Genomic DNA, 144,179 nt, shown 5'->3' with positions numbered 1-144,179 from the left:
TATTTATATTAATGGCCGTCTCCCCTTCTAGACTGTGAGCTCGCTGTAGGCTCCTTGTTATATTGAACTCTACCCAGTGCTTAGTACAGTGCCTGCACAAGGTAAACGTTCAATACAATTGACTGATTAAATACAATTGATTGAAACATTAAGATTTCCCCCACATATGACATCGTGCTTGGTGTTGTAGAAAAATACCTTGTCTTTATAGAGTGCTTTTATTTTTCCAAAGTGGTTATGCCTCAATTATCTCATTTTACTCTCTTAACATCCCTGTTAGGGAAGGAGTGGCCAGTATTATTATCCCCATTTTACAGATGAGGAAACTAGGTCCAGGTAGGTTAAAGTGAGTAGGCGAAGGTTACCCACGAATCAGAGGCAGACCAGATACTAGAACCTAGATTTCCTGACTACCACCAGCCCCGCGCACTTTCCACTAGACCCCAGCTGGCACCTAAAGTTCCTTCAATCAAATGCTACGTACATTTTCAGTTCCCACTTTTGAACGCCTCCTCTGGTTTCCTTCAAAATGAACTCATCCACTTACCTTGTGGTGTCTGGAGACGGGCCTGAAGGGTTGAAAACATTCACTTGCCCAAGCCAAGAGCTTCTTCCTCTACAGTCTTCAGCGTGGTGTTTTCAGTCTCAGGATCAATTACTTTCTCCCTGGAATAGTCAATAAAAGAAGTCTGAGGAAATTTCTCTCTGCTCCCTAACATCATTCTGAGTTATTTCATGGATGGGGCAGGAGACCCCAGGACTTTATTTTGCAGGGTGCTGATTTAAGAAAATCAGGAGCCTTTACTTTGACCCATTATCACTAGCCCCGCTTAAGTACTAGAAACCAAAAGTGACTGAAGGGGTAATAAAAATAATTAAGGTACTTGTTAAGCGCTTACTATGTGCCAAGCACTGTTCTAAGCACTAGAGTAGAAACAAGTTCATCCGGTTGGACGCAGTCCCTGTCCCACATGAGGTTCACAGTCTTAATCCCCGTTTTACAGATGAGGCAACTGAGGCCCAGAGAAGTTAAGTGAATTGCCCAAGGTCACCCTGTGGACATGTGGAGGAGCAGGGATTAGAACACAGATCCTTCTGACCTCCAAGCCAGTGTTCTGTCTACTAAGCTATGCTGCTTTATTTTATTCTGTTGTATGTCTCCCCGCTTCTACACTTTGAGCCCGTTGTTGGGCAGGGATCGTCTCTATCTGTTGCCGAACTGTACTTTCCAAGCGGTTTGTACAGTGCTCTAAACACAAAGTAAGCGCTCAATAAATACGATTGAATGAATGACTGTTTCTCAGGTATTTCTGAACCATTCAGAAAGAGAGTAACTAAGATGAGAAGTGAAACTTTCACCCTCCTCCTCTCCCTCAAGAAAACAAACAAACAAAAAAGGAAATTGTTTCAGTAAGTTTCAAGCTAGTGAAAACCAGAGCCACACTCCCTGGCTGAGAGCAAAGGAACTTTCCTTTCGGTAGTGAAACAGGAGCTGGTGGGGTTGGAGCAGGTGGGGTCAGAGCCCATAGCGAAGTTTGATTTATGGGACAGGATTTGCTTATTACATGAAAAGGTGGGAGGCGGTTTTTTTTTCTTCCTTTCTTCCGCAAATAAGTTTACAGGTGCAGTGCCTCCACTTATCTCACCTCAGAAAACCAGCCTTTCCTGTTTACCTTTGCTGGAGAAGGTCTAAACCAAAAGGAACTTCATTTTAAATGCTTGTTTACTATTCTGAATGGGGTCTCCCCCCACACCCACACCCAAAGAGTTAAGTGCCAAATTTATGCTAGAGAAAAGGTTGACAAAGCAATTCGGAAACTGTTTTTAAGTCCCTCTTCACCTCCCCGTAACCAAGTTAATTAGTTACAGTATTTATTAAATGCTTATGTACCAAAGCATTATGCCAGCGCTGGGGTGGATGCACGATTATCAAATCGGACAGTTCTTATCCCACAAGGGACTAACAGTCTAGGAAGGGAGAGGCAGGGGGCTTTTTCCATTTTATAAATGAGGAAACTAAAGCTCAGATAGGTGAAGTAACTCCTCCATGGCCTCACAGCAAGTCACTGGAAGAGCTGAAAGTAGACTCCTCTAGACTGCAAGCTCCTTGTGGGCAAGAAATGTGTCTACCATCTCTGTTATATGGTGGTAATAATAATAATAACTGTGGCATTTGTTAAGCGCTTACTATGTGCCAGGCACTGTCCTAAACGCTGGGGTGGGTACGAGCAAATCAGGTTGAACACAGAGTCTGCCCCACATAGGGCTCACATCTTAATCCCCTCTGTACAGCTGAAGCATTTGAGGCACAGAGAAATGTGATTTGCCCAAGGTCACACAGCAGACAAGTAGTAGAGGTGGAATTAGAACCCAGAACCTTCTGACTCACAGACCTGTGCTCTATCCACTAGACCACCCTGCTTCTATGGTACTCTTCCTAGTGCTTAGTATAGCGCTCTGCCCACTTTGCTTCTTTGTGCCTCAGTTCCCTCATCTGTAAAATGGGGATTAAAATGGTGAGCTCCATGTGGGACAGGAACTGTGTCCAACCTGATTAGCTCGGATCTACCCCACCATTTAGAACAGTGTCTGACACATAGTAAGCACTTAAATATAATAAAAAAAGCCAAAATTGGGACCTTCTCACATGAAAGCCCTGAGCAAAAACGCTCTGGTCTTCTGAGGCAGCTTGAGGCCAGAAGGCCCAGAATTTAGTCCAGACAGCCAAGAGTATGAAAAAAAATGTTTAAGCCTTCCCAGCTGAAACACCCTGGTGGGTGCGGACCCCCATCGACCCCATGGAGTTGGCCCGTGTTCATGGCTTCTCTCTGCTCCTATGGCCTGAAAATTCTACTCTGCTCTTAATTGTCTCTGGGTGGTTGTGAAGGGGAGGGGAGGAAGAGGCAGGAAGGCCCGTATGGTTTTTGTTTTGTTTTGTTTTTTGATCAAAGTTCATAATAATATTAATGTTGGTATGTGTTAATAATGTTGGTATTTGTTAAGCGCTTACTATGTGCAGAGCACTGTTCTAAGCGCTGGGGTAGACACAAGGGAATCAGGTTGTCCCACGTGGGGCTCACAGTCTTAATCCCCATTTTACAGATGAGGTAACTGAGGCACAGAGAAGTTAAGTGACTTGCCCAAAGTCACACAGCTGAAGCACTTACTATGTGCAGAGCACTGTTCTAAGCGCTGGGGTTGTTAAAGGGTCATCAGGTTGTCCCACGTGAGGCTCACAGTTAATCCCCATTTTACAGATGAGGGAACTGAGGCACAGAGAAGTGAAATGACTTGCCCACAGTCACACAGCTGACAAGTGGCAGAGTCGGGATTCGAACCCATGACCTCTGACTCCCAAGCCTGGGCTCTTTCCACTGAGCCACGCTGCTTCTCTAATAATAATAATGATGGTATTTGTTAAGCGCTTACTGTATGCCAAGTACTGTTCTAAGCACTGGAATAGATACAAGGCTATCAGGTTATCCCACGTGGGGCTCACAATTTTAATCCCCATTTTACAGATGAGGTAACTGAGGCACAGATAATTTAAGTTGCTTGCCCACAGTCACACAGCTGACAAGTGGCAGAGCTGGGATTAGAAGCCATGACCTCTGACTCCCAAGCCCATCCTCTTTCCATTAAACCACACTGCTTCTCAGTTAAAGTTGCAGCAATCTGAAGGATTAAACTGCCAACCTTTCTGGTCGAGGGGAAACCAGCAAACCTGCTGGTATTGATTCTGTCCCTGACGCCCAGACTATAAACTCATTTTGGGCAGGGAATATATGTGCTTACTGTTATTTTGTACTCTCCCAAGTGCTCAGTCCAGTGCTCTGCAAACAGCAAGTGATCAATAAATACGATCGAATGAATGAAAGGTAATGTGATCAAACATATAATTGTCACTTCCGTCCCCTTGATTATTCACATCCCCTTGATTCTATTTATTGCTTTTGTTCTTGTCTGTCCGTCTCCCCCGATTAGACCGTAAACCCGTCAAAGGGCAGGGACTGTCTCTATCTGTTACCGATTTGTACATTCCAAGCGCTTAGTACAGTGCTCTGCACATAGTAAGTGCTCAATAAATACTATTGAATGAATATAATTGTAACATTTTTTCAGGCCATGCACATGGCTTCCACTAGATCTTCTGCATCAACCTCGAATCCTGGCTCTGCCACTTATCAGCTGTGTGACTTTGGGCAAGTCACTTCACTTCTCTGGGCCTCAGTTCCCTCAAGTGTAAAATGGGGATTAAGACTGTGAGCCCCACGTGGGAAAACCTCATTACCTTGTATCTACCCCAGCACTTAGTACAGCACATAGTAAGCATTTAACAAATACCATCATTATTATTATCAGTCCTATATGAAAATTTCACCTGCTCATCTCCCAATTTGATTTCTATCAACTCTGTTATATTGTATTCTCCCAAGCACTTAGTACAGGGTTCTGCACACAATAAATATCAACGAATGAGTGATTGATAAACTGATTTGTTGACTATATGGGGTACCATGGAACCCAAGACAGAAGTGACAACTTTTCATTGTGAGTACAGGGGTGAAAAGAGGGTGGGAATATTGGGGGTGGGGTGGGGCAGGGAGTGGAGAAGGACTGCGAGGGGCCAGGCTTCAAAGACCACCTTTTTGGGCCTTTTCAGCTCTGATTGAAAACTCTTGGGTCTTGTCAGAATCTTAGGCTAAATGAGGGTGGAAGCCAGTAAAGTGGGGTTCATGGAAGCCAAGGGGAAAGAGGACATCAAGGAGACAGGGGCTGCTTTGTTAGATGGATTGCTAGCGACCTCTAGAAAAACTACCCTGGCTGATGGATTTAACAAGCAAGTCACTCCCTTCTCCTGGAAACATTATCCAACCTCGACTTTGCTGACACTGTCCTCTCCTGATTCTCATCCTATCTCTCTGGCTGCTCATTTTCAGCCTTTTTCAAGGCCTCCTTCTCTTCCTCCCGCCCCCTCCCTAACTGTGGGGATCCCTCGGGGTTCAGATCTGGATGTCCTTCTATTCTCCATCTATGCCAACTCCCTTGGAGAACTTATTCGCTCACATGGCTCACCTCTATGCAGACGATTCCCAAATCTACATCTCCAGCCCTGCTCTCTCTCTTTTCAGTCTCACTCTTCCTCCTGCCTTCAAGGCATCTCTACTTGGATGTCCTGCCGTAACCTCAAACTTAACATGTCCAAAACAGAACTCTTTATCTTCCCACTTAAACGCTCTCCTTCCCCTGACTTTCCCATCACTGTAGATGGCACCACCATCCTTCCCGCCTTACATCCTTCCCGCCTGTAATCTTGGCGTTATCCTTGCCTCTTCTCTTTCATTCAAACCACATATTCAATCCATCACTAAATCCTGTCAGTTCAACCTTCACAACATCGCTAAAATCTGCCCTTTCCTCTCCATCCAAACTGCTTCCATGTTAATCCAAGCACTTATCCTTCCCCACCTTGATTACTCTATCACCCTCCTTGCTGACCTCCCTACCCCCGTCTCTTCCCACTCCAGTCTATACTTCACTCTGCTGCCCGGATCAGTTTTCTACAAAAACATTCAGTTCATGTATTCCCTCTCCTCAATAACCCCCAGTGGTTGCCCATCCATCTCATCAAACAGAACTGCTTTAAAGCACTCAATCACTTTGCCTCTTCCCACCTCACTTTGCTACTCTCCTGCTACAATCCAGCGCACATACTTCACTCCATTCTCGGTCTCCTTCGCTGGAGCCTCCTCCCCCTCCCATCCTTTAACTGTTGGAGTTCCTCAAGGGTCAGTTCTTGGCCCTCTTCCGATCTCCATTTACACTCACTCCCTCGGTGAACTCATTCGCTCTCACGGCTTTGACTACCATCTCTACGCAGATGACACGCAGATCTACATCTCCGCCCTGTCCTCTCCCCCTCCCTTCGGGCTCGCATCTCCTCCTGCTTCCGGGACGTCTCCACCTGGATGTCGGCCCGTCACCTAAAACTCAACATGAGCAAGACTGAGCTCCTCATCTTCCCTCCCAAACCCGGTCCTCTCCCAGACTTCTCTATCACCGTCGATGGCACGACCATCCTTCCCGTCTCTCGGGCCCGCAATCTCGGTGTCATCCTTGACTCGTCTCTCTCGTTCACCCCACACATCCTATCCGTTACCAAGACCTGCCGGTTTCACCTCTACGATATCGCCAAGATCCGCCCTTTCCTCTCCACCCAAACGGCTACCTTACTGTTACGGGCTCTCGTTATATCCCGGCTAGACTACTGTGTCAGCCTTCTCTCTGACCTCCCTTCCTCCTCTCTCGCCCCACTCCGGTCTATTCTTCACTCCGCTGCCCGGCTCATCTTCCCGCAGAAACGATCTGGGCATGTCACTCCCCTTCTTAAACAACTCCAGCGGTTGCCTATCGACCTCCGCTCCAAACAAAAACTCCTCACTCTAGGCTTCGAGGCTCTCCATCACCTTGCCCCTTCCTACTTCTCCTCCCTTCTCTCTTTCTACTGCCCACCCCGCACGCTCCGCTCCTCCGCCGCCCACCTCCTCACCGTCCCTCGGTCTCGCCTATCCCGCCGTCGACCCCCGGGTCACGTCCTCCCGCGGTCCCGGAACGCCCTCCCTCCTCACCTCCGCCAAACTGATTCTCTTTCCCTCTTCAAAACCCTACTTAAAACTCACCTCCTCCAAGAGGCCTTCCCAGACTGAGCTCCTCTTCTCCCTCTACTCCCTCTGCCACCCTCCCTTTACCTCTCCGCAGCTAAACCCTCTTTTTCCCCCTTTCCCTCTGCTCCTCCACCTCTCCCTTCCCATCCCCACAGCACCGTACTCGTCCGCTCAACTGTATATATTTTCATTACCCTATTTATTTTGTTAATGAATTGTACATCGCCTTGATTCTATTTAGTTGCCATTGTTTTTACGAGATGTTCTTCCCCTCGACTCTATTTATTGCCATTGTTCTTGTCTGTCTATCTCCCCCGATTAGACCGTAAGCCCGTCCAACGGCAGGGACTGTCTGTATCTGTTGCCGACTTGTTCATCCCAAGCGCTTAGTACAGTGCTCTGCACATAGTAAGCGCTCAATAAATACTATTGAATGAATGAATGAATAATACTCAGTAAGTACTGGATAAATACAATTGATTGATTGATTAAGTCTACTACCCCAGATCAGTCACCAACTTAGCCCAGATATCTCCATGGAAGAAATCTTCATAGAGGGGAATTTCATGGCGTCAGACTTTAATGGGTCTGTCAGTTACTGTGCCCAGGTCCCATCTGTCACCCCAGTTTTTGACCTGGACTCTCTCCCTGCTCCTCCCCTAGCAGACCTATCTAGCATTAACCTAATGTCTCCCTTTCATCCCTGTCAATAATCAATCAATGGAATATACTGAGCACCTACTATGTGCATAGCACTGTACTAAGTGCTTGGGAAAGTACATTACAACAGAGTTAGTAGATACATTCCCTGCCCACAGTGAGCTTACAGTCTAGAGGGGGAGATGAACCTTGACCAGCCCTTGAATCTAAGTCTGGGTCAGAGGTCACCGTGTGTGTGTGTGTGTGTGTGTGTGTGGTGTGTGGGGAAGTAGGAGGGGAAGGAGGGGAAGTAAAGAGGCCCAAGGATTCCCACTAAGGTCAGCTTTTCCCCCATCCAGGGAGATTGCTTGGAGCTTTTTCACTCCTCGTCATTCATCGCTGTTATTACCTCAGAATTTGACCTTCTGTAGAGGTTCCCAGCAATGACTGGTTTCTCTTTTCCATAAGCAACTCCATTTCTTCATTTGGGAGGCAGCCTGGCCTAGTGGATAGAGCACTGGCTTGGAAGTCAGAAGGTCCCGGGTCCTAATCCAGACTCTACTACTTGTCTGCTGTGTGACCTTGGTCAAGTCACTTAACTTCTCTGGGCCTCAGTTACCTCATCGATAAAATGAGGATTAAGAGTGTGAGTTCCATGTGGGACAGGGACTGTGTCCAACCTAATTAACTTATCTACCCCAGCGCTTAGAACAACGCTTGGCAGATAGTAAGCACTTATCAAGTACCATAATAATAATTATTTTTCTGGCAAACTGCCCAGGATTCTGTCTGCAATAGAGCAACAGGAAAGTTGGAGGAACTTTGTGATTGGTGTACTTCTAGTCATCAAGTCTGTCTGCTATGTGATCTTGGGCAAGTCACTTCACTTCTCTTTGCCTCAGATGCCTCACCTGCAAAATGAGGATTAAGACTGGGAGCCCCACATGGGAGAGGGACAGTGTTCAACCTGATTAGCATGTATCTAGCCCAGCACTCAGAACAGTGCCTACATTAGGCCATGTTATGTCTCTAGTGCTATTAATGCTACTTCTTGAGCTCCTATTGAATACAGTTAATCGGACTAAGCACATAACATCCCCTGCCCCTAAGGAGCTTACACTCCAACTCCAAATAAAGTGATAAAGCCAGTCCTCAAAAGACACATAACAAATAAATTGCATCTGCATCATACCAAACCATCATTCTAATACTGACTCAGTCTGCTGTGTGACCTTGGGCAAGTTACTTACCTTTTCAGTACCTCAGTCACCTCAACCATTAAATAGGGATGAAGACTGAGAGGCCCATGTGGGACTGTGCCCAACCTAATTAGCTTGTACCTACCCCCAACGGTTAGCATAGTGCCTGGCACGTAGTAAGTACTTAGTACCATTAAAAAACCATTATAAATATTGATTTAAGCAGTGATGTCAACAATTTTCAAAGCAAATTTGGGTCAGAGTCAGCTGTGAGACTAATGTTAAGAAAATATCTACCACACCAAGCCTCAACCCCTTAACCCCTCTGGAGATGGTATAATCTCAAGGGTTGCCTCTGGTTCCTTGGTGTTTCCTTCTCAGGCAGTTGCTGCAGGAGGTTCTGGTTTAGAAGATAAGGCCCACCCCCTCCAAGGGAAGCACTGGTCAAAGCTGGCTCAGATAAGGATGTATCTTTGGGACCCTCCCAAAAAGTTCTAGAAAAGCCTCAGTAGAGAGAAGAAGCAGTGCAGGGAAGCCAGTGAATGCTTAAAGAGAGAAAGAGGTGAGAACTTGGGAGATTCTCTCACCAATCATCTCCTTCTTGCCAAATCTAACAGCCTCCACTTCATTCTAATCCTCCTTGTCCTCTCAGCTGCCTTCAACAATTTCGACCACCTCCTTCTCCTGGACAAATGATCCAACTTGACTTCACTGACACTGTCCTCTCTTCGTTCTTCCTTGGATCTCTCTAGCCTCAACTTGGCCAACACCATCTTCTCCTGCTTCTCCTCCTTTCTCTCTGGCCACTCATTCTCAGTCCTTTTCGTGGGCTCCTCCTGTCTGCCAGTCCCTTTCTGTGGGAGTCCCTCAGGGCTCAGTTCGGGGTCCCTTCTTACTCTCCATCTACACCCACTCTCTAGGAGAACCCATTCACTCCATGGCTTCAACCACCATCTTTATGTGGATGATTCCCATATCTACACCTCCAGCCCCAATCTCTCTCCCACTCTGAAGTCTTGCATTTCTTGCTGATTTCAGGGCATCTCTACTTGGATGTCCTGCCGATACCTCAAACTTAACACGTCCAAAACAGAACTCCTTATCTTCCCACCCAAGGGACGTCAGCAAGGAGGCTAATACAATAATCAAGGTGGGACAGGATAAGTGCTTGTATTAATGTAGTAGTAGTTTGGTTGGAGAGGAAGGGGTGGATTTTAGCGATGTTGTGAAGGTAGAACTGACAAGATTTAGTGATGGCTTGACTATATGGGTTGAATGACAGAGGGGAGTCAAGGATAATGTTTAATTTGCAGGCTTGTGAGACAGAAAGGATGGTGGTGCCTTGCGCCACTAACAGTGATGTTTAAAGTAGGCGGGAAGACAGGATTTGGGTGGGAAGATAAATTCAGTTTTCTCCATATTAAGTTTGAGGTGACAGGAGGACATCTAAGTAGAGATGTCTTGAAAATAGGAGGAAATGCAAAACTGCAGAGTGGGAGAGAGATCAGGGCTGGAGATGGAGATTTGCGTATCATCCGCATAAAGATGGTAGTTGAAGCCATGGGAGTGAATGAGTTCTCAGAAAGAGTGGTTGTAGACGGAGAATAAGAAAGGGATCCAGAACTGAGCCTTTAAGGGACTCCCACAGTTAGACGGTGGGAGGCAGAGGAGGAGCCCGCAAAAGAGACTGAGATTGAGCCGCCAGAGAGATAGGAGGAGAACCCTGAGAGGACAGTGTCAGCAAAGTCGAGGTTGGAAAATGTTTCCAGGAGAAGGGGATGGTTGACAATGTCAAAGGCAGCTGAGAGGTCGAGGAGGATTAGGATGGAGTAGAGGCCATTGGATTTAGCAAGAAGGAGATCACTGGTGACCTTTGAGAGGGTGGTTTCTGTGGAGTGAAGGGGATGGAAGCCCCGATGTGTACATTCCAAGTGCTTAGTACAGTGCTCTGCACATAGTAAGCGCTCAATAAATACTACTGAATGAATGAATGAAATGAATGAATGAATGAAGCCAGATTGGAGGGGGTCAAAGAGAGAATTGAAGGAGTTGAACTTGAGACAGAGGGGGTAGATAGAGGGTGTAGACAGCTCACTGGAGGAGTTTGGAGAGGAACGGTAGGAGGGAGATGGAACGATAACTGAGGGAGCTGTAAGGTCAAGGGAGGGGTTCCATTTTAGCCCTCCTGTGTGAGGGAAGGGGAGGGGCTCGGGGCTGGGGTGATGATAATGACGATGGCATTTGTTAAGCGCTTACTATGTGCCGAACACTGTTTTAAGTATTGGGGTATATGCAAGGTAATCAGGTTGTCCCACGTGGGGCTCACAGTCTTAATCCCCATTTTACAGATGAGGTAACTGAGTCACGGAGAAGTCACACAGCTGACAAGTGGCAGAGTCAGGATTAGAACCCACGACCTCTGACTCCCAACCCCCTGTTCTTTCCACTAAGCCATGCTGCTTGCATTTCAGAAGCATTCTTTCAACTCTGAAATTCCTCTTTCTACTCTGAAATTCCTCCTTCTGACCACAACCTTCTCTCTCCCTCCCCGAAAAACTGTCCTGTTCCCCGACAGAGGTCAATAAGCTCACTGTGGTCAGGAAACATGTCTGCCAACTGTTGTATAATAGTCTCCCAAGTGCTTAGTACAGTGCTCTGCACACAGTAATCACTCAATAAATGCCACTGATGGTGATCTCTGATCTCTCAACTTCCTCCAGATTTCCAAAATACTTTACACATAGGAGAAGTAGTAAAGTATAAAGATATTTACGTAATTGTTGTGAGGCTGGGGAGAGTATCAAGGTATCTAAGGGGCATGCAGGCAAGTGGGTAGTCCCCTCTCTCTTCCCCTCCCCTCAGCACTGTGCTTGTCCGCTCATTTGTATATATTTTTTATTACCCTATTTATTTTGTTAATGAGATGTACATCACCTTGATTCTATTTATTGCTATTGTTTTAATGAGATGTACATCCCCTTGATTCGATTTATTGCTATTGTTTTTGCCTGTCTGTCTCCCCCAATTGGACTGTAAGCCCATCAAGGGGCAGGGACTGTATCTGTTGCCGATTTGTACATTCCAAGCGCTTAGAACAGTGCTCTGCACATAGTAAACGCTCAGTAAATATTATTGAATGAATGAATGAATGAATGCAGAGCGGTAAGCAGAGAGGGGAGATGAGGACTCAGTCGGGGGTCTCCCATGCTTATTGCCAGCTGCTTCTAACTCAACTCCCTCTTCAAACCCCATTCCCTCCTCCTCGCCCCTAACTACCTTGCCAGTTATTTAATTGATAAAATTGAAACTGGATCTCCCTAAAATCACACCTGCCCCTTCTTTAAACTCTCCCATCCTTCCCAGCAGAATCACAAGGGATCTCCCACTTCCTCTTAAAATCTACTCTCTTCCCCCACCCCCCCAACCTCTAACCCCATCCCTTCACTCCTTATTAAAACTCCTGACCCCTCCCTGATGGCCATCTTCATCCACTCACTCTTCAGTGGCTCCTTCCCTCTTGCTTTCAAGTAGACCCATTTATCTCCTATCAAACAGAATGCTTTCTTGACCTTGCAACACCCTCCAGTTATCGACCCATCTCCCTTCTACCATTCCTCTCCAAACTCTTTGAGGAAGTTGTTTACACTCCACTTCCTCCCATCCCTCTATCTCCTTGACCCCCTGCAATCTGGCTTCTGACCCATTCACTCTCCAGAAATGTCTCTCTCTAAGGCCGTCGGTGATCTTCCTCTGGCCACATCCCAACAGCTTCTATTCCATCCTAATCCTCCTTGACCTCTCATCTGCTTTTGACACTGTAGACCACCTCCTCCTGGAAAAGTTATCCAACTTAGGCTTAACTGACACTGTCTGCTCCTGATTTTCCTCTTAGCTCTCTGGTCACTCTTTCTCAGTCTTTTTTCTGGGCTCCCCCTCTGCCTCCCACAGTTGGGGGGGGGGTCCCTCAAGGTTCAGTTCTGGGTCCCCTTCTATTCTCCATCTTCATTCATTCCCTCAGAGAACTCATTCGTTCCCAAGGCTTCAACTATCATCTCTATGTAGATGATTCCCAAATTTACCTCTTCTCTCCAGTCTTGCACTTCTTCCTGCCTTCAGGGCATCCCCACTCTTATGTCTCACTGCAAACTAAACGTGTATAAAACTAAACTCCTCATCTTCTCACCCACACAATTTGGTTATTGATCCAGAACATTTCGGATACCAGAATGTGGGAAGTAGAGGGATTTTAATGCCATCCAAGTTGGAAAATGGGGTAAATGTATTTGGGAGGCAGCATGACCTTGTGGAAAGAACATGAATCTGAGAGGCAGAGCACCTGATTATCTTATTCTTATTATTGTTATTATAGTATCTGTTAAGTGTTTGCTATGTGTCAAGTACTGTTCTAAGTGCTGGAGTAGATAGAAGTTAATCAGTTTGGACAAAGTTCCTGTCCCGCACAGGGCTCACAGTCTGAATAGCAGGGAGAACAGGCAATGTATCCTCATTTTACACATGAGGAAACTGAGGCACAGAGCAGTTAAATGACTTGCCCAAAATCACACAGCAAACAAGTAGCAGGGACAACATTAGAACTCAGGTCCTCTGACTCCCAGGCCCTTGCTCTTTTCATTAGCCCACATGGCCTCTATCCTTTATTTAACAAATAGTTAATTCTTGGTAAGTACCATTACCGATAGTTTCACTGAGCCAAAACACCAAAAAGAAACCTTAAGACTCTTTCAAGTATTTAACATCAAAAATGAATTTGTGATAGCTTTCATATTTTGCAAGAAGGAAAGCATATTAATAATTGTTTGAAATCAAGAAAGAAAGAGAAGCAGCATGGCCTAGTGGAAAGAGCAGAGGCCTAGGAGTCAGAAGGACTTGCTAACTCCGGTTCTGCCACTAGTTTGCTGTGTGACCTTGGGTAAGTCACTTCACTGGACCTCAGTTTCATCTGTAAAATGGGAATTATTCATTCATTCAATCATATTTATTGAGCGCTTACCGTGTATAGAGCACCGTACTAAGCACTTGGAAAGTACAATTTGGCAACAGATAGAGACATCCCTACTCAACAACGGACTCACAGTGTAGAGGAAGGATTAGTTTGCTGTGTGACTTCGGGTTAGTCACTTCACTGGGCCTCAGTTCCCTCATCTGCAAAATGGGGATTAATCCTGTGAGCCCCATGTGGGACATGGACTGTGTCCAACCTGATTAGCTTGTATCTACCCCGGGGCTTAGAATTTATTGCTGAATTGTACTTTCCGAGATTAGTCCAGTGCTCTGCACATAGTAAGCACTCTGTAAATACGACTGAATCAAGGAACGGTGCCTGGCACGTAGTAAACACTTAATACCATTAAAATGAACTCTCCAAATTGGAAATCTGGGGAAGAAAATTAATGATTTCTTTGTATCTAAATAACAGAAACAAAACCAGTGTGGACCTGGAGTAGACTCTTTTTTAAAGTATGGTAAAGTGCATAAAAATATTATTTTGCTTTTAAATGTGGGTCAGGCTCAGCAATCCGAGCTGCGGGCGCCCTCTGCTGGAAAGATGTGGTTACCGACGGCCTCTTCCTTCGTTCTCCGACTGTCAATTAAATAGCTCAACTGCACTGCTCACCCCCTCTGCGTAACGCTCCACCCGCCCGCAAGGACTCTCCTTAGACCCTTATTTTCCAGGGAAATGGGTCGAAAGTGCAGAGAGGGCACTCTGTTAGGTATAAGGAAGCCCTCCCTACCTGTCAGGGAAAACTCAGCACTGGAACAGGCGACCAGTGCTTTATTTTGCGCGCGTGTGTGGTATTTGTTAAGCGGTGATTATGCGCCAGGCATTGTACTAAACTCTCTTCCCCTCTTCAAAGCCTTACTGAGAGCTCACCTCTTCCAGGAGGCCTTCCCAGCCTGAACCCTCCCTTTTTATCTGCTCCTCCTCCCCTCCCATTCCTCCTTCTCCTACCCCTGCTCTTCCCCAGTCTCCTCCCCACAGCACTTGGGCATATATATTATTTATTACTCTATTTAATAATAATAATAATAATGTTGGTATTTGCTAAGCACTTACTATCTGCAGAGCACTGTTCTAAGCGCTGGGGTAGACACAAGGGAATCAGGTTGTCCCACGTGGGGCCCACAGTCTTAATCCCCATTTTACAGATGAGGGAACCGAGGCACAGAGAAGTTAAGTGACTTGCCCAAAGTCACACAGCTGACAAGTGGCAGATCAGGGATTCGAACCCATGATCTCTGACTCCAAAGCCCGTGCTCTTTCCACTGAGCCACGATTTATTTTGTTAATGCCAGGTATATATCTATGATTCTATTTATCTTGATGATACTGACTCCAGACTACTTGTTTTGCTGTCTGTCTCCCTCATATAGACTGGGAGCCCGTTGTTGGGTAGGGATTATCTCTATCTGTTGCCGAATTGTACGGTGCTCAGCACATAGTAAGCGCTCAGTAAATACGACTGAATGAATGTTGATACAAGCTAATCAGGTTGGAACACAGCCCACGTCCCATACGGGATTCACAGTCTTATTTCCCATTTCACAGATGAGGGAACTGAGGTCCAGAGAAGTGACTTGCCCAGGGCCTCACAGCCGGTAAGTGGCGAAGCCGGGTTTAGAACCCAGGTCCTTCTGACTCCCAGGTCCGTGACCTCTCCACTAGGCCATCCTGTGAGTGATCCTCTGGTCCCCTGTCTTCCAGGAGAAAGATAGCTGCCTGGTCAAGTGCAAAGAGCACAGGACCCAGATTGGAATCCCGGCTCCTCCCCTCCACTGCCCTGCTGCGTGACCTTGGCCAAATCGCTTAACCTCTCTGGGACTCAGCTTCCTCATCTGTAAAATGAGATTCAATGGTTGTTTTCCCTTCTACGTAGACTGCGAGCCCCATGTGGGACAGGGATTGCATCCAACCTGTACACCTGCTTACTGTGTGCACAGCACTATACTAAGCAGTTGGGAGAGTGCAATATAACAACAGAGTTGGCAGACATGTTCCCTGCCCATAATGAGCTCACAGTCTAATAATAATAATAATAATGTTGGTATTTGTTAAGCGCTTAGTATGTGCAGAGCACTGTTCTAAGCGCTGGGGGGGAGATCCAGGATCATCAGGTCGTCCCACGTGAGGCTCACAGTTAATCCCCAGTTTACAGATGAGGTAACTGAGGACCAGAGAAGTTAAGTGACTCGCCCACAGTCACACAGCTGACAAGTGGCAGAGCTCAAGTCGAACTCATGACCTCTGACTCCGAAGCCCAGGCTCTTTACACTGAGCCACGCTGCTTCCCCAGTCTAGAGGGGGGAGACAGTCATTAATGTACATGAGTTACAGGTACGTACATTAGTGCTGTGGGGCTGAATAAACGGAGCAAATCAAAAGTTATGCAGAAGGGAGAGGGAGAAGAGGAAATAAAGGTTTAATCAGGGAAGGCCTCTTGGAGGAGATGTGCCATCAGTAAAGCTCTGAAGGTGAAGAGAGTGATCATCTGTCAGATATGAAGAGGGAGGGTATTCCAGGTCAGAACTGGAAAGTGGGAGAGAGGTTGGGGGTGACACAAAAAGCTTTTCTTTCAACACTTTCCGATGCCGATGAATATGAAACCAGTGAGAAGCAATGTGGCCGAGTGGAAAGAGCACGAGCCCGGGAGTCAGAAGGACCTGGGTTCTAATTCCAATCTGCCGCCTGTCTTCTGTGTGATCTCGGGCAAGTCACTTCACTTCTTTGTGCCTCGGTTGCCTCGCCTATAAAATGGAAATTAAGATTGTGATCCCCACGTGGGACAGGGACTGTGTCCAACCCGAGTTACTTGTATGTCCTGTATGACCTTGGGCAAGTCATTTAATTTCTCTGTGCCTCAGTTACCTCATCTGTAAAATGAGGATGAAGCCTGTGGGACAAGGGCTGTGTCCAACCTGATTACTTTGTAACGACCCAGGGCTTTGAACGGTGTTTGCCGCACAGTAAGCGTTTAACAAATACCACCATTATTATCTACCTCAGCGCTTAGTACAGTGCCGGAACACATAGTAAGGGCTTAACAGATACCATTAAGAGAACATATTAACCAGGGAGTCTTTGGACATTGAATTTTAAATGAAATAATGTGCGATCGCTAGAGGGCGCCCTGACTGCAGAGGAAAGGCATGGGTTTATTGCAGAATAATGATAATAATAATAATAATAGTATTTGTTAAGCGCTTACTATGTGCAGAGCACTGTTCTAAGCGCTGGGGTAGATACAGGATAATCAGATTGTCCCACGTGGCGCTCACATTTTTTAATCCCCATTTTTGCAGATGAGGTAACTGAGGCACAGAGAAGTGGAGTGACTTGCCCAAGGCCCCACAGCAAACAAGTGGCGGAGCCGGGATTAATAATAATGTTGGTATTTGTTAAGCGCTTACTATGTGCAGAGCACCGTTCTAAGCGCTGGGGGAGATACAGGGTAATCAGGTTGTCCCACGTGAGGCTCACAGTCTTCATCCCCATTTTACAGATGAGGTAACTGAGGCACAGAGAAGTTAAGTGACTTGCCCAAGGTCCCACGGCAGACAAGTGGCGGAGCCGGCATTAGAACCCGCGACCTCTGACTCCCAAGCCCAGGCTCTTTCCACTAAGCCACACTGCTTCTACAGGGACAGAAAACTTCCTCGGGGACTGATGAATCTGGATCATTCAGAATTTCCTGAAAATCATCCCTACCAGCATCATCAACATCATCTAATAATGCTGGAGCAGCCTCGATTCTGTCAGTGAGGGGAGAGAACTTAGAAGACAAAGCATATTTCTACCTCTCACATAAAATGGAGACACACAAACACACAAAACCTCTTTTTAGGACAGGGCAGCATTTTGAACTTTCTCGAGGACTTTGCACAGTGCTCTGCACACAGTAGGCTCTCAGTAGAATCCAATGATTGACTGTGGGGATCCGATAATTATGAAGGCACAGGGATTTTGGAAAAACAGCGTGGACTATTGGATAAAGCTCGGGCCTGGGAGTCAGAGGATGTGAGTTCTAATCCTGATTCTACCACATAACAATAATCATAATAATGTGGTATTTGTTAAGCACTTACTATGTGCCAGGCACTGTACTAAGTACTGGGTTAGATACAGACAATCTTGATTTTCTTTGTTGCCAAACTATACTTTCCAAGCACTTAGTACAGTGCTCTGCGCCCAGTAAGTACTTAATAAATACGATTGAATGAATGAATAAATGAATGGATGGACACAGTCCCTGTTCCACATAGGGCTCCCAGTCTCAATCCCCATTTTACAGATGAGGATATTGAGGCCCAGAGAAGTGAAGTGATTTGCCCAAGGTCACAGCAGTCAAGTGGAGGAGCCGGGATTAGAACCCAGGTCCTTCTGACTCCCAGAGCCGTGCTGCGTCCTCGAGGTCACTTCTCTGGGACTCAATTACCTCATCTGTAAAATGGGGATTAAGACTGTGAGCCCCACGTGGGACAGGGTCTGTGTCCAACCTGATTAGCTTTTATCTGGGGGAGGAGAGAATGAGTCAGAGTCTAACAGTGGGACAGAGGTGAGACTCTTCAGCCTGGGAAAACTCAGGCCTAGAAGGGTGAGTTCACACAAAGTTGCGAAGTGTGGGGAGGGAGACCACAGTTCTGCTGTTCACCGAACACCACACCACCAGTCCGAGGGACACCCATCGGACCTCGACGGCGGTTCGAAAACTAACAGAAGGAAAACAAACAAAAGGAAACATCTCTTCACTTTGCACTTAGTAGGCAAATGGAATTCATCCCCATAGGAAGCTGAAAAAAGCAGAAAAAAGTTACAAATATTAGATAGTGTTTCTTTAGCCATTTGAGCTGCGGGGGGCTATTGGTTTGACTGTGGATCAGTCGATGAGGATGATGATGGTATTTGTTAAGTGCTTACTTTGTGCCAAGCACTGTTCTAAGCACTGGGGTAGATACAAGGTCATCAGGTGGTGCCACGTGGGGCTCACAGTCTTCACCCCCATTTTACAGATGAGGTAACTGAGGCACAGAGAAGCTAAGTGACGTGCCCAAAGACACACACCTGACAAGTGGAGGAGCCGGGATTAGAATCCACAACCTCTGACTCCCAAGCCCGTGCTCTTTCCACTAAACCACAGCTGTGCCTTAGACTCTGAGCCACCAGGAGCCTGAATTTCTGCTCCTCTAGTCTTATTGCCCTGCTAATTAAAAAAATGTACCTTTGTCCGTGTCTTGTATGCTACTTTAAGATTTTATTGTTTCATTGATCAATCAATCAGTGACATTTATTGAACGCTTACTGTGTGCAGAGGACTGTACTAAATGCTTGGGAGAGAACAATATTAGACTGTAAGCCAGTCATTGGGCAGGGATGGTCTCTACCTGTTGCCGAATTGTACATTCCAAGCGCTTACTACAGTGCTCTGCACAGAGTAAGCGCTCAATAAATACGATTGAATGAATGAACAATATGTGTCTCACCAGTCACTTCACCCTTATATTCTTGGATTGTGAGCCCTTAAGGCCCAAGGACATGTCTAATTCCCATCTCTCTAAACTTTCCCAGTGTTTTGTACAGTGCTCTGCATAGAGTAAGCACTTAATAATATACTATTACTAGTACGGTAGCAACATTTTTCACATTCTTAGGAGTGTTATTTTGCTGCAGTAGTAGAGGTATTTATGGAGGGTCCATTGGGTGTAATACCCTGCACAGAGCGCTCGGAGAGTACAATGGAAGCACAAGACAGTCTGCCCACGAGGAGCTTACACGCCAATGGGTCTTGAAAACCTTTCTTTCGGCTCCTTGCTCACCATCCTTCCACTTCCCCTCACCATCCAGCCCCAGCCTGGGCATCCCGTCGTCATCTGTTCTCCACACTGGACCTGGCCAGCTGTGCGGCCTAGTGGCTAGAGCCCAGGCCTGGGAGACCGAAGTACCTGGGCCCTAATTCCATCTCCATCACTTGTTCCTTCATTCATTCAAAAGTATTTATTGAGCGCTTACTATGTGCAGAGCACTGTACTAAGCTCTTGGAATGTACAATTCGGCAACAGATAGAAACAATCCCCGCCCACCGATGGGCCTACAGTCTGTGTGACCTTGGGTAAGTCGCTTAACGACTCCTGGACTCAGTTCCCTCATCTTTAAAAAGGGCATTAAGACTGTGAGCCCCATGCGGGACACTGACTGTGTCCAACTTGATTAGCTTCCCCAGCGCTTAGTACAGCTCCTGGCAAATAGCAAACACGTAAATACCACAATTATTATTAATAGCAAACATGGATACTCATATTATTAATAATATTTACAATTATAATAAAAATAAATACCACAACCCGCCCCCCCACCCCGAAACTTGGTAGCTAAAGTAGCTTGCTGCAGAGACGAAGGTACCCAAGCAGGTGGCCTATTGCCGGGTTTCCCAGCCGGGCTGTGGTAGACCCTTTTTCATTCAGCTAGGACACTGTGGATCCAGGAATGAGACCATTCAATCATTCATTCGATCATATTCATCGATTCCTGAATTACAGACTATCATTGGGAAGGTCTTGCCGCTCCCATCCGTGCACTCAGTGGTAGAAATCGAAGCCTGATGTCTCATTTTTCCTTGAGAGGATGGGCAGAGGGAGATTAGAATGGCGGCAAGGCCCCAGTCAAGCCAGTGGCATTATGGAAATGCAGAAGCCCTATTTCAGTGGACTTTTAAATCAGTGAAGAACCTGGGTTCTAATTCTGACTCCATCACTTGACTGCTTCTTGATCTTAGACAAGTCACTTCAATTCTGTGGGTCCCAGTTACCTCATCTGTAAAATGGGGATTAAGACCGTAAGCCTCATATGGGACATGGACCGTGACCAACCTGATTTGCTTGAATCTACTCCAGCAATTAGTACAGTGCCTGGAAGTGCTTAAGAAATAACCTTCCTTCCCCCCAGCCCCAAAGTAATAAAGTCCTCACAGAGAGCTCTTTGGCCGCATTTGAGAGACCAAAGTCCGGGAAAGTGCACAGCCTGGGAGTCAGAAGACCTGGGTTCTAATCCTGGCTCTACTACTTGCCTGGTGTGTGTTCTTGGGCAAGTCACTTATTCTTCTCAGTCCTTCAGTTTTCTCATCAATTGGGAACAAAATACCTGTTCTCCCTCCAACTAAAAGTGAGAGTCCTAATTCGGACCAGGGACTGTGTCCTAACAGATTATTTTATGTATATATGCCAGTGCTTGGCACATAATAATAATAATGTTGGTATTTGTTAAGCGCTTACTATGTGCAGAGCACTGTTCTAAGCGCTGGGGGAGATACAGGGTAATCAGGTTGTCCCACGTGAGGCTCACAGTTAATCCCCATTTTACAGATGAGGGAACTGAGGCACAGAGAAGTGAAATGACTTGCCCACAGTCACACAGCTGACAAGTGGCAGAGCCGGGAGTCGAACCCATGACCTCTGACTCCGAAGCCCAGGCTCTTTCCACTGAGCCGCGCTGATAGAAAGTGCTTATCAGATATAATAATAATTATTATTTTTAAGTCAATGGAATATTGCTTGGGACCAGGTTTTGTACTTTCTTTGGGGGTGGAGTGATTACAAAAGTTTAGGGTCAGTTTGTGATGGGCTTTAGACAAGTATACTGGGAATTGCTCTCACAGATTGTTTGGAAGATGATCCCAGACTTAGGGAAAAAAAGAATCAAAATACTCTCTTCAAGACAATCGCAAAATATTAATTCATCTTTCAATAAGAAATAAGATTCCACCAGCAGCATCTCCATAACGTAGCTCTAGGTTTGACAATTTTAGGAGAAAGAGAAATTTCTCTGGGGTTTAATTTTGCTGGCATTGTATATCCCAAAACATCTTTCAAAGACGTGGAGCCTGGGAATGTGACTATTGTTGTATTGTAATCTCCCATGAGTTTAGCACAGTGCTCTGCATACAGTAAGCAGTCAATAAATACCACCGAATGTTTCAATAAACTGAGGGTTTGTAGAGTGGTAGGGGGGTGAAGAGAGAGAGCCGGAAGATGGTGCTAGCGAGGTAAGTACGATGCTTGATCGCAAAACTGGCAAGTCGTTTTTTCCAAATTCCAGCCCTTTAACTTCAAACTGGCAACTCTTAATCTCTCCGCATTCTTTTCATTTTTTCACTATCCAATTCCTGTTTTATCCCTATATTCACACATTGTAAGGAGTCTATTTGGATGCTAGATATCACATAGATATAAACCGCCAACAGTAATGCTTCACCCAAACCTCCCCTAACCAAAGGAAATACATTACATAAACTCTATATCATCATTACACCTTGAGAAGCAGCGCCGGCCTAGTGGATAGAACAGCAGCCTGGGAGTCAGGAGGACCTGGGTTCTAATCGCAGCTCATCCATTTGTCTGCTGTGTGACCTAGGACAAGTCATTCCACTTCTCGGGGCCTCAGTTAGCTCATCTATAAAATGGGGATTATGATTGTCAGCCCCATAGGCGACATGAACGGTCTCCAACCTGATTAGTTTGTATCTACCCCAGTGCTTAGTACAGTGCCTGGCACATAGTAAGAGCTTAACAGATACCATTCAGATGAAAAAAAATCAGTCCTGCTGTTCATCCAGTGGCTAGAGCACAACTCCGGGAAACAGATGACATGGGATTTTTGTTCTGGTTCTGCCTGTAATAATAATGGTATTTGTTAAGCGCTTACTTTGTGCAAGGCCCTGAACTAAGCACTGAGGTGGATTCGAGGAAATCAAGTTGGACACAATCCTTGTCCCATGTGGGGCTCACAGTTTCAATCCCCATTTTACAGATGAGGCAACTGAGGTCCAGAGAAGTGAAGCGACTTGCCCAAGGTCACACAGCAGACAAGTGGCAGAGCCGGAATTAGTAGCTAGCTAACAAGAACTGAAATACTAACTGTGGCATCTGTTAAACACTTACTATGTGCTAGGTGCTGTCCTAAGCACTGGGATGGATACAAACAAACTGTGTTGGACACAGTCCCTCTCCCAAGTGGGGCTCATAGTCTCCATCCCTATTTTACAGATGAGGTAACAGAAGCACAGAGAAGTGAAGCGACTTGCCCAAGGTCACACAGCAGACATGTGGCGGAGCTGGGATTAGAACCCATGACCTCTGACTCCCAAGTCCATGATCTTTCCACTAAAGTGAAAGCTGCCTTTGCATTTGGCGATATGCCACATCTCTGCCCCACTCTGAGCCAAGGAGGAAGAAGGCTGGCGCCCACTCGTGCCACCTCATCAATTCCCCTGTTCCAGTTCTCAGCCCTGAAACTCAGAACCACGACTCATAAGTTGTTCCACTGTCCCCGTACCTTGAATTTGCAGATCACTCTCATTTTTCCAAAGAGCTATCACATCACTTGCTCATTTTCTCCTCCCAATATCCCCAAGAGGAAAAGACAGACACTAGTCTCGTTTTACAGATGAGCTCTGCCCACAGTAAGCACTCGATAAAATGGCATGGATGACGAGGAGGAGTAGGAAACAAGGCACAGAGAGGTTAAGTGTCTGGCTCAAGGTCACGCAGCAGACGAGTGACGGAGGTAGGACTGGAACTCAAACCTCCGGACTTCCAGTCCCATTATTTTCCCACTGTGTTGCTTTATAAAAGCCACCACATACACAGAGTCAGTTTATTCAGCTCAGATTCGCTTTCAGAAGAGGCTGCAAAAAAATGTGATGAACCAATTTTATGTAGAATAAGAACGTCGGCTGGGAAATGAACTTGATGACTGAGAGAGAACTCGAGGGGGGCTGTTGTCAGTCAGAAGACAGAGATCAAAATTCGTAGTCTGGCAGTGAAGAAAAACAAACCCCAAACCTTCCAATCTTACAAGTTGATTTAGGGTTGGAAGTTGTCATGGAAATCAGCATAGCCCCTTTCTGGAGCTCAGGTCAAAACTCTAGAGGAAAAGGTCTGAGCCTCATCATGGCTTAGGAAATCTCACTCACCGGAAGCAGCGTGGCCTAGCAGGAAGAGCACAGATCTTCCACGGAACTTGGGTTCTAACCCCAGATCTGCCACTTGTCTTTTGTGTGAACTTGGATAGTCATTTAACTTCTTCGTGCCTCAGTTTCCTCATCTATAAACTGAGGATCACATCCCCTTCCCTCCTACTTAGACTGAGAATCCCAAGTAGGACAGAAACGGTGGCCAACCTGATTATCTTCTATATACCCCAGTGCTTAGAACAGTGCTTGGTACATAGTAAGCACTTGATACCACCATTTTTTTAAGGGTAGGTTAGCCACTTTCTGCAGGCACTGTACTGAGCGCTACCCCCTATTTACAGGGGACTGTAAGCTCACTGGGGGCAGGGAATGTACCTATTATACTGCTATGTCATACTCTCCCAAGAGCTTAGTACAGTGCTCTGCATAGAGTAAGTGCTCAATAAATACGGTTGACTGTTCAGCTGAAATGGGAAACTGGACCAATGACCAGTTTAGGTTTTAGGTGTTTTTTTAAAATGATATTTGTTAAGCACTTACTACGTGCCAGGTACTATTGTAAGTGATGGGGGAGGTACAAGATAATCAGGTTGGACACAGTCCCTGTCCCCCATAGGACTCGCAGTCTTAATCCCCATTTTACAGATGGGAGAACTGAGGCACAGAGAAGTGAAGCAACTTACCCAAGGTCACACAGCAGACAAGAGGCAGAGATGGGATTAGAACCCAGGTCCCTCTGACTCCTGGGCCCGAGCTCTATCCACTAGGCTTCTCATTGATTGTGATCCTGGACTGCATACTGGACAGGGAAAATAATGTTCACATTGGAGAAGCAGCGTGGCTTAGTAGAGAGAGCCCGGGCTTGGGAGTCAGAGGTCATGGGTTCCAATCCCAGCTCTTCCACTTGTCAGCTGTGTGACCTTGGGCAAACCACTTCACTTCTCTGTGCCTCAGTTCACTCATCTATAAAATGGGGATTAAGACTGTGAGCCCTACGTGGGACAATCTGATTACCTTGCATCTACCCCAGGGCCTAGAACAGTGCTTGGCACATAGTAAGCGCTTAACAAATACCATAATTATTATTACTATTACCGGCCTCCCTTCAGAGTGGAAACGCCTGGTGAGCAGAGAATGCGTCTTGTGCTTCTGTTTGTTCTTCCCCAAGTGCTTAATATAGTCAAGGTTCGATCGATATCACCATCACCACCACCACAGGACTCTCGGAGGACACTCCGACTGCCTGTTAGGGCAGAACCTTCTCAAGACTGTAAGCCCGTCAAAAGGCAGGGACTGCCTCTATCTGTTACCGATTTGTACATTCCAAGCGCTTAGTACGGTGCTCTGCACATAGTAAGCGCTCAATAAATACTATTGAATGAATGAATGAATTTATGGAGAGCCCTCGAGATGCGCAAACTACCTACAAGCCAGTAGTTTTGGCCCCTTCCAAAACAGCCGCTTGTGGGGCGATTCTCTTTTTCCATGAGCTCTTTAGCGAAAGCAGAAAAAATAAAATAATAAAAACCTGATAACTATCTAAGACGTCGCCCAGCTTTCCTCTCCAACAAGTTGGCATTTTGCCCAGGGACCTTCCAAAAAAGGCGGTGGGAGAATTGCATTTGAACCACATGAGCACGTACGCTGTTGGAGTAACTTACCAGGAGGAAGTTCCATGAAGTGCCACTTGGGTATCAAGAGGTAAATAATGGCCCTAAGTTAACCTTTAAAGAAAAAAACAAAGTCAGAAACAATGCAAGCCAGAGGGGCATAGTCAGCTTTGCGAAAACACATTCGTTTTGCCAACACAATGGGCTTCGTAAATCGAATACTTCCTGCAGATACCAACTGGTAGAAAATAAGATCCGAGCTTCTCCACCGGACAAGCAGCAGAGTTTCACCATGGGCCGCAGGTGTGGTCTTTTTAAGTCTGCAGGAGCTTCTAAAGCAAGAGGACAGATTTGACTCTTTAATGATGATAATTATAATAATAATAATGGTAATGATAATAACTGCCATATTTGTTAAGCACCAAGGGCCAAGCGTTATACTAAGCACTGGGGTAGAGACTGTAACCTTGTAGTGGGCAGGTAATGCTTCTGCTAACTCTGTTGTACTCTCCCAAATGCTTAGTTCAGCACTTTATAAAGTAAGCACTTAGTAAAGTGCTCTGCGCAAAGTAAGTGCTCAATAAACATGGTTGAATGAATAGTAAGCACTCAATAAATACCAGTGATTGCTGCAAGACAATCAGGTCCTACGTGGGGCTTACAGTCTAAGATCAAGGGAGAACAGGTATTGAAATCCATTTTGCCGATGAGGGACCTGAGGCCCAGAGACGTTAAGTGACTGGTCCAAGGTCACCCAGCAGCTAAGTGGTGGAGCAGAATCAGAACCCAGCACCTCTGATTTCCAGAACTGCTCTTTCCACGCGGCGACCATGTTTTAGACTGGATATATTGACTTGAATGGTCACTGTCTCTTTCCTCTTCCCACTCAGTTCCATTTGTTACCATATCCATTTTGTATCGTCCTACCAAGGGTCTTTTCTGCCTACTGAGAAGAGCTCAGAGTGAATAGAAAGGAGAAAGGACTTGAAACTTCTAATCTAACGTTGGATGAGTGGGAATTTCCTAGTTCTGTCCCTCAGGGCTCAAGAGAAGAGTATTTCCCAGAGCAATGAGCAAGGGACTGCAGTGGCGATCCCACTGAGTCACTGTAACACCAGAGAGGGAGGGGGACAGAGTGGGAAGGGAGAAGACAGGAACCGGGAGCCACATCGGTGCTGGAAAATTATTTGGTCCCAAATCTGAGGCAAGTAGGGGGCGAAGAGGGAGAAACGGATGCTAACCCTTCTGGGTTTTCAGCTGTGATGTGTTACGTTTCAAGCTCACCATAAAAATGCTCTGAGATCCTGTGAAATCCTGCCAATCGAAGCCCTGGAGTTAAATGCGTTTCCTCTGCCAGAAGTAGCTTGGTTTCTGATGAATAACGAAGGGAACCTTTGCTTTGGAGAGAGTTGAGTCACACAACCCCACCCTGATCTTCCACAGCTGCTGGAAGACTACTAGGAAATTGTCACAGAACTGAAAATACCTCAGGGGACTTTCCATGTAAGTTTTTGGTGAAGAGAATTCTCACTCCCGCCTCGGTTTTCACCTGCACCTTTTCTACTCTTCTGGGGAGATGCAATGTTGAAAGAGCAGCTCTGAGATGCTGCATTATAGTAACACAGGTAGGTGGTCCTCAAGGAGAAGAAAATATCAAGTGACTCTCCAGAGAAAGTGTTACCCTTTGTACACACGCAGCCCAGGTCGCAGACATTTTATGATTGAATTTGTATTTGATGTGTTTACTAACAGTACAAATTGCACAGCTGCTCCTACTGCTAAATATTTGGGAAACTTTTCAAAAATGGAAAAAACCAGCATCGTATATAATATTCTTTTTAGCTGGAAAGGAAGCATTTTAAGGCCTCAAAAGACTTTGGCCAGGTGCATTTTAGAAACCACAACGACTTTTGTATTATATGTGTCCGTGCCAAGAACGGCTGAGGGAGACCTGGAGACAAAGGAGAAGCAGGGTGGCCTTGAGGATAGAGCACAGGCCTGGGAGTCAGAAGGACTTATGACCTTTGGACATTTGATATTCGCCCCTCCTCCAACCCCACTGCGCATCTCTACCTAATTTTAAATTATTATACATTACTTATTTGTGCAAATTAACGTCTGATTCCCACGCTAGACTGTAAACACGTTATGGGCAGGGAACGTGTCTGCTAATTCTGCCGTACTGTACTCTCCCAAGCACTTAGTACACTGCTCTGCATGTAGTAAGCACTTAATAACACAATTGATTGACCTGGGTTCCAATCCCGGCTTCGTCACTTGTGTGTGACCTTGGAGACGTCACTTCACTTCTCTGGGACTCAGTGACCTCAGTAAAATGGGGATTAAGATTGTGAGCCCCATGTGGGACATGGACTTTGTCCAACCTGATTACCTTGTATCTATCCCAGTGCTTAGACCAGTGCCCAGCACACAGTAAACACTTAACAAATACCATAAAAGAGATAGATTAAAAAAAAGAGGAAGTCTGAATGTCACTTCTCTGCCCAGGAGCTACCGTCTCCTGGAGGACATTGAGGCATTTGCTATGGGCTTGAAGGGGGGAAGAAATGCAGCTTTTGCACTTTCTCTGGGGAGATGTGGGAGGAGGTAAAGGTGCCTTGGGCAGCCTCTAACGCTGCCTACTACTATGATTCCGAAAGACTTTACCAGCCCTGAAAGTCCTGCCCCGGGAAGCTCCTTTTGGGGGTTTGGCTTTGCTGGAATTTCTCCAGCCTGCTGGGTGGGCTAATCCACCCCTGCCTACACTCTTAGAGTCAGCTAGGCGCTTAGAACGAGGAGGGAGAGTGCACTAGGCAGGATCAAATAAACTGTAATCCGTACTGTGGACACGGGGGTGGCTCCAGAGAAAGATATTTGGAGAGGAAAGAGGGATACAAAATGCATTTGAGGAGGGAAAGTTTGGAGATGGGAAAAAAATAATTCCTTCCCTCCAGGCAACTGGAGACCATCTACCAAACCTTCCATAGCACTTAGTACATATCTTAACTCCCTGATTACTTAAGTGCTAACTCATGCCCATATCTGTAATTTACTTTAGTATCTGGTCTTCCCCTCTCGATTATAAGTTCCTTGAGGGCAAGGATCATGTTTTCATGATCATGTTATTATACTAAGTGCTGAGTCCCATGATCTGCACCCAGAAGGTGCTCGGGAAATACTGTTGATCGATTGGAGTTTTTTGGCGGGGGGGCAGGGGGAGAGAAGAGGAGGCTACCTGTCTTGTTCTCATCTCCCCATCCTGCAATACTATCCCGAGCACTACTTTTACTTCTAGATGAAAGGAAAATGATTTGAGTTCTGGTGCTAGGTGCTGCCCAACAGCGCCAGAGAAGAGACTCCCAAGCTGAGAGGCGTCATGCAAGGGCAAAGTATTATTTACCCACCAAACAGGTGCCTTACAGAACAAGAAGTACCAGGCTTTTTACCGGTCCCCAGCTAGCCCCTGCCTCCTGGCCTGAACTCTCTTATTCGGAAGCTCTCCCTTGGGTGTGGGGGATGGGCCGGAGGGGGAGAGAGGGCATAGTCCATTCTGGGGCCACAGTGAGTGCTGGCTCTAGGCTACAGACATCTGTCCTCTGCCGGGATCAGCTCACTTTACATAAGCTGGGGCACAGATGTCAGGTGGCAATAACTTTTCAGTCCAATTAGAGAAGCAGCACTGCACTGTGGATAGAGCACGGGCCTGGAAGTCAGAAGGACCCGCGTCCTAATCCCCGGCTCCGCCACTCGTCTGCCACGTGAACTCGGGCAAGCATTTCACTTTTCCGGGTCTCAGTTACCTCATCTGGAAAATGGGGGTTAAAAAGGGGAGCCCGATGGGGGACAGGGACAGTGTCCAACCTGATTAACTTGCATCTACTGCAGGGCTGAGTACAGTGCCTGTCTCTTAGTCAGTGCTTAAAATATAGCATTAAACAAAAGTTAACCTGTAACAGTCCTCTGTGCAGAAGCACGGATGTAAAAGGCAGCAAGGGAAGGAGGAGGTGAGAGGGGAAACACATATACAAGTGTCTTTTTGAGCCGGATAAGTTTACCGCTGGGGAAAACCCAAGCAAGGAGCAGAAGTGACCACAATCAGCCTTTCTTGTACAAAAAGAAACCCCCAGGTCACCACCAGCTGGTCTTTTTTTTTTTTTTCCTCCTTTCTCCTTAATGTGTTATTTCCTTAGCATCTTGCTTGGTAAACACCCGGTGTAAAAGGGTTTCCACTCTGGTGATTAACTAAAACAATACAGGAGGGAAAGCTCGGACACTCTAGACTGTAAACTCATTATGGGCAGGGGACATTTCTGCTAGTTCTGTTGTAGTGTACTCTCCCTGGCGCTTAGAACAGTGGTCCGCACATAGTAAGAGCTCAGTAAATACCAGTGATTGATTGAGCGACACACCGGTGAGCAGTGAAGGGGAAGTGATTGTGGCTGGAAGACCCAGAGCCCCACTTGACCCCCGTAATGATGCTTTTGGTTGCTAATTCTGTTTGCTCCCCCTAAAGAGTAATAATAATGTTGGTATTTGTTAAGCGCTTACTATGTGCAGAGCACTGTTCTAAGCGCTGGGGGAGATACAGGGAGATCAGGTTGTCCCACGTGGGTCTCACAGTTTTAATCCCCATTTTACAGATAAGGTCACTGAGGCACAGAGAAGTGAAGTGACTTGCCCACAGTCACACAGCTGACAAGCGGCAGAGCCGGCATTCGAACCCATGACCTCTGACTCCCAAGCCCGGGCTCTTTCCACTGAGCCACGCTGCTTCTCTAAGAGTAGCTCCTCCTCCCCCTGGCCCCCCCCCATCAATAATAATAATAGTGGTACTTATTAAGCGCTAGTATGTGCCAAGCACCGTTCTAAGCTCAGGGTAGATTCAAGATAGTAGAGTGGGACTCAGTCCCTGTCCCATATGGGGCTCACAGTCTTAATCCTATTTTGACAGATGAGGTAATTGAGGTCCAGAGCAGTTAAGTGACTTGCCCAAGGTCACACAGCAGGCAAGTGACAGAGCTGGGATTAAAACCCATGACCTTCTGACCCCCAGGCTCATGCTCTATCTACTACGCCACGCTGCTCCTCTATAGGCCGAGCCTGGGAGTACTCCCAGTTCTCCAAGAGTGGGGCTCCATTCCAATCCTGAAATTGGGAAAACTCACGGTGTGTCCAATACCTCAGGCATGCGCATAACCGTCCCTGCACATCCAGGAAGCGCAGGGGGTCGGGAGATCGGACCCTAATTATACTGCCACCATCCCTCCACGGTGCAGCGTGGCTCAGTGGAAAGAGCCCCAGCTTGGGAGCCAGACGTCGTGGGTTCTCATCCAGGCTCTGCCGCTTGCCAGCTGTGCGACCTTGGGCGAGTCGCTTACCTTCTCTGTGCCTCAGTTTCCTCATCTGTAAAATGGGGATTAAAACTGTGAGCCCCACGTGGGACAACCTGATCACCTTGTATCCCCCAGTGCTTAGAACAGTGCTTTGCACATCGTAAGCGCTTAACAAATACTATATTATTTATTATTATAAGGTGAAAAGTTGCATTCTGGCAAAACAGGGCCTACACTCCCACCCCGGGGCCTTTGCTATTTGTGGCAGGATTTCTCCTTTCGACAAGACCGAACGGAGCTTCTAGAATGCTCTTCTCCTAAACTGCACGGGATGTTTTATTAATCAACAGCTTTCCGGATCTTCCCACTGGGCCCTTACTCTCCCTTTGGCCTGCTGCTAGTTCAATATCAAAATTACTGCTCTGTGTTCTAATTCCGGTCTTAGATGTAGCTGGTTAACTTGGGTGAAGACCTCAGGTACCTTTTGCAATGTGCTGCATCCTTGCTCACCTGCTTACTAGTTGCACTCCGTGCCCCAGGAAGAACACAATTGGTGTTGAGCAAAGAGGGAGAATGGAGTAGCACAAACCACTTGTATTTCAATCAATTTCTTCTCTCGGGTCCTCGATTCTGAAGACTCCTTGACTCACCAGAAGCTCTCTGATTGTTCAAAACAGAGAATCCTTCCAGGCATAGTCTAAACACACTGTAGAATAGACATGTACATTTTCCCTTCCAGGATGAAGCCAAGTTTGACACAGAGAAATCAGACTGCTAAGCCACCCTATTACATACAGATTTATAGCATTAAATATGGGCAACCACAGACATCCCCCAAACTTCACAGTGACTGCCTACTGCTAGGAATGGACCCAGTAACACTCAGAGAAGAGGGCTCTGGCAGAAAGTTAAAAGCAGTCCCCTGCTCGGTGAAGTCTGACGATTGAAATCGTTCAGAGTTTGTCTCTCGAGGCCTCAGATGGATGTGATAAGGAGGGAAGTTGAGTCGTTATGAGCTCATCCGTGATTAGAAAACAGGGGGTTTCCCTTCTTATCACTGGCACTGTTTTGTTTCAAGTCTGAAATATACTTTCCTTGTCCTAGAGTCCCCATCTGATATTTTCTTAAATAATTTTTATTTTTCTTTTAAAAAAGACAAAGGACTCCTTCTGGATACTAGTTTACGGAAGCCATCCCTTGGGTGGGAAGGGAAATAAACGAAGACAGAAGTCGGCGGCTTATCCCCTCTCTTGTCCAATACAGTCACGCGAGCCAAGTCAGACTATCTATGCGCAACAGTCGGCGTGGCCTAGTGGATAAAACACGGGCCTGGGAGTCAAAGGACCTAGGTTCTAACCCCGGGTCTAACCTTGGTCTGCTGCGTGTGGCCTTGGGTGAGTTACTTCACTTTTCTGTGCCTCAGCTGACACATCTGTGAAATGGAGATGAAGACAGTGAGCTCCGTGTGGAACTTGGACTGTGTCCAACCTGATTACCTTGTATCTACGCTAGTACTCGGTCCAGTGCCTGACACACAGTAAACACTTAAATACCATAAAAAATTAAAAAGAAAACAACAACAGTCCAGACAGATTACTGGTGGGTCTCTTGGGTGGAGTTTTCAGGGATGGGGAGATATTTTTCAGAACATTTTAAGAGGCAATAGTAGTAATAGAATTTATGAAGCGCTTACTAGGGGCAGAGGACTGCACTAAACACTGGGAAGGAGTATACAGGTGAGAATTAAAACCTGTTTAGGACCCTGTTCAGGACCTCCTCCTGTCCCTGAGGAGTTCACAATCGATGAAGGAGCTCACCGTCTACGGCGTTGGGTAAAGGCTAAGCCACCTCCTCCGGAAAAGTGCAGCCTCTCTCTCTGGGTGAGGAAACATCCACAGCTTGAGGCCTTCTCTGTCGTAAAGGCTGTGGTTGTGGTGACTTGGACCGCGAGGCAAGGAACTTGGAAAATCCGCTTCTCCGGGCACCGTACCCCGTTTCCGTATCATATTTAAAATTGTCCCCGTCTTTTAAGTTGCTTGCGTATTTTTATTATTTCACCTTTCCTTCTGCGTCTTTCCCAACCTCCTCTCCAACCTTTTATGTCTATTTTTTCCCCCAGCATTTAAATACACAGTAAGCACTTAAATATTACTCATTCATTCAATCGTATTTATCAAGCGCTTACCGTGTGCAGAGCGCTGAACTAAATGCCAGAAAGAGTACAAAATGGGTAGACGAAATCCCCGCCCACGACGAGTTGACAGTTACTCCCCGTTTCTACTCAGAGGTTCCCTGGCAAAAGCCCAGCGTCCTTCGGGGTAGCCCAACCCTTCAGAAAGACCATCTCCCAAAGTCTCCTAGATCTAAAAATCACAAAGAGCAGATCAGCGATCTTGGGAGATCCCGTCGGATACCGTAGAACCCTTCCGTTCCACCTCTTGGGCTCTCGTCCCGGGATAACATCACCTGCATAGATTCGAATCACACCTCTGGAAAGGGGAGTCATTAGGCATGTTTACCCATTTCCAGGCAGAGCGACCCCAAGATCGCCTCTTGGATAATTGGCCGGCACACATATCAACAAGTGGCAAATTGTCCTGCTTTGAGAGGGACGACTTGCCTACAGAAATAAGGTGGAAAGAGGTCACTAGGTCTCGGAAGATGGTGAGAGAGAGAAGACAGAGTGGTGGTTGAGCCCACATCCACTTTCAGTTTTAATAATAGTGATGGTATTTAAGTGCTTACTATGTGCCGTGCACTGTTCTAAGGGCTGGAGGAGATTCGAGCTAATCAGTTTGGACCCAGTCTCTGTCCCATATGTGGGGTGCTCGGTCTTGATCTCGATTGTACAGATGAGGCACCCGAGTTATGGAGAACTAAAGTGACCGGCCCAAGGTCACACAGGAGACAAACGGAGGAGCCGGGATTAGAATCTATGAACTCCGAGTCCCAGGCTCAGGCTCTTGTCAGTGGGTCATGTTGCCTTTAGGAGGTGTTTAACTATGGATCGAGCAATCGCTTTAGTGCATGGGTATGCCTCGGTCCTTGGAAAAAAAGCATTGATAGTCACGGCATTTGGGTATTTGAATAAACTCAACTTGAATATTTATAAAGTGTTCCTAGGGCATCGAGATGATCTATTTTTCATCTGACAAAAATCTTGCCAGTATGGCTATATTGTCCCGCAACCTTGGGAAATGAGGGAGAAAACCAAAGCTTATGATCCTTTCTCCAGAGCCTAGAGGAAGTGAGAGCCCATGTGGAGACCTGGGAAGATATAAAAATAATAATAATAATAATTCTGGTACTTGTTAAGCACTTACTATGTGCCAGGCACTGTACTAAGCACTAGGGTGAATACAAGCTAATCAGGTTGGTCACAATCCCTGTCCCACATTGGGCTTAGAGTTTTAAACCTCATTTTACAGATGAGGTAACTGGGGCACAGAGAAGTAAAGTGAATTTCCCAAAGTCACACAGCTGACAAATGGCAGAGCTGGGATTTGAACTCAGGACCTTTTGACTCCCAGGACCATGCTCTATCCACTAGGCCAAACTGCTTCTCTCGACTCACCTAGTTGGAGGGGGTTGCCTTGATGCTGACCCAGAGATGCACCTCAGACCCAGAGGAATCAACTACTGATGCCTGTCTACTCGTTTTGTTTTGTTGTCTGTCTCCCCGCTGCTAGACTGTGAGCCTGTTGTGGGCAGGGACTGTCTCTATTTGTTGCTGAATTGTACTTTCCAAGCGCTTAGTACAGTGCTCTGCACACAGTAAGCGCTCAATAAATGAGTGAATGACTGAATGAATTTGCGATCCCGATAAAAGAGACTGCATTGACATGAAATTCCTAGACCGGTCTTCTTTGTGGTGCAGCTCGAGCTGCCAAGCCAAATGGGAAAAGGAGTTGAGCCCAGAAATATGTGCTGACTCCCCCCACCCTCAAGACCTCAGAGGGCAGCCAGCCCGCAAAGTCACTTCCCCACCAACATTCGGCCTCCCGAAACTTCCGGGCGCTTCCGGCTGCTGGGCGGCTGCCCATCCCTCCCCGGACGGGCCGTCCCCAGACACCACGCAGTCCGAACTCGAGCTGTGTCACTTGTTGACAAGACCGGGCTCTAGCTAAGGAAAGTCCTGGGCAGAGAGCTGGGTCTTGCAGGGCTTCCTGAAAGCGATCACTGGCCCTCAGCCAGCGGCCTTCCTCGGCGTTCCAGAGAGCTGAGCTCTCTCTCTCCCGCGAGGCCCGGCAGCAGTTCCGACTCGCCGGATGTCGGTGAGAGAGAGGGACGGTGGCCATCCCCCAGCCTGACTTGGCCGGAGTGTTGGGGATGGACATCCGCATCCCAGAAACCTTATGCTTAACTTTTGCTGGTCAACTTTAAACTCAACAGGAAGGTCAGCCTGGTGCAAAGGATCTAAACGATATCTACTGAGCACCTATTGAGGGCCAAGTACATGGGGTGATGCAAAAGCAGCAAGACCTAGGATCTCTGTCCTCAAGGAACTTACAGCACTTATAATAATAATTACGGTATTTGTTGAACGCTTACTTTGTGCCAGCCACTGTACTAAGCGCTGGGGCGGTTATGAGCATATCAGGTTGGACACAGTCCCTGTCCCTCGTAAGGCTCACAGCCTCAATCCCCATTTTACATATGAGATAACTGAGGCCCAGAGAAGTGAAGTGACTTGCCCAAGGTCACACAGCAGACAGGAGGCAGAACTGGAATTAGAACCCGTGACCTTCTGACCCAGATCCACTGGTCCATGCTGCTTCTCTACTTAGGTACAGATCTGTAATTTATATTAATGTCTGTCTCCTCCTCTGGACTATAAGCTTGTTGTGGGCAGGGAATGTGTCTGCTAAATTGTACTCTCCCAAGTGCTTAGGACAGTGCTCCGCATAGAGTATGTGCTCAGTAAATAAGAATGACTGACAATTTAGTGGAGGTAGATGGCCAATTTTTTTTTTCTTTACATTCATCAAGAGCAGGAGGAAGAAAACAAGGAGAGAGCAGGAAGCAGGAGGAAACAGCTGAACAAATAATTGAATTACAGATCAATAAATATCATTTATAAATTAAAATATACATACGTATACAAGTGCTGTGGTTAAGGATGATGTACACAAGGGTTGTTATGAATCAATTGGGCAAGGCTTGTTGGAGGAAGTGGGGTTTTCAGAGGCCTTTGAAGACAGGGAGACCTGTGATCCAGTGGGTTTCGTTCATTCAATCGTATCTATTGAGCGCTTCCTGCCTGCAGGGCACCGTACTAAGCACTTGGGAGAGTACGATTTAAAAATGAACAGACAAGTTCCCTGCCTACAGCGAGCTCACAGTCTAGAGGGTCTGGGGTGGAACAGCGGGGAAAGAAACCCTGATCATTAGCTTGACACCGGAAAGGAACACGGATCCTTTCGGGAAGGGGTCCTCTGAGGTCAGAGAAGGAGGTGGACGGGAGTGAGGCAGCGGAAGCCGATGGCCGGAGAAGGGAGAGGGAAGGAGTAACCCGTCCCCACCTCTGTAGCTCAGAGAGCAGCCGTAAGGATGAGGGAAGAGGGTGGATTCAGCCCAGGGCGGTGTTACCCCTCGAGAGGACCGGCAGCTGGGGGGGTCCCATAGAACTGATCCCACGGGAGCCCCCAACCCCCTGTGACTTAACCCTAATGGACAATAATAATAATAGTTACAGTATGTGCCAGGCCCTGGTCTAAGCACTGGGGTGGATACGAGCAAATGGGGTTGAGATCCCTGCCCTCGACAAACTCGAAATACAGTCGAGGAATCAGACACTAAAATAAGTGACAAATAGGAGGAGGCAGTGAGTATAACGATGGTATAAGGATTTACTATGTGTCAAGCACTGATCTAAGTGCTGGGGTAGATACAAGCTGATCAGGTTGGACGCAGTCCCTGTCCCACCTAGGGCTCACAGCCTCAATCCCCATTTTACATATGAGGTAACTGAGGCCCAGAGAAGTGAAGTGACTCACCCCAGGTCACACAGCAGACAAGTGGCAGAGCTGGGATTAGAACCCATGACTTCTGACTTCCAGGCCCACGCTCTACCCACTAAGCCACGCAATAATGGATCCCACTGGTGGCTTCACTCGTGGTTTAGTGGATAGAGCAAAGGCCTGGGAGGCAGAAGGATCTAGATTCCAATCCCGCTTCCTCCTCTTGTCTGCTTTGTGAGTTTGGACAAGTCACTTCACTTCTCTGTACCTCAGTTCCCTCATTTGTAAAATGGGGATTGAGACTGGGAGCCCCATGTGGGACACGGACGGTGTACAACCCAATTACCTCGTGTCTATCCCAGTGCTTAGTACAGTGTCGGGCACGTAGTAAGCGCTTAATAAATAGCACAGTTATCACTCCCCTGAGCATCCATTTCCTCACACCACAAATTGGGGAGATTGATTGCCAGGCATCGGGGAGGCGGGGAAATGGCACCTTCTTTCCAGACGGGGAGAGGGTCAGCGTGGCTTAGTGAAGAGAAGCTTCAGTGAAGAGAAGCTTAGAAAAGCAGCGTGGCTTAGCGGCAAGAGCCCAGGCTTGGGAGTCAGAGGTCATGGGTTCTAATCTCGGCTCCACCACTTGTCTGCTGTGTGACCTTGGGCAAGTTGCTTCTCTGTACCTCAGTTACCTCATCTGCAAAATGGGGATTAAGACTGTGAGCCCCAAGCGGGACAGGGACTGTGTCCAACCTTATTGCCTAGTATCTACCCCAGTGCTTAGAACAGTGCTAGGCACATAGTAAGCATTTAAATACCATTATTATTATTAAGTAATGTAACGCTGTACTGTGCATCAGTCAATTGTACTTACTGAGAGCTTACAGTGTGCAGAGTACTGTACTAAGCGCTTGGGAGAGTACAGCATAACAGCGGACACATTCCCTGCCCACAATGAATTTACAGTCTAGAGGACGGTAAGCTCATATGGGTCTGTTCTGTGTCCACAGGGAATGTCAGTGATCCCGCCGGGTAGTGTGGCCTAATGGAAAGAGCACCAGACTTAGGTTCTAGTCTCAGCCTGCTCTGACCTCATGCAAATCAATTACCCTCTGGGGCACCTTGGTTTCTTTATTTATAAACATATCTCTTAGACCGTGAGCCCTGTGACGAAGACTGTGGCCCATCTGATTATCTCGAGTCTCTCCTGTGCTCCGTACGGCGCAGGGGACAGAAGAAACATTTACTAAATCGCGTCACCATTATCATAACGAGGCCTAGGGCCGTAACTGGGTCAGGTCAACGGTCAAGCGGCCCGGAACTCGGTTTCTGGGCGAGGCAGCAGGAGCACATCTCTCCGCAAGAGTATCTAATAATAATAATAGTTATGGTATCTGTAAGCACTTACTGTGTGCCAGGCACTGTTCTAAGCGCCGGGATAGATACAAGTTAATCAGGTTGGACACGGTCCCTACCAGATTGGGCTCATATTCTCAACCTCCATCTTTTTTATAGGTGAGGTAAGAGGCCCAGAGAAATGAAAGGACTTGTCCAAGATCACACGGCAGACAAGTGGCAGAGACGGGATTAAAACCTACGACCCTCTGACTCCCAGGCCCGGGCTTTATCTGCTATGCCATGTTGCTTCTACAGAACAGCATTTGTCCCGCAGCAGTGAGAAGCCTGTTAGGGGCTGGCTGAAGCAGTGCAGACATCTAGAGTTAGTGACATCCCATCCCTCCATCCCTCAGCCTTCTCCCTCCTCAGCCTCTGGATGGTTTCCTTTTCATTTGGGAATGAGCCCAGTTGACTTAGACCGCGAGCCCCGTCGGTGACAGGGACTGTAGCCAATCTGATTAGTCCAGCTCTTAACATAACCCTTGGCATTCATTCAATCGTATTTATTGAGCGCTTAACTGTACAGAACACTAGTAAGAGCTTAACCAATACCACAGTTATCATTATGGCAGTCTGACCCTCGCTTCACCAACTACAAGGAAAGGGGAAATGGAGATTCCTCTTAGGGACCAGCCCTCTCAGGGTCGCACCTAGAGAGTTTCCAGTAGTCTACCAGTTTCAGCTAAGGGAGGGAGAGTCAAGCAGAGGCCTATCCATTCCGTTCCTAGCTTGGCCAGTGACTAGGAAGTCAATGGAGTGGAAGGCAATCTGCTCCAAGTCAAGACTCACCCGTGCTGGGCAGCAGCGGCACGGGAGAGAGTCGAGGGCGGAGACTCGAGTTTACTGTGTGGAAGGAGGCGATGGTCAACCGCCGCTGGATTTTTACCGAGAAGACCCTCTGGATCCACTGCCAGAACGATTGAAGATGGAGAGCGGGGCGTTCTGGGAGAGACGTGTCCGCGGCGTCACTAGGGATCGGAAACGACTCGACGGCATAAGACAAGACGTAGGGACCAAGCCTCTTCCCACCCCAGTGCTGGTGATCGTGCAGATCTTTTCATCAGGTGACCAGCCAGTACTGAAGACTTACTAGGCTGTGAGCAAGGAACTCAACTCTATCATATTATACTTTCCCTAGCACTTGGCATAACAAATGGCGTAGCAGATAAAGCACGGGCCTGGGAGTCAGAAGATCATGGGTTCTAATCCCGGCTCTGCCACTTGTCCGCTGTGGGGCCTTAGCCAAATCGCTTCACTTCTCTGGGCCTCAGTTACCTCATCCGTAAAATGGGGATTGAGACCGTGAGCCCCATGCAGGACAGGGACTGTGTCCAACCCGATTTGCTCATCTCCACTTCAGTGCTTAGTACGGTGCCTGGCACATAATAATAATGTTGGTATTTGTTAAGTGCTTACTATGGGCAGAGCACTGTTCTAAGCGCTGGGGGAGATACAGGGTCATCAGGTTGTCCCACGTGAGGCTCACAGTTAATCACAGTTAATCCTGAGGCACAGAGAAGTGAAGTGACTTGCCCACAGTCACACAGCTGACAAGTGGCAGAGCCGGGATACCCATGACCTCTGACTCCCCAGCCCGGGCTCTTTCCACTGAGCCACGCTGCTTCTCCGAGTAAGTGCTTAACAAATACCATGCTCATTATTGCTCCACACACAGTGAGTGCTCAATAAACACACAGTAAGTGCTCAATAAACACCACTGATTGTGAAGCAGCATGGCTCAGTGGACAGGCTTAGGAGTCAGGGGTCATGGGTTCTAATTCCGGCTCTGCCACCTGTCAGCTGTGTGACTTTGGGTAAGTTACTTAACTTCTTGGTGCCTCAGTTACCTCATCTGTAAAATGGGGATTAAGACCATGAGCCTCACGTGGGACAACCTGATTACCCTGTATCTACCCCAGCACTTAGAACAGTGCTTGGCACATGGTTTAGTGCTTAACAAACATCAACATTATTATTAATTATAGAACAGCTTCACAAGAACACAAATGTTTTTCTAAACTTGAAAAATAGGATCAACTTGTCCCAGAAGGTTAAAGGATTTTGTTCTCCTAATCATATGACCATTCCTATTTTCTACACATCCAGAGAAAAACCTTGCAGTCTTGCACCTGAAAAGGCACACCCAAATTAACATCAAGGGTCGGCTCAGGTTTTTAATGCCTGAAACACCATGAACCCTTCCAGAGTTTGTTTTTGCTAACTCTTTGGTAGTTCAAGAGTATCTTTCACAAAAGATTTTTCCCCTTCAAGCCCAACTCGTTCTTGCAAAGGATTTGGCAGAACTGTGTTCTTGGCTTTTTTTTTTCCCCCTTCTTTCATGTTATCTCAAGTAAGTGGATAGAACAAAGCATTTATTTTTATTAGGCTAAATCTCAGTATCAGCAACTGTTTGCTCTCTGCTTATTAAGCCTCAATATCGCAATGGAGGAAAAAAAATACACTTTGATGAATGAAAACAACCGAAAACAGATCCCTTTTCAACTGGGTGGTTCGCTATTATGTTCAGACTTGTTGTAACAAACAAGACCCCAAAGCCCTCACTCTCTGAACCACAACCTCTCAGGGCTAAAAATAGAAACTGTACGGTCCCACGAGTTCAAAAACAGGAACAGCGGTGCTTGTTTGCTTCATTATGCACACTTCAAAACGACCCAGACAGTTTCCCGGTTTGCCACTTGCACACTCGAGCAACTCCTTATCGGGTGCTTACAAGCCCAGAGAAACAACAGTTCGAAACCACTTCATCCTTCCACAGATCATACGTGAATGACCAGTCCTCTGGGGCGATGACACTTACTCTTTCAGGGGAAGACCGGGGTCACTTTGAATGTGGCTCTGCCTGGCAGAGGGAGGTTGAAAAATCTCTTCATCCCACTTTCCCTCCGATCCCAAAGACGTAGGCCTCCGGGGCCTGAGTTTCTGTTGGATCTTTCCCAAGTCTGCTGACTTGCAGATTCCCTTCACCTGTTGGGTTAAATGAGAGGAAAACACAAGAAACCTGTTCAGGTGAGCTCAGTCCTTTCATGCCAAAGACAACCAACCCTCTGGGAGCTATTTCTCGTCGAAAGCCTCCATTTCCCCCTCTGTAAAATGGGGATAATGATAATGGTGGCATTTGTCAAGCGCTTACTATGTGCCAGACGCTGTACTAGGCGTTGGGGTGGATACAAGCAAATCGGGTTGGGCATAGTCCCTGTCTCACATGGAGATTCCAGTCTCAATCCCCATTTTACAGGGAATTCATTCCTTCATTCAATTGTATTTATTGAGCGCTTACTGCACGCAGAGCACTGTACTAAGCACTTGGAAAGTACAATTCGGCAACGGACAGATCCCTACCTAACAATGGGCTCACAGTCTAGAAGTGAAGTGACTTGCCCAAGGCCACCCAGCAGACAAGTGCCAGGGCAGGGATTAGAACCCATGACTTTCTGACTCCCAGGCCCACGCTCTATCCACCACACCATGCTGCTTCTCTAAGGATGATACCTGCTTTCCCAATCTCTGAAATCATAAGCCCCTGTGTAGAAATGGGACCATGTCCATTCTCATCATCATTCAGTCATTCAACTGTATTTATTGAGCACTTACTGCGTGCAGAGTTCTGTATTACGTGCTTGGGAGACTACTATATAACAATAAACAGACATTCCCTGCTCACAGCAAGCTTACATTATGTTGTATTTACACTGCAATTAGCACCTAATGAGTGCTTCGTCTAGCAATCCATTGTATTTACTGAGCACTTACTAAGTTCAGAGCACCGTACTGAGCACTCGGGAGATTACCATACAACGGAATTATTGGACACATTCCCTGCTTAATGATCATTAAAGACAGGTACAGAGCAGATGGTGGACTTCCATAAGCAAGGCAAAGCCCCGTGCAGAAAGGAGGGTCCCAGACGCGGGCGCCGCTTCCGAGCCGCGGAACTCAGCGTCATGGTTGGGCACTGAAAAGGAAAATACTGGACGTAAAGGCGTCTGGTGTCATGGCCGGGCCAGACAGGCGAATGCACCAGCTGCAAACAGCATTGCCAGATAGAAAACTAGGCAAATGACCACTTTAGCTTTGAATAACAATGCTGGTATTTGTTAAGCGCTTACTATGTGCCAGCCACTCTTCTAAACATCAGGGGGATGCAAGAAAATCAGGTTGAACACCGTCCCTATCCCACGTGGGGCGGACAATCTTAATCCCCGTTGTACAGAGGAGGCACAGAGAAGCTGAGTGACTTGCCTTAGGTCACACAGTAGATACACGGCGGAGATCAGAACTCAGATTCAGTCATTCGGTCGTATTTATTGAGCGCTTACTCCTTCCGACTCCCAGGCCCGTGCTCCGTCCACTAGGCCACTATGCTTCTCCTAACCCCACGGCATCACTGCTTACCCGGCGGCATCTGCTAGGCCGCAGCAGCTACTCAAATAACAAACATCTAGAAGGTTTTCGATTTCACCGCGTAAGCACCCCGGGCTTCTGTTGCCTTGAGCAGGCTGTATCGGGAGGGGAAATCTTGTTTCTGAGAAAGCGGCACATGGGCTCATGATAAAACAGCCGCCGGGAGTGAGGATCAGGATCGGTGTTTTCCCGGTTCAACCACACTCTTGATGTTCTGAAAGACTACGACCCTTCCGCTTAGACAGCAGGGGAATAACGAGGCTGCAAGACCATGACTGGGACAGTGCTGAGCAAACCCTTTGAAGGGTGTTTCTTTTTTGCAGAGGCAGGGAATGCGTCTCTTAGATTGTTCTGTTGGACTCTCCCCAGCGCTTAGTACAGCGCTCCTCAGTAGTACTCAATAGATATGATTGACTGACACGATAGAACAGCAATAATTTCATTGATTCAATCATATTGATAATAAGAATAGCAACGATGGAACTTATTAAGCACTTACTAGAGAAGCAGCGTGGCTCAGTGGAAAGAGCCCAGGCTTGGGAGTCAGAGGTCGTGAGTTCGAATTCCGGATCTGCCACTTGGCAGCTGGGTGACTGTGGGCAAGTCACTCATCTTCTCCGTGCCTCCGTTAACTCATCTGTAAAATGGGGATTAAGACTGTGAGTCTCATGTGGGACAACCTGATCACCCTGTATACCCCAGCGCTTAGAACAGTGCTCTGCACACAGTAAGCGCTTAACAAACACCAACATTATTATTATTATTACTATGTGCCAAGCACTGTTCTAAGCACTGGGGTAGAAACAAGTTCATCAGGTTGGACACAGTTCCTGTCTCTAAAGGGCTCAAGGTCTTCACCCCCCTTTAACAGATGAGAAAACTGAGGCCCAGAGAAGTGAAGTGACTTACCCAAGGTCTCACAACAGACACGTGGTGGAGCCGGGATTAGAACCCAGGTCCTTCTGACACCCAGGCCCATGGTCTATCCATGCTCCCATGCTGCTTACTGAGCGCTTACTGTGTGCAGAGTCCCGTACTAAGAGCTAGGGAGAGTAGCAGTATGGTGTAGTGGATAGAGCACAGGCCTGGGTGTCAGAAGGTTATGGGTTCTAATTTTGGCTCTGCCACTAGTCTGCTGTATGACCTTGGGCAAGTCATTTCAATTCTCGGTGCTTCAGTTCCCTCATCTGTTAAATGGGGATTACGACTGTGAGCCCTGTGTGATAATACAACCCGATTATCTTGTATTGGGTAGCCCAGCGCTTAGAACAGTGCCTGGCACACAGTAAGCGCTTAACGAATACCATTATTATTATTAATACAACAATAAGCAGATACATTTCCTGCCCACGGTGAGTGTTAACTATATATGACAGTTTTGTGCTACATCCTGGGTGTCCCCTTGTCTTTTCACCTTATACTCATTCCCTTGGGGGGATTCAGGGTCCCCTCTAGACTGTAAGCTCATTGTGTTATCATATTTTACTCTCCCAAGTGCTTAGTACAGTGCTCTGCACATAATAAGCACTCAATAAAGATGATTGATTGCTCCTTGTGAGCAGGGAATGTGTCTATTGTTGCACTACCACTAGATGAATGATTGATTGATCGATCTACAGTGAGACTTATTTAGGGCATTTTTTTATGGCAGTTGAGTCTCTCCTCTACCTCTAGGCAGGAGAGGGAAGCTAGAGAAAGATTCTCTATCCTTCAACGATTCTATCCCGAGGAGCTATAGTAGGATGGGGTGAAGAGTTGGGAGGGCCACTGGTAATAATAATAATAGTAATGGTACTTGTTAAGTGCTTACTCTGTGCCAAGCACTGTTCTAAGCACTGGGGTAGATACAGATTAATCAGGTTGGACACAGTCCCTGTCCCACACGGGGCTCACACTGTTATTCCCATTTTACAGATGAGGTAAGAGAGGCCCAGAGAAGTGAAGCGACTTGGCCAAGGTAACACAGCAGACGTGTGGCAGAGCCGGGATTAGAACCCAGGTCCTTTTTACTCCCGGGCCTGTGCTCTACCCACTAAGCCCCGCTGCCTCTCGCAGAGCAGGTGCCGACTTATCCCCAAGTGTGGGTGTGAGGGGAAATGGGGTGGGTCTCGGTGGGGTCAGACAGAGGGGGCAGGGCCAAATGCCGCCCACGAGAGGAGATTCCCTCAGTGCCAAAGCCCAGCGGCTGCCTGGCACCACGATCCGAATGATGGGCATTTTGCCAGCAGGGAAGGATGTGGCCAGGCAGAAGCGCGTCTCCAAGGGCTGAAGCGATCGTCGCGCTGTCTCATTATGGAACCTTTCATCCAAGCTTGCTCATCTCGCCCACATCCCCGCGAGGCAGGTCCCGGGATAGTTACCTCTCGTCTGAAGGCGAATTAGAGGCGCCGAGAAAACAGGTGGCTCGCTCCGGAATATCAAAGTGGCGGTGGTAGGGCCGGTCGAAACGGCAGGATTTCGGATCACACGAGTGACGTGTCGTGGGAAGTACCTGTAGAAGGCGGGGTCTCGTCCCAAGAAGGTGCCATTTTGTGGCATGGGAAAAGGCCACAGAATGGGATCGCCGGCTGGCCCAGGCGTTCCACAGAAGTGGGGGCTAGATTATAAATTCCCTGGGCAGGGATGGGGTCTAGCAACTTTATGGTACTCTCCCAAGTGCTCAGTACGGTGCTCTGTGCACAGTAACCACTCAGTAAATACCATTGACTGATTGGCTGGAGTTCAAAACCGGGAGTGATTCTGAAACATTGCTCTGCTCACATCTGACCCTCTAGACTGTGAGCTTATTATAGGCAGGGAATGTGTCTGTTTATTGTTATACTGTAGTCTCCCAAGCGCTTAGTACAGTGCTCTACACACGGTAAGTGCTCAATAAATACGATCGAATGAATCTCCCCACTCCTCACAAATCACCAATGGTTGGCCTGACCTGATTCCTGACCACTGGCTTTTAATAATAATAATAATAATAATGTTGGTATTTGTTAAGCGCTTATTATGTACAGAGCACTTTTCTAAGTGCTGGGGGAGATACAGGGTCATCAGGTTGTTCCACGTGCGGCTCACAGCCTTAATCCCCATTTTACAGATGAGGGAACTGAGGCACAGAGAAGTGAAGTGACTTGTCCACAGTCACACAGCTGACAAGTGGCAGAGCCGGGATTCGAACCGATGACCTCTGATTCCCAAGCCCATGCTCTTTCCACTGAGCCACGCTGCTTCTCTAATCTTTTAGGTCCCCAGTCAGCTCTCTCCCCTATATTTATCCTCGCTCCTCTCCCACCACACCCCAGCTTGCACCTAGATCCTCACAAGCCAAACTACTCACTCTGCCTCATTTTCATCTTTCCCACCACCAACCTCTTGTCTACAGCTTCCCTCCTGCCTGGATTTCCCCTTTATTTCTACTGATGTCTATCTCCCCGTCTAGACTGTAAGCTCGCTGAGGGCAGGGAATGTGTCTCTTTATTGTCCTCTTGTACTCTCCCAAGCGCTTAATACAGTGCTCTGCACTCGGTAAGAGCTTGGTAAATACGACTGACTTCGCATCCAGCTCACTCCACTGCTCTCCCCATCTCAGTCGCATTGCTCCCAGGAGGCCTTCCCTAATTAATTTCTCATCTCCCCATTTTATGTTCCCCCAATTGCCGCTTCAGCCCCCCACATCACCTAAGCATTTGGATATTTCCCCTCTCACTCCTCTCCCTACCCCACCCCTGATCCCGACTCCGCCACTTCTCTACTGTGTGACCCTGGGCAAGTCACTTCACTTCTCTGTGTTTGAGTTTCCTTAAGTGCAAAATGGGGAGTCAATACATGTTCTCCCTCCTAATTAGACTAAATTTGTATATACCCAGCATTTAAAATAGTGCTTGACACATAGTAAGCACTTCAGCAGTTATATTCCAAGTGCTTAGTACAGTGCTCTGCACATAGTGAGTGCTCAATAAATACTATTGAATGAATGTATATATGTATATATCTATAATTCTATTTTTTTAGATTGATAAATTGAGCCTTGATGCTTGTTAACTTGTATTGATGTCTGTCTCCCACCCTTCTAGACTGTGAGTCCATTGTGGACAAGGATTTTCTCTCTTTATTGCTGCATTGTATTTTCCAAGCACTTAGTACAGTGCTCTGCACACAGTAAGCACTCAATAAATATGATTGAATGAACAAATACCATAAAGAAAATCACCCAAATCCATCCAAATACCTCTATATTAGTACTAGGATTTAAGGCGTAAAGCACTGTACTAAGATCTTGGGAAAGAGCAGTTGAAGAAAAACACAAGTTTTCTGCTTTCCAGGAGTTTACACTCTAGCCTACTGTTAGAAGCAGGATGGCGTAGTGGATAGAGTATGGGCCTGGGAGTCAGAAGGTCATGGGTTTTAATCCCAGTTCTGTCAACTGCCTGCTGTGAGACTTAGAGTAAGTCACTTCACTTCTCTGGGCACTTCACTTCTTTGGGCCTCAGTTCCCTCATCTGTAAAATGAGGATTGAGACTGTGAGCCCCATGTGGGACAGGGACGGTGTCCAATCCTATTCAATGGTAATCAATTTCTTGACTTGGGGAGCCAAGGAACTTCTTCAAAGCCACTCCTATCTCTCTCCCACTTCTTCTTCTTCCTCCTCCCTTCCTCCCCTAAATCCTCCATCTCCCTCAGCCTCAGTGCCCCTCATTGAATCCCCTTCCTTTGGGATGACTCCAAAACCCCACTCTCTAGTACTGTGCTCTGTACACGGTAAGCATTTAACATGGCCTAGTGGCAAGAGCCCGGGTTTGGGAGTCAGAGGACGTGGGTTCTAATCCCGCTCTGCCACTTGACTGCTGTGTGACCTTGGACAAGTCACTTAACTTCTCTGTGCCTCGGTTACCTCATCTGCAAAATGGGGATTAAGACCGTGAGCCCCACGTGGGACAACCTGATTGCCTTATATCTACCCAATGCTTAGAACAGTGCTTGGCCAGTAGTAAGTGCTTTACAAATACCATAATAAAAACAATAGTAGTAAATACGACTGATTGATTGATATCTAGACTGAAAGCTCATTGTGGGTAGGGAACGTGTCTAATAATAATAATAATTATGGTATTTGTTAAGCACTTAATATGTGCCGGGTACTGAACTGGATACAAAACTAATCAGGCTGGACACCGTCCCTGTCCAGCATATGGCTCACAGTCTTAATCTCCATTTTACAGATGAGGTAACTGAGGCACAGAGGAGGAAAATGACTTGCCCAAGGCCACACAGCATACAAGTGGTAGAGTAGGCATTAGAACCCATGACCTTCTGACTCCCAGGCCCGTGGTCTATCCACTACACCCTGCTGCTGCCAACTCTGTTATAATGCACTCTCCCAAGCGCTCAGTACAGTGCTCTGCACAGAGTAAGTGCTCAATAAATATGACTGATTAATGGTCTCTACTAGGCGGCAACCAGGGAAAGAGCATCTATGACAAAAAGAGACATCGTCACCCACTCCCTCGAGGCATTTCATAGGGAGGACGAGGCGTTTTGAAATAAATGCCCTCCATGGTCCAAACTCATTGACTTTACCCAGAAGTGACAGGTTTATGAGGCATAGGGACTCCCTGCCCCTTGCTGAGGAAAAGAAATCACCATGTTCTGAATGTCTGGAGAAAAGCGAGTAAACAGAGTTGCTTTATGGACTCCCTCGACCCAGACTTTCAGGAAGGCAGTTGACACACTGCCTGGACTCGTGTTAACCCACAGAATGGAGAAGCCAAACAAACTTGAGAAGCTCATGTTTTCCCAGCTGTATGATGCACTTGCCGAATGCCAGACCAGAAAACAAAAACCGAATAACACAGTCCGTCTGAGACAGGGTTCGGGGGGGGGCGGGGGAGGAAGGAGGGGTGAAGAAGGGAAGCTGCTTCAGCTGAACTTTGTGTTTTTTCTTTTCATTAAGTAACAAGACACTCCTCCAAGAAGCAATGTGGGAAAAGAAGCCCATGTCCTTTCCTGGACACATGATTAGTATCGGGAAAGGCAGTTACGGCAGCTGGAGAAATACTTGGTCATCTTCTCTGGAACCTGGGATCTTTGATCAAGTTGACTTCTCAGGGGCTGCTATCTGGGTGGTGCATAGTCTCAGCTTCCATTTCTTCCCTTCTCCTCCCCTTAACACCACCCTGCTCCTTCGCTCTTCCCCAGGGAAGACAGACAGAAACTCCCGATGGTCAGTTTGGTTACATACTTGTCAGCAGCCCGGTGAAAAGACCTTATGGGGAAAGGAGTGGATATCGTTGGATAAAATGAGGGTTTGGGATGAGCTGCAATTTCAGCTGTTCTTGTCAGCTTTCAACTCATTTCTCGTTGGGCCGGGGTGACTCTAGCTCCGGTTTTATAGTCTCAAACTGTCCTGTGCCAACGTTCACTGGAAAGTTTATTTTATCCTCCCTGTTGTAGTTCGCTTTATCTCCACCCTCATCCTGAAAATGACTGGCTTAAAACTGGGAGCCCCCCGCGGGACAGGGACTGCACTCAACCTGATTTGCTTGTACCCATCCCAGCGCTTAGTGCATTTCCTGACACGTAGTAAGCACTTACATACCGCAATTATTATTATTCATTTTATCCATTTTGCAAAGTCTGGGGGAAAGCCGTATGGGAAGCAGCATGGCCTAGTGGCAAGAGCACAGTCTTGAGAGTCGGAGAATATAGGTTCTAATCCAGGACCTGCCACTTGGCTGCTGTGTGACCTGGGGAAAGCCACTTAACTTCTCTTTCCCTCACTCACCTCATCTGCAAAACGGGGATTAGGACTGAGCACCCCACATGGGACAACCTGCTCACCTGGTATCCACCCCAGCACGGAGAACCATGCTTGGCACGTAGTGAGCGCTAAACAAATACCATCTTTATTATTATTATTATTAGAGCACAGGCCTGGGAGTTGGAAAGACCTGGGTTCTAATCCCTGCTCTGCCACTTGTCTGCTATGTGACCTTGGGCAAGTCATTCTCCGGGTTTCAGTTACCTCATCCGTAAGACGGGGACTAAGACTATGAGCCCCACGTGGGACAGGGACTGTGTCCAACCTGATTAACCTGTAATTACCCCAGTGCTTAGAATAGAGCTTGACACATAGTAAGGGCTTAAATACCATCCTCATCATCACGGCTGGATGAGGAAAGGGAAGGGAAGGTGAAGAAGGACAGGAGAGATAGGTGATGGAAGACAGGAGAGGTGAGTCCTTTAGACAGGGGTCGATGTCTGTTTATTGTTGTACTGTACTTTCCCAAGCACTTAGTACAGTGCTTAATAAATATGATTGAATGAATGATTGAGAACAGTAGTCTTGATAGTAGTAACAATAAAGCTACTTACCTTCTAAATACTTGGGAAAGTACACTACCCGTTCCATGCCCTCAAAGAGCTTACACTAGAATGGGGGAGACAAGGCAAGTGAGGGAGGAGAGAGTAGGGTAGGCAACCCCTCAGACTTCATGCCAATTGTGGGCAACCTCTCCAGCCTGGAGGCAATGCTGCTTCCTGCGGGACCCCAGCCCAGACGAGAACGATTTGAGAAGATGGTGGTGTAATAATAATAATGATGATGTTGGTATTTGTTAAGCGCTTACTATGTGCCGAGCACTGTTCTAAGCCCTGGGGTAGATACAGGGTAATCAGGTTGTCCCATGTGAGGCTCACAGTTAATCCCCATTTTACAGATGAGGGAACTGAGGCACAGACAAGTGAAGTGACTCGCCCACAGTCACACAGCTGACAAGTGGCAGAGCTGGGATTCGAACTCATGACCTCTGACTCCCAAGCCCGTGCTCTTTCCACTGAGCCACACTGCTTCTCTAGAGAGGCCCCACTCTGCCTTGGCTGAAAGGCAGGCTCTAAATGTACACGTGGCTTAGTGGATAGAGCCCGGGCTTGGGAGTCAGAAGGACCTGGGTTCTAATGCCAGCTCCACCCCATGTCTGCTGGGTGACTTTGAGCATGTCGCTTCGTTTCTCTTGGCCTCGTTTACCTCATCTGTTAAATGGGGATAAGAGGGTGAGGCCCATGTGGGACAGGGACTGCATTAACTTGTATCTACCTCAGGGCTTAGAACAGCCCTTGGCACATAGTAAGTACTTAAAAAGTACCATTATTATTACTAATAAGCTTGAGGGCCAGGGTTGCTGGGTGGGGGTCAGTTTGGAGCTCGTGGCGTGACAGCAGATCACCTGAGCAAATACACCAAAGAGCTCTGGGTGAAATCCATCACTTCTGGCACCAAAAATCTTTCTCAGATTTTCCTTAGGCAGCTGCACCCTTCCAAAAGACACAGGTAATTGCCTTTCCAAAACTTGTTTTCATGTAACGAGACTGTTTAAGGGTGCAGGAGAACAGTAGAATGGTAGACTTCACCCTACCATTGTCTACAGACTCAGGAAGCCAGACAGGTGGAGAAAATTCATCACGACTTTTGGCATTCTGGACACACCACCCACTGAAAGTATGTATGTAAGCGATACATTTCCCGTGAGTCCGGCTTTCATTTAGCCACGTTACTTTCCCTCTGGGATGTTGTTCTCTGGACTGTTTCACACTCCATCCGGACTGCATCTTTCTGTCCACTGACCATTACCATGGTTGGATCTTCCCATTTTGATGATTGCTTGCCACTTCTGGATTCCCTGTAGGGGTAATAATAATACTAATAATTATGGAATTTGTTAAGCGCTTACTATGTGCCAAGCACTCTTCTAAGTGCTAGGACAGATACAAGGTAATCAGGGTGTCCCACGTGGGGCTCACAGTCTCAATCTCCATTTTACAGATGAGGTAATTGAGGTACAGAGAAGCCAAGTGACTTGCCCAAAGTCACACAGCTGATAAGTGGTGGAGCTGGGATTAGAACCCACGACCTCTGACTCCCAAGTCTGGGCTCTTTCCACTACAATAATAACTGTGGCATTTGTTAAGCACTTATGTGCCAAACACTGTACTAAGCACTGGGGTAGATACAAGATAATCAGGTCCCACATGGGACTTAGTACAGTGCTCTGCACACAGTAAGCGCTCAACAAATGCGGGTGAATGAATGAATGACACATTCTAGGTAGGATGCACAGGAATTAAACCTCCAGTTTGCAGATAAGGGAACTGAGGCCCAGAGAAATGAAGTGACTTGCCCAAGGTCACACAGTTGGTAAGTGGCAGAGGTGGGATTAGAACCCAGCTCTTCTGACTCCCAAGCTTGGGCTCTTTCCATTAGGCCACGCTGCTTCATAGATTCCCTGTAGGGGTCAATGCCACCTTCAAGGATAACAGTGCTAATGATTAGAAATACTAAGTATTACCAAGCACTGCGCTAAATTCTGGGGAAGGTACAAGCTAACCAGATCAGACCTAATCCTCCTGTCCCAGACGGGCTTGCAGTCAGAAAGTTGGGAGAAGCTCCGCCTTATAGGTGAAGAAACAGACACAGAGAAGCAAAATAACTTATTAGCCTTATAATAAGGTTGAAAATTTGATAGCATGAATACTGAGAGAGAAGCCAGGTAAACTGTAAGGGTGTTTTCTAAAAGTCACGCAGAAATAAGCTGCTGAGGAAATGTTCTAGAGTGTCCACATGAGGGGTTGGGCACATCTAGCTCGTTATGGGGCAGGGAATGTATCTGCAAATTCTGTTGTACTGGACTCTTCTAAGCGCTTAGTACAGTGCTGCGCACACAGTAAGCACTCAAAAAGTAGCTGGTCATCACTGCTAGCAACAAGGGCGTCCCTCATTCTGAAGTGGTGCAGAGTTGGTGCCTCGGTGCTCTGGGAGGTAGCCGGCGTTCTACTGTGAGAATGGGATACTCAATAGCTAAAGATTTTGGAGATTTAAGAATCAGCTTTTCTAGCAACTTTGTATTTCGTGGCTTTGTCCCTTTGGGGAGTCTTGCCCAGGGCCCTAACACAGCTCCTTGGGTGTTCCCATTCAGAAATTTCTCCTTTGCAGGGGGAAAAAGGGGGATTCCATACCTCCGGGAGGGCTTTTGGCTATCAATGGGAGTCTGGAAACACAAACCAGAAAAGAGCAACATGCGGTAACCAGAACTACTTGAAAGTCAGCAGGGAAGTTAAGGCCACCCACATTGTTCAGCAGATGAGCGCCGCAAGAGACGACAGTTAGACCCTCTACCAAAAGCATTTCTATCGTGGTAGTAGTACTAGAAGAGAAGCAGCATGGCGTAGCTGGGTTTCAGAAGGAACTGGGTTCTAATCCACTCGTCTGCTGCGGGATCTTGGCCAAGTCACTTCACTTCTCCGCGCCTCAGTTACCTCATCGTAAAATGGGGATTGAGTGTGTGACTGCGGGACAAGGACCGTGTCCAATCGGATCAGCTTGCATCCACCCCAGCGCGGACAGTGCCTGGCACTTAGTAAATGCTTAACAAATACCATCATTCTAAGTCTAGCAGTAGTTGTTTTAGTCATGGTATTTTCCGAGCACCTACAGATGCTGTAGTGAGCACTTAGGAAAGTAAATCAGAAGCACAGGACACTCCCTGCCCACAAAGAGAGTAATCAAAATAGGAAAATGTGGATGTAACTGAATATTCATAGGAACACAAGTGCTGAGGAAAGGAATAAATAAATACAGAAGTGGCTGCTTCTTACTGATCCTCTATCTCAAAGTTCCAAGAATGACTCCACATCATCGCCCCATGTAGCTTCTGTATTCAAGGGTCTTGGTCAGTGTACTTCACACACTGAAAGGAATTAGAGCCCTACCATGGTTTAAATTCCAGCATCTCATAGTCACGTGGAAAACTGACCTCAACATGAAACGGAGAATAATCTCCACTAACGCCTAAGTCCAAGTATGGTAAGAGACCTGGAGAGCCTCGATGATTCGTGCTTGAAAAGGAAAACACATCGTTAGAATTGTTCAGTAAGGAGGCCATTTTCCCTAGAAAAAAATAAAAATGCCTAGGCTTTGGTTTTATTTTTTTGTCCTTTAGTACCAGAAATGCTAGGGAGCCACGAAGGGCACTGAGACTTCTGATCAGTAAATCAAGCAGTAGGGTGCTTAGAACTGATGTCACAAACTCCTGCTCTGATGACAGTTCCTGCCTTGTGCTGTCCAAGAATGATGTGTCAAACAAAGTTCAATGTGGAATAGAGGACAGCTGGAAACAGCTAAGGGTTGAATAGAAATGGGATTAAATGAAGATAAATTGGTCAGAAGGGGACATAACCTTACATAAGTAATGGGTACGCGAATCGGCCCCCTTCAAAGCCTTATTGAAGGCACAACTTCTCCAAGAGGCCTTCCCTGATTAAGCTCTCCTTTCTTCTTCTCCCACTCCCTTCTGCGTCATCCCAATTTGGTCCCTTCATTCAACACCCCACAGCACTTATGTCCGTAGAGTTAAAGTTACTCTAGACTGTAACTCGTTGTGAGCGGGGGATGTGTCTGTTTACTGTTCTATTGCACTCTCCCAAGTGCTTAGTGCAGTGCTCTGCACACAGGAAGCACTCAATAAATACAACTGAATGAATGAATGAGCCCTCCCCACCAGATAATACAGGCATAACAGACACTCCCCATTGCTGGCTGTATCACCTCCTCTCTCCTGCTACAGTGAGATGAGGGTTGGAATTTAAGGGGAATATCTTGCTCTAACTTGTCAGCCACGTGACCTTGGTTAAGTCACTTCACTTTTCTGAGCCTCGGTTCCCTCATCTGTAAAATGGGGATTGAGACCGTGAGCCCCACGTGAGACAGGTGGCTGCGTCCAAGCGCTTAACAAATTAAAAAAAAAAAGTTGGTATTTGTTAAGCGCTTACTATGTGCAGAGCACTGTTCTAAGCGCTGAGGTAGATACAGAGTAGTCAGGTTGTCCCACGTGAGGCTCACAGTCTTCATCCCCATTTTACAGATGAGGGAACCGAGGCACAGAGAAGTTAAGTGACTTGCCCACAGTCACACAGCTGACAAGTGGCAGACCGGGGATTCGAACCCATGACCTCTGACTCCCAAGCCCGTGCTCTTTCCACTGAGCCACGCTGCTTCTCTGCTTCTCATGTCAAATACCACTTGACATGATCTACTTGGTTCTTTTTCCAAACACAGGGGGTCAAGCTGTCCCTTGGGCTCATGAAGAGACTTTATGGGTCCTCACCACAGCAGGGGCACAAGGGGGAAAAAAAATCCTCATCCAGTCCCCAGCTCCCGAGGTTAGGTTACCAGCATGGCCTAGTGGACAGAGCACGGTCACCTGTCTGCTGTGTCACCTTGGGCAAGTCACTTCATTTCTCGGTACCTCAGTTCCCTCATCTGTAAAATGGAAATTAAGTCTGTGAGCCCCAGGTGGGACAGGGACTGTGTCCAACCTGATTAGCTTGTAACAACCCCAGTACATGACATATAATAAGCACTTAAGTACCATCTTCATCCTTGGTACTGAGCTGGCTTGATGCAAACCCTGGTCTTGATGGGGTGAACTTGGAGCCACTTACATGGCAGAACACAGGGTGGGGAGTCAAGAGAAGTGGGTTCTAATCCTGGCTCAATAAATACTATTGAATGAATGAATGAATGAATGAATGGTTCTGACACTCAGCTGCTATGTGAACTTGGATAAATCAATTTCTTGGGGCTTCAGTTTCTTCATCTTTACAATGGGGATTAAAAAGCTGCTCTCCCTACTCTTTAGGCTGCATGCCCCATGTGGGACAGGGATTGCATCTCGCTCTGATTGTGTTGTATTAGCACTAGCATGAAGCACAGTGGTTGGCATCTAGTAAGCACTTTGTGAATACTATTATTAGTAGTATTATTACTTACCAAACAGCAAGAAAAGCTACTTAGTTTTTTCTGCTGTTGGTATGTAGAATCTGATCATATTGGCATGTAGAATCTGATCGCCTGTGTCTGTTTCTGTTTTTTTTTTTTTAATGGTATTTGTTAAGAGCTTACTATGTTCTAAACACTGGGGTAGATACAAGGTATGGTGATGCTTACTATGTGCCAAGCACTATTCTAAGCGCTGAGGTAATCAGGTGGGACATAGTCCATGTCTATGTCCAGTCCATGTCCCACATGGGGGCTCACAGTCTTAATCCCCCTTTTACAGTTGGCACAAGAAGTGACTTGCCTAAGATCATATAGCAGACAAGTGGTGGAGCGGGATTAGAACCCCAGTCCTTTTGACTCCCAGGCCTGTGTTCTAACCACTAGGCCACACTCCTAAATTAATCTGTCTGCTGTGTGCTCTGTTAATGGCTTCTCCTCCCCAGCCAGATTGCTGCAGCCTAGAGGGTTTCAGGAAACAATCAGGTCCAATTTTCCCCACATCTTACCCCGAAGGTCAATTCAAAAATGCTTAAGCCATAGTAAGAACATGGAAGATAATGCAAAAGATCATGGGAAACATCCTTGTATCCTGGTCTAATGGGTAGCCCTTTGGATTCTTGTAATACTCTAGTTACTGCATGTTTAATTAAACAGCAAATAACTAGCTTGCTTATACCAGGAGACCTGCTTCCTATTCTTGATTCCCTGCTTAATCCCCCCCATCAATACTCGGTGTCTCTGAAAGTTTCTCTATTTCAGGGTTTACTATTAAAGGGACTGAATTTTTTTGAAGTTGAAAGTTGGGAAAACATCCAAGGTAGTTGGCGGGAGAAGTAAAAGAAAGACCACTTGGAGGAAGCTTGGCCTAACGGAAAGAGTACGGGACTGGGTGGCAGAAGACCTGAGTTCTAGGCCCAGCTCTGCTAGCTCTTCTCCTTGAAAGCTTGGTTTCTAACTGTCCCTCACGCTCTCCCACTTCTAACACCATCTATGCTCACACTATTCCCCCAGCTTAGAACTTCCTCTTCCCAACAAATGCACTAGATCAGAGCACTCCCCATTTTCAACACCCTTCTAAAAAATCCCACCTCCTCCAGGAAGCCTTCCTTGATAAATTCATAACACCCCAGTAGCAGCGTGGGAAGCTTCGTGACTTAGTGGAAAGAGCCCAGGCTTGGGAGTTGGAGGACATGGGTTCTAATCCCAGCTCCACCACTTATCAGCTCTGTGACCTTAGGTAAGTCACTTAACTACTCTGTGTCTCAGTTACCTCATCTGTCAAATGAGGAGTAAGACTGTGAGCCTCACGTGGGATGACCTGATTACCTTGTACCTACCCTAGTGCTTAGAACAGTGCTTGGCACATATAAGTGGTTAACAAATATCATGATTATTATTAGCACTGGGCTTATGCCCACCTTTAGAAATCGTGCCCTTTAACATATCTCTCAGCAATTGTATGCACAGATATATTTTATTTCCATATTCAATACTTTATTTATCTTGTTTGCAGTTGCTGTGGCTACAGTTGTACTATGGACCTTGAATCACGAGGAGCCTGAAATTCTGCTCCTTCAGCCACTGCTCCCTACTGACTTTTATTTAATGCATTATGCATTTATCTTTGTCCCTTATGCCATTTTGTTTTATTGTTGCACTGCTCCCGACGTCTGTCTCCAGTCCTCTCCCCTTCCTGTAGTCATAGACTGTAAGCTCCTCGACAGACGAGGTCCATGTCTAATTCCCACCTGAAAACTCTTTCCCATTTCCCAGGGCTTAATACAATACTTCTTCAAATGCCGTCGAGTCGTTTCTGACCCATAGCGACTCCATGGACATGCCCTTTTTAGGACATCCCCGATTCTGCCATAAAGTCATTCTGGTGTGTGCATCCAGAGAGTTTCCTTGGTAAAGATACGGAAGTGATTTACAATTGCCTTCCTGCACGTAGTAAAAACTTGAGTCTCTGCCCTTGTCTTTGATCAACGTTTTGATCACTTGATCACCCGCCTCCGACTCTTTCCCGTGCCGCTGCTGCTCAGCACAGGTGAATAGAGTTGGCGTGATGCTTCGGCTTAGACCTTTCCATTATGGGTAATTCCGTACGGCATAGGTCTAGGCTTCATCAGCATACGCAAAGAGTACGGTACATTAAATCATTTTCCAAATGACATAATGTGCTGGGTAGTTGATCTCCAGCCATTTAAAGTTCAAGATGGACCTAAGAGACATTTACTTTTCCACTCCCTGCAGTCTGAACAATCAAAAGGCAACGTGTCAGCAAAAGTGCTGCAGGCCTATAGTCCCCTGGCAACCCAAAGGGAAGAACTCGCTTAGAACAGTGCTCTGCACATAGTAAGTGCTTAACAAATACCAACATTATTATTATTATTATTATTAACTCGGAGAAGCACACGTTAAACATGTTCACGGACACACTGAAAGCAGAGAGTTCGTGTAAGTTTTTTTTTTTCCTTTAGGTAGGATGTAGAACGAGAAGTAACAGGGATAAAACTAAGAGGCCACAGTGTCACTGAAAGGAGGCCAAGAGATGCTAGGCAGGATTTAGATGTTAAAAAGGGCATCAGAACGGATCAGTGCAAGAACTCAATATATCCTCTGAGGAGACAAAATAGAAAGAAAATCAGAGGAGGTAAAAATTCAGTTCCAAGAAGGATCTAATGAATACTGCGCGAAAAGCAGCACGGTTCAGTGGAAAGAACACAGGCCTGGGAGTCAGAGGATCCGAGTTCTAATCCTGGTTCCGCCACTTGTCTGCTGTGTGAACTTGGGCAAGTCGCTTCATTATTCTGTGCTTCAGTTTTCTCATCTGTAAAATGGGCATTCAATACCTGTTCTCCCTCCTACTTGGACTGTGAGCACCATGTTGGACCTGATTTCCTTGTATCTATCCCACTGCTTAGTATAGTGCTTGGCATACAATAAGCACTTGACAAATACCACAGTTATCATTCTTATTATTTTTCTACTCACTATTCACTTGAGGCCAACTGTTTTGGAAAACCTCATCTGTAAAATAGGGATTAATATTGTGAGCCACATGCGGGACGGTGTTGTGTCCAATGTGATCAGTTTGTATCCACCCCAGCGCTTGCTTAGTTCAGTGCCTGGCACATAGTAAGTGCTTAAATATCATAAAGACAAGCCCTGCCCCTCCAAAAAAAACACAAAACCCTAATAAAAAGCCAAGCCCTTTCCTAGAATTCCTTGCACAGATACCAAACTCATCTACACTACCTAGTCCTGCATTATTCTAGACTGTAAGCTTGTTGTGGGCAGGGAATGCATCTCCGTGGCTCAGAGAAGCAGCGTGGCTCAGTGGAAAAGGCCTGGGCTTGGGAGTCAGAGGTCATGGGTTCGAGATCCGGATCTGCCACTTGTCAGCTGTGTGACTATGGGCAAGTCACTTAATTTCTCTGTGCTTCAGTTTCCTTATCTGTAAAATGGGGATTAACTGTGAGCCTCATGTGGGACAACCTGATTACCCTGTATCTACCCCAGCGCTTAGAACAGTGCTCTGCACATAGTAAGCGCTTAACAGATACACTATTTTTAAACTGCACTTTCCCAAGTGCATAGCACAGTTCTTGCTGCACAGTTAGCGCTCATTGATTGAACTACCAATGCTTTTGAAGTTGGCAATGCAGGGGAGGAGTTAGGTCAGGAGAGGGGGTACCTGACTCCAGAGGATGGCTGAGACTCTATCTCATTACCTCTTGATAGTGGTGGGAACTGGGAGTGGGGGGATGGGGACAGGAGAGCCTAAGAAATGCAGCCCCTTCCACCTCCAAGCAGAAGGGACAGAGACAAACTCCAACAGATGTTACTTTATATACTGGCTGGGGTGAGAATATGGTCCCCTTCTCCAGGAGAGAAATCTTGAGGAACCAGGAAGTCTGGGAAGTAGAGGTGATTTGGCCCAGGCCAGGTGGAATAACACAGTAAGGATGTCTTTTTTTGGGAACCAGTGGGAGGGAGGAAGGAAAGGAGAGAAGAGGGGAGAGAGGAAGGAAGAAGCAAAGGAGAAATAGAAAAAGGGAGGCGGGAGGGAAGAAGGGAGAGAGGGAGGGAGAGAAAAAGAGCACAATCTCTCTATTGTCCTGTTTTTATTCTTGCTTTGGATTAAGGTGTAATCATTTTTTTTAATCATAAAAAGAAGCTTTTAGGGCCAATTTATATATATTAAATGATACCAGACTCCACAGTAAGACATTAAAAGGATTATTTTCCCCCTCTATTTCCTGCACTCTACTTTCATCGTTTTCTCTATCACCCCTTTCTCTTCCTTCTTGGGTAATGATTTAGGCTTATTTTCCCAATTTATGGAAAATGATTTTTGGAAGAAGAGCTCAAGGTAGCTGTGCAAATAAATACAATTCAATGTAATGTAGGTAAAAATAAGACTTGGAATTCTTATTTAGAGAAGCAGCATGGCCTAATAAATAAAGCATGGGCCTGGAAGTCAGAGGACCTGGGTTCTAGTAGCAGCTCTACCACATGTCTGCTGTGTGACCTCGGGCAAGTCATTTAACGTCTTTATTCCTAAATTACCTCATCTGTAAAATGAAGGACTGGGACCATAAGCAACCTGATTACCTTGTATATACCACTGCACTTAGTACAGTGGTGCAGAGCAAGCACTTAAATACCATTAAAAAAAAGAGAGAGAGAAGCTGGACAGACACAAAAGCTGAAGCTATTTGGCAAAGTAGTCTTTCCATGCCCACCCCAAGCAGAATGAATAAGAATCTCTGCATTGGGGAATATTTCTTGCACGGTAGTGTCAGCTGCTGTTGAGGACAGAAACATTCTGTGACAAAGACTGTACCTATTCTCCCTTCCAGCTGTCTTGCCTCGCACGCCAGAGGACATGGGGGAATTGGGTGAAAGTATGCGTGTGGCTCAGGGGAACACCACTGTGGCCAAAACAACTTAACCACATGTCCCATTTGCTTAGGGTAGGCTTCTTTCCTCTTAATCACTGGTGCCTGAGAAATGTTCACCTGATTGGCAAAGGGACAGAAAAGGTAAAATTGACTATTTTCAGGGACGCGATGTGCAAGAGATTCTCTCCTAAACAGAGTCTCTCCTCATCTAGGAGCTTTGCTTTTGAACCAAAGGACGACTCAGTTTCTTACATCATTGAAGCATCGGGCTTGATGGGAAGAACCCGGGCTTGGGAGTCAGAGGACCTGAGTTCTAATGCTAGCTCGGCCCCTTGGATGCTGTTTGACCTTGGGCAAGTCACCTCACGTCTCATAGAGAAGCCATGTGGCTTAGTGGAAAGAGCACGGGGTTGGGAGTCAGAAGTCGTGGCTTCTAATCCCGGCTCCACCACTTGTCATCTGTGTGACTTTGGGCAAGTCACTTCACTTCTCTGTGCCTCAGTCACTTTATCTGTAATATGGGGGTTAAAGATTGTGAAACCCACGTGGGACAACCTGAATTGGTTGTATCTACCCCAGCGCGTGGCACATAGAAAGTGCTTAAGAAATACCGTCATTATTACTATTATTATTGTTTCAGTTCCCTCATCTGTAAAATGGACATTCAAAACCTGTTCTCCCTCCTACTTAGATTGTGAGCCCCATGTGGGACCTGCTTATCCTCTATCTATCCCAGCACGTAGTACAGCGCTTGGCAAACAATAAGCACTTTGCAAATACCACTGTTAGTATTATTATGCCAAAATAATACATCTCATCCACTCTCCTAAGTACATCCCTACTCAGGACCCGGCTGACCCCCCATAAGTCCAGTGTGATTCAAATTTGTGGGGTGGGGGTTGCATCAAACCCTATGGCCTAATGGAAAGAGCACAGGCCTGGGAGTCAGAGGGCTTGGGTTTTAATTAAGACTCCACCCCTTGCCTACTGTGTGAACTTGGGCAAGTCACTTCACTTCTCAATGCTTCAACTACCTCATCTGTCAAATGGGGATACAATACCTGCTTTCTCTCCCTCAGACCGTGAGCCCCATGTGCGACAGGGACTGGGTCCAAAATGCTTATACGATATCAACCCCAGGGCTTAATACAATGTTTGGCACAAAGTAAACATTAGCAAATACTATTATTATTATTATCATCATCATCTGAACAGAATTGGATAGACTTTCCCTCCACCTGAATCCTAAAGATTATGTAGTTACCTTTAAATTATATATTAGAAATTATTTATACATAATAATATCTGTCTCCCCCTCTGGACTGCAAACTCGCTACAGGCAGGGAATGGGTCCGCTAATTCTGTTGACTTGTCCTCTCCCAAGCACTTAGTACAGTGCTATGCACAGAGTCAGCACTCAATAAATACCCTTGATCGATTTGGCATTATTAATAATAATAATGGTATTTGTTAAGCGCTTACTATGTGCCAGGCACTGAACTAAGTGCTTGGGGCGGGGGGGATACAATTAAATCAGGTTGGACACAGTCCATGTCCCACATGGGGCTCACTGTCTTAATCCCCATTTTACAGATGAGGTAACTGAGGCACAGGGAAGTTAAGTGTCTTGCCCAAGCCCACACAGCAGACAAATGGTGGAATCAGAATTAGAATTCATAACCTTCCGACTCCCAAGCCGGTGCTCTATCTACTATACCATGCTGCTTCCCTAAAGCAGATAGGGCAAAGAAGGATAAAAATTCATTCCCATGTTGTCTTTTGCTTTGGGCCTATCTCTTTAGAGAGACAGAACCAAAACAAAGGAGATCATTTCAATTTGCACTTATCTTTCCCTGCTGAGAGACTGCTGTTTCTGACATGGCGGGGTCACTCTACCTGATGTGCCCACAGAGGCATTTAACCATTTCTTATCATATTGGCCTTTTAGCAATGGCAAACATTTAAAAAATTGGCAGGCGATAGATAGGATTCCAAATTTTGCAACGCATTTTGGGCTTGAGATAGGTTCGGCCAAAATGGAAATATTATAAAGAGAGAAGGGATGTGTTGGGAGGCACAGAGAGAGAAAGGAGAGAGAGGGAGAGAGAGATATACAAGCTTAAGAGGATAAAAACACTCAGTTTGAATATTATACTCGTAAGCTTCGCATCGAAGCTTCAGTCACCCTAACACGTCCCATCCTGGGTGGAACATGTGAGTAGAAGGTACAATAGCAGATCGCTGCTGAATGGAGAGCTGAATTTGGAAAATTGAAAGCAAAGAGGAAAGAGGAAATGTTTTAAGGATGCAGTTAAACAGAGCTTTGGATGATACTGCATCTTAGATGAAAACAGGGAGTCAACTGTCAAGTTGGCATGCTGAACTCAAGAAAGGAGTGGCACTTGAGCCGAAGTTTCCTAAGAATCAAGAGACAAAGAGGCCTAAGAGAAAACAGAGCCAATCACTGCAAATACTGAACCTAACAACATGGGATGACTTTTTTGTGCACAAAATGTGGCTGAGACTAATTTCCACACTGGCCTCTTCAGTCACACATGCACTTGTAGATGAATTTCCTTGTTAGTGGACAACTATATAGAGAAGAGAAGCAGTGTGGTCCAGTGGCTAGAGCATGGGCCTGGGAGTCAGAAGCACCTGAGTTAATAATAATGTTGGTATTTGTTAAGCGCTTACTATGTGCAGAGCACTGTTCTAAGTGCTGGGGTAGATACAGGGTAATCAGGTTGTCCCATGTGAGGCTCACAGTTAATCCCCATTTTACAGATGAGGTCACTGAGGCACAGAGAAGTGAAGTGACTTGCCCACAGTCACACAGCTGACAAGCGGCAGAGTCGGGAGTCGAACTCATGACCTCTGACTCCGAAGCCCAGGCTCTTTCCACTGAGCCACACTGAGTTCTAATCCCAGCTCCACCATTTGTCTGCTGTGACCTTGGACAAGTCACTTAACCTCTCTGGGCCACAGTTATTTCATCTGTAAAATGGGGATTGCGACTGTGAGCCCTGTGTGGGACTGGGAATGTGTCCAACCTGATTAGTTTGTATCTACCCCAATGTTTAGTACAGTGCTTTGGCACAGGGTAAGTACTTAAATACAACCACCCCCCACACCAAACAAAATTATATACAAAAGGTTCACATCATCCTTGATGACAAGAAAAACTGCAGTCTACCTCAATTTGCAGGCTTTTGGGTTTATAATAATGGAATTATAATCTAAAAGACTTATGTCATTACATTGAAAGCCCTTTGCTAGATTACAAACTCCTCGGGGGCAGAGATAGTGTCTCTTAACCCTTGTTCACCCCCGAAAACTTAGTATAGTGCTCTGCACACAGTAGGTGCATGATAAATATTGATTTTATCAAATTTACAGGAATTATTTGTGGTTTTTTTAAGCCTTTCTGGCCCTTCTAGTGTAGAATCTCTTAAGCAACTTCAAACAACGTCTCCAAGAGGTTAATATTGAAAGGAAGAGGCAGGGAAAGGATGTGTGGTCTTTTTTTGAGAGATCTTAAAAACTCTTTTCCCAAATTTTGCTGGGTCTTCAGTTCAGAAGACACAATGGGCAGAACACTCTTTTCCTTAGAAAAGCAGAACAATCTGTCTCTCTTCTGATACATCTTTATTTCATGATCTGAAACTGGCAGCAAACTTGTCCTGTTCAAAGAATTCCCTGCAAACCACACTCTGTTGGGTGACTTCCAGCCCTTGGCATGAGACAATAAAACTGCATAATGATTAACACCACTTTAATTCCCTGTTTGAAAATTACACAATAAACCAGATTCTCCAACTGGGTTTGCTACTTCCTAGGAGTAAATCAAGAAAAACTGGAAGCTGCTTTTAACTTTTTCAGATCCCGGGAAGTGCCTCGGAGGTCTGAGTTGTGTTCAGCTGAAGTTACTCTTGAACTACTCACTTCAGGTTTTCGGGCCATAGAGTGAAACATTTTGCTCATCTCTGAAGCCATGTGGCAGTTCGTTGTAGGCAGGGAATGTGTCTACATTATACTTTTATATTGTACTCTCCCAAGTGCCTATTACAGTGCTCTATACACAGTAAATGCTTAGTAAATACGACTGTCACAAACGGCTGCCCTTCATTTGGCAAGGGTTCTTTCTGCACAGTTCAGCCCTGGGGCTTTTAACATTTTAATTTGTTTGCCATGGAAACAACTGCCGTGTCAGCACTTCTGCACACCTCCACACTTGTGTACTTATAACCATCTGTAGAATTTAAAGTACATCTCTTGCATAATCTGTTACCTAAGCATCAGCTCATTTACATATCAACTCTTCCATCTTCCTCCTATCTGTAGATTATTTGGCTGTCTGCCTTCCCAGCTAGATTGTCAGTTCCTTGGGGGACAGGAACATGTCTCCTAACACTATTGAGATAATGATAATGACAATTTTTTTTAGCATTAAGAATTTGCTACTATGTGCCATAAACCCACCCAGTAGAGGCAGTTGGGACACAATCCCTGTCCCTCAGGAGGCTTATAGTCTAAAAAGGAGGGAGGATAGGTAGTGAATAAATACCACAAATACCTATTTGACGAATGAGGAAATTGAGGCTCTGAAAAGTGAAGGGACTTGCCGAAGGTCACACAGCAGGCAAGTGGCAGAGCTGGGATTTGAACTCAGGTCCTCTGGCTTCCAAGCCCTTGCCCCCTCTCCTTACCAACTAGGCTACACTGTTTCTCAAGTTCTCTTATACTACTGGATCCTCTCAAGTGCTTAGTACAGTACTCTGCACACCCTAGGCATTTGGTAAATGCTATTCACTGAATGATGGAAGGGAGTGTGGTCTAATGGAAAGAGCCCAGATCTGGGAGTCACAGGACCTAGACCCAGCATAGCCACTAGCCTGCTTTGCAACCTCAGTCAAGTCACTTTACGTCTGTAGACCTCAGTTTCCTCACTCAGCATCTACCCCTCCTAATCAAACAGAGATATTTTGAGGACAAATATGAGCTAAGTAATGTTAAAGTTCTTAGGAAAATGAAAGAAGCTATATAAGAAGCAGTGCGGCTCAGCGGAAAGAGCACAGGCTTGGGAGTTAGAGGTCATTCATCCAATAGTATTTATCGAGCGCTTACTATGTTCAGAGCACTGTACTAAGCACTTGGAATGTACAATTCGGCAACAGGTCATGGGTTCTAATCCCACTTCTGGCACTTGTCAGCTGTGTGACTTTGGACAAGTCACTTATCTTCCCTGTGAATCAGTTACCTCATGTGTAAAATGGGGATGAAGCCTGAGTATCACACGAGGGGCTACCTGATTACCTGGTATCTACCCCAGCACTTAGAACAGTGCTTGGCACTTAGTAAGCGCTTAACACATACCATCATTATTATTCAAAGTGATAATAATGTTGGTATGTGTTAAGCGCTTACTATATGCCGAGCACTGTTCTAAGCGCTGGGGTAGGCATAGAGGAATCAGGTTGTCCCACGTGGGGCTCACAGTCTTAATCCCCATTTTACAGATGAGGGAACTGAGGAAGTGGTAGAGGGGTAGCTCAGTTAGGGGATTTATTAAGCACTTACAACGTGCTAAGTGCAGGATGGATCTCCTAACCCAATCTACTCACTGTACCTGCTACCGTCTATCTCGCCGCTGACCCCTTGCCCATGTCCTCCCTCTGATCTGGAACTCCCTCCCGCTCCATTTTTGACAGACCTCCACTTTTGCCACCTTCAAAGCCTTGCAAAAATCAGATATCCTCCAAGAGGCCTTCCCTGACTTAACCCATCATTTCCCTTACTCCCTCTCCCTGCTATGTCTCCTACTGTTACTTGGATCTGTAATAGTAATGATGATGGTATTTGTTAAGCACTTACCATGTGCCAAGCACTGTTCTAAGCACTTGAGTAGATGTCAGGTTGTCCCACGTAGGGCTCACAGTCTTAATCCCCATTTTACAGACGAGGTAACAGGCACAGAGAAGTTAAGTGACTTGCCCACAGTCACACAGCAGACAAGTGGTGGAGGCGGAATTAGAACCCACATCCTGACTCCCAAGCCTTTGTTCTTTCCACTAAGCCACGCTGCTTCTCACCCTTTAAGCAGTTGATATTCACTCCACCTTCAGCTGCACAGCACCTACATATACATCTGTAATTTATTTGAATGTCTGTCTCCCACTCTAGGCTGTAAGTTCAAAGCAGGCAGGGGCCATCTTTGCTAATTCTGTTGTATTGTACTCTTCCAAATGCTGGGTACAGGGCTCTGCAACATAGGAAGTGCACAAATACAAGTGATCGATGTGACTTCTTCTTCTTCTACTATTCCAAGTATTTTAGTATAGTATTTTGTATCCAGTAGCCTTTCAATAAATACTATTGATTGATGGATCCCACCCACAACTTTTAATCATTTCAAGATTCAATTGTATTTATTGAGCACTTACTGCGTGCAGAACACTTGGGAAAGTACCATACAATAATAATGACTCAGGAAAGTACCAAACAATAATAACAAGAGAGATACCTCTAAAGATGACCTGAAATACCTTTCACCTATTGTTAAGGAAGCTCTATTTGAGACTATTACTATATGTTGGGGTCTTTCGCATTATTCTTCAATAATTGGGTGAGTCAAAAATACTTTTTACCCATCACTGTATTAGAAAAAACCCAAGTTCGTGCAAGAACTCATGTAGTACACAGATGTGTTTCCCCTTGTACAACCACATGTAAATACCACATCTGCAAGACTCATCACCCCATGTCGGTACTGTTTTCCGGGTATCTTAGCCTATCCCCCAACTCATACGCACCTCGAGGATTCAAACCCCACAGTGCAATTAGAAAAATCATCGTTTCATTTGGATGAATGCTTTCGAGCGTCAAACCTAAACATGAGTCATCAAAAACACGATTTATCATCTGCACTTCTCCGGCGGCATCACCCAGGAGAGGAACCCCCAAAGAGCGAACTGTTTGCACCAACCTGGAAAATGATAAGCGTAAGCCTTAAAGCTCAGATCTGCCAGAAACAGAACCACCTTAAAGCCTTTACACTTTTTGGCAAGGGATGAAAGGCGGCTTCCGCGACAGCAGCCAGATGGAGATCGAATGACAACTGGGAGTCCATAATGATCCCCGGCATTCTGGCGAGCTCGGGGGATGAGAAGAAATAGGAGGGGTCAGCTTTATTGGCACTTCAATCCAATCTGGTGGACATCAGCTTTATCTGACGTCAGCTAAAACCCTTCCTGAAACACTACATCCTGACCAGCTGTTAGCTCCTGAATGAGCACTCCCTCTCCCTGACCAATTTACAAGATGCTACCGCTTAATTCACGGGCTCTACAGCAGTGAGAACCCAGATCCTGCAGCTGCTGCTGCTTCTGCCGATCCGAACCTCGTATGAGTCCTGGAGGAAGTGCTGTTCATGCGGACAGTCTGAGAGAAATGGACTGTCTAATGAAAGCAACAGATATTATTGAGAGGGATTTACATGAAATTCAGCTCTACCCAGGACCTGGCCTGAAATAATTAGTCTTGGGGTTTTGCCAAATAAGGGGGTGGCTAAAAAGGGGAGGCTAAGAGGATCTGGGGGGAGAGGAGGGGCAGCTGAAAATTATCTCAGGCAGGAAGAGCAAGGAAGAGAGGAGACAAAGAGTTTTTATCTTTGTCTTCACCGTTGGAGAGTAAACTCCTTGTGGGCGGGGATAGTTGTTACTTCTTTATTCTGTACTTTCCAAGTGCCTAGTATAGTGTCCTGAGCCAAATGAGTGCTCAATAGATGCTGCCATGACAATCACTGTTTGGAGAAAGAACCAGTTTCCTGCCATCTTTCCGGGGCTAAAAATAATAAAAAATAAAAAATGTGGTATTTGTTAAGCACTTACTATGTGACAGGCACTGTACGACGTGCAAGGATGGATATGGGTAAATCGGGTTGGACATAGTTCCTGTCCCACATGGGGCTAACAGTCTCAAATGCCATTTTACAGATGAGGTCACTGAGGCCCAGAGAAATGAAGTGACTTGCCCAAGATCACACAGCAGACAAGTGGCAGAGGTGGGATTAAAACCCATGACCTTCTGACTCCTTGGGCAAGACCTTCTGATTCCCAACCCTGGGCTCCATCCATTACCCCAAGGCTGAATCTCACCTGGCCTTTCTGTTCCCCTTGAGGGGAGCAAGAGTTCTATTGTTTGAGAAATATCCCATAATAATAACTGTGGTATTTCTTAAGCACTTATTGGGTGTCAGGCACTGTACTAAGCACTGGGATGAATACAAGCAAATTGGGTTGGATACAGTCCATGTCCCATATGGGGCTCAGAGTCTGAATCCCCATTTTATAGATGAGGTACCTGAAGCCCGGAGAAGTGCAGTGACTTGCCCAGGGTCACACAACAAAGTGGCAGAGCCGGGATTAGAACCCACAACCTCTGTCTTGGGTAAATCTAGTCCTAATCCATTTCCCTATGTATTCCAGTGATCTGAAAATCCAAGGGTGAAAAATGGCAATTTCATCTATGGTTTATGGCAGGGAAAGGGATCCAGAAATATTGGACTGTGAAATTGTCCTTTTGAAGGCTAAGTGGCAATTCATTATGTCTGTAACTCCAGCTTGTCTCCACAGATGTACCCGTTTACAGACCAGACCTTAGACCAAAGCAGAAGAGAACACAACTTCAACTGGGAGGGATGGGGAAATGGAAAAGCCAGTGTGGCCCCTCTTCAAAGCCCTACTGAGAGCTCACTTCCTCCAGGAGGCCTTCCCTGACTAAGCCCTCCCTTTCCCTCCCCTCCCCATTGTCTCTACTCCCTCCCTCTGCTCTACCCCCTTCCCCTCCCCACAGCACTTGAGCATATTCGTATATATAATTTATTACTCTATTTTATTAATGATGTGTATATACCTATGTTTCTATTTATTTTGATGGTATTGATGCCTGTCTACTTGTTTTGTTTTGCTGTCTGTCTCCCCCTTTCAGACTGAGTCCGTTGTTGGGCAGGGATGGTCTCTATCTGTTGCCAAACTGGACATTCCAAGCGCTTAGTACAGTGCTCTGCACACAGTAAATGCTCAATAAATAGACTGAACGCCCGTCAAACGGCAGGGACTGTCTCTATCTGTTGCCGACTTGTTCATTCCAAGCGCTTAGTACAGTGCTCTGCACATAGTAAGTGCTCAATAAATACTATTGAATGAATAAATGAATGAATAAATGCGATTGAAGGAATGAATGAATGAAAAGCGTAAGGGACCGGAAGTCAGGAGACCTAGGTTGCAGCGCCGGCTCTGAGATCGCCGGCCGTCATCTCGGACAGGCCACTCGAGCTCTCTGTGCCTCAGTCTCCTCAGTTGCTAAAGGGACAAATTACTACCTCTTAGTTTGTGAGGCCCGTGAGAGACAGGAACTATGTCCAGTCTGATTATATTGTAACTGCACAAATACTTCGGTACATAAGAAATACCATAATTATTATTGAATGTAGGCACTATCAGTTTGATATTTATTGAGCAGCTACTCCCAGCACTCCAAGGAAAAATCAATAATCCTTGCCAATATCTAGCTGGCTTACCAATAGAGAAATGTTCTTTATGGAAGTAGATGGCTCTTAAGTTTTTTGGGGTCTTTTTTATAGGCAGGGGCACTTCCCACTCAGCATGATCCACTGCAGACCAGTTCACAGGCAATCGGACATCTGTCCGGACGCAGACTTCAGCCCACGTTAAGAAGCGAATAAACTCACCAAGTCTGAAGTCCCCGATTCTCGGAAATCTCAGACGGCGGTTCTTAAACTTGTAAGATTGAAAGGAAAGAGAATTTCTTTCACTCTAACGTGACCTTTGGGTAAGGTAGCTCTCTGAAAGAAAATGAGGATAATTGCCTGTTGTCAGGGATGACTAAGTGCAGTTTGAGAAAATGCAAATTTGAGAGCAGTGCATATGTTTTCTGATTCTCCACACTTGCTCTGGGGACCCTCACACTTAGAACTAAAGAACCGGGAGTGGACCTTGTGGTCGGATTTAAGACACATTGATCTGTGCAATCACAGATGGACTGCTATTGACAGTTTGCCAACAAGATATAAACCCGATCTAGCAAAATGAAGTAGTAGACTTTGGTTGCTAGGGATAAGGGGAGATATGGCAAATTAAGCGAACTTAATTCAGATAGTCTTTAAACAATAGCCCACCTGGTTTTCTCTTGTTTTACCATCTGTTGCCCCCGTGCTTTCTCCAAAGGGAACTTTTCCCTTTGCTTCCAGGTGCAGTGTCTTTATTAATTCAGACGCCAAATCATGCTACGTGCTATTTTACAAAGGGACAATGGCTAAAATCAATATGCATATGGTAACATTAACTCCATTAATTTAATGACATGATTCTAAAACATTAAGAATACCGAGAAGCAGCATGGCCTAGTGGATAGAGCTCGGGCCTGGGAGTCAGAAGGACCTGGGTTCTAATTGTGGCTCCGCCATTTATCTGCTGTGTGGCCTTGGGCAAGTCACTTAACTTCTCTGGGCCTCAGTTACCTCCTCTGTAAAATGGAGATTAAGACTGAGACCTCCAAGTGGGACAGGCACTGTGTCCGACCTGATTAGCTTATATCTACCCCAGTGCTTAGAACAGTGCCTGGAACATTTTAAGAACTTAACAAGCGTCATATTGAAAAGAGAATTCACGCCAAAAAAAGAACAATGCTGTTTTAATTGTCTCTACAATATTTTATTGCAGGACGTTTGGGTCAGCCTGTCTGTTTATTGTTACATTGTACCCTCCCAAGTGCTTAGTACAGTGCTCTGCACACAGTAAGCGCTCACTAAAGGTGAATGAATGAAATGACACTCAGCATTTTTAGTTGAATATCCAGATTTTTCAGCAGTTCCACCTACCTCAGGGGGCGATTTTGGAGTGTTTCCCTAAAAAAGTTTAACTCGAGGTACTCTGAAAATCTACTTCACAACTCTAATTTTTATGATATGGTTTCAGAAGGAATCATCCTAACTACTTGTGGTAAAACAGTTACTAATGATAGTGATATTCGCTAAGCGCTTACTATGTGGAAGGCACTGTACTAAGCGCTGGGGTGAGTGGATACAAGCAAATCAGGTTGGATGCAGTCCCTGACCTACGTGGGGCTCCAAGTCGCAACCCCATTTTACAGATGAGGGAACTGAGGTCCAGAGAAGCGAAGTGACTTGTCCAAGGACATACAGCAGACAAGTGGCAGGGCCGGGATTAGAACCCATGACCTTCTGACTCCCAGGCCCCTGCTCTAGCCACTACGCCATGCTGTTACGAGCAAAGGTCCAAATCCCACACAGGCCAAACCACCTTGCCCATCTATCTGATCCCACTTAGGGGGTAGCACCATTCTCCTTGAAAAGACAAAATGGCGAGCCTTGGGCACTGTGGAGGACCAGCTGAGAAAGTAGAATCTTTGACACATTTCCGATTAGTGTCCAGTGCTCCCAGTAAACCCTCCCTCACGGATCTTAAGGAGTGAGCAAGAACATATGGCAGAAATCATTATAGGTCAACGACAGAGTGTTAAAGACAATCCATCACTGTTCAACCAACTGGGTGAGCTAAGAAAGCCCAGAAGTAGAAGACTCAGTACGGGCAGCTAGATTACACTAGGATTGCCGCATTCTTCAGTAACTGGAGATGATGGATTGCCTTCTTCAGGAAGCCAAATATAAAGCTTGGTGTGTACTGCTATCAGACAACCAAGTCAAGCCCCAGTCTCTTATCTCGCTCTTCACAAATGGGAGGGGGGGCGGAGAGCAAAAGACAAGCCGCGGATTTAAGACTCGGTCCTAGACTCTCCTAAAATGATCTCACTTTCTTGAGAGGATAACCTCAGCGAGTTGCCCTCATTAGGTTATTTAATACTTTCCAGACCCAAGACAGCAATCAACTATCCTAGTCAGGTGAGGACAAAGAGCGACATATGAATGTATAACATGGCCTGAGCTTTCAAAATTCCACCTGCCTTTTCAAAGAACTTACTACCCTCTTGGTACCGGCGGCAGATGAAATTAGACTTGAGAAAACCTAAATGATGACAAAGTCACAGAGAGGAAAAAGGTATGGAGTTGGAACTCTGACATCGCCTTAATCCTCACCTTAGTTCTCTTGGTTCACAAAGTTCGGCAGCAAGGTTTTCCCCTTCATAATTCTTCTCTCACTGATTCTCCTGCTCCTTCTGACATGCTGTCTCTGAAGATGTGTCTTTCAATCAGGCGGCCTCCTTCTCCTGAAAACACACTTGGTTAAGATCTCAGTCTTTGTCTCCCATCCTCCTAAAGTAAAAGAACTTTATCTTTTTTTTAATAGGCATAGGATACAACCCTGTCTGAGATGATAAATTCTTGTATTAATCAGTGAAGTCTCCGGTAGGGCTCCACCAGTAGTTCTCAAAAATAATTTGTTGAAAAATGTGTGAGGAATGCTAAAAGGCAATTTAGAATGCAAAGGTAATTCTGGGAAGCAGGATACAATTATCCGAACTGGAATTTGTCCAAGACACTAACTCTTTCCTCATGAAAAGTGATTCTTACTGACCCCAAATGCTACTCTCATTAATTAATAATTTCCTGGTATGTCACAAAATGGGTGAAACATTTGAAGTTGTCTTATGAGTTAAAGTTGATGATGTTCCTGGGCATTAGATGGGGGAGGGGGAGAGAGGAATTTTTGCGTTCAGGCATAAAAAGATTGAGTTTTTGTTCCGGGAGGGAACAAATTAGATTGTGAGCTCCTCCTGAGCAGGGATTCTGCCTATCTGCTCTATTGTACTCCCCCAAGCGCTTCTTAATAGGATGCTCTGCATAAAGTAAGGGTTCAAAAGCCCATTGATTGATTGAGGGGGCAAGCTTGGGGGGGGCTGGGATTGGAACTCAGAACTGTCATAGTTTAATTCACTGAGTCATATCGTTTCAGCCACATTGTCTCAGAACTGCTGTTATGATTCATCCAATGGCCAGCATGGAGAACTGTTTAGGGATCAGCAGTGATACTTCCTGGATGGTGACTTTGGGAATCTAGTCTAAAATCTGAGCTAACCAGGGGTCCCTTCGGGAATGCTGGCTGCACGGTGGCAGAACAAGGGAGGCTTGGTTAAGACTTAGAATCAGGCCAATAGTATTCCAAGGCTTTCTACAGAGGAAGAATTTAATAAACATCCAGCCAGACCATATCGAATGGATTCCGTGCCAAGAAATGTAACTCGAAAAAAATGTCATATTATTTGCAGTCAGCTGGAGAGCTCAATCCCAAGACAAGAGAAATCTTTAAACTGGAGAAAAATAGGATTTTATCTGCAATGGAATTAGGGAAATTCTTCAGGAATATCATTTGATATCAATTTTATCAGGACTAGTCAGGAAGTGAATCATAGGTCAGCTATGCTTGTTAGGAGTTCTGAACCCTGAACATCAGGGTAGAGAGTTTGTAAAAATACGGCTAATAGAGCAGAGTGAAAGAACCAACTGGGAGCCAATCATTGGGCAGGGATTGTCTCTAACTGTTGCCGAAATGTACATACCAGGCGCTTAGTACAGTGCTCTGCACATAGTAAGCGCTCAATAAATACCATTGAATGAATGAATGAATGAACTCTTCTCTAATGCAACCTCCTCCTGGTTTAAATTTTAAATAAAGTACTGTTGGCATATGCTGCTCTGGAGTTAACCAATATGCTGGTGGGTGAATGCTCATTGGCAAAGGGAAGGCTGTTTTGGGGTACAAATGGGTAGTGGAAGCGTGTGTGGCATTTCAATCAATAGTATTTATTGCATGCCTAGTGGGTAGAGAGCACTGGGAGAGTACCATAGCCTCAGAAGGCATGATCCCTACCCTCAAGGAGCTTACGGTTTCGTGGGGCTGACAGAAACAGATGATTAAGAATGTAAACAGGAGGGGATGAGTAGGGATGGGGAAAATAACTTGATGGCCCTCTGACCCTACCATTCTGCAAAACCAGTCAAATACTTTAACGGCAATAGAGTCAGCGTTCCCAGAATGAATAGTTCGCGTCAGTTGTACGATCCTTCGGAATGAGAAATCAATAAATACTCATTAATTCCCAGGCAGACGAAATGAACAGAACTGCTTAGTAGAGTTTTTTTTAAAAAAACACACAACTTCCTCTAGAAGGGTTACTAGGTCGATAACACTAAAAATCACAATATAAATGGCCTGTCCCTGCAGGCTAGGACAGCACGTCCACTTTCAGGTGAAGCTTTAGAGAACCACCCAGTGATCCTTGCTGGGAGAATTCAGCAATGAGGGAAGATGATGTAACTAAATATCTGGGTCACAAACCATGACAAACAAATGCTAAAAAAAAATAAATGATGGAACTTCTCATAATGAAACAACTTTCTGACAAAGCCTCCTTTCCTGAAATGCCACACCCATCATCCAGATGCCCAAGTAGCCCTGGAGTTCAGGGTATTAAATCTACCCTCGGGTCCAAGGTTTGCGTGCCAGCCACCGAACCGACGCATCAAGTCATATCAACCCAACAATTGCCTCCGGCGTTTACGTATTCATTTATATCCACCTCTGGTGCTTGTGTACACATGCACATTTTATCGAAAGTTTCAATTAGTTGTTATGATTTATCAGTTTCCAAATATTTTTACATCTGTCTCCTCCGTTGGAGTGTAAATTCCTTGTGGACAAGGGACCTGATTTGCACTTCTGTTGTATTATCTCAAGCGTTTAATACAATGCAGTGCACCAGTGGGCACTCAATAAATACCTCTCCTCTACCAGGCATGGGGACCCCTAAGTCTACTTTAAAACTGTTTAATCTTAAACATTTTATTTACTCACAAGGGAGTCTCAAAGTATCGTCTCAGATCTAAGACCACAATAGTGCAAACAGATGAACAAAAAATGCCTGTCCTACATCTTCTCTTTCAGAGCAATCAGTCAATCGATGGTACTTATTAAGCGCTTACTATGTGCAGAACCCTGTACTGAGCACTTGAGAGAGTACAACACAACAGAATTAGCAGACACGTTCCCTGCCCATAATGAACTTTTCTCACCATAGATAGCACTGAAGATGGTAGAAAAATAACTCGTGATACTCTGTTATGCAGTTCATCATTTCCCTCTTCCTTTAAAATCAGGAAAATCTCACACTCTCACATTGTTTATTCACTCGAATGTATTTATTGAGGGCTTAATACGTGCAAAGCACTGTACTAAGCCCTTGGGAGAGTACAATGTAATGATAAACAGACACATTCCTCGCCCACAATGAGCTCAACTGGTGATGCTACCTTCCTTTCTTTGGAACATTTTTCTCTCTGTAGAACAACATTTAGTAAGTTCTACTAAAGGCTAAATTTTAGCCTATGCCACAGCTTTTGGAGGCAGGAAGCAGATCATGGGGGGTTTGTGCGGGTTCATAGAATTGTGAAAATTGTATGCACTTTGCGCCCTTAAATTTTGCAAAAATCAAGAAAGCCGCCCTTCATGTGGGATTCTCTGGCCCAGGAGCAGTAGGTGAAGCTAGGAATCCATGTGCCAGTCTGAGTCGTCTCCAGGGAGAGTGAAAGGGCTGGGGAGTGGGGTCTGTCTGGGTCCTTCTCACCTCCCAAATACCTGGAAATGACACCTGAATCAGCATGGCCTAGTGGATGGAGCCGAGGCCCGGCTGTCAGAAGGAACTTGATTCTAATTCCGGCTCGGCCGCTGGTCTGCTGTGGGACCTTGGTCCAGTCACTTCACTTCTCTGCACCTCGGTTCCTTCATCTGTAACATGGGGATTAAGACTGTGAGTCCCATATGGGACATGGACTGTGCCCAACCTGATTAGTTTATATCTACCCGGGTACTCAGTACAGTACCTGGCAAGTAGTATTTAACAAATATCATAAAAAGTTATCATGATCGGTTGTTGTGATTACTCAGTTTGAAAATATTTTTACATCTGCCTCCTCCGTTGGAGTGTAAATTCCTTGTGGACAAGGGGAGGTGATTCTCACTTTTGTTATATTTTCCCAAGCGCCGAATCTAATACAGTGCAACCCAGTGTTTAAAAAGTGTGTCTTTGAATCTGGGTGAGGTCAGAGTCTCTTAATGGTTTTCAAAGGATTTTTCCAAGGCCAAAGCAGAGAGAATACAAATACATATTCAAAACACCAGTGGCAGGCTCCTTGCAGGACATTTTCAGAAAGTCTGTCAGGTTTGATTTATGGCTGGTTTGGGTGTCAGGTATTTTTCTAATTCCAGTTTACTGGAGGGGCTGAAACACTGGCCTCTGAGCAAGCTTTTGCGCAAAAGCGATTCTAGGTTGACCAACCGCTCTGAACTGGCTCCAGGGGCCTTCTCATGTGGTCATTGTGTTGCTTCTTAGAGAAGCAGCGTGGCTTAGTGGAAAGAGAACGGGCTTGGGAGTCAGAGGTTGTGGGTTCTAATCCCAGCTCCTCCACTTAAAAACTGTGTGATTTTGGGCAAGTCACTCACTTCTCTGTGCCTCAGTTTCCTCGTGTGTAAAATGGGAATGAAGCCTGTGAGTCACACAAGGGACAAACTGATGACCTTGTATCTAGCCCAGTGCTTAGAACAGTGCTTGGCACATAGTAAGCACTTAACAAATACCATCATCATCATCATTATTATTATTCCTAGGCCCACAACCCTATCTCCTCTGCTTTTGTTTAGAAGCAGCGTGGCTCAGTGGAAAGAGCCCGGGCTTGGGAGTCAGAGGTCATGGGTTCTAATCCCGGTTCTGCCTCTTGTCTGCTGTGTGACTTTGGGCAAGTCACTTCACTTCTCTATGCCTCAATTCCCTCATCTGTAAAATGGGGATGAAGACTGCGACCCTGTATGGGACAACCTGATGACCTTGTATCTATCCCAGGGCTCAAAACAGTGCTTGGCACATAGTAAGCGCTTAACAGATAGCATTGTTATTATTATTATTACTATTCCTAGGCCCACAACCCTATCTCCTCCGCCTTCCACCGGAGCGGTGACCTCTCCGTTGGGTTTGGAATGGACCCCGAGGGTCGTTCTCTTCCGACCCCGCTGAGACATAAAAAGAAAAAGAAAAAGGCGGCCAAAGCCGCCTTCCCCTCTTCGTCCCTTCCAAAAATAAATCAAACCAGCCTTCGTGGCACCAAAGAAGTCATAATAATAATAAGCACCCTGGCCAAGGTTGAGATAAACAAACCTTCTGAGAGAAACTTTCTCCCAGAAGTCCAGCCACGCTCTTTTCCTGTAACCCGGTGGCTAATAAGGGCCTCGGGGTTGGGAGCATTCATTCAATAGTATTTATTGAGCGCTTGCTATGTGCAGAGCACTGTACTAAGCGCTTGGAATGGACAAATCGGTAACAGATAGAGACGGTCCCTGCCCTTTGACGGGCTCACGGTCTAATCGGGGGAGACGGACAGACAAGAACAACGGCAATAAATAGAATCAAGGGGATGCATCAGGCCCAGATTTTAATAGCCTCCCTGTGGGCGACATTTTATTTTGTTCTCCTGTCTCCCCCCCCTTTTAATAATAATAATGATGTTGGTATTTGTTAAGCGCTTACTATGTGCAGAGCACTGTTTTAAGCGCTGGGGTTGACACAGGGGAATCAGGTTGTCCCACGGGGGGGCTCACAGTCTTCATCCCCATTTTACAGATGAGGTCACTGAGGCCCAGAGGAAGGGAAGTGACTCGCCCACAGTCACCCAGCTGACAAGTGGCAGAGCCGGGATTCGAACTCCTGACCTCCGACTCCCAAACCCGGGCTCTTTCCACTGAGCCACGCTGCTTGGAGACTGTGAGCCCCCTGGGTGGGTTGGGAATCGTCTCTCTTTGTGGCCTCATTGTACTTCCCAGGCGCTCAGTACAGTGCCCTGTACCCAGGGAGCGCTCAATAAATTCATTCAGTCCACTGGCTGAATATTTATAATAAATGCACAACGATGTACCACACTTATTCGAATAATAACATATTTATAATAAGTTTACAACACTCCTTATAATACCAATTTATACCATTTATTACATAGGACCGAATGGAGAAATCAACGCGACTGAATGAATGAACACAAAGGGGCGGCCGAGGCTGAGGGGATGATTGACAGCTACAGAGCCCGCCTTCCCGGGCCTTCTCTACCAATGGCGTCAGAGCTGCCCCTCCCCCCCCCCCCCCCGAGAGAAGCTGCACGCGACCTTCCTTCGCCTCCCCCCCCCCCCGCCCCGTTTTCTCCGGCCCGAGTCAAATGGCGAGCGCAGGGTGATTTGCATGAACCAATGGGCGCGCCGCATGCAAATGAGGCGTGCGCTGGTTGGTCGGGCGTCGGTGGGATAAGTCGGGGGAGCGAGGGCCTTTGTCCTTCAGGGGGCGAGCGGGCGGCGGCGGCGGCGGCGGGCGAGCGAGCGGCCGGGTCGGGCCGGGCCGGGCCGGGCCGGAGGGCGAGCGAGCGACCTGCAGCAGTTGCAGCAGCTTGTGCAGCAGCAGCTTGTGCAGCAGCAGCTTGTGCAGCAGCAGCTGTGGAGGCCCCCGGCCGAGGCGGCACTATGACTTGGGAGGACTGGGCCGGCGCACAGCGGCGGGCCGAAAGGTGAGGAGCTCTCCTTATTCGTGCATTCGCTCAGTCCGAGCTTCGAGCGCTCACTGTGTGCACAGCACTGGGCGAAGCGCCCCGCCTCCTCCCCTCCGATGCCCCCCCCCCCCCGTTGACCCTCACACTTCCTCCGCCCCCCCGCTGTTGCCCCTCACACTTCTTCTGCCCCCCACTATTGCCCCGCCCTTCCTCTGTCCCCCCTACTATTGCCCCGCCCCCCACTATTGCCCCTCATACTTCCTCTGCCCCCCCCGCTATTGCCCCGCCCCCCACTATTGCCCCTCACACTTCCCCCCACTGTTGCCCCTCACACTTCCTCTGCGCCCCCGCTATTGCCCCTCCCCCCGCTATTGCCCCGCCCCCCGCTATTACCCCTCACACTTCTTCTGCCCCTCACACTATTGCCCCGACCCCACTGTTGCCCCTCACACTTCCTCCGCCCCCGCACTGTTGCCCCTCACACTTCCTCCGCCCCCGCACTGTTGCCCCTCACACATCCTCTGCTCCCTCACTGTTGCCCCTCACACTTCCTCTGCCCCCCCCACAGTTGCCCCTCACACTTCTGCCCCCCCCACTATTGCCCTGCCCCCCCACTGTTGCCCCTCACACTTCCTCTGCCCCCCAATGTTGCCCCTCACCCTTCCTCTGCCCCCCCACTGTCGCTCCGCCCCCCGCCGCTGTCCCCCACCGCCGGGTTGGAGTCTGCCCAAGTGGGGCCCCCACCAGTGACTGACCAGCCCTTTGGGGCTCCTGTCCGCCCCCACCCCTCTCCCACCACCCGCAGGATGGACAAGGTCGGGGACGCCCTGGAGGAGGTGCTCAGCAAAGCCCTGAGTCAGAGAACCATCACCGTCGGGGTCTACGAGGCGGCCAAGCTGCTCAACGTGTAAGTAAGCGGTGGCGCTGCCGCCCCCGTCCTTCAGCACCATCTTCTCCCCCTTCCTCCTCCTCCTCCTCCTCCGGCTGTTATTCGATGGGATGCAGATGGCCCGTGCCCACCTGTTAGGATGCGCGCCTCCCCGTCCGGGCACGGACCAGCCATCCTCCGTCGCCGTGTGCCCGGCGGATGTGCCGTCGCGGGCGATCGCGTCGTTTCTCGGGCGGACCCGGCGGGGCCGTCGGTTAAGTGAGGCCGCCGCATCCCCCTCCGGCCGACTTCTTCCGAGTAGACCGTCCCCGGGGCACCTCCACCCGACGGCTCGTGTCCGGACCGCACGTGCCGGGGAGGGTGCCCGCCTGACCGCCCCGTCCCCTTTCGCTCCGCCCCGCAGGGACCCCGATAACGTGGTGCTGTGCCTGCTGGCCGCAGACGAGGACGACGACCGGGACGTGGCCCTGCAGATCCACTTCACCTTGATCCAGGCTTTCTGCTGCGAGAACGACATCGACATCCTGCGGGTCAGCAACCCCGGCCGTCTGGCCGAGCTGCTTCTCTTGGGGACGGCGAGCGACGGGGGTGCCGAACAGCCCCCCGACCTGCACTGCGTGCTGGTCACGGTGAGTCGTCCAGGGCGCCCCAAACCCTTACACCTACCCTCTGCTCAGAGAGAGAGAGAGACACGCACACACACGCAGCAGTTTTTCCACCTCATTGTCTCCTGATTCGTGTGTCACCTGCGTGTGGAGAGCTAGGGGAGGGAGGGATGCCATTTAATGCACTTCATGTTCCTGGACTTCGGCAGAGATGTGCGTGGTTTCATCGCTAGGATTTTCCCGTCCGGAACATGTTTGAGCACGTTTGATCCTGCCCCCGGCGGAAGAGAGCCGTATGAGTCAGCGTTCTTACCCCCAGCACCTCCCTACCTACATCTGTCCTTCCTCCATGACTAATTCCTTTAGCTGTGCAGATTAGATAAAGAAAAATACATTCCTGGCTCACCCTCCTAAAGGGTCAATACCATCCTCTGCCTGTAGCTGAGAAAGCTATAAAAGGGGATGTTTTAGGAGAGGAGAAAAAGAGCAGAGTTTGTTTATTACTTTGAAAGTCAGGATGGAAACTTTTCTTGAAATGGAGCGCGCTCTCTCTCTCTCTCTTTTTTTTTTTTTAAATATTTCCACTTTTCCTTCTTTGAAAGGAGTGACTAGCCAGGGAGTAGGTCATGAGTTCAAACGCAGGCCTATGGAATTAGAGGAATAAGCCCACAATTTTTTCTCTCTCATATATTAAAAAAAAATTGCTGTGTTTTTCCAGCTCCCTAAACAAGTCGGGGTCTCTGTTCTTGCAGTTTCTCCTACATTGGAAAACTGATTTTAAAGTTGCATGCGCACTTTGAGGCCACAGTTCTGAAATCTTCAGCCAGGTCCCTTGCCCACGCATTTGCAATTTTGTATCTGCGGGGATGGTCCGATTTGCCGGTCGCGGGGTGGGGAAGTGGAGCTTTTTTGCCTCAAGATTCCCGTGCAGCCAAACCGAGACGGGATTTTACCTGTGAATTGCATGGGTTGCTTCAGATTCTTGCATTTGAGAACACAGTTGTGGAGATTTCACAACTATCTGGATGATCAGGATTACAACGAAACTCTATCCACAGAGGTGGCAAGAAGCCCATAACCACCTTGAATCTGATTTATGCCGATTTGGTAGCTAGGGACTTCTCTCCATTATACACAGCCAGGTCCATCAGTGGTTTAATGAGCATTTACTGCCTGCGGAGCACTGGAATAAATGCTTGGGAAAGTACAGTACAGTAGAATTGGTGGGCATGATCCCTGCTCACGAGAAGCTTATAAATTCAGACTGAAGTGTAGGCATTCTCCACTAGATTGCAAGCTGCTTGAGGGCTGTGATCAGGTCTTTTAACTTTCCTCTCCTCTCTCAAGGCTTAATGCAGAACGATCCTTCTCCAGTAGACACTTAATAGATACAACTGATCGAGTCAGGAGAAGCAGCGGGTCCTAGTGGAAAGAGCACGAGCCTGGGAGTCAGAGGACCCAGGTTCTAATCCTGGTTCTGCCACTTTTCCGCTATGCCACCTTGGGCAGGTCACCTAACATCTCTGTGCCTCAGTTACCTCATCTGTAAAAGGGGGATTAAGACCTTGAGCCCCACATGGAACACGGACTGTGTCCAATCTAATTAGCTTGTATCTACCCCAGCATTTAGTACACTGCCTGCCACATTGTGAGCGCATAACAAATACCTTTAAAAAAAAAAATTCCTTTCTAAGAAGCGGCAGCACCAGCAGAGGCAGGATGGTTTTTGTTAACCACATGATTTGCACTAACCTTCAGAAACATGTCTTTTCAGAATCCGCATTCATCTCAGTGGAAGGATCCAGCCCTTAGTCAGCTGATTTGTTTTTGCCGGGAAAGTCGCTACATGGATCAGTGGGTTCCAGTTATTAATCTCCCTGAACGGTGATGACATCCAAATGAAAATAACTTGAGCCAAGTTGCACTGAAGTTTTGAAATACTTTTGTAGTTACTCAAGCAGTTACTCCCCACACTGATGTAAGGACTACAGAAACTGCACAGTCTGAGGTTAAGCTACGTGTGGGGGACTGAGGAGAGATGTCTTCGCAGTTGGAAAGAGATGAGAATGAAGAAGGAAGTTGTTTTGAAACAGGAATAAAAGTCAAAAGGAACAAAAAAAAGAAAAAAATACAGGAAGAAAAGCAAAAAAAACTATGAAAATTTAGAATGGTGGTTACCTGCTGAGAAGCCAAATATACTTTGAAGTTTAATTGTGCACCCGTAGTTGGGTATTGTTTTGGTTTAACTGCCCAAAACTAAAAATGCAAAAGGATTAAATATTTTCCAAGCATTTTGTTGTTTTTTGATGGGATATTAAATTCTCAAAGTTTTATTACAAAATGTACTAAGTTATTTTATGACATTAAAGGTTATTTATGCTATATACATTTTTGAAACAGTATCTGCAATAAACTGGTATAGCGTAATTATGCTCTTTCCTAGTGTTTTATTTTTGGAAAAAGCTTAAAGGTTTTTTTAAAAATGGGAAGTTGTTGAGTGGGGAAAAAAATGGTACATTTTCCTGTTAGAGTAGTTTCTAAGTTAAACTTCATCCTAAATACCCTTAAGGCTTAATCTTGTAGGCTGCAGCTTTGCACTTTGGTGCAGATAAGTAGGGCAGTCAGTGTACTTCCAGATTGCGGGTGGCCTCCTCTAGTTGAACTCTCTGGCCCACACTTCTTCCTCCCTTTCTGTCCGCTGCCCTTTTTGAAAAAAAGGGAGACTGGTTTACTTCTAGAGGGAGGCGAAAGAGGATTAGAGAGAAAAACCAAGATATTAAACCAAACCTTTAACAATGGCATCGCTTTACTTGTTGAAGTTGTTTTAGGTGAAGCGGCATGGTCTAGTGGAAAGAACATGGGCCCGGGAGTCAGAGGACCCGGGTTCTAATGCTGGTTCTGCCACTTGTTTGCTATGTGACCTTGGGCAAGCTTCTTCATTTCCCTGTGCCTCTGTTACCGCACCTGTAAAATGGGGACCAAGATTGTGAGCCCCTTGTGGGCAAGGGAATGTGTCCAACCTCATTAGCTTTTATCTGTGCCAGTGCTTAGTATAGGGCCTGGCACAAAGTAAGCGCTTAACAGATACCATAAAAAGATGGAAAACTCCTCAGGTCTGATTTTCTGGTATTTCTGAATTGGGTCGAGATCACACCTCAGCTGCTTTTGCAAGAACGGAGCCGTGAGCAGCCGTGTATTTGGGTCAGAAATTGTTTTCCTTGGGTTCCTGGCATGGTGTCTCGTGGGCCTTCACTGGGTCTAGCAGGATGACCTTAAGCATGTCACTTCACTCCTCTCTGCTTCAGTTACCTCTTCTGTAAAGTGAGAAATAATATTCATATTTATTGAGCGCTTACTTTGTGCACAGCACTGTACTAAGCTCTTGGGAGAGTCCAATATAACAACAAACGGAAACATTCCTGCCCACAATGAGCTCACAGTTTAGAAGAAGAGATAGACATCAATATAAACAGGTAAATTAGGGATATATACGTATGTGCTACGGGGATAGGAGGGAGGATGAATGAAGAGCGAGTAAGAGCAGCGTAGAAGGGAGCGGGAGGAGATGAGGGCTTAGTCAGGAATGGCTTCTTGGAGGAGATGTGCCTTCAATAAGGCTTTGAAGTGGGGGAGAGCAATCATCTGTCCGATATGAGGAGGGAGGGCGTTCCAGGCCAGAGGTAGGATGTGGGTGAGAGGTCGGCGGTGAGATAGATGAGGTGGAGACACAGTGAGAGGGTTAGCACTAGAGAAATGGAGTGTGCGGGCTGGCCTGTATTAGGAGTGTAGCCAGTTGAGGTAGGAGGGGTCAAGGTGATTAAGTGCTTTAAAACCAATGGTGAGGAGTTGTTTGATGTGGAGATAGATGGGCAACCACTGGAGTTTCTTGAGGAGAGGGGAAACATGGTCTGAACATTTTTGAAGGAAAATGATTCGTGAGCCCCATGTGGGTCATGGCTCGTGTCCAACCTTGACACAGTACAAGCTCTCATAATATCCCGACTGGATTATTGCATCAGCCTCCTCTCTGATGTCCCATCCTCCTGGCTCTCCCCGCTCCAGTCTATACTTCATTCCGCTGCCCGGATCATCTTCCTACAGAAACACTCTGGGCGTGTCACTCGCCTCCTCAAAAACCTCCAGAGGTTGCCTATCAACTTTTGCATGAAACAAAAACTCCTCACTCTTGGCTTCAAAGGTCTCCATCACCTGTCCCTCTCCTACCTCACCTCCCTTCTCTCCTTCTACAGCCCAGCCCGTACACTCGCTCCTCCGCTGCTCACCTCCTCAAGGTGCCTCGTTCTCGCCTCTCCCGCCGTCGACCCCTGGCCCACGTCTTACCACCGACCTGCAAAGCCCTCCCTCCTCACCTCCTCCAAACTAACTCTCTTCTCCTCTTCAAAGCCCTACTGAGAGCTCACCTCCTCCAGGAGGCCTTCCCAGACTGAGCCCTCCCTTCCCCTCCGCCCCTCCTCCGCTCCCCATTCCCTCTACCCCCTTCCCCTCCCCTCAGCACTTCTGTATATTTGTATTTATTATTTATTACTCTATTTTATTAATGATGTGTATATATCTATGATTTTATTTATAATAATAGCGATGGCATTTGTTAAGCGCTTACTATGTGCCAAGTACTATTCTAAGCGCTGAGAGGGATCCAAGGTAATCAGGTTGTGCCACTTGGGGCTCACAGTCTTGATCCCCATTTTACAGATGAGGTAACTGAGGCACAGAGAAGTGAAGTGACTTATTCAAGGTCACACCGTGGACAAGGGGCGGAGCTGGTATTGGAACCCAGGTCCTTCCGATTCCCAGGCCCATGCTCTAGCCACTAGACCACGCTGCTTCTCTGCTTACTCCCTTTCCCACCACTGCTGCTACCCTCAAACGGGGACACGAAAGCACACTAGAAACAAAAACCTCAAAACGAACAGATTATCCCAGCCAGAATGTTGAAACCATTTTTCAAACCCAGTAAATGTGTATTTTCTGTATTTGACAAATAGGGCAGTTGTATGAGGTATTTAGGTCAGTGTGGACTTTAAACTTGTTTCCTGTTTCCCTATTGACTAAAAGGTTCTCCCGGTGGTGAGATCTTATCAGCCTGTATGGATGAAGCTGAAGAAACTGATGTCTAACCAACAGTATCCTCCACCCCACACAAGAGTGACCTGTGTTTGCTAAATACTATTACTACTGTTGTGTGCGGTGCCTGCCGGTGTTTTCAATACCTCCCCTTTGCTCCCCGATCTAGACATCTCATCTTTAAGAAGGCCCTGTGTACGTGTACCAGTACAGTCAATATTTGTTGTTGCTGGAAATACCCAAATCACTTGCAAATTTTACTCCCACATACATGGATGTAGCCCTCACATAATTTCTGCTAGCTATGGTGTTACCGGTATTTACTGAGCTCCTAAATAACGATTGTGGCATTTGTTAAGCACTTACTATGGAGTAGATACAAACAAATCGGAAGGGAGACAGTCCCCGTGCCGTGTGGGAATCGCCGTCTCCATCCCCATTTTACAGATGAGAGAACTGTGGCCCAGAGAAGTGAAATGATCTGCCCTCGGGTCACACAGCAGACAAGTGGTTGATCCGGGATTTGAACCCATGACCTTCTGACTCTCGGGCCCGTGCTCTATCTGCTATGCCCTGCTGCTATCCCAGTGAGTCCAAATGAGTCTAAATGAGTCCAACTGGTGGCAGCGTGGCTCAGTGGAAAGAGCACGGGCTTTGGAGTCAGAGGTCATGAGTTCGAATCCCAGCTCTGCCACTTGTCAGCTGTGTGACTGTGGGCAAGTCACTTAACTTCTCTGGGCCTCAGTTCCCTCATCTGTAAAATGGGGATGAAGACTGTGAGCCCCACGTGGGACAACCTGATTCCCCTGTGTCTACCCCAGCGCTTAGAACAGTGCTCTACACATAGTAAGCACTTAACAAATACCAACATTATTATTATTCTCATTACTAGACTGTAAGCTCGTGGGCAGGGAATATGACTATTGTATTGTACTCTCCCAAGCGCTTAGTATAGTGCTCTGCACACAGTAAGTGCTCAATAAACATGATCAAATGAATGAATACTAAGTGCTTGAAAAGTACAACAGAAGCGCCAGATATGTTCCCCTCCTTCAAGGAGCTTACACTCTGAAGGACTCCCACAGTTTCTAGCGAGGAACCACTGAAATAGGGGATAGCTAAATTAAGTCCCTGGTCACATGTTAACCTGTAGGCTGGAGGAATTGCAGTTCAAACAGTTTGGGAGGCAGAAGACAAAGAAGGAAATTGATGCCAAAGTTCTATTTTCCTTCTTAGTCATCAGGTATCCCAACATCCAAGTCTCATAGCTTTGAAAACGCTGAATCAATGGTTCATCCCGAAGGAAGAACAGAAACACTCTTGGCATGTCACCCCCCAACCCACGAAAATGTCCAGAGGTTGCCTATCAACCTCCGCAGCAAGCAAAGACTCCTCGCCATTGGCTTCAAAACTTTCCATCCCCTTGCCCCCTCTTACCTCACCTCCCTTCTCTCCTTCTCCAGCCGAGCCCGCACACTCCGCTTCTCCGCTGCTCACATCCTCACCAGGCCTCCATCTCGCCTGTCCCGCCGTCGACCCCTGGCCCACGTCCCACGGCCTGGCGTGCCCTCCCTCCTCAAGTCCGCCAAACAATCCCACTCCCCCCTCTTCAAAGCCCTACTGAGAGCTCACCTCCTCCAGGAGGCCTTCCCAGAATAAGCCCCCCTTTTCCTCTGCTCCCTCCCATCACCCCAACTTGCTCCCTTTGCTCTACCGCCCCCCCACCCCGCCCCACAGCACTTGTGTACATATGTACATATTTAGAATTATTTATAATAATGATGTGTTTATATCTATAATTCTATTTATTTATATCGATGGTATCGATGCCTGTTTACTTGTTTTGATGCCTGTCTCCCCCTTTCTAGACTGTGAGCCCGTTGTAGGCAGGGATTGTCTCTGTTGCTGAATTGTACTTTCCAAGCACTTAGTATAGTGCTCTGCACACAGTAAGCGCTCAATAATAATAATGTTGGTATTTGTTAAGCGCTTACTATGAGCCAAGCACCGTTCTAAGCACTGGGTTAGACACAGGGGAATCCATCAGGTTGTCCCACGTGGGGCTCACAGTCTTAATCCTCATTTTACAGATGAGGTAACTGAGGCACCGAGAAGTTAAGTGACTTGCCCAAAGTCACACAGCTGACAAGTGGCCGAGCCGGGATTCGATAAATACGATTGAATGAATTGAATTAATGAATGATAAAGGCAGCTAAGTAGAAGAGCGGTGGCATAATTTCCTCTTCTCTCCGTACTGAGAATGTGGGAAGATAGTTGGAGTCTAGAGAAATAGGCACAGGTCAGGGAGTCAGGAGAGCCAGGTTTTAGTCCCACCTCTGCCACTGGTCGGAGCAAGTCACTTAAAACCTCTGGGCCTCAGTTTCCTCACCCACAAAATGGGCATAAGATCCATGTTTCCTCCTGCCTCTCAAACTGTGAGCCCCTCATGAAGGAAAACTTTATCCAATCTGATCCTCTGATCTACCCCAGTACTTAGCACCAAGTAGGTGCCTGGATAAACACCATAAATAAATCAGTTAAGGATTCTCAGTCTCTTTGGAGCACTTAAAAATTACTTCCCAGAGGGGAGCTCCAAGCGGTTTGAAAGGAAAGCTATCCCTTCGGTCTGGGGCTGGTCACAGGAAAAGCCCACTTGAGAATTTCTGTTCTAAGAATTTCTGTTCTAAGAACCCACTGTATAGCAAGCAAAGTCACATTTCACATTCTTTGGATTTGGGTGGGTTTGCTCCAGGAAAATCTCAGCCACCAAGTGAAAGAGATTATGCATTTTGTAGCTGTGGTGATCTTTTCTCCCCGACCAAGACAAATTCAACGTGACCTTGAAAAACGGCCTCGCAATAGTAATTCAGTTAATAGCACCTGACTTCACAATTCAGTGGACCGGTTCCACTTCCAGGTGATGTCAGAACGTCGAGGGTTTTGTGCATTTCCACCAGCTTTCCCTTAAAAACCATTAAATCCACCGAAACTGCAATCCAAGTAATTAAGATTCCTTTGCTTTGGTAACAACCACAATAACGACAAGGGACACTCCACCCAGACTCAAATCTGCTGGGAAGGGAGCAGACCATATCTGATTTGTTTTAGTGGCAATTCTGCCTGCCTGTCACAAATGACAGTACTTTCTTCCCTGCCGAATGCTGTAGGAAGACCTGTTCTTTGTGGAAAAAACTATAGCTCTAAAAAGAGTAAAAGCTCTAGATTGTGAACTCTTGGTGGGCAGGGAACACGTCTACCAACTTTGTTTACTGGATTGTACTCTACCCTGGCTTCAAGGCCTTATTGAAGGCATTCTCCTCCAAGAGGTCTTCCCTGACTGAGCCCTCCTTTCCTCTTCTCTCAATCCCATCTGCGTTGCCCTTGAATTACTCCCTCTGTTCGTCCCCGTTCCCAGCCCATGACACTTACGAACATATCTGTAATTTATTTATTTAGATTAATATCTGTCTCCTCCTCTAGACTGAAAACTCATTTTGAGCAGGGAATGTGTCTGTTCATTGGTATATTGTACCCTTTCGAGCAGAAGGAGGCCATGGTAAGCCACTTCTAGATTTTTACCAAGAAAACTCTACGGATCCACCACCAGAATGATTGCAGATGGAAGTGGCGCCTTCTGGGAGAGATGTGTCCATGGAGTCGCTATGCATAAGACAAGACTCTCCCAAGTGCTCAGTACCATGTATGGAAACTCTAATCGCTCAATAAATATGAATGAATGAATGAGTACTCTCTCAAGTGCTTAGTGCATTGCTTAGCACACAGTCAGCGTTCAATAAATACCATTGATTGAATAATCTCTTCATAGTTGTTTCCCTCACAAAAGAACCAAGGCATCTTATGTCTAACATTTCTGCAGCTGGGTAACTTCAAACCCTTGTGAAACCCTTCCATTTCCTTAATTTTCAACCTCCTGGGTCACGTTTTCTTCTTTGAAATCAGTAACGAGATGCTGGAAACGATGTTGAAACATACGCTTTCCAGCTAGTGCGGTTATGGTTTTCTAACCTAGAACATCTACTCTACTGACCTTGGGTCCAAAGTAGCAGGGCTTTTTACACTCTGTGATCCTCTCAGACAAAGGTGCTTACCCACAGGAAACGTCTGGATGGGCCTGAATTGTAAAACCCCGACACTGTTAGATTGCACAGCTTCTGAGCAACAGGAGAACACAAAGTTCAGCGAAATTCATTGTTGTCTTCCTCCAGGAAAAAGATGGACACCAAGTACCTTGGTCCACAGCAAATCTCAAAATAAATCAAATCACAACTGTGGGGATCTTTTCTCTCCGTCTTTTTTAACCATCTAGGTGAGCTCGATACAGATCATTGCACTCGGCGGGCACTTAATAAATACCATTTCCTTCATCCATCATTCAGTAGTATTTATTGAGCGTCCACTGTGTGCCTCTAGAGCTCTACTAAGCACTCGGAGGCAGCGTGTCCTAGAGGGTAGAGTACAAACCTGGGAGTCAGAAGGACCTGGGTTCTAATCCCGGCTCTGCCACCTGTCTTCTGTGTACCTTGGGCAAGTTACTTCACTTCTCTGTGCCTCAGTTCCCTTATGTGTAAAATGGGGACTGAGACTGTGAGCCCCACGTGGGACAAGGACAATGTCCAACCCAATTTGTTTGTATCCACCCCAGCACTTACTACGGTGCCTGGAACATAGTAAGCCCTTAACAAATGCCACAATTATTATTAGTATTACAGTAGAATTAGTAGTCCCTCTCAGGGTCACATCTGGAGAGTTTTCAGTATGCTACCAGTCGTGACTACAGGAGGAAGAGTCAAGCAGAGGCCTACCCATTCCATTCTGAGCTTGGCCAGTGGCTGGTGAGTGAAAGGCAATCTGCTACAAGTCGAAACTCACCTGTGCTGGGCAGCAGCGGCATGGGATAGAGTCGAAAGCAGAGACTCGTTTACTGCGTGGAAGGAGGAAATGGTAAACCACTTCCAGATTTTTACCAAGAAAACTCTCTGGAAACACTACCAGAGCAATTGCGGATGGGTGGGGCATTCCGGGAGAGATGTGTCCATGGTATCACTATGGGTCAGACAAGACACGTCAGCATAAGACAACAACAACAGAATTAGTACATTCCAAGCGCTTAGTACAGTGCTCTGCACATAGTAAGCGCTCAATAAATACTATTAATGAATGAATTAGTAGACATGATTCTTGGCTGCAAGGATCTCATAATCAATCCGGGGAGACAGACCATGAAATAATTTGCAGATAATTACATTCATTTATTTTAATGTCTGTCTTCCCATTTAGGTTGTAAACTACTTGTGGGTGGAGAATGTTTCTACCAATTCTGTTGTGCTACACTCTCACAAGTGCTTAACAGTGCTCTGCATACGGTAAATGCTCAATAAATTCCACCAATTGATTGATAATTAAGGGAACTTATTTTGAGTTATTTAATTATTTAATTGGTCAGTCAGTTAATCCTATCTATTGAGCACTTAACGTTTCTTCTAAGAGCCATGAAAATAAACAACTTAGATGTTTATTTGGGGTAAGTAATCATTTTTGTTAATGCGACTGTTTAGACCGTGAGCCCGTCATTGGGCAGGGATTGTCTCTATCTGTTGCCGAATTGTACATCCCGAGCGCTTAGTACAGTTCTCTGCACATAGTAAGTGCTCAATAAATAGTATTGAATGAATGAATGAAAGAAGGAAATGCTAATTTTATTTTGCTCTGCTGAATGAATCTGTTGGATGGGACAGAAAACATTCCATCGGTGGGGAAATTTTTCAAAGTTGATCCAAAATTGAGGGATTCAATCAATCTTCAGGCAGGCAATCAATAGCATTTAAGAAGCACTTTCTCTGCACAGACTAATCAAATCGGGGAGACAGACACACACTAGTTTACGGACAGGAGGAAGAAGTACTCAAATAGTTGAGTTTGTAAATTGATGTGTGCAAAAGGGCAACAGCAATTTCAAGGTGGGAAAATGCTGTGGTGATAGCTGGGAGGATGTAACCTGGGGAGAAGAAATATTAATCCAGGAAATTTTTCTGGTGGAGCTTTGAAAAAAAATGGTGGTGTTCAAATTAGCAGGCTAAAAGAGCCAAGAATCCACACATTCCCCTCCTTCCAAGCTGCTACTATGCTTATCTAAGCACTTACCATTTCTCACCTTGACTACTGAAATCAGCCCCCTTGCTGACTTCCAGGCCTCTTCTCTCTCCCCTCTCCAGGCCATACTTCACTCTGCTGCCCGGATCATTTTTCTGAAAAAAACATCGTCTACATCTCCCCACTCCTCAAAATCCTCCAGTGGTTGCCCGTCCACCTCCGTTACGAAAAATAACTCCTTACTATCAGCTTTAAGACACTCAACCAGTTCTCTCCCTCCTATCTTACCTTGCTGATCTTCTACTACAACCTAAACCACATTCTTTACTTCTTTAACCCCAACTACTCACTGTGCCTCAATCTCATCTACCTCGCTGCCAACCACTTGCTCGCATCCTCCCTCAGGCCTGGAGATCCCTTTCACTTCATAAGTGACGGTCCAACGCTCTCTTCACCTTCAAAACCCACCTAAAATCGTATCTCCTCCAAGAGGTCGGCCTTGACTCAACCCTCATTTCCCCAATCTACCCTCCCCTCTGCTTGTCTCTATACCCTTAAGCACTTTGACCTCATCCCACGCCCCACAGCACTTACCTCTACAAGTGCTCCCTCCCCCTCTAGACCGTAAGCTCGTTGTGGACAAGAAATGTGTCTGTTATATTGTACTCTTCCAAGTGCTTAGTACAGTGCTCTGCTCACGGTAAGTGCTCAATAAATACCACTGATTGATGGAGTCATATCCTATCTGCGGCTTTTCCTCTATCTGTGATTTCTTTAAATGTCTCTCTCCCCTGTAGACTATAAACTCCTTGAGGGCAAGGATTGCATCTTAGATGGCACAGCCCTGGCTTCGAATCCTGGCTCCGTCACTTATGCTCTGTGACTTTGAGCAAGTCACTTAACTTCTCTGTGCCTCAGTTTTCTCATTTATAAAATGAGGATTCAATAGCTGTTTTCCCTTTTTCATAGACCGTGAGTCCCAGGTGGGACTGGAACTGTGTCCGGCCTGATTATCTCGTATCTACCACAGAGCTTAGTTCAGTGCTTGGTACAGAGTAAGTGCTTAACGAATACCACAAATTATTATTATGATGATGATGCTAGGGATGGGGGGAGATCATCCAATTCGATATCATGATCGACTACCAGAACCGTGAATGGTTGCTCATCGATTAAGTCGGACGGGGTGCAACGAATACCAGATGATCGAAATCTGGAAATGGACTAGTGAGGAAGGTGTGGAGTCTTCATCTCTAGAGATCTTTAAGGAAAAAAATAAACAACCTCCTGACTTGGTTGCTTAGTGACTCACCTGCCCGGAGGCAGAGGCTTGGATCAGATGACCTCTTGAGATTTTTTTTCCCTCCAAGTCTGTGACTCTCTGATTCTGTGATATGACAGGTCGACTCAACAATTCATTTTGCCTAATGAATTCTTTTCAGTTCTGCAGATGATTCAGAAACAGTAATGTCAGTTGGTAATTCTTTAAATAGTCTTTAAATACACCGTATTGCACTTTGCCAAATCGCTTCTTATTTGACCCTATGTCTTGAACTTTGGACCTTCTGTTTCTAATATACAGGTCAATCGAGGAAGAGACATAATGATTTCTGGGGCCCTGAGGTGTAAATTACTTAGCCTTCCCCTGTTTTTCACTTACTGTCATGCAGTGGTGCAAATCTCAAGGCCCAGGTATACCAAATCTGTAATTAATCAGTAAACATCACATGACTATCTCTGAAGAGCTTCTTTATTCCACTTTTTTCATTTACAGCACACACTTCTAACCTCAAAAAGCAGTTGACCTCCTTCTTTTCCTATGTACATGACCTGTCTGTGATTCTGTATCATTGCAACACAGCTTTGCTGGGCAGGACTCGTGAAAATGGGTGAGAGCAGGGAACCCAGTTAGCTGCTTTCGGGTCGTTTGGAATGGGCCACTTGTAAGCAGGGAGGGCAGGGATTTGGGGCAAGGAATTGTCTACCAACTCTATTTCATTCTTCTACTGTACTCTCCCATACGCTCTGCACACAGTGCTCTGCACACAGTAAGTGCTCAGTAAATACGATTGATCGATTTCAGAGGCAAAGGGAAACTCAGTTTCGAACAATGAGATTCAGCACCAGACCAATATGAGCTGGGGCAGAGAAACCCAACCTGTTGTTGAGGAATCATTTAATCTGTAATATTTATTGCTCATCTACTGTGTGTAGAGCACCATAATAAACACTTGGGAGAGTACACTAGAATAAGATGACACCATCTCTGCCCTTGGGAAGCTTATAATCTGTGTGCAAAGCACTCTGATAAATGGTTGGGGAAAAAAGAGACTTGTAATTTCCAGAGAGGGAAGGGAACAATTCTCCCTGAGCTTTGGGAAGACTGGGATGCCAAGAGGCACCTTGCACTTGGATCTCTGAACTTTGGATATTTAATATTCACCCCACCCCCAACCCCACAGCACTCATGTACATATCTTTGAATTATATATCATAAATGATTTATTTGCATTTACTGTTTCCCCTTCTAGACTATTATGGGAAGGGAACGTATGTGCTAATTTTGTTGTACACTCCCAAGTATTTAGTACAGTGCCTTGCATATAGTAAGCGCTCAAGAAATATTATTGATTGGCTGATCTTCAGAAACAAATGGCTGGCTCTGTATCGACATGAGACTGAATGACTGTCATTTTCACACAGTATGGAATGGAGAGTTGGCCAAGAACAGGTCTTTTGAGGGAGAGAGAGAGAAAGAGAGCGCACATATGCATGGATTTCTAGCAATCCGTGTGAGGATTTATCATTTCACTAACAGAGCGGAAAAAGCTCCATAAACTCAGGCTGCCCACATCAAAATATTTTTATCTGTCAACCTGGATTGGATCTTCTTTTTAATGTGGGAAAGTCAATACATGGCTCATTAAGAAACATTCCCAAGCAAAAATTTGATCTTTCTTTTCTTCGTACCTTTACTAGAGTGCATGATGACAAGAACAAGTTAAGTTTCAGATTACCTCTTCCTGAATACCCGAAAACCTAGTCATCACCACTGTTTTCAAGTCAAAGTGCACGCAACACTGTCTGGCTTTTAGCTTCTTCAATTAATCCAGCAGGAAGAGGTTGCTCAGATGATCTGAATGTTGTCTAAACAACAACTCAAACTTTTTGGAAGCTTCTTCTTGACTCAGAGGCAAATGTAAGTGTTAAGTTAGCTCAAGCCACTCATGTATTTTAATTATTTAGCTCAAACCACACATCTGTCTAGTCAACTCCTTGATGCTTATTCTCCTTCTGTATTGGAAAAAGTTTCCCCAGTACAGTGCATGACAGTGAATTCATTCAAATATCCATTCTGTTGTATTTTTTGAGTGCTTATTGTGTGCAGAGCACTGGTATTAAGTGCTTGGGAAACAGCATGGCTTAGTGGAAGGAGCCCAGTCTTGGGAGTCAGAGGTCATGTGTTCTATTCCCAGCTCCACCTCTTATCAGCTATGTGACTTTGGAAAAGTCACTTAACTTCTCTGTGCCTCAGTTACCTCATCTGTAAAATGGGGATTAAGACTATGAACCCCACATGGGACAACCTGATTACCTTGTATCTGCCCCAGAGTTTAGAACAGTGCTCGGCACTTAGTAAGTGCTTAACAAATACCATCATTATTATATTATTACAGTACAAAAGTAAACAGTATCATTCTCTTCCCACACCTAGCTTACAGTCTAGATGGGGGGAGACAGACAGCAATACAAATAAATAAAATTATAGGTATTTATATAAGTGCTGTGGGGCTAGGAGGAGGGAACAGCAAAGAGAGCAGGTCAGGATGATGCAGAAGGGAGTGGGAGATGAGGAAAAGGGGCTTTGGCAAGGCCTCTTGGAGGAGATGTGCTTTCCAAGTGCTTAGTACAGTGCTCTGAATACAATGGAATGAATGAATGAGTGAATTTCAATAAGGCTTTGAAGGAGGGGAGAGTAATTGTCTGTGGTATTTGAGGAGGAAGGGCATTCCAGGCCAGAGGCAGGATGTAGGCTAGGGGGCGAGACAGGTGAGATGGAGGCACAGTGAGAAGGTTAGCACTAGAGGAGCGAAGTGTATGGGCTGAGTTGTAGAAGGAGAGAAGCGAGGTGAGGTAGGAGGGGGCAAGGTGATGGACTGCTTTAAAGCCAATGGTTTGGAGTTTTCGTCTGATACAGAGGTGGAGGGGCAACCACTTATGAGCGCTTACGAAATTCCATCACTATTCCTACTCCCAGTATTACTACTTGCCCTCTCTATAGTGCGTTCTGGAATGAAATGGTTGGAGGAGACACACAGATGATCAGTTTTCCTTTCAGAAAGACCTGGAGCGTTTGGGGCAATCGCATCTTGCCCCTAACCAGGTGCCCCCCAAGTAGCATAAAGCACAACTGCATTTCAGGGCTAATCCTTTGGAATGCAGGACTTGGAACAACTATCTAGGACTCAATTACTGTTGGCTTAGTTTCTCAGGTGAAACAAAATGCCATCCTCAGTGCCTTCTGCTTACTGCGCTACGTTTGACCTATCTGTGTGTTTATTTGTTTAATAACTTATCTCAATATTTCTCTGTCTCTCCCTGTTGATTAGCAGAGAATTACTGACTCTCCAACATTTTATTTTCCCTCCCCTCTGACAAGGAGAGGAGCGATCCATCGATCACATCAAGAATTGCTCGTCCTCGTTATTCCCTTCATTGATTGGCCAGCTTGGCCACAAAGCTGTATTCTTTTAGAGACACGGTAATGGGCAGTTTGACCCAGGATGGCACTGCCCAGCTCCCCGAACTCTAAAATTAAGATAAAGAGGTGTGAGTGGTCATGTCTATCTCTTTGGGCAGAAACCAGATCAGCCTTATGGGGCAACTGGAGATAAGGAAATTCATCTTGCATAAAGACTGAAGATCACACGGAGACCGCAAATCCGATACCCAAGTGTTGAGAAATATATGTTGATCATGCATCTCTTCTCAATCTCACCTGTCCACATGGATCGCCGATGTGTCAGCAGCGCTCTCTTCAAGCAGCCCGGTGTAGTGGATAGAGCACGGGCCCGGCAGTCAGAAGGATCTGGATTCTAATTCCGGCTCCACCACTTACCTGCTGTGTGACCTCGGGCAAGTCACTTCACTTCTCCGCGCTTCAGTTACCTCATCTGTAAAATGGGGATGAAGACTGTGAGCCCTTTGTGGGATAGCGATTGCAAATGGCCTGATAACCTTGTATCTACCCCAGCGCTTACAACAGTGCTTGGCACATAGTAAGTGTTCAACAGATACCATCACTTCTATCATCACTCTGGAAATAGGAGAACGATAATGTATGTAATTTGAGCAAGTCGGACAGAGGAAAGGTGGTTTGGTATAAGACCTAAATAGGTGTCTGTTGGTACCACTGACATGGCTTCATTAAAAGAAGTAAAAGAAAATACCAGACTGAATAGTTTCTCATTTTTAATTTCTTAGTAAGAGACCTGAGTCTATCATCATGTCTGCTTTGCTGTTGAAAAATTCCAGGAAGTCACATTTTGATTATTGTATTTGACTCATGCTGTTTTTTGACATAAGGTCAGAACTAACTCCACTGAAAAATGATTTAGGTTTTGTGACTTCTTGGTAAACCTAGGGATGGCTGTGCTTGTGTGTGTGTGTGTGTGTGTGTGTGTGTGTGTATTTATGTGTGTGTGTGTGTGTGTGTGTGTATGTATGTTCCCATATACCTGTGTCCTCGAGCCATAGAAACTTGTGTCTATCTGTATAGCCTGAACTTACCTGCAGGTTAAAAAAAGTTCATGGATTTTCACCTGAGTTTCTACAACACTAATGATATCTGACTCATTAGCCACTAATGATAGGGGGTTTTGCTATTATTTGTTGGGTCGCAATTTAGCAGAGTCAGAATGTGTTTGGGTAGCTGTTTCTGCTGAGAGATTGTTGTGCGTCCATGGATGCAGAGAGTGGGAATGGGGGAGGAGGAAGATACAGCATTTGAGTTCCTCCAGGAGGAAGGTAATGAAAAAGCACCCATCTCTATGAAGCCGACAGAGGCACACCCAAGTAAGGGTGGAACGCAGTCTCTGAATAACAGACGACAGTTCCATTTGTCCAAGAGTGGTAGGAAAATGTGGCCCGTTTTACGTCTTCTATTCCACCAAAACAGAACTGGAGTTTGCTAGGCAGATTTCCGTGTCCTTCTTGCTACCCAATCTGCACATACTGTAATCATCCAGGCTCTGACTCCAGTGCTTGGCACATAGTAAGTGCTCAACACACACAATTATCACCTTTTCAACTGCTCGAGTTACCTGCCAGCCTCCAGGATGCATACCTGGCCCCTAAAGATGTTTCATCGTCTATTTTACCCCGTCTTTCTTCCTGAGACCTAAGGGGAGGAAACAGACAGAGCGATTTGTTGGACTTTAAAACTCACCTAGACTTCTAAATCAAACACTTAGGAAAAGCATTTTGCTAAATAAAACCTTTCCTACCTACTCTCCCGCTCTCTCCCCTAGGGGGATGGGGACTGATCTGATTCCACTATAGGTATTCTAGCACATAGCACAGTGCTTGGCACATAGTAAGTGGTGAAAAATGTAACACTGCTAGTATTAGGTTTCTCTTAGTGCCTCTCCTTGAAGAGATGCTTCTGCCTAGAGGCCCATTCATACGTGAACACTTCTAAGTCTTGGGGGCAGAGTTTTTGGGTCACCTGGGTTTAGGTTTCCAACTTTAGGTTCATTAGCCTTGGGTGAGCTTGAAGTCTCTGCATCCGTCAGTTTCTGAGGTGGCAGATTATTAAGAATAAGAATAATAATGGTATTGGTTAAGTGCTCACTATGGGCCAGGTACTGTACTAAGCAACGGGATGGATACAAGTAAATCGTGTCGGACACAGCCCCTGTCCCATGTGGGGCTCACAGTCTCAATCCCCATTTTACAGATGAGGTAACTAAGGCACAGAGAAGTTAAATGACTTACCCTAGGTCACACAGCAGACGAGTGGCAGAGTTGGGATTAGAACCCATGACCTTCTGACTCCCAGGCTCGTGCTCTATCCACTACGCCATGCGGCTTCTCTTCTCCTAGATCCTCGTTCTTTAGGAAAGAGGTTTGTCTTTCCGGCCCATAAGAATCAGGGAGATGTCCACCTAATCGCCCCTCCTCCCCTTTCCTGGTGGTCCCCTAAACACAGAGGCATCAGCTCTACTTGTCCCAGGTCTCTGACAGGATTGAGAGTTTCCAGACAGGGTGGAAATGGCCCCCAGTGGAGATTTTTTGGGCCTAGTGTTCTTTGAAGCCTCTTCCCGCCCTGGATCCACCTCTCTTAAGACTTCCTCCCCCTTTTTACCTCACACTCTAAATGAAAAGTGGGCACCTAGGCCATTAAACCCTGAGCTGCTACAGCTGGCAAAGAGGCAACAAAATTTACCAGAGTGTAAAGTGAGACACTGACTCAGGATAGAAAGCAATGGTGTTTTTAATTAAACTGATTAATATCTATAGTGCTGAACATGTTAGATGTAAAATAAATGCTTTTATCCTTTACAAGGAAACAGTCTTTTAAACAACAATCACAGTGCTTGGGAGAATAAGATGCTTAACATACAAACAGCCAAGGAGATTAGAAAAACAGCAAAATATCTCATCACTATTAAGAAGTCGAAGGCAAATTTACCGAGACATCAGGAGTACATGAGTTTATAGTCACGTCAATATAAAACAGATCATTAAAGTAACCAAATTTGGACACAAGAAAAAAAATTACATGTAACAAATAGATCTCCCAGTTTGTGAGAAAATAATCTAAAAAAAACATCGGAAGTTGCGCAAGCATTATCATATTACAGAATGACAATCTAATATTCAAAGCATCCATGATCAAAGCATCAACATATCATTTTGTGGGCAGTTGTAGAACTATCACTGACTGGCTGATTGGTATCTTGGCTAGCCATTCTGAAAATAACTTTTTCTCTACACCAGCACCACCTGTTAAATCAGAAAGCCAGGATTTCTTCCTAGTCCTCTTTGGTTTTGTACGGTTTCCCCAATTTCCCTGGTTCCCTTCCGAGGAACCGGTAATGTGTTTGATATTTGGTTTACTGGAAAAGAATTAGAGACACGGGTGTTGTAAATTAATGGTGCAGGCATACTCCTTCAATCAGGATGGACACTGGGATCCTTAGTCAACCGATGAAATTTCACTGGACAAGTATAATTCCAAGGTGGTACAGAAAGACAGTCAAAAAGTCTCTAACACCAACATATGGCATCTCCTTCCCTTAATTCCCACTCCTAGTTTGGTGGTTAAAAATGAAATCAAATGCTTCCATACTCTTTCTGTGATTATTACTAAATTGCACACATATAGTAAATTATTATTGGAACAGTCTGTTCAGCTATTTTTAAAGATGTAAAACATTTGAAAAAAGTACAAAAGTATTGAACCAGGATGGAAAGTGATCATCAGACCTTTCCTTTAAAGAGTGAGCATGGCACTTGGAAGTTTAATAAGCTAAAGGACTAAAAAAATTTGATAGAAAAAAAGAGCCTTAGCCATGACGATTATAATCTCTGTAAATTTCCATTTATATAAAATCTTTTCTGCATTCAAGTGAGTTTTCACAAAATTGAAACGGTTTGGCAAAAAGATCAGCTCCTGGGGCGTTATCATGGCATTTGGACTCCAAGTTTAAATAAAGACCATAGAGAATAATGATATAACAATGGAGGCATAGAAATGGACCAGAGACAGATTAAAATGAGCTAAAGTCTCGCTGCAAAAGTACATCCTTGGAACTCCATGATGCCTAAAATCCAGGGGGAATGAAGCCAGGAGGTTAGAAGTTTGTATATATAAAATTAGTACTGCGGTTGTGGAAAAAATATAATACACCTCAGGCATTTGTCCAGAATTATCACTAACCAACGGCTAAGGAGCAGTTGAACTGTGGTCATACACGCTGAAGGAGACCCGATAAATAAAAGTGGTCTTTGCACGTTTGCATATTTATACGTATACAGCTAGCTAGATTTTCTTTTCTCACAGAATCTTTTTGGTTATAAGGAAATTAAGCTACTAAGTCCTTCTTGGTCCACAATTGCAAGACTTGATCCCAGGCCTTTTTAAGATCACTCCGGCTTTTTAAGATCACTCCAGTGTTTCACACCCAAGGCCTTTATCCAATCTTATTTCTTGAGCACTTATTGTTTGCAGAGCCCGTACTAAGTGCTCCAGCATGTCAGCCCATTTGAAATGAAAAAGAATTGGGTAGAACATCAAGGCTTTCCCTTACCACAGAAGGAACATGGACTGAACACTAGAGATGCGATATCTGGGTAGCAAAATGTGTCTATTTTATAAAAAGAGTCTATTTTTAGGCCTACAGGGTACAGTATGGTGGCTACTAATATTTGTGTATCAAAGTATATTCAAGTTAATCATTTTAAATAGTTGTAACAAGCTGCATTATAAATGATCAATGAAACATGGTTAAAAATTGGAGTGAAAATACGGATTAGAGTTTTCAAACCATCATTAGAAAACTATTATAAAAAGAACAATGTCAACAAAGATAAAGCACTGAATTTAAGGGATTTTCTTTAGTGTCTGCCTCAGATTTAACTTTGGGGAGGGCAAAAGAAGAAGTCTGCTCTCTCAATATATTATTACACAGCTGTCTGAAATAAATCAAGGCAAATGGCAGCATAAAACAGTAACTTACAAGTGGTTAATAAAGTTTAAATTCCACTTTAGGAATGCACAGTTAGAACAGTCTACAGACACGGAAAAGAAGGCTTCCAAGAAATACAGAACATAGTTGTAGCCAGTTTCAATACAATATTGCATTCTTTTCTCCCTAAATGACTACGAAACGTAAAGCCAGAACAAAGGGTACCAGGGAAATGTTTACAAATTACACCCCTGGGTCAGTGCTGGACGAGATTTCAAACCCTCCACTGAACTGGAATTCACTCCGGGGGACCACTTTAACTTGCAATTTGCGTTGCCCATCTGCAACACGTCCAGGTGTACTGAAGCTTTTCAATCAATCGGGAGTAGCACTGTACTAGACGCCTGGAAAGGACAATACAACAGAGTCGGTAGACACGTTCCCTGCCTACAAGGAGTCTAGAGGAGAGCTCCCCTGTGTCCGAGCGATTTCTTGACCCCTCCAAAATGTCCCTTCCCGGCTGAGGGTTGTTGTGGGCGTTCCCCTCGATTCACTTTCTGGTGTTTGGGTAGAGGGCCTTGGGCAGGGTTAGGGCAAGGCACAGAGACAGGCGAAAGCACAGCTAGGTTGTGTTTGGGGCCTCCTGTTCGGTTTAGGGGCAAGTGTTGGCTCAGGAACGGAACCCGCCTCCTCCACGGTCGGCTCCTTGTGGCCCTACCTCACGCTAATCATTTTAGAAGCAGTGTGGCCTAGTGGAAAGAGGACGGGCCCTGGGTTCTAATCCCAGCTCCACTATTACCTTTTCTTTTTTTTTTTAAATGGTATTCGTTACTTGTTATTTGCTTACTATGTGCCAGGCACCGTTCTAAGTGCCAGGGTAGAGAAGAAGCGTGGCTTAGTGGAAAGACAACAGGCTTGGGAGTAAGAGGACATGGGTTCTAATGCCGGCTCCGCCACTTGTCAGCTGTATGACTTTGGGTAAGTCACTTATCTCTTCCTCAGTGACCTCATCTGTAAAATAGGGATTAAGACTGTGAGCCCCACATGGGACAACGTATCTACCCCAGCGCTTAGAATAGCGCTTGGCCCATAGTAAGCGCTTAACAAATACCATAATCATCATCGTATAAGGTAATCAGTCCGTGTTCCTCATGGGGCTCATGGTCTTAATCCCCATTTTGCTGAAATGAGGGAACCGGGGCCCAGAGAAGTGAAGCGATTTACCCAAGGTCATGCAGCAGACAAGGGGCGCTGCTGGGATTAGAACACAGGTCCTTCTGCTGCGTGACCTTAGGCAAGTCACTTCACTTCTCTGGGCCTCAGTTCTCTCATCTGGCAAAATGGGGATTCGGTACCTCTTCGCCCTCCTGTTTAGAGTGTGAGCCCCATGTGGGACCTGATGAACTTGTATCTACCCCAGCGCTTAGTACAGATTAAGCACCTAACGAATACCACAATTATTAGCATTATTAGGGGGCTAGGAGGAAAGTCGCCCTAGTCCAATCAGATGTAGCACCTTCCTCGGGGGCTCGATGGTGCTCTGGTTGGTTACGGGATTAAGCGCTAAACTATATGCGGAGCAAGTGCTAGGGCAGAGGCAATACAGTCAGATCGGACACAGTCCCTGTTCCATTTGGAGTCTGAGAGGGATTCTGATGCTCAGGCCCTGGGGTGAAGGCAGTGGGGGTGTAGCACCTCTTCTAAGGACTCACCGACTCTGAAACCCCCTTTCATACATACATACAGCAGGCCTTCCACAAGTCTCCGCCCCATCCCACCCTCTAAAAAATCGAGCACAAAACCAGGGGGATCCAAAGGTTTTCACCAAAGGCACAGCACCTCACTTCAATTTTTTTATTTGGCACAGTTTATACTCAGGGCTGAGAAGCCTAGCTCCCCATAAAGAGAGAGACGGTCAGGATAAATGTCTAGGATTCCGCTTCGAACTCTGCCAGAAACCCCGGAAGTAGGATCAAAAAGTTTCGCCCCCACCACTTTGAAAGCCTAAGATGCTTCCAGACAAAGGTATGAACTCTGGGAATTCGATGAAGGGATGCTGCAATTGATTATGAAAGTTTTCTACTACAAAATATGCACTTTGAAATGTGTATATACAAAAACATATATGCAAACACATATATCAACTGTATACTGTACATATAGGCACAAATCCTATTAAAATATAAAGTAAATTACGGATGGCGATGATTTAAATTCTCATTGGCCTTGCTAATCTGGAGAGAAGCTGAGGCAACTTTGGTCTTGACTGTGGTTTCTAAACCTCCTTAAAAATAAAATACAAATAGACACTATGCATAGTTAAATAAAGCCAAACCGAACACGCACACACAGACGCTCACACACACTCTCTCTCTCACACACACCCATCAATGGCCTTCCTCTATTCCTCTATATTCCAACATCGTTCCAACCGTCAAGAAATGAATGCAATTGGCTGTCTAATAATCTGATACGGATGTTCTTAAGAAAGGGAAACCGAAAGAGAAAGGCTTGAAAAACCACTTAAACGATTTAAAAGCATTTTCATTTTTAGCCATGGGTACTGAAGGACAACCCAAGGGAATTTCTCCAAAGAAAGGCTTGCGATTTGCTTGGCAGAGGATGCTATGGAGGAATTCTCCGCTCCGTTATAATATGATGCACGTTTTTTTATCCTTGAAAGGGTTTTCTGACGTCGGGATCCCCATTAGCAAAGGATCGCTCCTGGCGTGCTCCTCACAGTAGGACATGAGATCGGCGGATGCTTTGGAAACCTGAAGTGCAAACCAAAGAGGCAAAAGAGAGATTACCGCATCGAACTTTTAGATGCTTTCATCCAGGGAAGGGTCATGCCCCGTGACATCTCCTCAGTCAGCCCGTGGAACAGAGAACCAAATGAGGTTTCTGGGCTCCAAGTCAAGTCCTTTGCTTCTGTGGCAAAGGATGGGAAATTCAGAAAGACGGGCTTGGGGAAGGGGAAAGGAGGAAAAAGAGAAAGGTGAGGAAAGGTGGCCGGTATGGTAGATTGACATTATCCGGGGGCTGAACGGTCTGCGGAAGCCTCCGGAATCAGCACCAGTGGATGCTGAGGGGCTGGGCTCGGGACCCCATGACGGGTGATCGCAGCGTGGCCTTGTAGATCGAACACGGGCCTGAGGCTCAGAAGGATCTGAGCTCTAATCCCAGCTCTGCCACTTGTCTGCTGTGTGACCTTGGGCAAGTCACTTCACTTCTTTGTACCTTGGTTACCTCATCTACACAATGGGGATTAAGATCATGAGCCCCATGTGGGACATGGATTATTGAAGCAGGGTGGCCTAGTGGATAATGCACGGGCCTGGGAATCAGAAGGTCATGGGTTCTAATGTTGGCTCCGCCATTTGTCTGCTGTGTGACCTTAGGCAAGTCACGCTTTCTCTGGGCTTCAATTGCCTCACCTGTAAAGTGGGATTAAGATTGTGAACCCTAATCGGGAAAGGGACTGCGTCCAATCTGATTATCTTGTATCTATCCCAACGCTATCTATCTGGCCTCTCTGGCCTCAGTTTCCTCACCTGTAAAATGGAGATTAAGACGGGGAGTCCCATGTGTGACAGGCATTATTTACAGTCTGATTAACATGTATCCACCCCAGCATTCAGTACAGTGTAGAAAACGCTTAAGAAATACCATAAAAAATATATATCCTACTGCCATCCACTTGCCTCACATGGCCTCATGGCGAAGTTGGGTGGGGTGAGCATAGCTACAACGCTAGAAGGCTGATTTCATTCTAAAACCTCATTGGCTGTGATCTTGTCTTGCTGTTTGATAGTGACTTTCAACAGCAAGTGTTACTGATGGCACTGCTTGAGGGGGTGGTAGGGGGAAGGGAAGGGGAGATCCTTTGGTCTCAAAACCATGTGAACAACTGGACACCAAGCTTCAGATCTGTAAACCTCCAGCTGGATCTGAACCCTGGGGCCATAGGGGTCCGGGTTTAGGAGTCACGAGACACAGATTCTAGTTCCAGTTCTGTCACTGGCCTGCTGGGCCACTTTGGGCAAGTCACACAATTTCTCTGGGCTTCAATTCCCTCATCGGTAAAATAAGCATCAGATACCTGCTCTCCCCCTTTCTTAGACTGCGACTCCTGTGTGGAACAGAGACAATCATTTATCTTGCATCTACCTCAGCACTTAGCACCTAGTAGATCTGTGTAGAGCACAATGTAAGCACTTCACAAATGCCATACAATTCATCAACTGCGAGTCTCCTCAAGAACAGGCCCATCTTCTTGCTTCAACTGTCTATCTTCTTGACGTCTGTGGCATTGCTAGGTCTTGGAACACACTTAGTTCCCGGTTACCAGCGGAGATCCGTATGTAACTCCGGGTTTGTGTTGGGTCTGATTTTCTTGTATCTACCTCAGTGCTTAGCACACCATGAGCATTTAGTAAACTAAAGGGTATTGGCTAAATCGCTGTGGCTAGAGTTTCACAACATCGAGCTCTCTTGCTGGTTTGGAGGCCACTTGTCAAGGCGGTGGCTGTATTCTCAGAGTGAGGTTGGAACATATTGGATGATGATTAAATCTCAGCAGCTAAACCCAGAATGTCATGGTAGAATGTGGAAACCGAGCTAGCTTAAATAATCTTATCCCACTTGTTCAGAAGTTCTGTTACGAGAGGGGTAAGGGATACAGAGGGAGGAGTTCCAGCACATTATGAGCTTTTATCTTACCTTTATTCTCTCTATGGAGGCTTCTAATCGCAGCTGTTGCACAGTTCTTCTTGCCTGAGCTATATTGTTGGTGTTTGTCGTTTTGCTAGACATCTTCAGTTGAATTTCTAAATGGAACCTGAAAGCCAAGAGGAACTTTTTTATTTGTGACAGAAAACAGCAGTTGTCACCAAGTTTCCAACGGTGCAAAAGTTTGGCACATATCTCGACCCAGGGCTGAAAGCATCTTTAAAGGTGGTTGCCGAGTGGCTTATTCAGAGACCTTTCATGGACCCAAAAGCTGGCCCTTTGCAGCTTGGGCCCCGAGGACTCTAGAAACCCAGAAGGCTCCGCTGCTCCAGATAGCTATCGCCATCACCTTCATCACCTCTGTTACTTCCTGAGTGTCTGCTTGGTATAGAACATGGTGTTTTTTCTAGACCCCTCATTTTCCTGCGTTTTTCTGAGCACCTTAAATCGGTTTCTCCCAAGCTGCACTCTTCAAATTCTGCCACACCCTTTTGGAGAAAAGCAAACTGCTCAGGCAAGGAACTAGTGTAGCAGTAGAATTCCTACTGTATTTGCAAATGATCTGCATCCATCAGCTCATCTTTTTCAGGGTCCGACTTTATCTTTGCTATCCTCTAGGGCTTTATTTCTTCTCTTTTCCCTGCCTGGTCCACCCAGATGATTGGCCTTAGGTCCACTGGAAGAGAACAGCCAGGAGGCCCTGGCTGGGAAACAATAATAATAATAATTGGGGTATTTGTTAAGCGCTTTCTCTGTGACAGGCACTGTACTAAGTGCTGGGGTGGATCCAAGGAAATAGGATCCACAGTCCCTGTTCCACTTAGGGTTCACAATTTCAATTCTCATTTTACAGATGAGGTTACTCAGGCATGGAGAAGTAAAGTAACTTGCCCAAGGTCACACAGCAGACAAGTAGCAGAGCCAGGATCAAAATTCAAGACTTTCTGATTCCCAGGCCCGTGCTTGATCCTGGTCCTGGAAGAATCGTGTCACTTTTCTGCAGACCTACAAAGGTGACCACTCATCCCCCAGAGGAGCCACCTGAAGTAATGGTATCAGGTACGATGCGACCGACATAGAAATGGAATTTGAGTGTGCCCTGGGTGCTATGGATGGTACCGAATGCTTGCATGTCATTATCATTATCATCATCATCATAAGTAGCACAGGGGGTGAAAAAGAAAAAAAAGGACTTCCTGTAGACCTTGAGCTTTTACTCCCTCTTATCTTTCTTTGGCATCCCCGAGGCAATCATTCTGGCTCACCACCAGGGAACACAAGGGGAATCAACTAAACGGCACCAGGGAAACACTAGGGGAATTAACAAAAAAGGTACACGTTTAGTGTTTAGTGTCGTGACAAGGAAAAATCCACTTAGTCAGCTAGCCCTCTAGTTCTGCAGTTCTGGCGAGGCTTAACTGGGTGACTCAGGGATGCAGGTGGAGGAGAGGAGGGGAGGGGAAGTAGGAGGAGGAGAGGGGAGGAGAGGAGGAGAGGGGAGAAGAACGTAGGGGAGGAGAGAGGAGGGAAGGAGAGAGGAGAGGAGAAGCGGCCTTTTGCAAAGCCTCCGAGTCCCCTGGGTGCAGGGAGACGAAAGAGAGAGGTCACCACAAGGCGAGATGTAAACTCCCGCTCCAGAGATTCCGGGGACTCCCGGGTGTGGTTTTGTATTTCAAAAACCTGTCCAATTTGCCCCGGTCCAGAAATGAGAGCTTGGCGAAGGGGGTGAGGGTGAGGTTTGTTCCCCTGACACTCCAGGGTAGGAACGGTGGTGGCAGTAGAAGTGGGAATAATGAGATTTATTGAGTACCCACTGAGGGAGGCAGGGCCCTCTACCAAGTGCTCAGGAGAGCACTACACAGACACGAAGCATGTTGCCTGCCCACAAGGAGCTTACACTCTACTTGCAGAGACAGACAGAAACCTTGGCAACAGAGACCGAACGAGGCAGGTGGCTAGAAGGTGAATTCAATGAAAGGCGGTTGCACTGGGGGCAAAAGAGAAGCTGGAACAGGGACTGTGGATCCTATATGAGAAGCACTTAGGACTGCGAGGCATTAACCCTAATCTTTCTTCCATATCTGAGATTCCTCTTTTTCAGCTTAGCCTGGGACCTTCTAGACCGTAAACTCGTTGTGGGCAGAGAATGCGTCTATTTATTGTTATATTGCACTCTTCCAAGCACTTAGTATAGAGCTCTGCACAGAGTAAGTGTTCAATAAATACGATTGATTGAATGAATGAATGACCCTGCCGGACCAAGACCGGCCCCATTTTCTGATCACGGAACCATTAGGTTAGAGCGTCACTATCAGTTGATGGGTGGTGTGCAACTCCAAAATGGGGTGACTCTTCAGCCACTGCTCAATCCACTCTAGTGGTCAGCGTGGCTCATTGGAAAGAACCCGGGCTTGGGAGTCAAAGGTCATGGGTTCGAATCCCGGCTCTGCCACTTAGCTGTGTGACCTTGGGCAAGTCACTTGACTTCTCTGTGCCTCAGTTACCTCATCTGTAAAATGAGGATTAACTGTGAGCCTCACGTGGGACAACCTGATTACCCTGTATCTACCCCAGCGCTTAGAACAGTGCTCTGCACATAGTAAGCACTTAACGAATACCAACATTATCATTATTATTATTAAAGGTCAATGTCCACACTAACGGAGACGAAAAGCCCTATTCACTCATTCATTCAATCGTATTAATTGAGCGCTTACCGTGTGTAAAGCACTGTACTAACCACTTGGGAGAGTACAACAGACACATTCCCCGCCCTCAACAAGCTCACATTCTAGAAGGGGAGACAGACATTAATAGAAAAAAATTACAGATGTGTACATATATGCTGTGGGGCTGGGAGGGAGGATGAATGAGGGAGCAAGTTATGGCGACAGGAGCAACTCAGGGCGACACAGAAGGGAGTGGGAGAAGAAAAGAGGAGGGGTTAGTCAGGGAAGTCCGATGGGAGGAGGTGTAAGTTTCTTGCCCAGGGCCAGTGTGACCTAGGTTCTGTCCTCCCAGCTCCAGGCTCAACCCCTCAGGCTATATTGCCTGGTTAAGAGGCACGTGCTCAGTTTAAATCCCGCCATGGCTCGAGGCGAAAGAGGGGTTCCCACCCAGATTGCGGTGGGGTCTAATTTTAGTCAGATGCCTTACACAGTGACCATGTCCCAGGGCAACAGCTAACACCCAAGGCTGTGGAAATCCCAAATCCCATTTAGGAGGTCACCGGAGTAATCACTAACATGGAGCAGTGTTAGTTCTATAACATCGGGAGTTGCATTCCCACAGAACCCTGTGTTCAATCAGTAGTATTTATTGAGCGCTTACTGTGTGCAGAGCACTGTACTAAGCGCTTGGAAGAGTGGATTGGCTTAGTGGATAGAGCACAGGCCTAGGATTCAGAAAGACCTGGGTCTAATCCCGGCTCCACCACTCACCTGCTCTGTAACCTGGGCAAGTCACTTGATCTCTCTGTGACTCAGTTACCTCCTCTGTAAAACAGGGATTAAGACTGTGAGCCCCACGTGGGACAGGGCCTGTGTCCCACCTGATTTGCTTGATTCCACCCCAGTGTTTAGTATAGTGCCTGGTACATAGAGCTTAATACCGTAATTATTATTATTCTTTATACCAACTCTGTTGTAGTGTACTCTCCCAAGCACTCTACACTCAGTAAGTGCTCAATAGATGCCAGTGATAATGACGATAACTAAAGCTCCACGTTTCTTTCCTCTGGTGGTCCACTTGCTTCATTCACCTGCACTCATCTCTCTTAGCCTGAGCCCGAGAAGCAACCTCTGGAACTGCCCTTCACAGAAATGTCCCTTAGGCCACAACCTCCAATTTGCAGCCTGCTCATCGGCAAAATCTCCCTAGGCAGAACGGCACAGAACATCCCCTCCCTAACTGGCTCTTCGAACATTCCCTGCTGGGTTTCTGGGTGTGAGCTGGTTTTTCTGTACCTCGGGACAGTTAAGACTTATCAAGCCAAGGAGTCATGAGCCGATCGGATTCCTCCTCCCTCCCCACCCTCCTAGAGTTCTGCAGACGACCCCGTGGCCTTGGCCTGGGTCGCCTGCCTTTCCCTCCCCCCAACCCCGGGGACCGGTCTAGAAGCTTGCACTCTGCCATAGTTAAAGGCTTCTGACAGCTGCCCGATTTGGCGTTTGGGGACCGAGAAATAAAGCCGACTTTGTTGAGCCTGCACGTGTCGGCGCAAGGCAACCATTCGTCTGCTCCTTAATCCCGGGCACCGGGCGCTTCAAACCGATCTCGGCCCGGTCATTCGATCCGGGCCGGGTGGAGAGAGGGGGGCACGGATCGCCCTGGGAGAAGGCTAGGAGCCGGTGACGTCAATGCGGAGCAGGCCACGCTCGAGCTCAAAAGCTCCTCCTGCAAGGCCTGAGGTCTCCCCCGGCTCCAACCGCCTCGTGCCATGCAGAAATTCGGGGAGCCTCAAGGCCCTGGCTTTCCGTGGCATGCAGCGGTGCTGGGAGGTCTGCCTTTCCTGAGGGAAAACCTGACTGGAGAAATCTGGGAGGGGTGCTCGGCCCGGGGAAAGAGGCAGGAAGCATCAGGGGGTCAGGCTGACTGGAATCCTCCTCAGCTGCTCAAAATTTACAGCCACACATGCAGGGAGAGCTTCCACCCTCCCCTCCTCCACTCCCCCCCACCCTCCTGCAGCTGCCGGGAAACAGAAGGGAAAGATAAGCAGTTTCCCCTCCCCTTGCCTGAAACCCACATGTCAGCTGCACTGGCAACCTTTTATATTCCCCCTCGCACCCCCCGGCCCACCGCACCATAGCACTTGTGTCCATATCCGTCATGAATTTATTTCTATGAATGTCGGTCTCCCCCTCTAGACTGTGAGGTCCTTGTGGGTCGGGAACGTGCCTACCAATTCTGTCGTACTAGACTCTCCTAAGTGCTCGGTATGGTGCTCTGCACCACGGTAAGCGTTCGATAAATACCACCACGTGACTGATTTCGCAAGAGGTAAAAAAAGAATAAAAGATTAAAATGCAACCGGCCAGAGGAAAGTTGTAATTCCAGGTGACATTATCAGATGGAGAAAGACAGACCCCCGAGCACGAGCACGTTGTGAAAGGAATGAGGAGAGGACCACTAAGCGATTCCTCAAAACTGACAATTACTCTCCCCCGCTTCATCGAAGGCACAATGCCTTCCCCGACTAAATCCTCCTTTCTTTCTCTACCCCTGTGTTTAGTACAGTGTCTGGCACATGGTAAGTGTTTAACATATACCATTAAAAAAAAAGAGTTTGAGGGATCGTGACCAACCAGGCTGAGCCTCTAAAATTGGCTGGGTCCCTCCCCTGAAATGATCTACACCTGAAGAAATATAAAAGACTCCTTTCCTAAAAAAAATGGTATTGGCTAAATGCTTACTAGGTGCCAGGCACTGTACCAAGCATTCATTCATTCAACTGTATTTATTGTGCACTTACTGTATGCAGAGCACTGTATTAAGCGCTTGGAAGAGTACAATACAACAAGAAACACACTGGTATAGGTACAAGATCATCAGGATTGACACAGTCCCTCTCCCTTATGAGGCTCACAGTCTTCATCCCCATTTTACAGATGAGGAAGCTGAGGCCCAGAGAAATGAAGCGACTTGCCCAAGGTCACACAGGTGAGTGGCAAAGCTGGGATTAGAACCCAGGTCCTCTGACTCCCGAGGCCATGCTTCCTTCTGCCTTCTTACTTGATTTTTTTGCTGTCTGACACAAGGAAAGCACAAGCTTTTGGAAACCTAAAACCACTTTGGCATTTGGGAGCGAGTCGGATGAGACTGAGGCTCAAGCATTAATTAGATGCAGGGCTCCTGAGAGACACCTCTGTGCCCTCTGACTGTCCCTGGCTTGAGGTGGGTCTGGGTCAGTCACCATTCCCTTCCCTCATCCCACAATGACTCTCCCCTTCTTTCTTCATCTGTAAAATGGGGATTAAGACTGTGAGCCCCACGTGGGACAACCTGATTCCCCTGTGTCTACCCCAGCGCTTAGAACAGTGCTCTGCACATAGTAAGCGCTTAACAAATACCAACATTATTATTCTTTAAAGCCTTATTGGAAGTCCCATCTCCTCCAAGAGGCCTTCCCTGACTAAGCCTTGCTTTCCTCTTCTCCCACTCCCTTCTGCACCGCCCTGACTTGCTCCCTTTATTCACCCGCCTCCCAGCCCCACAGCACTTTTGCACATATCTTTAATTTATTTATATTAATGTCTCTCTCCCCTCCTCTAGACTGTAAGTTTCTTGTGGGCAGGGAATGTATCTGTTTATTGTTTTATTGTACTGTCCCCAGTGCCTAATACAGTGCTCTGCACATAGTAAGTGCTCAATAAATAGGACTGACTGACATTCCACAGGACACGGCTGCACAGCGGTGCGGTCTAGTGGGTAGAGCATGGGCCTAAGAATCAGAAGGACCTGGGTTCTAACTCTGACTCCGCCACTTGTCTGCTGTGTGACCTTGGGCAAGTCATTTCACCTCTCTATAACTCAGTTCCCCCATCTGTATAACGGGGATAGGGCCTGTGTGTGCGACCCAATTTGCTTGTATCCGCTCCAGCGCTTAGTGCAGTGCCTGGCGCATAGTAAGTGCTTACCAAATACCATTATTATTATTCTTATTAACAAATACCAAAATCATCATCATCATCTTGCACTAGAAGAAACGGCTGTGCACATGTTGTGTGGAGTCGGGAAAAGCATGCGGGTTACCATAGGAGTTTTCCTTAATGAAGGGGTCATCAGGAACAAATGCTGGCGTTATTGGAATACAGGGGCGTGCACTTAAATTTTCTAACTCCGACTGAGCTGATGATGGTGAACTGATACTCTTGCCAATGAACAACCCCAAACTGCGACTGTACGCAGGACTGGATTAATATGATTAAAGCCATGAACTCCCCAGCCCTGCCACAGAAATAAATCTACAGTTTTCTAAATGAAAACATTTATATAAAGAAAAATGTATGCTCCACGGTCTGGGGTAAAGCCAGTCTATTTTGCCAGTACGCACTTCTAACATGACTTTCCGCTCACCGTGTCTGACTTGATTGAAGCAGCATGGCCTAGTGGCAAGAGCCCGGGTTTGGGAAGCGGAGGACGTGGGTTCTAATCCCAGCTCTGCCACTTGTCTGATATGTGACCTTGGACAAGTCACTTAACTTCTCTGTGCCTCAGTTACCTCATCTGCAAATGGGGATTAAGACTGAGCCCCACGTGGGACAACCTGATGACCTTGCATCTACCCCAATGCTTAGAACAGTGCTCGGCACATAGTAAGTGCTTAACAAATACCATAAAAAGAAAATACGATTGATTGAACCTCACAAAATCTACTATCTTCTCAATAGGAGAGTTAATCGGACCCTGACTAAATTGACTTTTGCTCTCAGAAGGCTTCACCCTAGCCCTGTTGGTGGGTAATTTCTCTGAAAGCGAATGGGAAGGCATTTCGTTCAGTAATAATAATAATAACAATTGGGTGGTAATTAAGTACTTACTGTAACAGACACTATATTAAGCACTAGGGTAGATAAAGATAATCAGGCCGGACACAGTCCCTGAACCACCGAGATCTCACAGTCTTAATCCCCATTTTCCAGATGAGGTAACCGAGGCCCAGAGAAGTGAAGCAACTGGCCCAAGTTCACCCAGCAGACGTGTGGTGGGGCTGGGATTAGAATCCAGGTCTTCTGATTTTCAAATCCCTGCTCTTTCCACTAGACCAGGCCGCTCCTCAGTATTTACCTCCCTGGAGAAGGAGCACCTAGAAACGAGGCACACCTAATCCGCCCTACCCCGGGGCCGGGGTTAGGGGGTGGAGGAGGGGTGTTGGAAAGTGCTGACTGGGCCTGGCCAAGGATCACTGACCCTCTTGGCTTGCTGAGACTTTAAAGGCCCGGGGCAGGGCAGAGCGATCCGATCCTCCCAGGGGCCGCTCGGCTCATTGGCTGGCAAGGGCCGTGGAGCCCTCTGCCTGGTAACGTACTGGTCGGGGGAGGGCTCCTCTGACGGGTAGTCGGGAGGGACTTAGGCATCCGGGCTCCCGGTGGGCCGGCTGTGGGCTCCGAGCCAGGCAGACCTGTGGGCAGCTGCAGGCTCACGGCATGAAGACTGAAGTGGGAGAAGCACGATGGCCTGGCGGATAGAGCCTGAGCCTGGGAATCAGAAGGACCTGGGGTTCTACCGTCTGCTGTGTGACCTTGGGCAAGTCACTTCACTTCTCTGTGCCTCAGTTTCCTCATCTGGAAAATGGGGATAAAGACTGGGAGCCCATGTGGGACATATCAGACAGAAAATTGCTCTGCCCCACTTCAAAGGCTTATTGAAGGCATATGTCCTCCAAGAAGCCTTCCCTGACTAATCCCTCCTCTCCTCTCACTCCCATCTGCACCTCTCTTACTTGCTCCTTCATTCATCCCTCCCATCCCCACAGGGCACACACACATATATATATAAATTACAGATACACATATAATTTATCTATTTATATTAATGTCTATCTCCCCCTCTAGACTGTGAGCTCATTGTGGGCAAGAATGTATCTATTTATTGTTATACTGTACTCTCCCAAGAGCTTAGTACAGTGATTTGCACACAATAAGCGCTAAATAAATACAACAGTGAATGATCATGGACAGTGCCCAACCTGCTTATTTCAAATCTCCCCCAGTGCTTAGTACATGCCTGGCTCGTAGTAAACGCTTAACAAATACCATTATAAAAAAAGAAGACAAAAACCCCTCCCCAGGCAGTCTGCCCACATAAGCTGAAACAGCAGAGTTGAGAGCTTCAGAATAAAATGTCGGTCAGCATTTAACGGGCTCCACAGTGCACAAAAGGTTTTACAAATTGGAGCCAGACAAATACACATCGAGTGTAAAGAGGGGGCTCCGTCCGCCCCCTGCCCCCCCGGACGGTCACCACCTACTGCCCTTGCAAACGGGAGGGTGACGACGCCTTCCGTTCGATCGGCCGGCCAACGTGTGAAAACGAACGGAGAGAGCGTCTGGGCCCGCTGACCAACGTTAGGGATCGCCGGAACGTCTCTTCCAGAGAGGTCTGAGTGACCGCTGGGCCCGATATCTGCTGCTTGCTACTGACCCGGGGGCACTCTGTCTTGTTTTGCATGGTAGACAGGGAGGAGGTGAAGAACGCCTGCCATTGAAATATACCTCGTCCTCCAAGGCGGCCTTTCACTGAATCCAACGGGGGGATGGTCGCAGGAGGGATAAAAAGAGGGTTCCAAGTTCTCTCAGCTCTGGAGGTGGGTCGTAAGGACGCGAGACCCTAAATGATCCGATCACTGGGTCAGCCTGGTGGCCCTTCCCGCCCCTAGGAAGGGAGAGATAACAGGAGTCTTGGAGCAGGGTGTGTAATGGCTACTCCTTGGACTTCTGCTCTCAAAGTTATAGAAATAGGTGGGCTGCTTGGGGAGTGTTTTTTTTTTAATTATTTTCCTAATTTTTTATGGTACTCATTAGGCACTTACTACGTTCCAGGGACTGCACTAAGCCCTGGGGTAGATTTGAGATAACCTGGTTGGACACCACGTGGGGCTCACAGTCTTCATCCCCATTTTACAGATGAGGTAACTGTCTGCTCAGCCCCAGCTTCAGACCAACCACCCAAGCACCTAAGCCCTACTTGAGTCTTTGCGCTTCTCCCTTTCCTCCACTGATGCACTTCAGAACCCACGACCATGACTTTATCCAATCCTTGCTCGAACCTATCGATATCTGAATCTTCCATTTCTCCCCCAACACATGAAGAAAGACGACGGAGATGGGGACCACTCTTACATAAATAGGGGGCTGCACGAGGGTCCTCGCAAAGCCCTGGTAGAGATAAAGGACTCGTGTCGCCAGGGGAATGGGGAGAACGGGAGGAGAAAATGATCTCCTTTGTGGCTTAGGTTTCCTCAGAGATAGGACAGGGATTTTCTAGCTCTGAGAGACTCTAGAGGGAGATGCTGTTCCCTTAATATTAGACGGGCAAAGTGGGAAGATAAGAAAGAGCCGAGATTGGGCCCTTCCTGGGAAAGTGGGTCAGGAAGCTAGAGTTACAGGATCACGTTTGCCGCCTCTACGTATCCGGAGCTCGGAACAGGGGATGGGGTCCGCGGCACCGGCAAAATGGAGAAGTCAACACCATCACCCAGTGGCGTAAGCTATCGTTCAGTCGAATCAAGGGCGTAGGTCGTAATCTAGAGAAGCAGCATGGCCCAGTGGATAGAGATTGGTCCTGGGAGTTGGAAGGACCTGGGTTCTCATCCCTACTCTGCCACTTTTCTGCTGTGTGACCTTGAGTAAGTCACCTTACTTCTCTGGGCCTCAGTTACTTCATCTGTGAAATGGAGATTGAGACTGGGACCTCTAGGTGGGATAGGGACCGATTATCTTGGATCCACCCCAGCATTTAGTACAGTGTATGGCACATTGCAAGTGCTTAACAAATAACAAAAATAATAATCGGTGGTACTGACTCAATGCCCAGCGGGTGCAGACCTCTGTGAGAATCCTTGATCATGGTATTTATTGAACACTTACTGAGTGCAGAGCATTGTACTAAGCGCTTGGGAGAGAATACAACAGAGTTGATAGACATGATCCCTGCTCACAGGGAGCTTATGGTTTGTGTTTGGGAGAGTACAATTCCCTTTTGGGTAGCTTCCTTGCTGAGATTTCTTCCCAGAGCCTTAGGTCCCGTGGGGAGTCTCAGCTGGGAACTGGGAGCCACATAACAGGATTGTGACGTCTTTATCCCTGGCTTCCCAAAAAACAGACTTGCAAGTTTGTTGGGTTTTTTTTCCTGGTATTTCATTCATTCAATCATATTTATTGAGTGTTTCCTCTGTGCAAAGCACACAGTGGTATTTGCTAAGCGTTTACTACATGCCAGGTAGAGACAAGCTAGTCAGATTGGACACACTCCGTGTCCCATATTGGGCTCGTGGTCTTAATCCCCATTTTACAGATGATGAAATGAAGGAACAGAGAAGTGAAGTGACTTGCCCAAGGTCACAGCAGAAAAGTGGTAGAGCCAGGACCAGAACCTGGTCTTTTTGACTCCCAAGCTCATGCTCTAATAATAATAATAATGGTGCCATTTATTAAGTGCTTACTATGCGCCAGGCACTGTACTAAACGCTGGGGTGGATATGAGCAAATCAGGTTGGACTCAGTCCCTGTCCCATAAGGGACTCACAGTCTCAATCCCCATTTTACAGATGAGGGAACTGAGGCCCAGAGAAGTGAAGCAACTTGCTCAGGGTCACACAGCAGACAAGTGGCCGAGCCAGAATTAGAACCCATGACCTTCTGACTCCCAAGCCCGGGCTCTATTCACTAGGCCACGCCGTCAGTGCCGAAACCACAAGATGAAGGAGCCGAGAGTAATTCTGGCCCCCTGCTGGAACCTCCACGGACTAGGGAAGGGGTGAGAAAGGAAAAGCAAACCACTCGACTCCCAAGAGCGCGTGCACTGGCCAAGACGCCGGTAGGTGAGGAAGTAACGAAGGGAATCACGGGCCAACAGGAAATAACGGTGGTGTCGCCCCTCGCTCACACATGGCAGCCCTGCACTGCGCTGTTTCCCAGGCCCCACGGGGACCGGAGAAATAGCCAAGTGGCATCTCCAGGAAAGCATTTTAATGAGATGAAGGTGATGCCACTGCTTGGTTTATGGCTGCGGGGGGTGGAGAGAGGAAGAGAAGGCTCCAGTCCAGGCCGGGGAAGACAGCTCACTTTCCAAAACAGTTCTTGCTCTGGAGCTTCCTTTTGAACCCCTCCCTGTCTCCAAAACCATGGGAAAAGGAGCTGAGCAAGGAGGAGATGACTACACGACGTTGCCCTTTCACTTGGAACTGGATGCAAGCAAATCCAGTTGGGCACAGTCCCTGTCCCACGTGGGACTCGCAGTCTTAATCCCCATTTTTACAGATGAAGTAACTGAGGCCCAGAGAAGTGAAGTGACTGGCCCAAGGTCACACAAGGTCACACACTTGTCAGCAGACAAGTGGCAGAGCCAGGACCCACGTCCTCTGATTCCCAAGCCTACATCTGTGCCACTAGACCACGCTGCTTCCTCTTGTGCTTAAAAGAGCACAAGTTTCTTGCCCTGCCCAAGTGCCCAAACTCTGCCAAAGATAGCGTCTGCTGGCATGGTGGGGCTCGTGAGATAGATACCTCAGAACGAGTAGTCTTACCCAGTCTCCCCGGCCAGACGCAGACAAAATTCAGAGGCCACATTCTCTGGCGAGTGGAGAAGGTTTTTTTTTTTAATGTGGGAAAGAGTCAGCCTCGCCCTCCGGGAGCCGAGGGAAGCGGATGAAAAGACACGTCTGATTTGTGGTAAATTCTCACAGTTCCCCAGAAAACGTTCTGGCATGTAAGAAGCCCTCTTTCCTGTTCTTGCCTCATGTGGTGAGTCACAGCTAGCTGCTTTTATACTATGAGCCTGCAAAATCAAATCTTTTTCACTCTGAGCGTGAAAGCCTAAACAGACATCTCTTGATTTGGGGACCGGATGTGGGGGCTTTTAATAATGATTATAGTATTTGCTCTGCGCTTACTATCTTCCAGGTACTGAACTAAGCACTGGGGTGGATACAAGCAAACTGGGTTGGACACTGTCCCTGTCCCACATGGGACTCGCAGTCTCAATCCCCATTTTACAGATGAAGTCGCTGAGGTCCAGAGAAGTGAAGTGACTTGCCCAAGGTCACAGAGAAGACAGGAGGTGGAGTCAGGATTAGAACCCATGACTTTCTGACTCCAAGGTCTGTGCTCTATCCATTAGGCCACACTGCTTCTCTTTCTCTGCTTCTTTTATTTTCTGATCAGTATCATGTGAGGAAGGAACACTAATCGATTATTAAGCATCGACTATGTATTGTATTCTCCCAAGAGCATAGTACAGCACCCTGCACAGAGTAAGTGCTCAATAAATAGCACCGATCGACTGATTTGTGCAAGGACAGAAGAAATATCGTCAGGATATGGAAAAACAAAGTCTAAGACGGCACCTCATCTAAAAACCAGGAGTCTGGCATGGCACTTGGCAATCCAAAAAGGGGCCGCTCCTTTGGAGCAGAAGATTCGTGAGGAATGTCTCCCCTTTTACTGTTACGTGGTACTCTCCCAAGCACTTAGTACAGTGCTTTGCACACAATAAGTGCTCAATAAATACAACTGAATGAGTGAACATAGTGAGCACTCAATAAATACCATTCATTGACCAATTGATGGATCGAGAAACAAGGATGCAAAAGCCCAAACAGCACGGAGCATCGCGAGCCACGTGTACATCAATCCAGGCAAGAGCAGTCCGTGTGTGTGCCCAAGATGTGCAGAGGAGTAGATTCTGCTGGGGCATTGTCAGCACCAAAGAGATTACCGTTGGTGCCACAAAACTGGGATTCGACATAATCGGATCGGACACGGTCCCTGTCCCACTTGGGACTCCCAGTCTTCAGAGGTGAGGTAAGAGCAGGTAACATCCCCATTTTATAGATGAAGGAACAGACCCAGAGAGGGTTTTTTTTTTTAAATGGTATTTAAGCGCTTACTACATGCCAGGGACTAAGTACTGGGGTAGATACAAGTTAATCAGGTTGGACACAGTCCCCGTCCTCATGGGGCTCACAGTCTTAATCCCCATTTTACAGTTAAGAAAACTGAGGCCCAGGGAAGTGAAGTGACTTGGCCAAGGAGACAAGTGGCAGAGCTAGGATTGGAATCCAGATCCTTCTGACTCGCAAGCCTGTGCTCTATCCACTAGAGTAATAATAATAGTGATAATGATACTTATTAAGTGCTTACTATGTGCCAAGCACTCTAAGCCCTGGGATAGATACATGGTAGTGTGACTTGCCCAAGGTCTCCCTGAAGGTGGCTGGGCTCGTATCTGGGTCTCCAGACTCCCAGGCTAGGGGGCCACATTAATCAACCAATCAATCAGTGGTATTTATTGAGCACTCACTATGTGCAGAACACTAAACTGAACACCTGGACGAGAACAAAACAACAGAGCTGGTAGACGTGCCCCGCCCACAAGAAGCTTACTGTCTAGAGTAAGAACTGAAAGAGCAAACAAAAGGTGGGTGTGCAGGGAAAGGTGCCTGACCGGGTGAAAACCTTTCACGTGCCGGGGTGCTTCCTGCTGGGGTGAAGTCCGATGAGTTCAGGCCCCACGGGCCTCAAAGAGAAATCTGCCAGCCCACAGTCTAAAGCACCCAGGAATGGGCCAGACTTCCTGTTGTACAATTTATGTAAATGGACCTTGTGTCCTGGATTAGGGCCAGCTGCTTTGTATGGCAGGCATGTGTGAGTAATCTGACCGAAAGCGGGCAATTTGGCTTTCCGGAACCTCAGCTCACAGTCCCTAGCGAGGCCTGTCACACCTCCTCCTCAGGCAGCAGCTGTATTCTGTCCCTCCCTGGGCCAGTGAAGCCACGCACTCCTCAGGGTCAGACGATAACCTCACAAACTATGCCAGGGGACAGGCTAGCATCTGGGATAGAGACTTTCAAACCTCAGGGCGGCACAATTACTTACTCATTCAAGAGTTGGGATGACGGCGGAACGCCTCTCTCAGGACCTTACGAGCCCAGATCACACAGAGAACACGTGTGCCGGGCTCATTAAGCATTTTGATTTCTCCAGGTCACGCACAGGCTGAACGCCAGTCTGAGCTATAGGGGAGAATCCATGAGAATGCCCCCTTTTTCCCTCATCCTGCCTTTCTGTAAACACTTTAATGTCCATCTCTCCCACTGGATTCTATGCTGTGGGTTGGCAGATTTGGAGGGGGAGAGAGGTGCGGGTGGGGAAGCGGCACGATGAACGAGATGGGAGCGGGAGAGTCGAAGCACCACGGTTTACCGGATAGAGCACGGACTTAGGAGTCAGAAGACCTGGGTTCTACTCCCCGTTCTGCCACGTGTCTGCTGTGTGACCTTGGGCAAGTCACTTTGCTTCTCTGGGCCTCAGTGACCACATCTGTAAAATGGGGATTAAGAGCGTGAGCCTCATGTGGGTCAGGGACTGTTTCCAACCTGATTAACTTGTATCTACTCCAGAACTTAGAACAGTGCTTGGCACATAGTAAGCACTTAAGTACCATAATTATTATTATTGTTATTAGAAAGACACAAGACTGCAATAGACTCAATTCCCCTGTAGTGGTTTCTTTTTAAGTTTGAACTGGAAAAGTTTCCTCAAGGGGCTGGTGTTCTTATGGGCTTTTTTTCTGGTTGGGGAATGCCTCCTGTGAAAATCTCCAAGAACGGAGTTCAGATTTAGAAACAATTTTTCAGAGGCCCTTTAAAGTATTCAATCACCTTGCCTGCTTCTACCTCACCTCGCTGTTCCCCTCCTACAACCCAGCCTGCACACTTAGCTCCTCTAATATCAAGCTACTCACTGTACCTCGATCTCGTCTCTCTCATCGCTGACCTCTCGCCCACATCCTGCCTCTGGCCTGGAACACCCTACCTCTTCATATCTGACAATGACTCTTCCCTCCTTCAAAACCTTATTGAAAGCATAACTCCTCCAAGAGGCCTTCCCTAAGCCCTCCTTTCCTTTTCTCTCACTCCCTTCTGCATCACCCTTGCACTTAGATTTGCTCCTCTTACTCATCCTTCCCTCAGCCCCACAGTGCTCATGTTCATATCCGTAATTTATTTTTATTTATATTAATGTCTGTCTCCCCCTGTGGACTGTAAACTCATTGTGGGCAAGGAACACATTACCCACTCTGTTACATTACACTCTCCCAAGGGCTTAGCACAGTGCTCTGCACACAGTAAGCATTCAATAAATATAATCAATTGATTGAGCAGCAATCATAAAAATGGTACCTACAGAATGCCTGCTGAGCATATTGCACTGGACTGAGTTCTTGGGAAGTTCAAAACAAGAAGTGACTACTCTTCCTCCCCACAGGGAATTTATGCTCTAATGGCATCCCCTCCTAACACCGTCTAGTCTGGGAAAGGGAGCCCAGCGTTTTCAGAAGAGATTTGATAATTAGGGTATTTGTTAAGCACTTACTATGTGACAGGCACTGTACTAAGCACTGGGGGGTGGATACAAGCAAATCAGGTTGGACACAGTCCTTATGTCCACTTTACAAATGAGCTGAGGCACCATGAAGTGACTTGTCCAAGCTTCCAAGTGGCAGAGCCAGGATTAAGACCCAGGTTCTTCTGACTTCCAGGCCCATTCACTAGGCAACACTAATTTCTTCTTTAAAAATATGAGCAGGGCTGACCCAAGAGGGCTCAAGACTTGTAGCCCCTAACCCAGGGACTAATAATAATTGTGGTATTTAAGTGCCAGGCACTATACTAAGCACTGGGCACAGAGGTGGTTAGGGTAGGTGGCGGTCCTAACAGCAAGCCTCCTCGACTTGCCGATGCAGCCTCATGGTGGGGAAGGGAGAGGTAGGAGCTTCTGCCCTCTCTGCTCCCCAGGGGATTATAACCCTGGATGATGGTGGTGAGAAAGAGAAAAGCAAGGGATCCTAGAATGAGCTACCCCTACTGCCTACCCACAACCCTGGAGGCCAGCATCCCCTTCCCCCACCCAACCCAGCCAGAAAAACCCAACTTCAACAGGCCTGTAAAGGGAAGGCTTTGTCCACATTTAAAGAGCCAGTGAAAAGGCAGTGAGCCAATCAGAGCTAGAGCCTGGACCACGAATCCACAACAGCTGCCTCCCATCACCCGTCCACTCTCCTTGTCACCTGCCTCCACAGCCTGCCCACCCACACTGTCCGCTTAAAATGCTCAAAAAGGTGCTTTTTGGCCCAATGGGGGTTAAATCCTACTCCCTCCCTCTTAGACTGTGAGCCCTATGTGGGATAGGGATTGTGTCCAATCTGATAAACTTAGGCCGGTGCTTGACACAGAGTAAGTGCTTAGAAAGTACCATAAAAAACGACCAAAATAAAAGAGCGAAACCCAGAAAAATATCTCCAACCCTGACTTGGCTTTTTTTGCCTCAAATACAGAAGGACCTGGGTTCTAATCCTAAAGGCACATCTCCTCCAAGAGGCCTTTCCTCACTAACCCCTCTTTTCCTTTTCTTCAACTCCCTTCTGTGTTGCCCTGACTTGCTCCCTTTATTCATCCTCCCTCCCAGCCCCACAGAACTTATGTATGTATCTGTAATTCATTTATTTCTATTAATGTCTATCTTGACTAGACTATAAGCTCATTCTAGGCAGGTAAGGTGTCTGTTTTACTGTTATAATGTACTCTCCCAAGAGCCGAGCACAGTGCTCTGCACACAGTAAGTGCTCAATAAATACGATCGAATGAATTGACTGACGCTCTTCTTTGTGCTAGATCACTTTGCCTCGAATGTGCATTCCCTTCCTCTTATCTACAGAGTTGAGAGTGAGAAAGCTGCTCAGTATCTGCCCATCTTATAATTGAGGCTAGGTTAGGTCACCCCAAACTTTCTCTTCTCTGGCCCAAACGGTCCCGGTTCCTTTTGGAGGTCAAACACACTCCCCTGGCAAGGGCCCACTCCCATCCAGGGAAGGGAGGCCTGGAGAAAGCCAGCGATGTCATCCCAGCTGCTCTAGTGTTCCTGATTCTACCAGCCCACAAAATTGTCACCTGTCCTGTTGACCCACACGAATGTCTCAGCAGAGGGGTGGTTGGGGGTGGTGAGAGGAGCCTGTTCTAAGCGCTGGGGTAGACATAGGGGAATCAGGTTGTCCCACGTGGGGCTCACAGTCTTAATTCCCATTTTACAGATGAGGGAACTGAGGCACAGAGAAGTTAAGTGACTTGCCCACAGTCACACAGCCGACAAGTGGCAGAGCTGGGATTCCAACTCATGAGCCCTGACTCCAAAGCCCGTGCTCTTTCCGCTGAGCCATGCTGCTTCTCGAATTAAGAGATATTAAGAGAATTAAGAGATATTAAGAGAAATAAACGACAGGGATTGTCTCTATCTGTTGACAAATTGTACATTCCAAGCACTTAGTATAGTGCTCTGCACATAGTAACCATTCAATAAATATGATTGAATGAAGTGCTTAACAAATGCCATTATTATTATTATTATTATTATTTAACTAATTCATGTGAGAGTGCTTTGGGAATAAAAGCTCTGTAGAAAACCAACGTACCCCTCTGGACTCTTAAGTTTGTTGTAGGTTTACCAACTTTCTTCTATTGTCACTAGACTGTAAGCTCGTTGTGAGCAGTGACTGTGTCTGTTTAATAATAATGGTACTTGTTAAGCGCTTTCTATGTGCCATGCACTGTTCTAAGCATTGGGGTAGATACAAGGTTATCCGGTTTTCCCACTTGGGGCTCACAGTCTTCATCCCCACTTTACAGATGAGGTAACTGAGGCACAGAGAAGTTAAGTGACTTGCTCAAAGTCACACAGCTGACAAGTGGCAGAGCTGGGTCTAAAACCCATGACCTCTGACTTCCAAGCCCATGTTCTTTCCACTAACCCACCCTGCTTTCCTGTTATATTGTACTCTCTCAAGTGCTTAGTACAGTGCTTGGTGTACAGAAAGGGCTCATTAAGTAGGACTGAATGAATGAATACTCCCCAAGCGCTCAGTACAGTGCTTTGCACACAGTAAGTGCTCAGTAAATACAATCGAATGAATTAATAATCCCCCAAGCACTTAGTACAGTGCTCTGCACATGGTTAAGTGGTCAAACAATACCATCTATCCATTAGTCCTTTCCCATCTGGTGTCAGGAGATGGGGTAAAGGTTGGGGGGAGCGGGGAGGGAAGGAAGAGGACAGAATTCACTTTTTTTCTGGTAATAGGCCAGACTTCCAGCTGAGGCCAGAGCTGATCTCCCTCAGAAGCCCAGAACTGCTGGGATAATTCAAGGCTTGATGGGATAATTGAATCTCTCATAAACCTCCTGCTGAGAAAGGTGTAATTAACCCTGCTACTGTAAAAGTATAGGAGGAACCCTCCCCTCGGTCCTGCTAATTAAAACAGAAAAAAAGGTAATTGAGTACTCAAATCCACCAGAACGAAAGGGTGCATTCTGAAGAAACAACAAGAGCTAAGACTGCCTGTTTCGCCTCTGGTTTCTTAGTCTCTAAGGGGGAAGATGCAGCTTTCCCCGCTCACAGGGAGAGGACTGTTCCCCCAGAAACAGGGGGTGGGTGGGGGAAAGTGGGGAAGAGAGAGAGAGAGAGATTCCTGGCTGGAAGAGAGAGATCATTTCTGGGAAGTTTACGTCAAACAGTGGCTTTAGTTTTGGTTTTTTTTTTGAAGGAGCGAATTCCACTGGAAGCTTTATGGGCCCTTCTAAAAATAGATCTTGGCTAAATTTATGGCTTTGTTTATTTACGTTTGGTGACATTCCGTATGTTCACCTGTAAGTTCCTCCAGTGAAAGGAATTTTATCTTGCTGTCACAGTCCTGAAACTCAGAGGCTGGAGAGGATGGGTCCGGGGAGCTCAAAGACCGCAGTTCAAACCTTATTCAAATGCTTCTTGAAGTTCCTCCTCTTCTAATAAGCCTTCCCTGCTTCACATCTAATATCCCAACTCATAAAAAATGCATTCACCACCACTGACATTTCTGTGCTCATTTATCCTTCACCTCAGCCCTTAGGTATATAAGTGCATTTATCTTGAATGTTCAGTTTATAAATATGTCTATGTCTAAGCTTATTTTGGGCAGGGACTATGTCTACTAACTCTGTTATATTGTACCCTCCCAAGCATTTAGTACACAATAAATGCTCAATAAATACGATTGACTGATTCTAGCACCCCGTTAGAATGTAAGCCTGTGTGAATATAGAATGTAAACCTGTGTGAGCAGGGAATGCTCATTCAATAGTATTTACTGAGCGTTTACTATGTGCAGAGCACTGTACTAAGTGCTTGGAATGTACATTTCCAAGGAAATGTGTTGCTTCTTCCCTTGGTACTAGCCAAGTGCTTAATACAATGCACTGCACCCAGGGTTTTTTTTTGCTGTTTATGGAATTTGTTAAACACTATGTGCCAGGCATTGTAGTGAGAGCTGAGGAAGATACAAAGTTGGACACAGTCCATGGCCCACATGGGACTCCGAATCTCAATCCCCATTTTACAGATGAGGTCACTGGGACCCAGAGAAGTGAAGTGACTTGCCCAAGGTGACCAAGCAGACAAGCGGAGCTGGGATGAGAACCCAGGTCCTTATTTTTTAAAATGGTATTTGATAAGCGTTGTGTGCCAGCCACTGTACTAATCTCTGAGGCAGAAACAAGGTTGAACACAGTCCACACCCCACAAGGAGCTCCCAGTCTTTATCTCTCTTTTATGGATGTCACTTAGGCCCATAAAATAATAATAATAATGATGGTATTTGTTAAGCACTTATGTGCCAAGCACTGTTCTAAGCACTGGGGCAGATACAAGGTAATCAGGTTGTTCCAAATTGGGCTCACGGTCTTAGTCCCCATTTTGCAGATGAGGTAACTGAGGGACAGATAAATGACTTGTCCAAAGTCACACAGCTGACTAGTGGCAGAGCCAGGATTCGCACCCACAATCTCTGACTCCCAAGCCTGGGCTCTTTCCACTAAGCCACGCTGACTTGCCCAGGGTCACACTGCAGACAAGTGGTGGAGCTGGGATGAGAACCCACAACTTTTTGACTTCCAGGCCCGGGCTATAGAAAGCCCACAGTGGGATGGGAATGTATCTGTTTATTGTTCTAGTGTAATAATAATAATAATGTCGGTATTTGTTAAGCGCTTACTATGTGCCGAGCACTGTTCTAAGCGCTGGGGTAGATACAGCGTAATCAGGTTGTCCCACTTGAGGCTCACAGTCTTAATCCCCATTTTGCAGATGAGGTAACTGAGGCACCGAGAAGTTAAGTGACTTGCCAAAAGTCACACTCCCAAGTGTACTCTCCCAAGCGCTTAGTACAGTGCTCTGCACAAAGGAAGAACTCAGTAAATACGATTGACTGACTGACTGACTCTAGGAGGCTTCCTTACTAGACATCAGCCACAAGCTCCTCAACCAATTGACTCCTGGTACCCAGGAGGTGCTTTGAGGGGGGCCTCCATAACACAAGGCCGCATTAAGCGTGTCTGACGATCAGATGGGGCTCTTGAGGCTCTTTCAGCCCTTTGGTGCTCAGAGAACATAATTAACCCCCTGCCGGGGCTCGCTTTCAAAGAAACTTCTTTATTTCCCACTGGGATACTCCACCACAAGACAGAGCACACACAGGAATTCTGGATGGTCTGTCCACAGTAAGCGCTTAATAAATATCCATCAATCAGTGGTATTTATTGTTTACTGTATACAGGTCATCATTATCAATAGTATTTATCGAGTGCTTACTTTTTTCTCATGGTATCTGCCAGGCACTGTAATAAGCGCTGGGGGATATACAAGCTAATCAGGAGGGACAAAGTCCACGTCCCACACAGGGCTCACGGTTTTAGTCCCCATTTCACAGATGAGGTAACTGAGGTTCAGAGAAGTGAAGTGACTTGCCCGAGATCACATGGCAGACAAGAGGCGGAGCTGGTATTAGAAGCCAGGTCCTTTTGACTTCCAGGCCCGTGCTCTATCCACTAGGCCATGCTGTTTGCGTTTAAGTGCCTGGGAGAATCCAATGCAGCACAGTTGGTAGATATGTTCCTTCCCTACAACAGACTTCTCTATCTGTTGCCGATCTGTACATTCCAAGTGCTCAGTACAGTGCTGTGCACATAGTAAGCGCTCAATAAATACTACTGAATGAATGAACAGACTTAAAGTCTCGATAATTTCAGAGGGGCAGCGACACAGTAGCCCTCCGGCCTTAAGGAAGCCCCCGCTGTTGGGGAAATTCACCTCTTGGTGTGCATGCCCCTGAAGAGACCACTTGGAAACCATAGTCTCGGCTGCATTCTGCTCACACATGGGCTACTGGTCCCCGACCACTGACAAGACCCATGCCCTTTTTATGGCATTTGTCAATAATAATTAATAATTGTGGTATTCGGTAAGTGCTGTACTAAGCACTGTACTAAGTGCTGGGGTGGATGCAAGCAAATTGGGTTGAACACAGTCCCTGACCCACCTGGGCCTCACAGTCTTCATCCCCATTTCACAGAGGAGGGAATGGAGGGCCAGTGAAGTGACTTGCCCAAGGTCACTCAAGCAGACAAGTGGCACCGTGCTCTGCATACGGTAAGCACTCAATAAATACGACTGAATGAATAGAACCCAGGGCCTTCTGACTCCCAGGCCCGTGCTCTATACGCTAGGCCTCGCTGCTTCTCACACCGCACCTTACCCTACCATCTCTCAGTCTGCGCTCCTGGTCACAGGGGGATTAGGCAAAGGAGTGTGGATGGTTTGGTGCAAATCATCACCCTCATGAACAGCAGCTGGTGGGTCAACAACATGGAGCTTTGTTTTTTTAAGGTATTTCTTAAGCACTTACTATGAGTCAAACACTGTTCTAAGTGCTGGGACAGGAACACATGCACAAATTGTACAGTTTATACCATGATATGTAGAAAAGCACATTGGGCCTTACAATCTAAGTAGGAGGGAGAACAGGTATCCCCATTTTACAGTTGAAGAAACTGAGGACACAGCAAGCAACTGGCAGAGCTGGGATGAGAGCCCAGGTTCTTCTGACTCTCCGGCCCATGATCTCTCCGCGAGTCCACGCCGCTTCCTTAAAAGCTTCCAGAAGACCACTTACTTTCCAGAGAGGTGACAGGTTATTGCCCTCTGCAGGGTAAAGAGACTGTGGACTTTTACAGTGAACTCACTGAGCTGCACAGCTCCTGCAACACCTTCACGTTTTGGCATTCCCCAATTTCTCCCCTCCCGGAACAAGACCTCGCGGATGGGTAGGGCTCTCTGCGTGCTGGGAGAATTACTGCGGCTGCCTCGGAATGTACACTATGCAAACAATGCTGGCACAAGCCACTACGATCCAGTACGCTTGGACACTGGAGTCGGCCAACCCAGGGACCCCCCGTTGCCAGTTCGGGGTGGCATGAGCCCTGGAACTTGATGGTTTCCTTTCTCCTGCTCTGAAAAATGGCAGGTAATAATATTTATGGTATCTGTTAAGCGCTTAGTATGTGCTAGGCATTGTACTAAGTGCTGACAGCCCTGACCTGCTTAGTTTCCAGGCAAAGTCTTATGGGAGGAGGAGGGGAGGGTCCAGGGAAGCAGCGTGGCTCAGTGGAAGGAGCCTGGGCTTCGGAGGCAGAGGTCATGGGTTCGACTCCCAACTCTGCCACTTAAGTTGGTATTTGTTAAGTTGGTATTTGTTAAGCGCTTACTATGTGCAGAGCACTGTTCTAAGCGCTGGGGTGGACACAGGGGAACCAGGTTGTCCCACGTGGGGCTCACAGTCTTAATCCCCATTTTACAGATGAGGTAACTGAGGCACAGAGAAGTGAAGTGACTTGCCCAAAGTCCCACAGCTGACATGTGGCAGAGCCGGGATTCGAACCCAGGACCTTTGACTCCCAAGCCCGTGCTCTTTCCACTGAGCCACGCTGCTTCTCCAAAGACCAAAGACCCCCGGGAGGAGGTTGGGAGCTAGTCGCACCCACGAGTGTGGGTCTTAATCCCCATTTTACAGATGAGGTAACTGAGGCACAGAGAAGTTAAATGACTTGCCCACAGTCACACAGCTGACAAGAGGCAGAGACGGGATTTGAACCCATGACTTCTGACTCCAAAGCCCGTGCTCTTTCCACTGAGCCCCGGTAGCTGTGTGACTGTGGGTAAGTCACTTAACTTCTCTGTGCCTCAGTTACCACATCTGTAAAATGGGGATTAACTGTGAGCCTCACGTGGGACAACCTGATGACCCTGTACCTCCCCCATTGCTTAGAACAGTGCTCTGCACACAGTAAGCGCTTAACAAATACCAACATTATTATTATTAAGGGGGAGAGAAGGAGGGCAAAAGAAAAAAAATAGATGAAGGGCACAAATATTTGCCCCTCAGGGGGAAGACTGAACAGGAGAAGGCTGAATGGCTGTACAAGGTAGCTGTACTTACTCCTAACGTAGCTTCAACAGCATCATTGCACCAAAGAGTGATAACAGTAATAATTGCAATAATAATAATAATTGCGGTATTTGTTAAGCGCTTACTATATGCCAGGCACTCTACTAAGAGCTGGAGTGGATACAAGCAAATCAGGTCAGACACAGTCCCTGTCCCACATGGGTTCACAGTCTTGATCCCCATTTCACAGAAGAGGGAACAGAAAAGTGGAGTAACTTGCCCAAGGTCACACAGCAGTAAGAAGCAGAGTAGCAGCGGCTAGAGCAGGCGAGAAGAGAAAATGTTCCCGCTGTCGCGGCTCTGGAGTTGTGCCTCTTTGAGGAGAACAGCAAGGAGCGGTGCTGCAAATCCAGAGCCCTAAACTCATTGTGGACAGGGAATGTATCTGCTATATTGTTATACTGTACTCTCCCAAGTGCTTCGAACAGTGCTCTGCAAACAGTAAGCGCTCGATAAATACCACTGACTGACTGGCTAAACTCCTGGAGCTCTCGCTCTAGCCGCGCTGCTCCCTTGATCCTTGGCTTGGTATTCCTAGAGAAGCAGGTTGGCCTAATGGATAGAGCACGGGGCTGGGAGTCAGAAGACCCGGGTTCTAATCCTGACTCCACCACCTGTCTGCTCTGTGACCGTGGGCGGGTCACTTTGCTTCTCTGTGCCTCGGTTCCCTCATCTGTTAAAGGGAGATTAAAACTGTGAGCCCCATGTGGGACATGGATTGGGTCCAACGTGATTAAGTTGTATCTACCCCTATAGCACAGTTCCTGGCCCACAGTAAGTACTTGACAAACACCTTAAAAAAAAAAATCAATGGTATTTACTGAGTACTACTGGGTGCAGAGGTCTTTACTAAGCATGCTTGGGTGAGTACACTATAATAAAGTTGGCAGACATGATCCCTGCTCTCAAGGGGGGGCGGGGGAGAGGGATAGAGTGTGTGTGTGTGAGAGAGAGACAGAGAGAGTGTGTGTGTGCAGGGGGGAGGGGACTGGAATGATTAGGAAAAGCCTGAGTTTAAAGGGCAGGAAGGGCACCAGGGAGAAGCAGGGAGCCGAGTGTGAGGATGAAATAATTTCAAGGGAAGACCTCCAGGTGGGGGTTACCATTTCTAAAAGTTTGCCACCGCCTAATCCCCTGCCCCTCTGCTTCTCTGAGCAGAGGGAGGGAAGGACACCGCGGATTGGATAGAGCACGGGGCCGGGAGTCGGAAGGTCATGGGTTCTTATACCGGCTCTGCCGCTTGTCCGCTGTGTGGCCTTGGCCAAGTCACTTCACTTCTCTGTGTCTCAGTCATCTCATCTCTAAAATGGGGATTAAGACTGCGAGCCCCACACGGGACAGAGACTATGTCCAATCCAATTTGCCTGTGTGCACCCCAGTGCTTAGTACGGTGCCTGGCACATGGTAAGCACTTAACAAATACCCCAATTGTTATCATTAATATTATTATTTGGTGTTTCCAAGGAAATCGGCCTCTGGCTGGCTCTCCCTTCAAGAAAAGCTAGCGGGGCCTTCCCTTATTAGGTAACAACAGCACATGCCATTCGGAGTTTGGCGTTCCCAGCGAGATGGGAATCACATGACACTTACTCACGGCCGTGGACCGGCAAGCTCGGGAGAGGCTCCCGACGCCAGAACGCGAAGGGAGCGGTCGGTGATCCCGGAGAGGAGTGCAAGCGGGCCAGCCTGCTCTGCCGGAGCAAGAATGTTCTCTCTCTAGGTGGTGGTAGCGCGTGAGATTCTGGGGAACGGCCTGTTTAATAACTGTGCTGTTGCCAAGTGACCGCCTTTCGAAAATTCAGGCCGTTCCAAAAAATCAACACACTTGTTCCCTGACCGCATCCAGTTGTGCAATCTGTTCGGGAGCCGATCTGTTTTCAAAGAGATGAATACCTGTCCCCGCCCCCCTCGACGAGCAGAAAATAGAAACATTGACCAGCGGGACTAATAATTTTCATCCCTTTCTAGCTCGGGGAGCAGGAAAATCGAGTTTGGTGGCCCTGGCCTGCATCAGCTTTAATTTGTAACAATGAAAGGTGGTGAGGAAAAACAGAGCGATTGCCTCGCAAGCGCGCTATGGGTCTTTGAATTGAGCCGGTTTCATTCTTCCAAGAAGCGTCGCCCAGGCCTCTGATCCTCCTCGGGGGCTTGGGTGGGAACCCTTTTATGATTTAGGGTACTGTTCCTGATGCTTGAAATCCATATTATTCATTCAATCTTATTTATCGTGCACTTACTGAGTGCACAGCACTGTACTAAGTGCTTGGGAGAGTACAATAAAACATTACACTTACACCCACACACCCCACCTACCTAGCCTTCATTCATTCCATCGTATTTATTGAGCACTTCCTGTGTGCAGAGCACTGTATAAGTGCTTGGGAGAGTACAGTGCAATAATAAACAGGCACAGTCCCTTTTTACAACAAGCTTATAGTCTAAGAGTCCTTAGAGTCTAAGTCTCTTATGGTCTAAGAGTCCTTCAGCACCACTGAAGGTGAAAATCCCCTCTGGGCATGTGTATGTGATTGAAAAGCCCAGTGGGCCCTAAAATTGCAGCTGTTCCTCATTGCACTGTTGAGGTCAATTATTATGTCGGGATACTGGATTTGTCCTGCGTCTCCCTGTTCTACTCTGTGGCCCTGGAGGGCAGCCTCTGGGTCCGACTCTTCCTCCAAAACACTGACCGGGAACGGTCCAGAGCTCGGCATTCACGGTGAAGATCTGCGGCATGGGCAACCGATAGTTATGAATCTCAAGAGCTCTCATTTCAGACTTCCCTAGGAAAATCCTCTCCTTACTTGGTCCTAGAAAGCTAGTTTCCTTCCCTGCTGGACCCTGGGATACGCTCCAGGCATTCCACTGACCACCATTTTGTTTTTAAATGGTACTCGTTCAGGGTTGCACCTGGAGAGTTTCCAGTACCCTACCAGCCTCGACTATGGGAGGGAGAGTCAAGCTGAGGTCTACCCATTCCATTCCTCGATTGGCCAGTGGCTAGCAAGTGGAAGGCAATCTGCTACAAGTCAAAACTCACCCGTGCTGGGTAGTGATGGCATGGGAGAGAGTTGAGGATGGAGTCTCGAGCTTAGTGAGCGGAAGGCAGCACTGGTAAATCACTTCCGTATTCTTACCAAGAAACTCTCTGAATCCACTACCAGAACGACTGCAGATGGAAAGCGGGGCGTCCTGGGAGAGATGGGTCCGTGGTGTCGCTATGGGTCGGAATCGACTCGGTGGCATAAGATAAGATCTGTCAAGTGCTAAGTACCTGGCACTGTACTAAGGTCTGGGGTAGATAAAGGATTGGCACAGTCCATGTCCCAAATGGGGCTCACTGTCCTCATCTTCATTTTACAGATGAGGTAACAGGGGCACAGAAAAGTTGTTTTATTTTCTTTTTGAAACGGTATTTGTTAAAAGCTTACTATGTACCAGGCACTATACTAAACGCTGGGATACATACAAAGTAAACAGTCCATGTCATTCATTCAATTGTATTTATCGAGTGCTTACTGTGTGCAGAGCCCTGTACTAAGCACTTGGGAGAGTACAATACAACAATAAAGGGACAAATTCCCTGCCCAGAAAGAGCTTACAGTCCAGAGGGCCCACAAAGGGCTCACGGTCTTAATCCTCATTTTACGAATGAGGGAACTGAAGCTCAGAGAAGTGAAGTGACTTGCCCAAGGTCACACAGTAAACAAATGGTTGAGCTGGAATTAGAACCTAGGTCCTTCTGACTCCCGGGCCTGTGCGCTATCCACTAGGCCACTCGGTTTCTTCCCTGCCTTCAGAGCGAATCCCAGGACTGGGGGAGGAGGGTTGTTCTCTCACGCTGATAATGAGAAAAGAAGATGGGTTTACACTGGGTTGGATCTCTGGGTTGGGAGGATAAGGACTGCAGTTTGCCCTAATAATCAGGCTTTATCAAGACTGAAAGAGGATATAAAGTCCAGGGCTAGGGTTGTAAAGTCCTGAGAGTTCCAAATGGGGAGAGAGGAAAAACTGGAGGCAAGTCGGGGGGGTGGAGGAAGAGGAGGAGGGAGAAGGAGGGGGAGGGCAACAAGAAACATGGATAATTTCAGGGTTCATGTAAACATTCCCCTCCCTTTCAAAAGGGTTTTGTTTTTAAGAATGTGGCAGCACATTCATTCAATCATACTTATAAAGTACTTACCCTGTGCAGAGCACTGTACTAAGTACATTTACACCAGGTCGGGAAGGGGGGAGAAGGGGATGGCTACAGCGGGTGTGCGGCCCCAGTTTCCTGGCTCCAGTTCCACCACTGTCTTGGGCTGGTAAGATTGAGCTGGAAAACTCCAACCGAGGCTAGGGACCAGTAAAGCGTTGAGGCAGACTGAACCCCCGAGAGACCAATTTTGCCAATACCCACCCCCTGACAAAACTCCCCAAACCCAGCGAATCCCAACCCCCTCTGAAACCAAACCCCAGGCCCCCTACAAGGGCCTTTAGAGGAAGGAACAGAGGCGACCAGAGCCCCTGGGCATTTATCTCTTGATCTAAGGCACAAAGAATCGGTGCATAGCCAGCAAACACCAGCACTGAGGGTTTTAAAGTCTCCTGACCGGGAGTGGGGGGATGGGGGGGGGGGGGGGGCGGAAAGCTTGAAAGGTCTCATTTCTTGGTGGGACAGAAAGGGAGGCCATGAGTGGACTATGAAGAAAATCTGGTTCCCACAAGTGTGTACGCATCTATGTATGTGCTGAGCTGACTTGTGGGGTGGGGGGGTACGTGTCCTTTGAGATCTCTTTAGACCCGCATTTCTCGGTACCTTCCCCAAGAGATCTTATACATCGCGGTTCCTGGCTTGACCTTCAGCTTAAAGAGCAGCCCCCAAACGAGTAGTGAAAAATACGGCTAATCGTGCAGGAACTCAATATATCGAACCTGTGCTCGTGATTGATTTGCCAAAAGGGATCAAAGTGTCCCAGGGAAGCAGTGTGACCTAGAGGATGGAGCATGGATCTGGAAGAGGAGCTGGGTTCTAACCTTGGCTCTGCCCCCTGTCTGCTGGGTGACCTAGGGCAAGTCACTTCCTTTTCTGTGCCTCAGTTCCCTCCTCTGTAAAATGGGGATTAAGAGTCTGAGCCTCATGTGGGACACAGATGGAGTCCAACCTCATTAGCTTGTATCTATCCTAGTGCTTAATAAAGTGCCTGTTACATTGTAAGAAGTTAAACAACATTTTTTTAAAAAAGTTGTTGAACTGGCATCAGGTTAGAGCCTTGCTGTGAGCTCCAGGAGTCAATATTACGATCCTCCTTCCCGAAGACTCTTCCACCTCTGACCCCCCTCTATCATGCTGTTCCCCCAGCCTGGAACTCCCCCCCATCCCCAAATCCTAAACTCTCCCCATTGTCAAAGGCTGAACCCCCACCTCCTCAAGGAAGCCTTCCCTGATTGCCACATCTTAGTGCTAATGCCTCAGTACTTAGGGATATCTCATCGTTTGTCTAGTTCTTTCATCCCAACACATTTTCACAGTTTGTGTCTGTCTCTGTCCCCCCAGTTAGGACATGTCTTGCATCAGTGGAACTCTTTCAAGTGCCCCTCCAGACTGTAAGCTAATTATGGGCAGGGAATGTATCTGTTTACCGTTACACCGAACTTTCCCAATTGCTCTTAGTACAGTGCTTTGCACGCAGTAAGTGCTCCATAAATACGACAGATGAATGAATTTGTCTGTTGTATTGTCCCGAGCACACGGCAAGCACTCAATCACTACAACTGGCTGAAATGCCACTGACTGATCGACCGAGGTGGTTGAGCTCGGATTCATTTATTTGCCTCCAGCGGGGCGGGGGCAGTCAAAAAGCAAGCTGGAGTTCCAGGAGAATGCTTTATTGTGGATTGATTCACCCCTCCCAGTCATCCCCCCACCCCCAACCCCCTTACAGCTTCACACTGGAAGACAAAGGCCCTCAGCCACTGCAAGCTGGGCTCCTTGGTTCCTGCTGGACACTACTATTCTTCTCATTTCCTTTCATTTTATCTCGGATCTCCTGGCCCTGGGTACTACCTCAAGGACCAAGATCCTTTATTTTATGGTATTTGTTAAGCGCTTACTATGTGCCAGGCACTGTTCTAAGCACTGCGGTAGATACAAATTAATCAGGTTGGCTCCAGTCCCTGTCTCACATGGGGCTCAGTCTTAATCCCCATTTTTCAGATGAAGGAACTGAGGCACAGAGAAGAAAGGTGAGGAGTGGAGGGGGGGGACATAAGGACAGAGAGAGAGATAAATATTTTGAGAGAGAGAGAGAAAGAAAGAGAAAGAAGCGTTAAGGAGAAATCACACATTCTGCAAGAGGCCTTCTCCAAGTAATTACTAGTCTCCCCGACTTAAATCCCCCTACTGCAGCTTCAGCACTTCCATCTCCATAACACTTTGTTTTTAATGGTATTTTTTAAGCGCTTACTATGTGCCAGGCACTGTTCTAAGCCCTGGAGTAGATACAAGTTAATCAGGTTGAACACAGTCCCTGTCCCAACTGGGGCTTGCAGTTTTAATCCCCATTTTACAGGTGAGGTAACTGAGGCTCAGGGAAGTGAAGTGACTTGTCCAAAAACACACAGCAGACAAGTGGGGGTGTCAGGAATAGAACCAAGGTGACCCCCGACTGTTCTTTATCTGCTTCTTCTCTCTCAGCCTCAAGCAGAAACCCCCACCATACTTTGGTCTCTAAGGGGAGGGATGTATGTGTGTGTGTGTGAAAGATGTCTGAGAACCACCTTGCTCTGAAGAAAGAAAAAGCATCTGTAGTATAGATGCCAGGAATGGACAACTTATTTTCCCTCTGGGGGAGGCTATAATAAAGATCTAAGTTAAGGCTTCAGACAAGTGTTAAGAGCCTGGGCCTGGGAGTCAGAGGACCTGGGTTCTAATCTCACCTCTGCCACCTGTCTGCTGTGCTACCTTAAGTCACTTCACTTCTCCATGCCTCGGTTGCCTCACCTGTAAAATGGGGATTAAGGCTGTAGCCCCATACATTGACTGTAGCCAACCTGAATTGCGTGTATCTACCCCAGTGCCTGGCGTACAGTAAGCGCTTAGCAAATACCATTAAAAAATTCTATGTGCTAATATGTGCTATGTACTATGTGCTAATACTCGGGGTAAATACAAGTCGATTTGATCAGACACTGACCCTGTCCTCCACGAGGCTGGCAATCTAAGAGGGAGGGAGAAAAGGTATCATCCCCATTTTCAGATGAGGAAATTGAGGCACAGGGTGGTAAAGTGACCTATCCAAGGTCACCCAGCAGGCCAGAGGCAGAGCTGGGATTAGAACCCAGGTCTCCTGGCTCTTTCCGCTACCCAAGCTGTTTCAAGGTGTCTCCTCATTTACCAGATTGGGCTGGGGAACTTGCTCTCTTTGCTCTCCCCCGACCCCCAGCCCCAAATCACTTATGCGGAAGCAGCGTGGCTCAGTGGAAAGAGCCTGGGCTTCGGAGTCAGAGGTCATGGGTTCGACTCCCGGCTCTGCCACTTGTCAGCTGGGTGACTGTGGGCGAGTCACTTCACTTCTCTGTGCCTCAGTTCCCTCATCTGTAAAATGGGGATTAACTGTGAGCCTCACGTGGGACGACCTGATTCCCCTGGATCTCCCCCAGCGCTTAGAACAGTGCTCGGCACATAGTAAGCGCTTAACAAATACCACCATTATTATTATGTCCAGCTCTGTCATTTTTCATTCAATAGTATTTATTGAGTGCTTACTACGTGCAGAGCACTGTACTAATCGCTTGGAATGAACAAGTCGGCATCAGATAGAGACAGTCCCTGCCGTTTGACGGGTTTACGGTCCAATCGGGGGAGACAGACAGACAAGAACAATGGCAATAAATGTCATTTTATTTATCTGTAATAATAATAATGATAACGTGAGTATTTGTTAAGCTCTTACTACGTGCCGAGCACTGTTCTAAGCGCTGGGGTAGACAGAGGGGAATCAGGTTGTCCCACGTGGGGCTCACAGTCTTAATCCCCATTTTACAGATGAGGTAACTGAGGCGCCGAGAAGTGAAGTGACTTGCCCCAAGTCCCACAGCTGACAAGTGGCCGAGCGGGGATTCGAACCCATGACCTCTGACTCCAAAGCCCGTGCTCTTTCCACAGAACCGCGCTGCTTCTCATCTGTATTGATGTCTGTCTCCCCACCTCTCGCCTATGAGCTCGTTGTGGGCAGGGAATGTCGCCGTGCTAATGAATGGTATTCTCCCAAGCACCTGGTACAACGCTCTGCACCCAGTTAAGCCTTCAATAAATACGATTGAATGAATGAATATGAGAAAGGATCAAGCCAAACTTCCTCTCCTCCCAGTTGTTCCAACCCCTTCCACTTAAGTGAAGACAGTCTCAGGTCAACCTCACCCCTGAACCTGGAGGAAAAAAATCCTGCTCAGAAAGAGGTCGATTCTCTGAAAAACTTGCAGAGCGTCCAAGCGTTTGGTCAGCGACCCCGGGAGGACAGCGCCACCCGCAGGCTGATCAGGGAGGTGCAGCAATTTCTCCGGCCCATGACACCAAGGCCGACACTGCCACCTAGTGGAAAAGCTCGTTAAAGCAGGAGCCTCCCCCCGCCTTTTATTTTATTTTTAATAATGTCGGTATTTGTTTTTTTGTGGTATTTGTGAAGCGCTTACTAATAATGTTGGTATTTGTTAAGCCAACAAATGTGTCGAGCACTGTTCTAAGCGCTGGGGTAGACATAGGGGAATCAGGTTGTCCCACGTGGGGCTCACAGTCTTAATCCCCATTTTACAGATGAGGGAACTGAGGCACAGAGAGGTTAAGTGACTTGCCCACAGTGCAAAGCACTGTTCTAAGCGCTGGGGGATACAAGGTGATCAGGTTGTCCCACGTGGGGCTCACAGTTTGTTAATCCCCATTTGACTGATGAGGGAACTGAGGCCCAGAGAAGTTAAGTGACTTGCCCAAGGTCACACAGCTGACTAGCGGCGAAGCTCTGACTCCCAAGCCCGCGCTCTTTCCATTGAGCCACGCTGATTATTATTTGTTAAGCTCTTACTATGGGCAGAGCACTGTTCTAAGCGCTGGGCTAGATACAGGGTCATCAGGTTGTCCCCCGTGAGGCTCACAGTCTCGATTTGTTACGGATTTGTACATTCCAAGCGCTTAGTACAGTGCTCTGCACATAGTGAGCGCTCAATAAATACTACTGAATGAATCACAGTCTTCAGTCCCCTTTTACAGTCGAGGTAACTGAGGCACAGAGAAGTGAAGTGACTTGCCCACAGTCTCACAGCTGACAAGTGGCAGAGCCGGGATTCGAACCCATGACCTCTGACTCCCAAGCCCGGGCTCTTTCCGCTGAGCCACGTGCTATTTGGTATCCAGTCATTCATTCAATCGCATTTATTGATCGCTTACTGTGTGCGGAGCACTGCACTAAATGTTTGGGGGAGTACCACAGTAAGCACTTAGTACAGTGCTTTGCACAGTAAGCGCTCAATAATTAAGATTGAATGAATGAACAACAGACACATTCCCTTCCCACAATGAGTACTGTGCGCTTACTATGTGCCAGACACTGTTCTAAGCGCAGGGGTAGATAGAGGCTGGACACAGTTCCTGTCCCACATGGAGCTCACAGTCTTAATCCTCATTTTACAGATGAGGTCACTGAGGCACAGAGAAGTGAAGTGACTTGCCCCGGGTCACACAGCAGACAAGTGGCTGAGCCGGGACTAGAACCCGGGTCCTTCCTACTCCCAGGCCCCGGCTCTATCCACTAGACCACCATGCTTCGTTGTTAAATACTATGTGCCAGACACTGTTCTAGATACTTAGGGTAGATACAAGCTAATCAGGAGCCACACTGGACACTCCCAGTCTTAATCCCCATTTTACATATGTAGGAAATGAGGCCCAGAGAAGTGAAGTGATTGCCCCAGGTCAACCAGCAGACGAATGGTGGAGGTGGGGATTAGAACCTAGGTCCTTCTGTCTAGTAGGCCTGTACTCTAGCCAATAGGCCACACTGCCTCTCCACCTGCTTCTTCACCCCCTGTGGATCTGGGGCTGGGGCAATCTTCCTGTGGGCTCCTGGGTCCCTGAGATGCACCGAACTTCGGCACGGGCTACAGTTAACTGATCCGAGAGCTAACAGGTGCTGAGTTTTCACTTTCAAAGCCCCGAGTGACGCTCTTTAGCTGGCGAGCCAGCTCTGGTCATAGTGAAAGAGGCTGGCAGGGACTGCGATCGGGCTCTGGCCCGTTCCTGCCTCTCATCTATCTCGCCGCCGACCTCTCACCCACGTCCTGACTGAAACGTCCTCCCTCCTCATCTCCGACAGACCATCACTCTCCCCGACTTCAAAGCCTTATTGAAGGCATATCTCCTCCAAGAGGCCTTTCCGGGATAAACCCTTTTGCTACTTTTAAAATGGCCTCCGCAAGGGTAAGTGGCGTAGAATGGGGTTAACTTTTTTTGTTTAAATGAGGCTTAGAACAGATGTGGATTCGAGTTATGAATACTTGTCCCCGTCTGCAGCTCGGGCCCTGCCCACCTGAGACACTCACCCAACCCAAGGAGAAGCAGCCTGAACGAGTCAGCTCAACCCAAATCTTCCACTTGGAAATCACTGAACTGGAAGGGTTTTACTGGAGTCCCATTCCGGACAGTTCTGGCTTTTATCCACCTTCACCCCTTAAGGTATTCTCTGCCTCTGGGACTTCCTTATCACCACAAAAACGCGGGTTTCAGGACCCTGATTCAAGAGAAAATGAGAGTTTCCCCACGGTGGCTGCATGTACGGGGGAGGAGGGGAAGGGGTAGGCAAGACGACTCAGTGAATTAGGTTAAATATCACTCAAGGTGGAAAGAAAAAGGTGGCCAAAGGGTCAGGGAATAGAATCACGAACTACTAGAAAGGAATGTCAGATTTCTGTTTTTTTAACCTTCAACTGCATGGTTCATTCATTCATTCAGTTGTATTTGTTGAGCGCTTACTGTGTGCAGAGCACTGTAGTAAGCGTTTGGGAGAGTACAGTACAACAATAAATGGACACATTCTGTGCCCACATTGAGCTTACAGTCTAGAGGGCTTACGGTCAAAATGGGTGGCATTCACTCTCTCTTTCCCATTATTTTTGAGATCAAACCCAGCGCTGGTCAAACGAAGAGCAACTCACAAGACAGAAATGTAAATGAAATATTTGTAAAGAGGCAGTTGGTAGTCTCTGGTTTCTAAAGAATCAAATGAATGGGGACCAGGGAGTAAGGGCAGGGAGAGGAGGTGGGTACAGGGTGGAACTTGAGGAGGGAAGATCATTTTCTTTTTAAATCATGAAAAATCTCACATCTGGGTGACTGCACTTTCAATATGTTCCTTTTCTTCATCATTGATAAAGTATAAGCACTTGGAAGAAATGAAATCTATTCCTAAAAATTAATCAGTGGTATTGAGCGACGACTAGTCATGGCAGTAAAAGTATCTACTAGGTTCAGTGCACTGTTCTAAGCGCTTGGGGAGCATGACAGTGGTAAGACATGCATACCTTGCCTTCAAGGAGTTTACAGTCTAGAGGGTGAGGCAGACATAGGGCAAACCCGGAGGAAGCTGGAACACACTGGATGTATAGATAAAAGGGACTCTTTCTACATCAGTAAAAATATACAGGACATGAAGGCTGAGCATAGGGCTGGAGAGCTCGTTTTGGGCAGGGAATGTGTCTGATTATTGTTACACTGTACTCTCCTAAGCGCTTTAGTAGAGTGGTTTGCACACAGTAATCGCTCAATAAATACGGTTGAATGAATGAAAGTACTGACTAATCAGAAACCAGAAACCCATCCATCAAACCCATCAGGGAAGGTGGCGGTTGGAAAAGAGGTTTTAAATGTGCAGGTGACACTATTTCCTAGGATTTGATTTTTCTTTTCCCCCTCGTTGGCCCCACTCAGCCTCATTTAGAGCAGAAGCAAAGACTCTCCCCACAGTCCCTTGTAGCAGATCTTCCCGCTGAACACGCAGATAAAAGCCTGGCCAAGTCCAGATATAATTTCAAGCATCTGGTCAGGATTAAAGTGATTTGGAGAGTTAGAAAGTGCAGCACCTACCATCTCAGTGTGTGATCTGCCAGTACGGGAGAATTCTCGGTACTGAATTAGACTAATTTGAAAACTCTGCCAGCACAAAAAACAGCAGAGAAGGATGAGAATTGACTGCAGTCATAAGAGTCAAGATCTAGACGTCATCCCCCCCCCCCCCCCACATACATAGACCAAATAACAGTCAATTTTTAACAGAGACGTGAACCGGAAAGCAGTGTGGCTCAATGGATAGAGCACAGGCCTGGGAATCAGAAGGATCTCTCTTTTTTATTCTTTTATGGCATTTAAGGGATTACTATGTGTCAGGCACTGTTCTAAGCATTGGGGAAGATAAAAGATAATCAGGTCGGACACAGTCCCTGTCCCACGTGGGGCTCACGGTCTTAATCCCCATTTTGCAGTTGAGGAAACTGAGGCTCAGAGGAAGTGAAGTGACTTGTCCAAGGTCACACAGCAGACAAGTGGAGGAGCTAGGATTAGAACTCTGCTCCTTCCGACTCCTAGGCCCGGGCTCTAGCCACTAGGCCATGCTGCTTCTCTAAGTTTTCAGGACACCCTGAGTTCCAAAAGAAACTGGAAGGCCGAGTATCCCTTCAGTCGGCCTGTGAGGGTAGCGTAAGACAAGAGCTACCAGAGTGACCGTCGCCCGCTGGTTTGGGTGACTAAGTTGGCTAGGTAGTACTGCCAAATGGGAAGAGCAAGGAGCCAGAACAGCTGGCTTCTAGTCCCAGCTCTGCTACTGGCCTTTCGGACAAGTCGCTTAACTTCTCTGGGCCTCAGTTTCCTCATCTGTAAAAGGGGGAGAAGACTGTGAGCCCTGTGTGGGACCTAGGCTGGCTCTGCTCTCGTTATCTTGTATCTCCTCGGGGCTTATCCTAGAGCGAGCACTTTTATTATAATTGAGCAGGCACTTTCTCCAAACGGTTGCAGAAGAAAGATCAAAGATACAGGAGCACCTCAAGGACTCAAGGACACAAGGAAGAGGGAGGGGACCCGGGATCAAAAGGGAGCTGTGATTCATGCAGGCCTCAAAGCCCGAGGGCAAGAAAACAGTCAGACAGACAGTGTCTGGTGCAAAGTAAGTGCTTAACAAATACCACAATTATTATTATTATTTTTATTATTATTAGCACGGAGCAAGCACTTTGGAAATATTATAATTACGAGCAACTGTGGAGTTTGGCAGGAGCCACTAAATTAATAATGATGATAATCATTATTATTATACTTGTGGCTTTTTTAAGCATTTACTATGTGCTACACACTGTACTAAGCCCTGGGGTGGATAAAAGCAAATTGGGTTGAACACTGTCCCTGTCCCATGTGGGACTCACAGTCTTCATCCCCATTTTACAGAGGAGGGAACTGAGGCCCAGAGAAGTGAAGTGACTCATCCAAGGTCACAGAACAGACTCCAAGGCCAGGGCTCTATACACTAAGCCATGCCGCTCCTCAACAGTATGTATTAAGCACCTACAGTGTGCCGAGGATTGTACTAAGCACTTGGGACAGGACAAAAGAATGAGTAGTCACGGTTTCTACCCTCAAGGAGAGCCTGGTTTAGGATTTAGGATTGAAGACTGAGGCTATGGAGGAGACAGGGAAGAGCCCAGAAAGTCATAAAACCCTTCGGGTCTTGCACAGATCTCAGCTAGGAGAGACTTTTTTTATCTTTTAAAACCACAACTGTCTTGAAAATACAAAAGTGAATGCATAAAAACCATATCCTATACAACAGGAATGCCATCAGTATAATACACATTTTCTTGTTAGATATCAACCAATCAGTTTTCTTTGAGAATAAAACTGCATAGAACTTACCAGAGTCTAGAGGAAATAACTGGTTTGGATTTAGTAGTTCAGCAAATCTGAAAGAATCAAAAGACAAACGTTTCAGTATCAAAGGCGATCGAGGTATTCTCCAGGATGTTTCTCTTTCACTTAAAAGGTGACCCAAAGTTAATATTGTATCTCTCCCAGTTGAGAGAGGTTTCTTCCCTCAGTGTGGTTTCAACTTGCAAAATGAACAAGGATTTCTATTTCATATTTGAATCAAACCTTAACAGTCCCATTAGAATGTAACCTTCCTATAATCAGGAAATGTGTTTTGTGCTTTTGTTGATCTCCCATCTAACAAGGGTTTAAAACGCAGTACACAACAATCATTAGGTTCTTTAAAAATACCAATATTATTACTTCAGGTGCAAAGCTGTTTTATTTTCCTGTGGCTTATTTTAGTTTTCTATCGTTGCTTATATTCCGAACTGGACTTTCCAAGCGCTTAGTACAGTGCTCTGCACACAGTAAGCGCTCAGAAAATATATGTATATGTTGGTATTTGTTAAGCGCTTACTATGTGCCGAGCACTGTTCT

The 144,179-nt window shown here is 46.8% G+C and overlaps 2 protein-coding genes, 1 long non-coding RNA gene and 1 other non-coding gene across 4 annotated transcripts; 2 read left to right on the top strand and 2 right to left on the bottom strand.

Moving 5' to 3' along the window:
• Positions 1-50,526: 50,526 nt before the first annotated feature.
• On the bottom strand, positions 50,527-67,075 carry LOC114805457. The gene is made up of 2 exons (XR_003753435.2): positions 66,915-67,075; positions 50,527-50,871 (listed from the first exon to the last, which is right to left on the bottom strand). It is a non-coding gene; the product is annotated as an uncharacterized LOC114805457 (long non-coding RNA).
• An 11,237-nt stretch (positions 67,076-78,312) lies between these two features.
• GADD45A (growth arrest and DNA damage inducible alpha) lies at positions 78,313-82,427 on the top strand. Its single transcript, XM_001512573.3, has 4 exons — positions 78,313-78,524; positions 79,312-79,413; positions 79,799-80,024; positions 81,775-82,427. The coding sequence occupies exons 1-4, from the start codon at positions 78,481-78,483 to the stop codon at positions 81,886-81,888; spliced, it is 486 nt and encodes a 161-aa protein (XP_001512623.2). The 5' UTR covers positions 78,313-78,480; the 3' UTR covers positions 81,889-82,427.
• Positions 82,428-89,827: 7,400 nt separating this feature from the next.
• On the top strand, positions 89,828-89,965 carry LOC114805561. The gene has a single exon (XR_003753533.1). It is a non-coding gene; the product is annotated as a small nucleolar RNA SNORA7 (small nucleolar RNA).
• A 12,320-nt stretch (positions 89,966-102,285) lies between these two features.
• On the bottom strand, positions 102,286-143,670 carry GNG12 (G protein subunit gamma 12). The gene is made up of 3 exons (XM_029046810.2): positions 143,628-143,670; positions 105,611-105,728; positions 102,286-103,662 (listed from the first exon to the last, which is right to left on the bottom strand). The coding sequence occupies exons 2-3, from the start codon at positions 105,701-105,703 to the stop codon at positions 103,537-103,539; spliced, it is 219 nt and encodes a 72-aa protein (XP_028902643.1). The 5' UTR covers positions 105,704-105,728; positions 143,628-143,670; the 3' UTR covers positions 102,286-103,536.
• Between the last annotated feature and the right edge of the window lie 509 nt (positions 143,671-144,179).

Source organism: Ornithorhynchus anatinus, chromosome 18 (assembly GCF_004115215.2).
Source record: "Ornithorhynchus anatinus isolate Pmale09 chromosome 18, mOrnAna1.pri.v4, whole genome shotgun sequence".
NCBI lineage: Eukaryota > Metazoa > Chordata > Mammalia > Monotremata > Ornithorhynchidae > Ornithorhynchus > Ornithorhynchus anatinus.
The sequence above is the reverse complement of the archived record's forward strand: the minus strand, read 5'-3'. Positions and strand labels throughout refer to the sequence as shown.

Coding starts and splice junctions, on each gene's coding strand:
- GADD45A (XM_001512573.3), top strand. CDS start 78,481: ATGACTTGGGAGGACTGGGCCGGCGCACAGCGGCGGGCCGAAAG. Junction 78,525..79,311: donor GCACAGCGGCGGGCCGAAAG/GTGAGGAGCTCT, acceptor CACCACCCGCAG/GATGGACAAGGTCGGGGACG. Junction 79,414..79,798: donor GCGGCCAAGCTGCTCAACGT/GTAAGTAAGCGG, acceptor TCCGCCCCGCAG/GGACCCCGATAACGTGGTGC.
- GNG12 (XM_029046810.2), bottom strand. CDS start 105,703: ATGTCTAGCAAAACGACAAACACCAACAATATAGCTCAGGCAAGAAGA. Junction 103,663..105,610: donor CCTCCATAGAGAGAATAAAG/GTAAGATAAAAG, acceptor TTTGCACTTCAG/GTTTCCAAAGCATCCGCCGA.